The 121896-nt window shown below is 44.2% G+C and overlaps 1 protein-coding gene across 12 annotated transcripts; it reads right to left on the bottom strand.

Annotated features, from left to right (window-relative positions):
- Positions 1 to 11568: 11568 nt before the first annotated feature.
- On the bottom strand, positions 11569 to 111310 carry LOC132392985 (cytochrome P450 27C1). 12 transcript variants are annotated; one of them, XM_059967636.1, is made up of 10 exons: positions 110896 to 111310; positions 91110 to 91903; positions 52261 to 52451; positions 45101 to 45294; positions 38263 to 38472; positions 34095 to 34258; positions 32702 to 32868; positions 23097 to 23175; positions 22303 to 22506; positions 11569 to 13907 (listed from the first exon to the last, which is right to left on the bottom strand). In XM_059967636.1, the coding sequence occupies exons 2-10, from the start codon at positions 91437 to 91439 to the stop codon at positions 13791 to 13793; spliced, it is 1656 nt and encodes a 551-aa protein (XP_059823619.1). In that variant the 5' UTR covers positions 91440 to 91903; positions 110896 to 111310; the 3' UTR covers positions 11569 to 13790. The 12 variants fall into 12 exon arrangements, 11 of the variants coding, with proteins under 11 accessions (XP_059823619.1, XP_059823618.1, XP_059823625.1 ...); XM_059967635.1 differs by lacking the exon at positions 110896 to 111310 and adding an exon at positions 92012 to 93931; XM_059967642.1 differs by lacking the exon at positions 110896 to 111310 and adding an exon at positions 78122 to 78386 and having other exon boundaries at positions 91085 to 91251.
- Between the last annotated feature and the right edge of the window lie 10586 nt (positions 111311 to 121896).

Below are 121896 nucleotides of genomic sequence, written 5' to 3'. Positions count from 1 at the left end.
TGTTACACTCTTATGTTACTGTGCCAGCCACATGCTTGTATTTGTCCCATACCCCTTTAAACCTTTCTTATCCATGTGCCTGTCTGAATGTCTTTAAAAATTGTCATTGTATACACCTCTCCCAGCTTGTTCCATATACCCACAACCGTCTGTGTCGAAACCCTTGCCCCTCATTCCCTCCTTTAAACCTTTTCCTAACCCTACATCAATGCACTTTAATTTTAGGCTCTCTTACCCTGGGAAAAAGACTGTGACCACCCACCTTATTGACGCCCCTCATGATTTTGTCTATGAGGTCATCCCTTAGTTCCCCATAATAAATACCCCACAGGAGCAGAATTAGGCCATTCAGCCCATCGAGTCTGCTCCACCATTCCATCATGGCTGACCCCAGATCCCACTCAACCCCATACATCTGCCTTCTCGCCATATCCTCTGATGCCCTGACCAATCAGGAAACTATCATCCTCCACTTTAAATATATCCACTGTTACGTACCGGTGAGTATCTTGTGCCTGTCACATGACCATGATGTAATTGAGGCTATGCTGGGCATGATGTAATGGTCTTGTGATGGTGGAGTGATGTAATTTTCCGGCCAGTGAGAGGTCATGTGATAGTTTTTTTCAACAGGGTATAAAATGGGAACCCCTCCCTGTGACACAGGGGCAGTTTGTGGTTGAATTCACCAGTGACTCCGTTCTGCTGCGTATTCGATGTTATGACGCAGTTTTGTTTTAAAGTGGAGCTTTACTTTCTGCCTTAAGTCTCAAAGGTTATTGCCGGTAGCTTTGCTACAATACTGCCAGTTCAGTTCAGTCGGAGAGTGAAGATTTATTGAAGTTCGGGAAGCTGAAGGATTGTTGATGTCGGCGGTAAAACAGGTTCGACCTTCATTTAATCTTCATACAAGGAGTTAGTAACTTGTGTCCAAGGTAATTCCTGCTTCACCAGAAGAGCAGAAAGAGTTGGTTAACTCCTGCTTCACCAGAAGAGCAGAAAGAGTTGGATGCAGAGTTTCACCAAGGAACGATCAGTGCCTTTAAGCTGTTTTATTTCCTTCAATCGTAAATCCCTCGGCAGAGCATACTTCGGCTGGGATCAGCAGTTATGTCGCGAAAAAGGATTTTATTACTTCAAGGAAAGTCTCTCCTAACTGATTGTAAATCATTTTGGACTTTTTTGCAATACTACTTTAAAGAACTGTGTTCGCATTTCTCGCTTTAAGAACTGTTTGAGCTGCTGTATAGCAGTCGACTTCCAGTTAAGTTAGTCGTTTGTTTACTTTTGGGTTCTTTTAGCAGTGTTTAATAAATGTTTTATTTTTTTATAAAAAACCTGTCTCAATTATATATTCATTGTTGCTGAATCGTAATACCATGGACTTGGCCTTCACTGCAGTCTGAGGCAGAACATCCCACAGATTCACCACTCTCTCGCTAAAAAAAATCCTCCTTACCTCTGTTCTAAATTTTGAGGTTGTACCCTCTCATTCTGGATACCCCCACCATAGGAAACACCCTCTCCACTCCACCCTATCTAGTCCTTTCAACATTTGGTCAATTTCAGTGCGATTCCCCCGCATTCTTCTAAACTCTAGTGAGTACAGGCCCAAAGCTGCCAAACCCTCTTCATATGTTAACCCCTTCATTCCCGGAATCATCCTCGTGAACCCCCTCTGGACTCTCTCCGATGACAACACATCTTTTCTGAGATAAGGGGCCCAAAACTGTTGACAAAACTCCAAGTGTGGTCTGATTAGTGTCTTATAAAGGCTCAGCATTATCTCCTTGCTTTTATATTCAATTCCCTTGAAATAAATGCCAACATCACATTTGCCTTCTTTACCACAGACTCAACCTGAAAATTAACCTTCTGGGAGTCTTGCAGGAGGACTCCTGTCCCTCTGCACCTCTGATGTTTGAACTTCCTCCCTATTTAGATAATAGTCCGCACTATTGTTCCTTTTACCAAAATGCATTATCATATCATATATTTCCTAACACTGTATTCCATCTGCCACTTTTTTGCCCATTCTTTTAGTGGAATGTGCTGCCGATAGTTGTGATGAAAGCGGATACAATAGAGCCTCTTACATGGAGCTTCAAAAAATGCAGTAGGGAAATTCTAGGCAGTTTCTAAAGTAGGTTACATGGTCGTCACAACATTGTGGGCTGAAGGGCCTGTAACATACTGTAAATTTCTATGCTCTATGTCTAAGTCCTGCTGCAATCACTTTGCTTCCTCAGCACTACCTACCCCTCCACCAATCTTCGTATCATCTGCAAACTTTGCCACAAAGCCATCAATTCCATTATCCAAATCATTGACAAACAATGTGAAAAGTAGCGGTCCCAATACTGACCCCTGAGGAACACCAGTAGTCACTGGCAGCCAGCCAGAAAAGATCCCCTTTATTCCCAGTCAATGTCTCCTGCCTGTCAGTCATTCTGCTATCCATGCCAGTACCTTTCCTGTAACACCATGGGATTTTATCTTGTCTGGCAGCCTCATGTGTGAGGCTTATCAAATGTCTTCTGAAAATCCAAGTAAATGACATCCACTGCCTCTCCTTTGTCCACCCTGCTTGTTACTTCCTCAAAGAACTCTTAACAGGTTTGTCAGGCAAGATTTCCCTTTACAGAAACCGTGCTGACTTTGACATATTTTATCATTAGTCTCCAAGTACCTCGAAATCTCATCCTTAATAATAGACTAATAGACTCCAACACTTTCCCAACCACTGAGGTTAGGCTAACTGGCCTATAATTTCCTCTCTTTTGCCTTCCTCCCTTCCTAAAGAGTAGAATGACGTTTGCAATCTTCCAGTCCTTCAGGACCATGTTAGAATCAAGTGTTTCTTGAAAGATCATGGCCAATACATACGTTATCTCTTCAGCAACCTCTCTCAGGACTCTGGGATGTGGTCCACCTGGTCCAGGTGACTCATCCACCTTAAAATCTTAGAGTTTGCCTGGCACTTTTTCCTTTGTACTAGCGATGGCACTCACTCCTGCTCCCTGACACTCATGGTCCACTGGTACATTGCTAGTATCTTCCACAGTGAAGACTGATGCAAAGTACCTATTAAGTTCATCTGCCATTTCTTTGTCCCCTATTACTACCTCACCAGCATCGTTTTCCAATGGTCCAATATCAACTCTCACTTCCCTTTTACTCTTTATATAACTGAAAAACCTTTGTTATCCTGCTTTACATTATTGGCTAGTCTGCCCTCATATTTCATCTTTTTCCTTCTTATATTTTTTTAGATGCCTTTCTTGGATTTTAAAAGCTTCCCAATCATCCAACATCCCACTAATTTTTGCTACATTATATGTCCTTCCTTTGGCTTTTATGCAGTCCTTAACTTCCCTTGTCAGCCTTGGTTGCCTACCTTTGCCATTTGAGAACAACTTCTTCTGTAGGACATATCTATACTGTGCCTTGTGAACTATTCCCAGAAACTTCAGCCACGTCCGTTCTACCATCACCTCTGCCAGTATCCTCCTCCAATCCACCTGGGCAAGCTCCTCTCTCATTCCCTTTATTCCATCACAATACTGATACATGTGACTTATACTTCTCCCTCTCAAATTGCAGTATGAATTCAATCATATTATGATCACTGCTTCCTAAGGGCTCCTTTACATTAAGCTCCCTTACAAGATCTGGGTTATTACACAGCACTCAATCTAAAGCAGCCTTTCCCCAAGTAGGCTCAAGCACAAGCTGCTCTAAAAAGCAATCTCATTGACCTTCATCAAATTCCCTCTCTTGCGATCTGACACCAACCTGAATTAGCAAATCTCTTTGCATATTTAAGTCCCCCATTACAATTGTGATATTACCCTTATTACAAGCCCTTTCCAGCTCCCTTTGCAATCTCAGCCCCACATATTGGCTACTATTTGGAGGCCTTTATATGATTCTCATAATGAATTTTTTACCCTCGCAGTTTCTTCTTTTTCAATCTTTTTATTAAGTTTCAAATTAATAAACATAGCAATAATGGTAATGATACATAGAAATCAGGATTACATTAATAACAGTTAACAAACACAGATTCCAAGTAACAAATGGAGTTTGGCCTCCCAATCTCTTAGTAACTAACAATGAAAAAGATATTTTATAAAGAGGAAAAAAACACCCTAAACTAAAAAAAAATTTCTGGCTATTAATGTAACAAATGCAATTAGACGACAAGCTGATGAGGATAAATGGCTGGAGTCTATCACTGGTAGTCCAAAAATTGCAGTATAGGATGAGGTTGTAAATCAACCCACAGAACTACTGAAAGAATATCAAAAATATCTTTCCAATAATCTCCTAATAGAGGGAAAGACCAGAACATATGTGTCAAGGAAGCTACTTCATAATTACATCTATCACAAACAGGATTTATATGGCAGTAAAAGCGAGCTAACTTATCCTTGGACATATGAGCCCTATGAACCACCTTAAATTGTATCAAAGCGTGTCTGGCACACATTGAAGAAGTATTAGCTAGTTGAAGAATTTTCTCCCATTTCTCTGTAGATAAAGATATTTGAAGTTCTCTTTCCCTCTCATTCTTAATTTTATTAGATGTACTTAAATGTATTTTCATAATCAGATCATAAATAATTGCTATTAAACTCTTCTGATAGGGGTTTAAACCTAAATTTTTTTCTGTAACTTCGATTTGATGCGATATCTGAAAGGTAGGTAAAGTAGCATTTAGATAGTTTCTAATCTGTAAATATCTGAAAAAGTGTGATCTAGGCAAATTATATTTATTAGACAGCTGTTCAAAAGACATATAACAATCATCCATGAATAAATCACGAAAACATGTTATTCCCTTTGTTTTCCATAAAAGAAAAGCTTGATCAATTCTAGATGGTTGAAAGTTCTTATCTGCAATTTGAGAAGGATCAGGGCAGCTCGGAGGTGTCAGTGTTGCAGTTGAACAGGGGAAACTATGGAGCCATGAGGGAGGAGCTGGTCAAAGTTGACTGGACGGATAGCCTAGCAGAAAAGACAGTGGAACAGCAATGACAGGTATTCTTGGGAATAATGCACAAGGTGCAAAATCAGTTCATCCCCCGGAGAAGGAAAGATTCAAAGGGGGGAAAGGGGCCACAGTGGTTGACAAAGGAAGTCAGAGATTGCATAGCATTAAAAAAAAAGGAAGTATGACAGAGCTAAGGTGAATGGGAGGACAGATGATTGGGAAATTTTTAAGGAACAACAGAACTTAAATAAAAAGGCAATATGTGGAGAAAAAATGAGGAAACACGCAAGCTAGCCAGGAATATAAAGGAGGATAGCAAAAGCTTTTTTAGGTATGTGAAAAGAAAGAAGATAGTTAAGAACAATGTTGGGCCCTTGAAGAATGAATTGGGTGAAATTGTTATGGGAAACAGAGAAATGGCAGAAGAATTTAATAAGTACTTTAGATCTGTCTTCACTAAGGAAGACAGAAGCAATCTCCCAGATGTATGGATGGGCCAAGGACATAGGGTAATAGAGGAAATGAAACAGATTGACATTAGGAAGGAAACAGTGATGAGTAGACTGATGGGACTGAAGGCTGACAAATCCCCAGCTCCAGATGGTCTGCATCCTAGGGTACTAAAGGAGGTGGCCCTGGAAATTGCGGATGCATTGGTAATCATTTTCCAATGTTCCTTAGATTCAGGATCAGTTCCTGAGGATTGGTTAATGTTATCCCACTTTTTAAGAAAGGAGGGAGGGAGAAAACAGAGAACTATCGACCTGTCAGCCTGACATCGGTGGTCGGGAAGATGCTAGAGTCCATTATTAAAGATGAAATAGTGGCATACCTAGATAGCAGTGATAGGATTGGGCCGAGCCAGCATGGATTTACCAAGGGTAAATCATGCTTGACTAATCTGTTGGAGTTTTTCGAGGATGTAACCAGGAAGTTAGACGAGGGAGATCCAGTGGATGTAGTGTACCTCGATTTTCAGAAGGCATTTGATAAGGTCCCACATAGGAGATTGGTGGATAAAATCAAAGCTCATGGCATTGGGGGGAAGACATTGACATGGATAGAAAACTGGTTGGCAGATAGAAAGCAAAGGGTAGCGGTGAATGGGTGTTTTTCGGAATGGCAGGTGGTGACTAGTGGGGTGCCACAGGGCTCGGTATTGGGACCACAGCTGTTATCGATTTACGTCAATGATTTAGATGAAGGCATTGAGAATAACATCAGCAAATTTGCTGATGATACTAAGCTGGGTGGCAGTGTGACGTGATGAGGATGTTAGGAGAATTCAGGGTGACTTGGATAGGCTGGGTGAGTGGGCAGATACTTGGCAGATGACGTTTAATGTGAGTAAGTGTGAGGTTATCGACTTTGGGAGTAAGAACAGGAAGGCAGATTATTATCTGAACGGTGTAGAGTTAGGTAAGGGAGAAATGCAAAGAGATCTCGGAGTCCTTGTTCATCAGTCACTGAAGGTGAATGAGCAAGTGCAGCAGGCAGTGAAGAAGGCTAATGGAATGTTGGCCTTTATTACAAAGGGAATTGAGTACAAGAGCAAGGAAATCCTCTTGCATTTGTACAGAGCTCTGGTGGGACCACACCTGGAGTATTGTGTACAGTTTTGTTCTCCAGGGTTAATGAAGGACATCCTGGCTGTAGAGGAAGTGCAGCGTAGATTCACGAGGTTAATTCCTGGGATGTCTGGACTGTCTTACGCAGAGAGGTTAGAGAGACTGGGCTTGTACACGCTGAAATTAAGGAGATTGAGAGAGGATCTGATTGAAACATCTAAGATTATTAAGGGATTGGACAAGATAGAGGCAGGAAATATGTTCCAGATACTGGGAGAGTCCAGTACCAGAGGGCATGGTTTGAGAATAAAGGGGTAGGTCATTTAGGACAGAGTTAAGGAAAAACTTCTTCCCCAGATAGTTGTGGGGGTCTGGAATGCACTGCCTCGGAAGGTAGTGGAGGCCAATTCTCTGGATGCTTTCAAGAAGGAGTTAGATAGGTATCTTATTGATAGGGGAATCAAGGGATATGGGGACAAGGCAGGAACCGGGTATTGATAGTAGATGATCAACCATGAACTCAAAATGGCTGTGCAGGCTCAAAGGGCCGAATGGTCTACTTCTGCACCTATTGTCTATTGAAAGAAAAAATTAGATGTAATAGAACCTGACAGGATAAATTTATTCAATCCAAAAAATTTACAAAATTGAAACCATATTCGTAATGTATGTTTGATTATTGGATTTATCATTTGCTTATTCAATTTAGAAAGTGCAAAGGGAAGCGCAGCTCCTAAAACAGAAGCCAGTGAAAATCCCTGTACAGATTCCCGCTCGAGGTTCATCTATCGTGGACATTGAGTTTCATCCAACTCTTGTGTCCAAAATGTTAAATATCAAATATTAATTGCCCAATAATAAAATCTAAGATTCGGCAAAGCCAAACTGCCTTCCTCTTTTGATTTCTGTAAATATTTCTTACTTATTTCTATTAATTCTATTCTGCCATATATATGAAGAAATCTTAGAATCAATAATATCAAAAAAAGATTTAGGGATAAAAAATGATACCGCCTGAAATAGATACAGAAATTTAGGTAAAATAATCATCTTAATAGCAGTAATTCTACCAATCAAAGATAAGGACAATGGGGATCATTTAGTAAACAGTTGTTTAACATGATCAGTTAGGGTAAAAGATTAACTTTAAATAGATCCTTATGCTTCTCAGTAATTTTAACACCCAAATAACTAAAATAATCAGTAACCAATCTAAATGATGATTGTCTATAAATTGGAACTTGCATATTTAATGGGAAAAGCACACTCTTCTTAAGATTCAATTTATAACCAGAAAAACTACTAAACTGAGCAAGTAGTGTTATTACTGCAGGAATGGATTTCTCTGGGTTAGAGATATATAGTAACAGGTTATCTGCATATAGTGATACTTAATGCGTCCCATTACCATGAATAATGCCAAATATATTAGGTGAATCACGAATAGCAGTTACCAAGGGCGCCAGGGCAATGTCAAGTAGCAAAGAGCTAAAAGGACAGCCCTGTTTAGTATCTCGAAAAAGGAGATCTCTGATTATTGGTAAATATAGCAGCCAAAGGTGTATGATATATCAATTGAATCCAAGATATAAACTTTGAGCTAAAGTTAAATTTCTCGAGTATATTAAATATTCCCATTCAAGTCCGTCAAATGCCTTCTCAGCGTCAAACGAAATAACACATTTCCGTTGCAGTTTCTTAACTCCACCCACAAAGATTCAACATTCTCTGACCCCATGGCACCGCTTTCTAAAGATATAATTCCATCTCTTATGAGATCTCTCAGAGCCACACCACTGCCTGTCCTTTCGATACAAAGTATATCCTTTGATATTAAGCTCCCAACTATGGCTTCTTTCAGCCATAACTCAGTGATGCCCGCATTAATCCAACCAATCTCTCATTGCACCATGAGTTTGTCCACATTATTCCGAATACTACATGCATTTAAATACAGCACCTTCAGGGCTGCATTCTCCACCCTTTTGAATTTTGCTTCTGGGTACAATTTAACTTAACTCTGCATTTCTACCCAATCATTGGTTTGCTCTTCCTTAAATTCATGTCACACCCATCATCTACTTGTAAACCTGCTGGCTCATCCTCAGCTCTATCATACTGTTCCCATCCCCCTGCTATTCTAGTTTGAACCACTCCCACAGCTCTAAACCACTCCCATGGCCCACAAGAATATTTGTTTCCTTTGGATTCAAGTGCAACCTGTTCCTTTTGTACAGGTCACTCCTGCCCCAAAAGAGGTCCCAACTATCCGCAAATCTGAATCCCTGTCCCCTGCTCCAATTCTTTAGCCACACATTTATCTGCCACCTCATTCTATTCCTATACTCACTGGCAGCAATATACACTTGAGGTCTCGCTTCTCAACTTCCTTCCTGACTCCCTGTATTCTGTTTTCAGGACTTCCTCCCTTTTCTTTACCTATGTCACTGGTACCAATATGTACCATGACTTCTGGCCGCTCACACTCCCTTTTCAGGATATGTGTATGTGTCCAGAAACATTGTAGACCCTGGCACCTGGGAGGCAAACTACAACCTGTGTATCCTTTTTGCATCCACAGAATCACCTATCTGTCCCCCTAACTATAGAATCCCCTATCACTGCTACCATCTTCTTCAGTTCCCTACCCTTCTGAGCCAGTGCCAGAGGCACGGCCTCTGTTGCTTCTCCTGGGGAGGTCATTCTCTCTCCCCAGTGGTATTGAAAATGGAGTCCTTAATGTTGAGGTGGATGGCCAGAGATAGCTCTCCACAATCTGACGTTCCCCCTTCCCTCTCCAGACAGTCACCCTGTCTCCTGTAGCCTTGGGGTGACTACCTCCCTGTAGCTCCTGTCTGTCACTGCTTCACTTTCCCTAACAAGCCGAAGGTCATCGAGCTGCAGCTCCAGTTCCCTAACACAGTCTCTCAGGAGTTGCATGTCAATGTACCTGGTGCAGATGTAGCCATCGGGGAGGCCAAGAGACTCCTGGAAATCTCACATCTGACACCCATGTCGCTCAGAAGTATTTAATGTCATGCTGTTGATAATGGACAGGTTAGAGATGGGAAACTATTTCAATCCATCAGTACTGGGCTCAATATTTAAGAAAGGATGTGCTAGCATTTCAGAGTCCAGAGGATATTTACAAGAATGATCCCAGCAATGAATGGGTTACATTAATAGGAGCGGTTGATGGCTCTGGGCCTGTACTCACTGGAATCAAATGATGAGGGAGATCTCATTGAAACCTGCTGAATATTGAAAGGCCTAGATAGAGCAGATGTTGAGAGGATGTTTCCAATAATGAGAGAGTCTTGGACCAGAGGACACAACCTCAGAATACAAGGATGTCCTTTTAGAACATAGCGATGAGGGAGAATTTCTTTAGTGAGAAGATGGTGTATCTATGGAATTCATTGCCACAATCTATATGGAGGCCAAATCATTAGGTATATTTAAAGCAGAGTTTGAGAGCTTTTTATTGGTAAGGGCGTCAATGGTTATGGGAAAAGGCAGATGAATGGGGTTGAAAAGGAAAACACATCAGCCATGATGGTATGGCGGATAACTCAGTGGGCTGAACGGCCTAATTCTGCTCCTATTTCATAATTAATAACAGCTTCCATCTCATAGAGGTAGCTTCCATGCTGATCAGTAAGGTATGCTAATGGTTCTGGTCATGAAATGTGTTAATAATTTGTTTCAGCCAACATGTGTGACTTCAACAGTGTTTGAACCTGCCCTAACTTCATGCTGGGTCACTTGCACCCAGATTATGGACTTGTCTGCCACCTAGCAGTCACTTTGTTTATTGCAAACACAGATCCCAAACAGGACACTGAAGAACATGAGCAAACACGAGGTAATCTGCAGATGCTGGAAATTCAAGCAACACACACAAAATGCTGGTGGAACACAGAAAGCCAGGCAGCATCTATAGGGAGAAGCGCTGTCGATGTTTCGGGCTGAGACCCTTCATCAGGACTAACTGAAAGGAAAGATACTAAGAGATTTGAAAGTAGTGGGGGAAGGGGGAAATGGGAAATGATAGGAGAAGACCGGAGGGGGTGGGATGAAGCTAAGAGCTGGAAAGGTGATTGGCGAAAGTGATACAGAGCTGGAGAAGGGAAAGGATCATGGGACGGGAGGCCTCAGGAGAAAGAAAGGGAGGGGGGGGGAGCACCAGAGGGAGATGGAGAACAGGCAGGGTGATGGGCACAGAGAGAGAAAAAAAAACAAACAACTAAATATGTCAGGGATGGGGTAAGAAGGGGAGGAGGGGCATTAATGGAAGTTAGAGAAGTCAATGTTCATGCCATCAGGTTGGAGGCTACCCAGCTGGTATATAAGGTGTTGTTCCTCCAACCTGAGTTTGGATTCATTTTGACAATAGAGGAGGCCATGGATAGACATATCAGAATGGGACTGGGACGTGTGTGGTATACTGTGTCCGGTGCTCCCGGTGTGGCCTTTTATATATTGGTGAGACCCGACGCAGACTGGGAGACTGTTTCGCTGAACACCTACACTCTGTCCGCCAGAGAAAGCAGGATCTCCCAGTGGCCATGCATTTTAATTCCACGTCCCATTCCCATTCTGATATGTCTATCCATGGCCTCCTCTACTGTCAAAATGAATCCAAACTCAGGTTGGAGGAACAACATCTTATATACCAGCTGGGTAGCCTCCAACCTGATGGCATGAACATTGACTTCTCTAACTTCCGTTCATGCCCCTCCTCCCCTTCTTACCCCATCCCTGACATATTTAGTTGTTTGCCTGTTCTCCATCTCCCTCTGGTGCTCCCCCCCCCCCTTTCTTTCTCCCGAGGCCTCCCGTCCCATGATCCTTTCCCTTCTCCAGCTCTGTATCACTTTCGCCAATCACCTTTCCAGCTCTTAGCTTCATCCCACCCCCTCCGGTCTTCTCCTATCATTTCGCATTTCCCCCTCCCCCCACTACTTTCAAATCTCTTACTATCTTTCCTTTCAGTTAGTCCTGATGAAGGGTCTCGACTGAAGAATATGACTTTCCTCCACAACATGCTTCTGTCACAAAACAACATGAGAGGCCATTTTGTCTGTACTTGCCAGTGATTGCAGTGTTACAGGCCACAAAACAGCCACTGGAGGGACCCCGTGCGTCTGGTGCCTTTGGTTGAAGTGGGGGGATGGGTTGGAGTCAAAACCCCGCATCAGAAATGAGGGTAGAGAGAGGAGAGGGCGGGTGTTGGGGTAGGAGCTAGTAGGTGATTGGTGGATTGAGGACAGGGTGAAGATTGATGGGCAGAAGAGGAGTCAGAGGTAAGTAGGCAAAGAAAGGGGCAAATGGAGTGAAGCAACACAAAATGTAAGGGAACTCCGCAGGTCATGCAGCATCTATGTAGGGAACTTTCCCTCACCAGGCCTGACACAGGGTCTCAGCCTGAAATGCCATCAGTTTATTCCCCTCCATACATGCTGAGTTCCTCCAGCATTTTGTGCATGTTGCTCTGGTTTACAGCATCTGCAGAAACTCTTGTTTATGAGTTGCCTCACAAATCTCCATTATATTTTCTCCTTCCCACGTTAAAGCTATGCACGCTAATATTTCCACCCATCCCAGCAGCGGAGACAAGCCGGAAGCAGGAGCGGTAAAGAATCTGCTGAAGGATCATGCAGACTGTGGCAGTAAAGGGATTGTTGGTGCTTTCATAAAGCAGTGCATTAGTTTATCATTGTCACATCAAATTCTCAATCCTTTTAGTGTTTCAACCTGAAACCTCTACAGAAAGATTAGCTTTATTTGTCACACGTGTATTGAAACACATGATGCAATGTGTCATATGCATCAAATCAAATCAGTAAGAATTGTGCTGGGGGAGCCTGACAAGTGTCGCCACACTTCCTGCGCCAACCTGAAAACCTCAGCAGAAACACTAAGTAAAGATTAGCTCTATTTGTCACATGTACACGGCTTTGTTTACAAATTAAACCAGCAAGGGGTTTGCTGGGTTTCTAGCTCCAAGATGTCAGTAACCCTAACTAGTAAATCTTTGAACCGTGGGAGGAAACTGGAGCTCCCACAGGAAACTCACGCAGCTGAAGAGAGAACTTACAAACTCCTCACAAACAACGGCAGGATTCAAACCCCTTGCTGGCACTGTACAGTGATACGCTGACGCTACCACATCCCCCCATCCACATAGATGCTGCTTGACTGGCTGATCTTCTCCAGCACAGACATTTTGTCACTTCCTCCCTGCACTGACTGTTTTAAAGACCAGGGACAAAGATAGGAGAAAGATACAGTTTGATGCAAAGAGGAATTTCTTTTATACCAGTTACCTGGAACTCTGTCTGGAAATAATCATTCAGGGATTTCCAAAGGGAACTGATCAGGTATTTTATTTGGTCCTTCCAACCCAATGAGCCTGCACCACCCAGATACACCTGTGTGACTGATAAACAAATACCTTTTGGATGTGGGAGGATACCGGAGCACCCGGACAAAGCACAGAAACAACTCACAGGCAGTAGTGGGAATTGAACCCGGTCATTAGTGCTGAGGATGACAGAGAAAGAGCACAATGGGGCTGAATAGTTTGTTCCACAACTTGGGCATGGAGTGAGTTCATGACCTCTTTCTGTGCACTGAACATCTTACGAAAGGGCAGGAGGTCATTACACACTGAGAACTCGTGCTCTCGATGTTACTCACTGTGATTATTTTGATTTTCTTTTTGTATTTGTACAATTTGTGGTCTTTTGCACATTGGTTGTTTTTCCATCTTTATGTGCAGTTTTACATTGATTCTACTGTATTTCTTTGTTCTACAGTGAATGCCTACAAGAAAATAAATCTTTGGGTCGTATAGAGTGATATATACCTACTTTGATAATAAATTTTCTTTGAAATCTTAGAATCTTTGATTAGAGCTTACAGGGACAGTGACCAAAGATGACGTTTTACTCTGTGACCCTCTGTGATTGTTCTCAGCTCAGCCAGTTTACCAGAAGGTGACTCATAACACTGGCCAATTGCTCATCTATGAAACGGGTTAAGTTAAACATACTCTGGCCAAAGCTGAACTGAATGAAATCTTCCACCATGCCTTGTATGGATAAGTTGCCTTGCAAACCGTGAGCATTATGAAGCAAATCCATCCACAGCACTTATCAATAGTTTCTGAGGGAGTCCAGTTTATGTCACACAGATCAGTGACCTTTAACCTTTGCTGTCCACTACTTCCGGTCCACAAATTTGAGGTGTATGGGTTTGCTAGGAGACAGTAGGCCACGGGTCTTGGCTAGGACAGTGCCTGTGTTGGGAGCCACTTGGATCTCAAACGTTTGCAGGAGCTGAAAAGATAAAGTTTGAATAGATACAGATTAACAGTAACAAAATGCATTTACGTCATGCCTTTATTAGTCATAAAGTACTAGAGTATAGAAAAAGGCCTATGCCAAGCTGTTACTCTGCCTGCACCTGGACATAGCCTCCATTCTCCTTCCCTCAACATACCTATCCAAACTTCTCTTAAATGCTGAAATTGAACCTGCATCCACTACCAACTCCTTTCACACTCCTCACCACCCTCTGAGTGAAGAAGATTCCTCATGTTCCCCTTAAATATTTCATCTTTCACTCTTAACTCATGACCTCTAGTTTCCAGTTTCACTCAACCTCCTGGCAATTGAAAAACCTCATTGGAAAAAGCCAGATTGACTAAGACCTATCTATACCCCTCTCAATTTTGGATACCTCAAATTTCTTTCGCCAGAGGGTGGTGAATCTGTGGAATTCATTGCCATAGACAGCTGTGGAGGCCAAGTCAGTGGGCATATTTAAAGCAGAGGTTGATATGGTCTTGATGTGTCAGGGTGTCAAAGGTTACGGGGAGAAGTCAGGAGAATGGGGCTGAGAGGGATCATAGATCAGCCATGATAGAATGGCATAGCAGATGATGGGCTGAATGGTCTGATTATGCTCCTCTGTCTTATGGTCTAAATATTTTTTACTTTTCACCCCCTTACCTATGATCTCACCTCGCCCAACCTCAGTGCAAAAAGCCTGTTTGTATTTGCCCTGTCTATACACATAATTTTGTGTAATTATATAATTATATAATTTTGTGCATCTCCACTATATCTCCCTTTTTCTCTTAGGAAGTGAGTAAATTTCGAACTGACTCAACCCTTCCACATGATGTTAAAATATTAAGGTGAAAACATTCTACAGTGCATCAGAAAAGCCATGAGTGACACTAAGCCATGGGTTTCCGAGGCAGGTCTTTGAACAAAGAGAGTACGGACTGGGAAGTTAGGCTTGGGAAAGGAATTCCCAAAGCTTAGACCCAGATAGCCAGTGTCATGGGAAACGCAGGGGAGTAAAGACCAGAGGGCAAAGTTGGAGAAGTGCAGTGATCTTAGTACTTGGGGTTCAGAGACTGAACACAAAGCTGGGCACATTCTTGAGGACAGAGAATGGTGGTGGAGGGGTGTTATTCTGGCTGGAGGTGGGGTTCTGCTGCGACACCTGTTGTGAATGACGTTTGGACAGAAATGTAGATGTGCAGATGGCATGAAAATCTGCAGAGGTGTGGATTATAGAACTAGAAGTATAGAATATGGGTAGTACTGCAGTGAAGCGGATAGAGTAACACTATTACGGTGTCAGCGACCCGGGTTCAATTCTCACCGCTGCCCGTAAAGAGTTTGTACGATCTCCCTGTGTCTGCACAGGTTTCCTCACTCGTCCCAGATAGTCAATTAATTAGCCACATCGGTGTAACCAGGCAGTGTGAGCCTGTTACCATGTTGTATCTCTAAATACATCGAACATCGAAACACCTCAGGCCCTTCAGCCCACAATACTGTGTTGACCTTTTAACCTAAACTTTCCCTCCCACACAGCCTCCACTTTTCTTTCATCCATGTGCCTATCTAAGAGTTTCTTAAATGTCCCTAACATATCTTCCTCTGCCACCACCCCTGGGAGTGCTCCACACACTCACCACTCTCTGATATCACTCCCACTTACACTTTCCTCCAATCACCTTAAAACTATACCCCCTGACATTTGCCATGTCTGTGCTGGGGAGTTTCTGGCTCTCCACTTGGTCTCGGCCTTGTATCATCTTGTACACCTTTATCACATCACCTTCCACCTTTCCCTCAAGCTTAAACTATCCTCATAAGAAATGCTCCCTAACCAGGGCAGCATCCTGGTAAACCTCCTCTAATGGCTGAGCATGTGGCCTGGTAGCACAGCAGTTAGTGTAATGCTTTACCAGAGTTCAATTCTCACCACTATTTGTAAGAGGTTTGTATTCTTCATTGACCATGTGGGTTTCCTCCGAAGATGTAAAGTGAACTGTGGGCTTGCTGTATTGGGGACACTTACGGATTGCATCCGGCATCCTCGTACAATGACGGTCCTTGATGCAAATGGCACATTCCACTGTATGTTTCAGGATTCGATGTATATGTGATAAATAAAGCTCAGTGTACAGATCATGGTGGAGGAATGGCAGATGAGTATAAGATGGGCAAGTGTGAGACGCTGTACGTGAGGAAGTCAAAGCTGCGAGAAACGTATTCAGTAAATGCCAGGGCAGTGATGTACAGAGGGAAACTGGAAAACATTTGCTTCTACATTGTACAGATGTACCATGGTGAATATTCTGACTGGCTGCATTACCATCTGGCATTGGGGTGGGGACTACTGCACAGGATCAAAATAAACTGCAGAGAGTTGTAAACCTAGTCAGCTCCATCATGGGTACTGGCCTCTGTAGTATTCAAGGAGCAATGCCTCAGAAAGGCAGCTTCCATTATTAAGGACCCCCACTACCCAGGACATGCCCTCTTCTTATTGTTACCGGCAGGAAGGAGGTACAGGAGCCTGAAGGCACACATTCAGTAGTTCAGGAACAGCCTCTTCCCCTCTCCCATCAGATTTCTGAATGGACATTGAACCCACGAACACCACCTCACTATTTTTTTATTATTTCTGTATTTGCACTACTTATTTTAACTTTTAATATACATATATACTTACTACAACTCAGTTCTTTGCTGTATTTCTCATGTATCGATTGTACTGCTGCCACAAAGTTAAATTTCACGACATATGCCGGAGATATTAAACCTGATTCTGATCTGGGGATGCAAGTCCATTGCTCTTTGAAAGTGGTGCACAGAAGTCAATATTGGCCAGGGCATTAATGATAAAGCTGGGCTGGTATGTAGCAGCTGTACAAAGTGTTCGATCCCCAGGCCAATGTCACACCATCCTTCAGGATACTGACATCTTTAACCTCTTGCTTCGGCAGTCTGAAGTACATACTTGCCTAAAGTAGACTTCAATCATACCAGTTCCCAAGATGAAAATGTTAACTTGCCTCAATGACTATTGTCCAAGGGCAATTACAGTAACTGTGATGAAGAGCTTTGAGAGGCCCACTCGCTCACCTCACACTGAAGAGATTCTATGAACTCACTTTCAAGGATCCTACAACTCATGGTCTCAGTATTATTTATTATCATTATTAGTTTTTTTTAATTGCAGTTTGTCTTTTTTTGCACATTGTCAGTTTTTGTGTGTGTAGCTTCTCATTGATTCTATTGTATTTCTATGTTCTACTGTGAATGCCTGCAAGAAATGAATCTCGAGGTAGCACATGGTGACACTTCTGCACTTTGATAATAACTTTAGCTGAGCTGCATTTCAGGAACTGTCTTGTGAAGACACAGGAGAGTGTGCAAGAGAGGCTGAACAGGATGTTCCTCGGTTAGACAGTGTTAGCTCTCAGGAAAGCTTAATTTGTCACATGTACATCAAACCAGAGAGTGAAATCTGTCCTTTGCATCAACCACCAACATAGCCCAAGTAATGCTTCCAGTCAATGTAGCGTGAACACAACTCACCATCTTCCGGTAAGATGGCAATGTGTTTGGTCACAGCAGTCCCTCTGGGTTCAACAAAAGGTGCAAATATTTGTCTTCAATGTTTTGTTGTGCAATCACAAGACCTTGCTGGACATTGGTAATATAAAATCCGCAAGTCAGGTTCACTGGTGAGACCAACGGTGGAAAAGTAGCGTGGCCTTTACTTATTGCAGGGATCAAACCTTCAGGCCTTCAGCTTGTTCCAGCCACCCAGGGAGGTGGCCTGCCTGTTACACACCATTTCAGACTGTTACAGTCACCCAGGGAGGTGGCCTGCCTGTTACACACCATTACAGACTATTACAGTCACCCAGGGAGGTGGCCTGCCTGTTACACACCATTTCAGACTGTTACAGTCACCCAGGGAGGTGGCCTGCCTGTTACACACCATTACAGACTGTTACAGTCACCCAGAGAGGTAGTGTGGGAGAGTTCAGAGGCACAGCAGGAGTGCTAGAATCTGTGCTGGGTTGGGGCCTGGCTTGCTCCATCAGTGTCAGTCTCCGGTGTTCACCCCATGCAAGATAAGCTGGATTACCTGTGGCTGACCAAGAGCATGACAAGCTGATTCACCTTTATCTGCTGGTATGGAACTGCTGTGCTTGTTCTTGCAGAAATGAAGATCCAGGACATCCTAAGCACCATCGATCATCAGGGACGTGCAAATAATTTTTATGACTATATATGCTGTATGAACGGCACTTTGCATGTCGGCCCCAGAGGAACATGGTTCTGTTTAGTTTTATACACATGTATGGTTGAATGACAACTGACTTTGAAAGCCACATGGTCATAGGGAGGAAGTAAAGACAGAGGCAGCAGGATTGAACTTCAAACACAGGTGTTTAAAGTGTTACACTAACTATCGTGCTACTGTACAGCCCCAATGGGCACCCAGACACTGACACATCAAAGGATAAAATGGATCAGCTAGACTGTTTCCCTCTTGACATCACAGCTCAGTATGACAAATGTCCCGCCCTGGTCATTTCCCCCACCCACCAGGCAGGAGATACCAGACCATGACAGTAGGAACCCACAAGGACAGTTTCTCTGCTATCGAATGGACCTCTCAAACACTGAAAGATAAACTCTTTAACCTGATCTTCCACTCTGTCTCGAGGTGCCCCTCGCCCACGATGTTGTGCCAACTCTTATAATCTACCTTCAGGTCAATCCATCCTCAGGGACAGCCCGACACAGAACGGAGAACATGTACAGAACAGTACAGGCCCTTAGGCTCACAATGATGTGCTCTCCTTTTAAGTATTCCAAGATCAATCTAATCTTTCCAACCCACATAGCCCTGCATTTTTCTATCAACTATCATCACATTTAATGGTAAAGCAGGCTCAAAGGACCAAATCACGTTCTCCTCTTACTGTGTAGTAATACACGACTGACAAATATGACATATTTGCAATAGAATACATAAAGTACCAAAATTTTAATGTTCAGTCTATGATAAATGGTTTACATTTCCTTTTTCTCAGAGGACATAAAACAGTGCTGTACAGTCCAGGCCCTTCAGCCCACGATGTTGTGCTGCCTTTTAACTTACTCTAAGTTCAGTCTAACCTATCCTTCCCACACAGCCCTCCATTTTCTATCACCATGTGCCTATCTAAAAGTCTCTTAAATGTACCTTATGGTGCCTCTCTCACCACTCCTGGCAGTGCGTTTCACATACCTGCCACCCCTGGCAGTGCGTTTCACATACCTGCCACCCCTGGCAGTGCGTTTCACATACCTGCCACTCCTGGCAGTGCGTTTCACATACCTGCCACTCCTGGCAGTGCGTTTCACATACCTGCCACTCCTGGCAGTGCGTTTCACATACCTGCCACTCCTGGCAGTGCGTTTCACATACCTGCCACTCCTGGCAGTGCGTTTCACATACCTGCCACCCCTGGCAGCGCGTTTCACATACCTGCCACCCCTGGCAGCGCGTTTCACATACCTGCCACTCCTGGCAGTGCGTTTCACATACCTGCCACTCCTGGCAGTGCGTTTCACGTACCCACCACTCCTGTCAATGTGTTTCGTGTACCCACCACTCCTGGCAACGCGTTTCATGTACCCACCACTCCTGTCGATGTGTTTCGTGTACCCACCACTCCTGTCGATGCGTTTCGTGTACCCACCACTCCTGTCAATGTGTTTCGTGTACCCACCACTCCTGGCAAAGCATTTCGTGTGCCCACCACTCCTGGCAAAGCATTTCGTGTACCCACCACTCCTGGCAAAGCATTTCGCATACCCACCACTCCTATCGATGCGTTTCGTGTACCCACCACTCCTGGCAAAGCATTTCGTGTGCCCACCACTCCTGTCAATGTGTTTCGTGTACCCACCACTCCTGGCAATGTGTTTCATGTACCCACCACTCCTGTCAATGTGTTTCATGTACCCACCACTCCTGTCAATGTGTTTCGTGTACCCACCACTCCTGTCGATGCGTTTCGTGTACCCACCACTCCTGTCAATGTGTTTCGTGTACCCACCACTCCTGTCGATGCGTTTCGTGTACCCACCACTCCTGTCAATGTGTTTCGTGTACCCACCACTCCTGTCAATGTGTTTCGTGTGCCCACCACTCCTGGCAAAGCATTTCGTGTACCCACCACTCCTGTCGATGTGTTTCGTGTACCCACCACTCCTGTCGATGTGTTTCGTGTACCCACCACTCCTGTCAATGTGTTTCGTGTGCCCACCACTCCTGGCAAAGCATTTCGTGTACCCACCACTCCTGTCGATGTGTTTCATGTACCCACCACTCCTGTCGATGCGTTTTGTGTACCCACCACTCCTGTCGATGTGTTTCGTGTACCCACCACTCCTGTCAATGTGTTTCGTGTACCCACCACTCCTGTCAATGTGTTTCACGTACCCACCACTCCTGTCAATGTGTTTCGTGTACCCACCACTCCTGTCAATGTGTTTCGTGTACCCACCACTCCTGTCAATGTGTTTCGTGTGCCCACCACTCCTGGCAAAGCATTTCGTGTACCCACCACTCCTGTCAATGTGTTTCATGTACCCACCACTCCTGTCGATGCGTTTCGTGTACCCACCACTCCTGTCAATGTGTTTCATGTACCCACCACTCCTGGCAATGTGTTTCGTGTACCCACCACTCCTGTCGATGTGTTTTGTGTACCCACCACTCCTGTCAATGTGTTTCATGTACCCACCACTCCTGTCGATGTGTTTCGTGTACCCACCACTCCTGTCGATGTGTTTCGTGTACCCACCACTCCTGTCAATGTGTTTCATGTACCCACCACTCCTGTCGATGTGTTTCATGTACCCACCACTCCTGTCAATGTGTTTCGTGTACCCACCACTCCTGTCAATGTGTTTCATGTACCCACCACTCCTGTTGATGTGTTTCGTGTACCCACCACTCCTGGCAAAGCATTTCGTGTACCCACCACTCCTGTCGATGTGTTTCGTGTACCCACCACTCCTGTCAATGTGTTTCGTGTACCCACCGCTCCTGTCAATGTGTTTCGTGTACCCACCACTCCTGGCAATGTGTTTCGTGTACCCACCACTCCTGTCGATGTGTTTCGTGTACCCACCACTCCTGGCAATGTGTTTCGTGTACCCACCACTCCTGGCAATGTGTTTCATGTACCCACCACTCCTGGCAATGTGTTTCGTGTACCCACCACTCCTGTCAATGTGTTTCGTGTACCCACCACTCCTGTCGATGCGTTTCGTGTACCCACCACTCCTGTCGATGCGTTTTGTGTACCCACCACTCCTGTCGATGCGTTTCGTGTACCCACCACTCCTGTCGATGTGTTTCGTGTACCCACCACTCCTGTCGATGCGTTTTGTGTACCCACCACTCCTGTCGATGTGTTTCGTGTACCCACCACTCCTGTCGATGTGTTTCATGTACCCACCACTCCTGTCGATGTGTTTCGTGTACCCACCACTCCTGTCGATGCGTTTTGTGTACCCACCACTCCTGGCAATGTGTTTCGTGTACCCACCACTCCTGTCGATGTGTTTCGTGTACCCACCACTCCTGTCAATGCGTTTCGTGTACCCACCACTCCTGGCAATGCGTTTCGTGTACCCACCACTCCTGGCAATGTGTTTCGTGTACCCACCACTCCTGTCGATGCGTTTTGTGTACCCACCACTCCTGTCGATGTGTTTCATGTACCCACCACTCCTGTCGATGCGTTTTGTGTACCCACCACTCCTGTCAATGTGTTTTGTGTACCCACCACTCCTGTCAATGTGTTTCATGTACCCACCACTCCTGTCGATGCGTTTTGTGTACCCACCACTCCTGTCAATGTGTTTCATGTACCCACCACTCCTGTCGATGTGTTTCGTGTACCCACCACTCCTGTCAATGTGTTTCATGTACCCACCACTCCTGTCGATGTGTTTCGTGTACCCACCACTCCTGGCAATGTGTTTTGTGTACCCACCACTCCTGTCGATGTGTTTTGTGTACCCACCACTCCTGGCAGCGCTCTTCGTGTGCCCACCACTCTGTCAAAGTCACCTCTCATCGTCCTTCATTTCAAAGAGAGAAGCCCGAGTTCACTCAACCCTTTCTCACAAGACCTGCTCTCTAATCCAGGCAGCATCAGTTTACTTTGTACCACCTCAAAGTACATGTGCATGGGATCCTTGTACCATTCTCAGACATAAGCTTTTCACTGCATCTTGGTACACGTGGCAAAAACAACCAACAATGCTGGTATGGGAAGCAAGTGATCGGGAAAACCTGCCAATGACACAGAGACAGCCCACATCCGTGATCAGGGAGACCTGCCTGTGTGAGTGCAAGCTGGATTTGCAGCTCTGCGATCCTGCGTCCCACACAGCTCCTCACCCCATAACCGAATGGGATGGCTGCAAAGTTATCCACCCGGTCTGTGTTGGCCTTCCGCAGCCAACGGTGGGGCAGGAACTCTCCCGGACTCTTGAAAACCTCTCCATCGTGTGATGTGGAATAGTGGCAGAGAGCAAGCTGGGTCTGTGGGTGCACAGAGAGGGGTGGGGGGGTGGAATGAGGTCAAGATTCAAGATTTAAATTTATCACAGGTACATCAGATATACACTGAAATGCATCATTTGCGTTAACACAACTGAAAGTGTGCTGTGGGCGTCCTGCAAATGTTGCCAACGTAGCATACCCACAATGCTCGACAGAGCAATGCAGAACAAGTCCCTTACCCCCCCCCCCCCCACCCCATCCCCACCCCATCCCTACACACAGAGAGTCCACAGACCCCAGGACAGGTCTCCACATTCTCGCTGTCAGGCTTTGACTTCCTCAGTCCATGAATAGTCTCAGATTCCTTTCCTATCATGCCCTTGTCAGATTCATTTTATTTATCACACGCACATTCAGTGAAATGAGTCCTCTGACCAACACATCTAGGGATGCACTGTAAGTGTCACCACACATTTCGGCACCAACATAGCATGCCCAAATACTCGGTAGAGCAATATAGAAAGAGCAAACAACAGAAAAAAACATCCTGCTCTCCATTGCCACACCACCCCTCCCTGTCAGCAGAAGGAATAACTGGTTTTGTTTGGAAAAGTAAATGATCATCTCACTCCGCTTGGGATGAAATATCCTCCAACAACCATGTCCTCTTGGGTGATTCGACCATTTCCAGGAAGAACAGGAAACATCCTGTTTGGGAGATCAAGAAGGAATTCTGTGTTTGAGTCAATTGGGTTTACCATTTTAGATTCCAAGCTAGTCAAAGGTTGGCTTAAACTAGGGTGAGATATCTGTACGGCAACTAGATTCTAGGTAAGTTGGTAAGTTGGTTTGCGATTGTTATATGTACCAACATAGAGTGAAAAGCTTCTATTTTACATGCAGCTTATACCAATCATTCCATTACAACAGTGCATTTCAGGGCATTGGGAAAACTATGCAATGAAGACCAGAAGACCACAAGACATCGGAACAGAATTAGGCCATTTGGCTCATTGACTCTTCTCCGCAATTCCATCTCAGCTGATTTATTATCCCTCTCAACCCTATTCTCCTGCCTTCTCCCTGTAACCTTTAACATACTGACTAATTAGGAACCTATCAACCAATGAAGGCTCATAGTTAAAGAAAAAGATGCGGATGCGGATCAGACAGATGGTAAGATGCAAGGCCATAATAAGGTATGTTGTGAGGTGAAGAATACATCTTATTGTACTAGAAATCATTTAATAGTCTTATAAGGGTACAGTACAAACTGTCCTTCAGCCTGGTAGTAGGAAATTAAAGGCTTTTTTATCTCCTACCTAATTGGAGGGAAAGAAGAGAGAATATCCAGGGTGGATGGAGTCTTCAATAAAGTTGGCTGCTTTCTGAGGCAGTAGGAAGTATAGACAGAGTCCATGGAGTGAAATTGCTTTCCATGACGTGCTGAGCTGTGTCCCTAACTCTCTAGTTTCAGACCAAACCACGATGCATTTGGATAGGATTGGTAAGGGTCAAAGGAGACATGACAAATTCTTTAGCCTCCTGAGGATATAAAAGCACTGGTGAACTTTCTTGGTCATGGTTAAACCTGGACAGGTTATTGGTGATGTAAGCTCCTAGGACACAGCTGTGTAAAGAATTGCAGACACGGCTCCATGGAGAATCGTAGACATGGTTCCATAGAAAATCGTAGAAATGGATCCATAGAGAATTGTAGACATGGTTCTGTAGAGAATTGTAGACACAGTTCCGTAGAGAATTGTAGACATTGTTCCACAGGGAATTGTAGACACGGTTCCGTAGAGAATCGTAGACAATGCTCCACAGAGAATTGTAGACATGGTTCTGTAGAGAATTGCAGACACAGCTCCGTAGAGAATCGTAGAGACAGTTCCATCCAGAATTGTAGACACCATTCCACAGAGAATTGCAGACATTGTTCCACAGAGAATTGTAGATACAGTTCCATAGAGGATAGTAGACATGGTTCCATAGAGGATCGTAAACACAGTTCCATTGAGAATTGCAGATGCTGTTCCATCAAGGATTGTAGATACGGTTCCATAGAGATCGTAGATATGGTTCCACAGAGAATTGTAGACATGGTTCCGTCGAGAATGTAGACACCGTTCTGTCGAGAAACGTAGACAGAGTTCCATTGAGAACTGTAGACATTGCTCCACAGAGAATTGTACATGTGGTTCTGCAGGGAATTGTAGACATGGCTCCATCGAGAATTGTAGACACCGTTCCGTTGAGAATCGTAGACACAGTTCCGTTGAGAACTGTAGACATTGTTCCACAGGGAATTGTAGACATGGTTCCATCGAGAATTGTAGACACGGTTCTGTAGAGATCGTAGACATTGTTCCACAGAGAATTATAGACACAGTTCTGTAGAGATCGTAGACATTGTTCCACAGAGAATAGTAGACACGGTTCCGTAGAGAACCGTAGACATTGTTCCACAGAGAATTGTACACAGTTCTGTAGAGATCATAGACATTGTTCCACAGAGAATTGTACACAGTTCTGTAGAGATCATAGACATTGTTCCACAGAGAATTGTAGACACGGTACTGAAGAGGATTGTACACATGGCTCTGCAGAGAACTGTAGACATGGTTCCGTAGAGAATTGTAGACACAGTTCCACAGAGAATTGTACATGTGGTTCTGCAGGGAATTGTAGACATGGTTCCATCGAGAATTGTAGACACCGTTCTGTCGAGAAACGTAGACACAGTTCTGTTGAGAACTGTAGACACTGTTCCACAGAGAATTGTACATGTGGTTCTGCAGGGAATTGTAGACATGGTTCCATCGAGAATTGTAGACACGGTTCCATACAGGATCGTAGACATGGTTCTGTCAAGAATTGTAGACTCTGTTCTATAGAGAATTGTAGACACGGTTCTGTTTGAGAATTGAAGACACCGTTCCGTAGAGAATTGTAGACATTGTTCCACAGAGAATTGTATAAATGGTTCAGTAGAGAATCGTAGACACGGTTCCGTCAAAAATCGTATATACGGATCCATTGAAAATCGTAGACACGATTCAGTCGAGAATTGTACATGTGGTTCTGCAGAGAATCGTAGACGTTGTTTGACGGAGAATTGTTTAAATGGTTCCATAGAGAAACGTAGACACAGTTCCGTTGAGAACTGTAGACATTGTTCCAGAGAGAATTGTAGACACAGTTTGTAGAGATCGTAGACATGGTTCCACAGAGAATTATAGACACGGTTCCATCGAGAATTGTAGACATTGTTCCATCAAGAATTGTAGACACGGTTCCACAGAGAATTGTAGATACGGTTCCACAGAGAATTGTAGATACGGTTCCATAGAGGATAGTCAACACGGTTCCATAGAGGATCGTAAACACAGTTCCGTAGAGAATTGTCGACATGGTTCCATTGAGAATTGTAGACATTGTTCCATCAAGAATTGTAGACATTGTTCCACAGAGAATTGTAGACATGGTTCCATAGAGAATTGTAGACATTGTTCCACAGAGAATTGTAGACATTGTTCCACAGAGAATTGTACATGTGGTTCTGCAGGGAATTGTAGACATGGTTCCATCAAGAATTGTAGACACCGTTCCGTTGAGAATCGTAGACACCGTTCCGTTGAGAACTGTAGACATTGTTCCACAGGGAATTGTAGACACGGTACTGAAGAGGATTGTACACATGGTTCTGCAGAGAACTGTAGACATGGTTCAGTAGAGAATCGTAGACACCGTTCCGTAGAGAACTGTAGACATTGTTCCACAGATAATTGTAGACACGGTTCCATACAGGATTGTAGACATGATTCTGTTGAGAATTGTAGACACAGTTCTGTCAAGAATTGTAGACTCTGTTCCATAGAGAATTGTAGACACGGTTCCGTAGTGAATTGTAGACATGGTTCTGTTTGAGAATTGTAGACACCGTTCCGTAGAGAACTGTAGACATTGTTCCACAGAGAATTGTATAAATGGTTCTGTAGAGAATCGTAGACACGATTCAGTCGAGAATTGTACATGTGGTTCTGCAGAGAATCGTAGACATTGTTCCACGGAGAATTGTAGACATGGTTCCGTAGAGAAACGTAGACACAGATCCGTTGAGAACTGTAGACATTGTTCCACAGAGAGTTGTAGACACGGTTCCGTAGAGAATTGTAGACATTGTCTCACAGAAAATTGTACATGTGGTTCTGCAGGGAATTGTAGACATGGTTCCATCGAGAATTGTAGACACCGTTCTGTTGAGAATCGTAGACACAGTTCCGTTGAGAACTGTAGACATTGTTCCACAGGGAATTGTAGACATGGTTCCATTGAGAATTGTAGACACCGTTCCGTCGAGAAACGTAGACACAGTTCCGTTGAGAACTGTAGACATTGTTCCACAGAGAATTGTACATGTGGTTCTGCAGGGAATTGTAGACATGGTTCCATCGAGATTTGTAGACACGGTTCCATAGAGAATTGTAGACATGGTTCTGTAGAGATCGTAGACATTGTTCCACAGAGAATTGTAGACACAGTTCTGTAGAGATCGAAGACATTGTTCCACAGAGTATAGTCAACACGGTTCCATAGAGGATCGGAAACACAGTTCCGTAGAGAATTGTTGACACGGTTCCGTTGAGAATTGTAGACATGGTTCCACAGGGAATTGTAGACATGGTTCCGTCGAGAATTGTAGACGTTGTTCCACAGAGAATTGTAGACATGGTTCCGTAGAGGATAGTAGGCACGGTTCCATAGAGAAATGCAGACACTGTTCTGTTGAGAATGGTAGACATTTTTCCAGAGAGAATGGTAGACATGGTTCCGTAGAGGATAGTAGTCATGGTTCCATAGAGAATTGTAGACACGGTTCCATAGCGAATCATAGACAATGTTCCACAGAGAATTGTAGCAACAGTTCCGCAGAGGATTGTAGACAAGGTTCTGTTTGAAAATTGTAGACTCCATTTCGTAGAGAATTGTAGACATTGTTCCACAGAGAATCGTAGACACGGTTCTGTAGAGAATCGTAGACAATGTTCCACAGAGAATTGTAGACATGGTTCTGTAGAGAATTGCAGACACAGCTCCGTAGAGAATCGTAGAGACAGTTCCATCCAGAATTGTAGACACCGTTCCACAGAGAATTGCAGACATTGTTCCACAGAGAATTGTAGATACAGTTCCATAGAGGATAGTAGACATGGTTCCATAGAGGATCGTAAACACAGTTCCATTGAGAATTGCAGATGCTGTTCCATCAAGGATTGTAGATACGGTTCCATAGAGATCGTAGACATGGTTCCACAGAGAATTGTAGACATGGTTCCATCGAGAATGTAGACACCGTTCTGTCGAGAAACGTAGACAGAGTTCCGTTGAGAACTGTAGACATTGTTCCACAGAGAACTGTAGACAGAGTTCCGTTGAGAACTGTAGACATTGCTCCACAGAGAATTGTACATGTGGTTCTGCAGGGAATTGTAGACATGGCTCCATCGAGAATTGTAGACACCGTTCCGTTGAGAATCGTAGACACAGTTCCGTTGAGAACTGTAGACATTGTTCCACAGGGAATTGTAGACATGGTTCCATCGAGAATTGTAGACACGGTTCCATAGAGAATTGTAGACACGGTTCTGTAGAGATCGTAGACATTGTTCCACAGAGAATTATAGACACAGTTCTGTAGAGATCGTAGACATTGTTCCACAGAGAATAGTAGACATGGTTCCGTAGAGAATCGTAGACATTGTTCCACAGAGAATTGTACACAGTTCTGTAGAGATCATAGACATTGTTCCACAGAGAATTGTAGACACGGTACTGAAGAGGATTGTACACATGGCTCTGCAGAGAACTGTAGACATGGTTCCACAGAGAATTGTAGACATGTTTCCACAGAGAATTGTAGACATGGTTCCACCAAGAATTGTAGACAATGTTCCGTTGAGAACTGTAGACATGGTTCCACAGAGAATTGTAGACATGGTTCCACAGAGAATTGTAGACATTGTTCCACAGAGAATTGTAGTCATGGTTCCACAGGGAATTGTAGACATGGTTCCATCGTGAATTGTAGACATTGTTCCACAGAGAATTGTAGACATGGTTCCACCGAGAATTGTAGACACGGTTCCATAGAGAATCATTGACAATGTTTCACAGAGAATCGTAGACACAGTTCCATACAGAATCGTAAACACGGTTCCGTAGAGAATTGTAGACGCCGTTCCATCAAGAATTGTACACACGGTTCCATAGAGAATCATAGACATTGTTACAAGAGAATCATAGACACAGTTCCGTAGAGATCGTAGACAGGGTTCCATAGAGGATCGTAGACGCGGTTCCATAGAGGATTGTACACACAGTTCCGTAGATAATCATAGACATTGTTACACAGAGAATCGTAGACACGGTTCTGTAGAGATCGTAGTCACGGTTCCATAGAGGAGCATAGACACGGTTCCATAGAGAATTGTAGACGCCGTTCAATCAAGAATTGTACACGCGGTTCCGTAGAGAATCATAGACATTGTTACACACAGAATCGTAGACTCGGTTCCGTAGAGATTGTAGACACGGTTCCATCGAGAATTGTATACGCCGTTCCATCAAGAATTGTACACATGGTTCCATAGAGAATCATAGACATTGTTACACAGAGAATCGTAGACACAGTTCCGTAGAGATCGTAGACACGGTTCTGTAGAGATCATAGACACAGTTCTGTAGAGATCGTAGACACGGTTCCTTAGAGGATCGTAAGACATGGTTCCGTAGAGGATCATTGAGAATGTTCCACAGAGAATTGTAGACACAGTTCCATACAGAATTGTAGATGTGGTTCTGCAGGGAATTGTAGACACCGTTCCGTCAAGAAACATAACAGCGTTCCATAGAGAATTGTAGACATTGTTCCATGGAGGATAGTAGACACGGTTCCTTAGAGGATCGTAGACAATGTTCCACAGAGAATCGTAAACATGGTTCCATGGAGGAGAGTTGACACGGTTCCTTAGAGGATCGTAGACAATGTTCCACAGAGAATCATAGATATGGTTCCGCAGGGGATCATAGACACAGTTCCATAGGAAATTGTAGACACGGTACTGTAGAGGATCGTACACATGGTTCTGCAGAGAATTGTAGACATGGTTCCGTAGAGCATCGTAGACACGGTTCGGTAGAGAATTGTAGACACGGTTCCGTAGAGAATTGTAGACACGGTTCTGTTTGAGACCACACAAAACTGTAGAGAACTGTAGAAACAATTCAGCATATCATGGAATGTTCCAATTGAAGACGGCACTGGTAAAGATCAGTGACTATTTTTCACTGGTAAACAAGGGAAACAATTAAATAATTTCTCAACAACACATTTTCCTGGTAAACAATCACTGCAGACAATAGCCTGTAAAATCTCTTTGGACTTGGATGTGGCAGATCCGAGGTGAGGCAGTGGGCCTGTCACCGAGAGAGAGGGAGGATCGGAGTTTCAATCCGCCTAAGCACCAGGCTGAAATGGAAAGTTCAGTTCCAAGCTGAATTGGTGCAGCAGGGTCCGGGTCCCAGAGCATATCGTTGTGACAGTGTTTGGTCAGCGGTTTAACCACCCCAGCAGATGGAAAGGTCAGGGTATCAAGGCGGAGATGAGGGACGTCTGGTTCAGTTCGCTGCTCTGCCTGAACTGAGGCTGCAGCTCTGAGTCCGGACACGTCAGTTCTGAACGATACCTGCTCGCTTTTATTGTTTCCACAATTTGTTTTTTTCTCTCTCCGCACATTGGGTGTTTGACGGTTTTGTTTAATGGATTATTTTGGGTTTCTTTGTTTCGTGGCTGCCTGTAAGGAGATGAATCTCAAGGTTGTATAAAGTATACATATTTGATCATAAATGTACCTTGAAACCAGCCTCCACTCCATGGACTCTGTCTACACTGCTTTGGGGAAGCAGCTAGCAAAATCAGATACCACCCACTACAGACGTTCTGTCTTCTCCCCCACCCATCTGCTGAAAGATATAAAAGCCTGAAAGCGTGAACTCCCAGGCCCAAGGACAGAATCTGCCTCACTAAACTTCCCCTAGCACAGGGAGGTGGAATCTCGATCTTGTCTACCTGTACAGCCATTTGTCTATGACTGTTCCACTCTGCTGCAGCCTGTTACTGTTTCACCTTGTTTTTCCTTAGTGCATCGTGTAATGATTTGATTTGTATTAACCGTATACAAAGCAAGCTTTTCACTGTATCTCAGTAATATTCCAGTTTGGTATTGGTTTGTTATTGTCACGTGTACCAAGACTGAGTGTAAAACATTGTCTTGCCGATTTACTTTGTGTGAGGTGTGGGGTGGGTTTGTATCATGGTGAGAAAGAGAGGGAAGGGGCTTGCATTAGAATGGGAGAAGAACAGCTAATGCACGTCGGAGAAATGAAATCACGGTGCCAGTGACTGGGGTTTGGTTCCTACCTCTGTAAGGAGTTTGCACGCCCTCCCCGTAACCTCTGGGTGCTCTGGTTTCCTCCCACATTCCTCAGACGTATAGGTTAGTAAGTTGTGGCCATGCTAGGTTGCTACTAGACGCAGGGGCAATACCGGCGGGCTGTTCCCAGCACGATCCTTGGACTGTGTTGGTCGACACAAACGATGCATTTCACTGAGTGTTTTGATGAACATGAGGTAAAGAGGAAGAAGGTCATGGGAGGATCTGAAAAGAGTGGTTAAGAATTTTAACACTGCGTATGTCTGCAAAGTACACTGAGGCACAAGTGGCTGCAGCTCCCAAACGTATCGACTGGTTGAAACTCTCGAGTAAACTTTCTGGGTTTCCCTCTAAATAAGAAACCTTATGTTTTCTTCAAGTGATTGTTTTGAAGCCAACATTTTTCCCCGTTCATTCTAATGGAAATATACAAGAATATATTTTCTAACTCTACTCTCCTTGTTTCACACACCAAAGTACGATATGAATACTACTTAAGCCCAGAGGAAACCCATTTCCACCCTGGGGGAAGAAAAGATACTGTCTGTCTACTCTATCTATTCCTTTAATGATCTCAAAAACCTCTGTCAGCCTCTACCACTCCAGAGAAGACAGCCAAGCATGTACAATCATTCCTTCCAGCACACAGCATCCTCTTCTGCATGCTCTCCAAAGCCTCGATGTCTTTCTTATAACGGGCAACCAGACTCAATGTGATATTTCAGGCACAGCTTAGAATTCTACAAAGCTACAACACAAATTCCTGATTCTTGAACTCTATATGCTGCCTAGGAGGTGGTGGAATTACATACAAATACTATGTCTAAGAGGCATTCAGACAGGAACTTAAATAGGCAAGGCAAAGAAGGATACGGGTCCTAATGTGAGCAAATGGGATTAGTGTAGATGGGTAAACTTATCAGCTTGGCCATAGGTCCCATTTTCTAAGCTGTAAAACTCTATTGTGCTATTGGCTGCAGAGAGCTTTGGGATGTCCTAACTATGTGAATGAGGATATAAAAATGAAACTTTATTTTCCTTACAGAAAACCAGATTTTTTTTAAACAGCCACCCAATGAGACAGATGGTGTCTCATTTCACTGTCTTTTCCAAAAAGCGGTTTCCCTTTCAACGCAGTGTTCTCTCTGGCACTACTGAAGCACTCCTCTGCTCAGCGCCTTCCAGTCAGGATATTAGGAGGCACTGCCACAGTGTCTGGAGAAAGCAGGTCTCAAATTCTACGCTCTATCCGCTAGAAAAAGTGGGATCTCTCAGTGGCTACCCATTTTAATTCCACTTCCCATTATGCCAAAGCACATGTTTCTCTGGGCAAAAGTAATGATTCTCCCAGTCCCTGCTGAAACAGCTTAATCCCTGCAGCCCCTCCACCACCAATGACAGGAATAAACCACAAGAAAGGGAGGTTTGAGAGATTGTCACATGTACATAGAAACATCAAAACATACAGCAAACTGCATCATAGTCATCAATGACCAACACAGTCTGAGGATTACTTTGTGGGCCAGCATAGCAGGCCCACATCTAACCCTAATACCAACCCATGCTTTTTTTTTAGGAGTGTGGGAGAAACCCAGAGCACCCTGAGGGAACCCACTCGGTCATGGGGAGAACATTAAAGTCCTTACAGGCAGCAGCTGGAATTGAACACCGATTTGTAATTGCAGACTGTAAAGAGATAGGTTGACTGCTATGCTGCCACGAAGTGAAGATTTTACCTCAGCGTTTCCTTAAGGACACAGCGGACCAGAGGCAACTTGGACAGGTCCTGGGCCGTTGGAGTCATATCCTGTCCCAGGTTGTGGAGGATTTCTTCATACACCGATCTCTGGATGGCCGGATACTTGGCCAGTAAATACGTGCACCATGACAAAGTAAAGGAAGTCTGCGGGGAACAAGCACACATCAATGAGACACAAGACAGGCCAGTAGTGTTTCTCTCCTTTCTACCTCGATCGGTACGGATGGTACTTAGAGATAAAGGCCCTTCTGCCCTGCCGCCCAATTAGCCGACCAACTCACAGGTCTTTGGGTTTTGGGAGGAGACCAGAGCACCTGGAGGAAACCCACGTGGTCACAAACTCCTTATAAACAGTGGCAGGAATTGAACCCGGGTCAGTGGTGCTGTAAGCCATTAAGCTAACGGCTACACTGTTCGTGTGACAATATATACCGGGCTCAATGACAAATGTTACCAGACTCTTGTATGATAAGCTGGATTCTTGGCCTCACAATCTACCATATTATGATCTTGCACTTTATCATTTACCTGCACTGCAATTTTTTGATATCTTTTACACTTCATTCTGCAATGTTTTTATTTCACCTTGTTCTAGCTCAATGTACAGGATTTGATCTGTATAGACAGTATGCAAGACCATCTTTGCACCATATCTTGGCATATGTGACAATAATAAACCAATTTACCAAGCTGGTTTCCTCCAGTGCTTTAAGGATTAGATTATTTATCACATGTATATCGAACCAGCAAAATGTGAAATGCCTCGTTTGTGTCAACGCCCAGCATAGTCCAGATCTTTATTGCCATGCTTCTGGTGCCAACACAGCATGCCCACAGCTTACGAACCATACACCTTTGGAAGATGGGCAGAAACTGGAGCAGCTACAGAAATGCCAAGTGGTCACTGAGACAACACTGTCCTGACAGACAGCGGAGGAAACTGAACCCCGATCGTACAGCGATATGCGAACCGCTACGCCAACTGCACCGGCTTTGTGTGGGTGGCTACTGTGTTACTCTACATCATCACAGTAAGATTTCCTCTTTCGTGTCATGATAATAAGGTCGAATTCACTGATGGTAAAAGTAGTTTAGCATTCACTGTATATATTTACCAGAGACCCAGCAGGGAAGAGCCAAACTGATTTAACCCTGGCCTAATCACAGAACAATTTATAATGACCAATTGGCCTACTAACTGGTTTGACTTTGGACTGTGAGAGGAAACCCTTGTGGTCACATGTGAAGGCCCTACAAGCTGCTCACAGACGGCACTGGAAACGAACACCTCCAACTGCAATAGCATCACGCTAACCATGGCGCTGTGGATGTAACAGGTGCCACACGAAGCAAGGCCTGCTCAGATTTACCGTATCTACGCCTGCCAGCAGCAGCTCTGTCATGTTGGCGTAGACCTCCTCCAGCGTCATCTCCTGACCGACCAGCAGCTGGGTCAGCAGTCCACCCTGCACCTCCTCTCCCCGTTCCAGCTGTCGTGCTATCTGCGCCAGCTTTCTGTTAACGTGGATCTCACCTGGTTAGATGTTACGGGGAGGTTGGAAAAGAGGCAGTCAACATAAAACCATAAGGCATAGGAGCAGAATTAGGCTGCTCGGCCCATCGAGTCTGCTCATCATTCCATCATGTTTGCCCTCTCAACTCCAAACTCCTGCCTCCACACTGTAACCTTTGAAACCCTTACTAATAAATTACATATCAATCTCCACTTTAAATATACCCTGTAACTTGGCGTTCACTGCTCGTTGTGGCAATGAATTCCATAGATTCACCATCCTCTGGCTAAAGTAATTCCTCCTCAACTCTGTCTAAAGGGTCATCCTTGTACTCTGAGGCTGTACCCTCTGGTCCTGGACTTCCCCACTATAGGAAACATCCTCTGCATGTCTATTCTATCTAGGCCTTGCAATATGTAGTAAGTTTCAATGAGATCCCCCCCTCATTTTTCTAAACTCCAGCGAGTACAGGCCCAGAGCCATCAAATCTTCACCATGTCTTCACCATTCCCTCCGACCTACCCCTCTCTGAAGCTCAGCAAGTGCTTTACCTTTGTCCCCTTTGGCCTTACCTCCGTGAGCTCTGGGCCTGTCATAACGCTGAGGTAGTCTTCTGCCAGTCTCCGAGCCCACTTCTCTAGCAAGAATTCCACACACCACGCTGATGACCCCTTCTCTCGTTCGGAATCATCCTCCTCGCCTGGAACACTCCGCTCTGGATCTTTCACCTCAAATTGCTGACAAGACATCAACCGACCTCAGCACTCCTCTCTCCTCCCCCTCAACACACTGGCCTCCACTCTCACCGCACCAATCCCAAATTCATGGACAAAGAGGGTGCTGGAGTAAAGAATGGACATTTCAGGCCAAGACCCTTCTTCAGGACTGGAAAGGAAGGGGGAAGATGCCAGAACGAATAGGTGGGGGGAGGGGAAGGTGGGGAAAGGTCACAGGCTGGAGAGGAAGGATTCTGGTAGGAGAGGAGAGTGGACAACAGCAGAAAGGGAAGGAGGAGGGGATCCAGGGGGAAGTAATACGCAGGTGAGAAGATAGACAGCTGGGCCGGCACGGGAGCGTAGTGGTTAGCACAGCACTTTACAGTAGCAGAGACCTGTGGTCAATTCCTGCCACTGTCTGTCAGGAGTTTGCACGTTCTCCCATGACTGCGTGGGTCTCCTCCCACAGTCCAAAGATGTACCGGTTGGTGGCTAAATTGGTCATTGTAAATTGTCCTGTGAATAGGTTAGGATTAAGTTGGGGGAGACCTGGGTGGCTCGGCTCAAAGGGCCTATTCTGCTGTACCACGATTAAAAGAGGTAATAGTTGAGAGTGGGGATTGGAGGAGACAGACAGAATGTAAGGTGTTGTTCCTGCACCCTGGACCAGCGTGTCAGAACAGGAACGGGAATTGGAATGGAAGTGTTTGGCCCGAGGGAAGTTCTGCTTGTGACAGGTGGACCAGAGCTGCCTGATTAAACTGGACCCTGATCCACGACGGGTCTCACTAATGTAGATGAAGACACATCAGGGGGCAACACTTCACCTGTGAATCTGCCGGGGTCGTCTATTGTGCCTGGTGCTCCCGATGCAGCCCCCTCTACATTGGTGAGGCCTGTTGTAAATTTCATCGAACACCTCCGCTCTACCCACCAAAATCAGAACTTCCCAGTGGCAAATCATTTTAATTCCTATTCCCATTCCAACATATCAGTCCACGGCCTCCTCTTGTGCCAAGATGAAGCCACCCTCAAGGTGGAGGAACAACAACTCATATTCCGTCTGGGTAGCCTCCAACCTGATGGCATGAATATCAATTTCTCCTTCCAGTAGAAAAAATCCCAACCCTCCTCTTTTATTCCCTACTCTGGTCTTTAACCTCTTCTCACTTGCCTATCACATCCACGTGGGTCCCCTCCTATTTCCCTTTCTCCTGTTGTCCACCCTCCTCTCCTAATAGATCCCTTCCTCTCCAGCCCTTTACCTTTCCTACCCACCTGACTGCAGCTATCACCTCCCAGCTAGCCTCCTTCCCATCCCCCCATTTCTTTATTCTAGCATCTTCCCCCTTCTTTCTTATCCTGAAGAAGGGTCTTCGCCCAAAACAGTGACTGTTTATTCATGTCCATAGATGCTGCCTGACCTGCTGAGTTCCTCCAGCATTTTGAGTGAAATATGCAAGACAAGCTTTTCACTGTATCGCAGAATGCAGGAATCATAAACCATTTCCGATTCCAATTCAGACCCAATAGGAAAGGAGGACTGCTGAAGTTACTTCCAACCCATGAAGGCATGGGACTTGGAGTGAAATCTTCAGGCAGTTGTGTTCCCATGAATCTATAAACCTCTAGAACATTAAAGAGCCTCTTGGACAGGAGATTAGGGCCAATAGTCCAAAAGGTTGCACCTTCTTGTTAGAACAATTTCCCAACTTTGGAATCGGAATCAAGTTTATCACTGACATATACTGTGTAATTGGTTGCTTTGCAGTAGCAGTACAGTGCAAGACATAAAAATTACCATAAGCCACAAAAATAAACAAACAAACAAGCAAATAAATAGTGTAAAAGACAAACAGTGAGAACTGTGATGAAATCTGATGGTGAAGGAGAAGACCTGCTCTTAACACTGAGTGTGCATCCTCAGGCTCCCGTACCTCCTTCCTGATGGCAGTGATGAGAAGGGGGCATGTCCTGGATGGCGAGGGTCCTTCATAATGAATGCCACCTTCTTGAGGCACTGCCTGTGTATTCAAACTCATGTTAACCACAAATTAATCCAGCTTCCACCTTTCCGGAGTAGATCCAATTCTGGGACTGTGTTTCTTCCACACCCCAACAGAAAGTAGTTCCATTATACGTACTGCTCAACCCACCATCGAGGACAACCTACAAGATGCAGTGTCTCAGGAAGGCCATGTCCATCATCGGGAACTGCCATCATGTGGGCCATGCCCTCTTCTTGATGCTACCATCAGGCAGGGGTACTGGGGCCTGAAGACCCACACCTCAAGGCTCAACAACAGCTTCCCCTCACCACCATCTGGTTCTGGAAGCAACCTGAAAAAGGCTGAGACTGTATTTCTCCCAGCTTCTGCTAATGTCATAATATTCAGTTCAATTTGTCATAAGGTGTATAAGATGATGAGAGGCGTCGATTGTGCGGATAGTCAGAGGCTTTTCCCCACAGCTGAAATAGCTAACATGAGAGGGCATGGTTTAAGGTGCTTGGGAGATGTCAGGGGTAAGTTTTTTTATGCAGAGTGGTGAGTGCCTGGAATGGGCTGCCGGCAACAGTGGTGGAGGCGGATTTAAGAGACCCTTCGATAGGTATGTGGAGCTCAGAAAAATAGAGGGCTATGGAAAACCCGAGGTAATTTCTAAAGTAAGTACATGTTCAAGACAGCACGGTGGGCTGAAAGACCTGTATTGTGCTGTAGGTTTTCTATGTTCTCTCTACGTTCGGTAAGTTATGTATCATTTATGGTCATATATGTTTATGTAATCCATATAGTCCTGTTTGTAAGGTAGCTGCAGAAAACTTTTTTCCTTGGCATTTATACCCTGGACGATGGGAACATACTGACAACGGATGCTGAGGGAGGAAAACAAGACGCACGTTCACAAGGAAACGACACTTACTGAATCGGGAAACATGACACGCTCACGAGGACACAATGCTTACAGACACAGGAAACAAGATGCACGTTCACAAGGACACGTTTACTGAATCGTGAAACAAGACGCACGTTCACAAGGAAACGACGCTTACTGAATCGGGAAACATGACATGTTCACAAGGACACAATGCTTACAGACACAGGAAACAAGATACACGTTCACAAGGACACGTTTACTGAATCGTGAAACAAGATGCACGTTCACAAGGACACGTTTACTGAATCGTGAAACAAGACGCACGTTCACAAGGACACGTTTACTGAATCGTGAAACAAGACGCACGTTCACAAGGACACGTTTACTGAATCGTGAAACAAGATGCACGTTCACAAGGACACGATGCTTACTGAATCGGAAAAGTCCATCCCAGGACCGACAGAACTCATTCCAAGGCTTTGGGAAGAGAGGGCGGAGCCACTTGGGAATGGCTCCTGCATACATGGTGGTCTTAAACATGCTGAACATGAGCTCTAGAGCTTCCATGTACTGCTTGGTCTCCCGGCAGATCTCGTTCTCTAGACAGCCGAGGCGAGCTTCAAAAAGGATGGTGGCAACACCTGCAGGTGGAGAGGACAATACGGTTGTCAGCGTAACACAGCTGGGAAGCGAGACCCATCATCACAGCCAGCAGGTGAGTCACTCACTATGGAATACACTGGCATTCTCTCAGAGTCACAGAGCACCACAGCACAGAAACAGGCTCTGTCTCCCATCTAGTCCCATCCATCTGCAGATAGCCCAGACCATAGCCCTCCCACCCATGTACATATCCAACTTTGCAACTGAGCCCACATCCCATTCCTAGCAGGAAGCTTTGTTAATGCTGCACGGGGGTGGGGGGAGGGTGGTTTTAAACTAGAGCTTCAGGGAGGTGGGAACCAAAGTGCCAGAGCAGATAGTGGAGAAGTTGTGGAGAAAAATGTTGGTAAGTCCGTAGAGAAAGGTAGGAATCAAAAGGTTAAGCATGGTGCAACTAGTGTCCAGAGCTGCCTGTGTTCCAATGCAAGTAGTATCGTAGGAAAGGCAGACGAGCTCAGAGCACGTATCAGCACCCGGAATTGCGAAATTGTAGCCATTACTGAGACTCGGTTGCAGGAGCATCAGGACTGGCAGCTCAATATACCGGGGTTTCCAATGTTTTAGATGTGACAGAGCGGGAGAGATTAATAATAATAATTTAATAATATTAAGTATTTTATTGATCCCAAGTGGGAAATACTTTTGTTCCAGCAGTAACATTTAAAAACACTTACAGTGTGTAGACTTAACTAATAAAGTATAGAATAATAAAATACACAATATTTTACCAATGTGCAATAATAATATATGAAATAATAAAACAGAATATTGTACTATGATGTGTGGCCTCCTGTTGCACAGAAAAGAACTGTTGAAAATGCTCATTGCATTTGGTGGGGAAGATTTTCTGTAATGATCCCTGTGACAGATCTGGTCTGTGAGTTGAGATTCTAAACTGGAAAAAGGACAATTTTAATGGTATCAGAAATGATCTTGCAAGAGTGGATTGGGACAAGTTGTTTCCTGGCAAAGGTGTACTTGATAAGTGGGAGGCCTTCAAAAGTGAAAATTTGAAAATACAAAGCTTGTATGTGCCTGTCAGAATAAAAAGCTTAGGGAACCTTAGACTACATCCACACTAGACCGGATAGTTTTGAAAACGCCAGTTTCACGTAAAAATGAAAGGCGTCCACACTATGTGTTTTTGAAAATATCTCTATCCACACTGAAACAGAGATTTCGGCGAATCTCCTCCTACTGTGCATGCGCAGGACCATCTACTAATCTCGCCAGACTAGAAAAACTTAGAACTTCTAGTTACAGACTAGAAAAACTTAAAATGACAGGCAACTGTTGGCTCTCACGCAGGAGAACTTAAAACTAAAAAAAACAAATACTGGAGTGTACGGCAGCAACTGACAGGGAGTTCATGGACAGATTGACCAGGCTGATGACGAACATTGAAAAACTGACTTACTCTGTTGCATTAATAAAGCTCCTTGTTAAATGTCTGCATCAGTGTTATCTTGTATTTCCATACAATGTTACATTAGGATGTTACACATCTATTGTCAGAGAAGTACTTGCATAAATAGGTAAACCACCTTCATACGAGCAAGGACAGAACACAGAGCAAAGTGAGTACAGTATACTTATTTATTCAGTAAGTTATGGGTCAAAGTATTTGGTGAGTACATTTCTAACTCTTCTGGCTTCAGACTCTGTCTGTTCTGAAATTGTTAGGTCGCGTTCAAGAAAACAATGAAATAGCACGCTGCCATCTGACAGCGTTTTCAAAAGTCTCCGGTTACCCCGTCCACACTGATCTGCCCGAACAGCGTTTTCAAAAATATCCAGCCTGGAAAGCGTTCCTGAAAAGCTCCGGTCTCGGGGGACGAAAATGCCGTTTTAGTGTGGACAGAGGGTAAAAACAAAGAGAAAAAGCTTCAGTTACCAATTTATCCGGCGTAGTGTAAATGTAGCCTCAGTTTTCAAAAGCTATTGAGGCCTGGTTAAGAAGAAAAGGAGGTGGTAGGTAGGAACAAATGAGGTATTTATGGAGTATAAGAATGCAAGAGAACACTTAAGAAAGAAATTAGGAGGGGCTAAAAGAAAACACAAGGTTGCTCTATCAGACAAGGTGAAGGAGAATCTTTAGGGGTTCTACAGATATGTTATATAACCATATAACAATCACAGCACGGAAGCAGGCCATCTCTGCCCTCCTAGTCCGTGCCGAACTCTTAATCTCACCTAGTCCCACCTACACGCACTCAGCCCATAACCCTCCACTCCTTTCCTGTCCATATACCTAACCAATTTTACCTTAAATGACACAACTGAATTGGCCTCGACTACTTCTACAGGAAGCTCATTCCACACAGCTATCACTCTCTGAGTAAAGAAATACCCCCTCATGTTTCCCTTAAACTTCTGCCCCCTAAATCTCAAATCATGTCCTCTCGTTTGAATCTCCCCTACTCTCAATGGAAACAGCCTGTTCACGTCAACTCTATCTATCCCTCTCAAAATTTTAAATACCTCGATCAAATCCCCCCTCAACCTTCTACGCTCCAATGTTTAGAGACCTAACTTGTTCAACCTTTCTCTGTAACTTAAGTGCTGAAACCCAGGTAACATCCTAGTAAATCGTCTCAGCACTCTCTCTAATTTATTGATATCTTTCCTATAATTCGGTGACCAGAACTGTACACAATATTCCAAATTTGGCCTTACCAATGCCTTGTACAATTTTAACATTACATCCCAACTTCTGTACTCAATGCTTTGATTTATAAAGGCTAGCGTTCCAAAAGCTTTCTTCACCACCCTATCTACATGGGACTCCACCTTCAGGGAACTATGCACTGTTATTCCTAGATCTCTCTGTTCCTCTGCATTCCTCAATGCCTTACCATTTACCCTGTATGTTCTATTTGGATTATTCCTGCCAAAATGTAGAACTTCACACTTCTCAGCATTAAACTCCATCTGCCAACGTTCAGCCCATTCTTCTAACCGGCCTAAATCTCCCTGCAAGCTTTGAAAACCCACCTCATTACCCACAACACCTCCTACCTTAGTATCATCGGCATACTTACTAATCCAATTTACCACCCCATCATCCAGATCATTTATGTATATTACAAACAACATTGGGCCCAAAACAGATCCCTGAGGCACCCCGCTAGTCACCGGCCTCCATCCCGATAAACAATTATCCACCACTACTCTCTGGCATCTCCCATCTAGCCACTGTTGAATCCATTTTATTACTCCAGCATTAATACCTAACGACTGAACCTTCTTAACTAACCTTCCATGAGTTATGAGCAAAAGGATTGCAAGGGACAAAGTTGACCCTTTGGAAGATGAGAATGGTCATCCGTATGTGGAGCCAAACTGATGGGGGAGATCTCAAATGAATCTTTTCCATCTGTATTTACAGAGGAAATGGATACAGTGTCGATAGAAATGAAGCAAAGTGACATCAACTCCATGGACCCGACATAAAATAGTCAATATACATAGATTGATTGTCCATAAAGTGACACTAGGTACAGGAGAGTCTGTACATAAAGTTACTGACAGGATATGATAAAGTGGTGGTTGAGGGAGTGGACGGGTGGGTTAGTGTGTGGAGGTGTTGATCAGCCTCACTGCTTGGGGAAAGCAGTCAGATGTGTGGCAGCATAGTGGCTAGAGTTACGCTATTACACTAAAGGAATTGTAGTTTGGAGTTCAATCCTGGCGCCCCTTGTAAGGAGTTTGCATGTACTCCATGTGGAATATATCGATTTTCTCCCAGAGCTCTGGTTTCCTCCCAAAGCAAAGAAATACAGGCTAACAGATCATCGTAACAAAGCTAGGGTTAAACTGGGGGTTCCTGGGTGGTATAGCTTGAGGACCTGTTCCATGCTCTATCTCTAAATAAATAATGTGGCTGTTTTTGAGGAAAAAAAGCCTGCTTGAATTTACCCCATCTATACCCATCATAATTTTGAATACCTCTATCAAATCTCCCCTATTCTAGGGAAGAACCTTTTCCCCTAACTCAATTCCCAGCAACATCCTTGTAAATTTTCTCTGAATTCTTTTCGATCTTATTGATATCTGTCCTGTAGGTAGGTGACCGGAACTGCTGAATTAACAGGTTTGTATGGCCCCATGACTGCAGGGGTTTTCTCCAGCTGGTCCGGTTTCCTCACACATTCCAAAGACACACCGGCTAATACATTGTGGCATGCTACATTGGTACCAAAAGCCTGCAGCCATTTACGGACTGCCCCACCACATCCTTGGACTGTACTGGTCATTGGCACAAATGATACATTACACTGTGACAAATATAACTCGACTGGTTTATCTTTTCAGTGTTCCAAACCTGGCCTCACCAACTTCTCAACTCCTGTAACAATATTCAGAATACACACACGATTATGTATTATAAACACTTATGAAGGCCAACATGCCAAAAGCTCCGTTTATAAACCTAGTACCCTGTCAACTCTCTACAACAGTTTCAGTACGACCTTCCTGCCTTCGTATTACAGTACCCCTCATAAATTCATCAAGGCTCTTGTTACTTTTCCATATCAGGCCAGGGCAGCGCCCAAGTCCCAGAACAATGGGCGGGGAACAGAAATCCAAGCTCAATAAAGCTCTGAAATAAAAACTGAGATGCTGAACTCTGAAAGGATGCACCAACAGGCTCAAGGACAGCTTCTACCCCACTGTTGGATGGAGATCTTTATAAGAGGAATCTGTGTCTCACAAACTGATCTTACACTTTCTGCACTGCACTTTCTCTGTAACTGTTACTCTGTTATTGCGTTCCCTTGTTCTATCTCAATACACTGTGTAATTATCAGGATGCAGGACAAGTTTTCCACTCTATCTTGGTATACACAGCAATAATAAACCAATAAATAATAAGGACTCTCCCCTCACCAGCCATCGGTCAAACAGCATCTTGGGGGATGAGGGTGGAGACAGTGGAGCTGCTGTTTCCCAGCCCCAGTGACCTGGGTTCAGCCCTGGCCTCTGGTAATGCTGCTGTAGGTGTGTACAGGCTTTCTCTGGATCACTTGGCTTCCTCCACATCCCAAAGCCACGCCCGGCCCGGGTCAGATGCAGATTCATTTGCCACAAGCACATTACTTACTCTGAGATGCGTCATGGGTGTTAACAGCCAACATACCCAAGGATGTGGCAGAGGCAGCCCTCAAGAGTCGTCACACATTTTGGCACCCACACGGTACGCCCACAAAGCGCGACAGAGCAAAATGGAAGAGGCATCCTTTCTGCCCTCCTCTCTCACACACAGACAGAGCTCCAACCCAGGACAGGCAGCTGCTGGTTCTTGGCTCCAGACACTCAGATATTGGGACTCCAGCCAGGACTTACAGACTTAACCTTCAGAACTTCATTTCCAGACTTGCCGGGTTGGTGAGTTAATTGGCTGCCATAACTGGCTCTAGAGTTGCCCTTGTGTGGTAGAGATGGCAGGAAATGGAGACATAAAATGAGTTCACTGTAACCGAGCACACAAGAGACCACAGATGCTGGAATCTGGAGAAAATCGGCTCTTGATGGTCAACGTGGACTCTGAAGGCCAGGAGGCCTGTTTCTATTCTGAAAGATGGCTGTTAGCGTGAATGGTGCTGTCAGAATGTAGGTTGTTGTCAGTTATAGTAGGACATGGACAGGAGGCAGAGCTGGGCTGAGAAATGGCAGATGGAGTTTAACTCAGTGAGTGTGAAGTGATTCATTTTGGAAGGTTGAATTTGAAGGCAGAGCACAGGATTCTCAGCAGTGTGGAGGACAGAGGGACTTCGGGATCCACGTCCACAGATGTCTCCATTCAATTTGATAGAGATGTTAAGAAAAGATTGTGGTGTGTTGACCTTCATTAATTGGGGGATTGAGTTCAAGAGCTGCGAGGTTAATGTTGCAGTTCTATAAAACTCTGGTTAGACCACATTGGAGTGTTGTGCTCAGTTCTGGTTACCTCAGGATGTGAAGAATATGGACGCTTTCGAGAGGGTGCAGAGGAGATTTACCAGGATGCTGTCTGGATTACAGAGCTTTCCTCTTTGGAGTGAAGAAGGGTGAGAGTTGACTTGATAGAGGTGTTAATGATGATAAGAGACATACTGTAGATCATATTGACAGCCAAAATGTTTTTACCCAGGGAGAATATGGCTAACTTTAAAGTGATTGGAGGAAATTATAAGGGGAATGTCGGAGGTAGGTTATTTTATAAAAGACAGAGTGGTGGGTACATGGGGTGGATATATTTAAGAGATTCTTAGATAAGCATGTAGATGAAAGAAATATGGAGAGTCATGCAGGAGGGAAGCGCTAGATTGATGATGGAGTAGATTAAAATTTCAGCACAACATCACAGGCTGTATGACTCCACGCTCCATGAATGGGTGCTGGCTAAAGTGCCCGTTTCTGTGCTTTGTGACTCTCCATGACTCTAAAACACTGAGCTCAGTCAGACGAGTTACTTATCTAGTCCTGTATGTATACAGTATTTGAATAACAAATTGTTTACTTCCTGATTATGGGAAACTGATGCTTCCCTGGAACTGCCCTTCACTTAGGATGACTGTGTAGCGTTGGGTATGATGTGAGATGCTTTCTGATGAAGCAACTCACCTTCCAATGCGAATCTGAAGAACAAATTATTCACGTTGGTCACAGTGTGTGAGCTACTGTCCCTCACGTGCTTCACCCTTGTGATCAGGCCAGCGACAGTGTCCGTAACTCCCTGGGAGAATGTGGCCACATCCTTGGGCTTCATGATCCGCTTCTTCAGGGCGTTCCTCATTTTCAACCACTCTTCTCCCTCCCTGAAATAAACAGCAGTACCAGTGTGACCTGAATCAGAGATATCAGCAAATTCTAGGCTAAAGCCAACTCCTCTTGGGGCCAATCATGTACATTGATGGTCCCGTGACACTGGGACATTCCCTCTGATCCCAGTCCTTTGACTTAGGCTGGGAAGTGGATCAGATTCAAAGTCAAAATAAATTTATTATCAAGGTATGTAGACTAGGTAGCCACTTTATTATTACCTAAAGTGGCTGCTGAGTGTACTTCTGTACGTTCATGGTCTTCTGCTGCTGTAGCCCATCCACTTAGTTTCAACGTGTTGTGTGTTCAGAGACGCTCGTCTGCACACTGCTGTTGTAACTTACAGCTATCTGAGTTACTGTCACTTTCCTGTCAGCTTGAACCAGTCTGGCCATTGTCCTCTGACCTCTGTCATTAACAAGACATTTTCACCCACAGAACTGCCGCTCACTGGATTTTTTTTTTGGTTTTTGCACCATTCTCTGTAAACTGTAGCCAGTTCTAATGTGAAAATCCCGCGAGACCAGCAGTTTCCAAGATACTCACACCACCGTTTCTGGCACCAACAAAGTCACTTAGATCACATTCCTTTCACATTCTGATGTTTGGATTTTCAGCGCCAGGGATAACTGATCAGTGTTCAATTCAATTGTCTTCAAGGAGTTTCTAGATTCTCCTCCTGCCCACATGGGTTTCCTCCGGGTGCTCCAGTTTTCTGCCACATTCCCAAGATGTATGGATTAGGATTAGCAAGTTGTGGACGTCCTACATTGGTACTGGAAGCATGGCAACACTTGCAATGTGCCCCAGCACAATCTGAAAGTGACACATTTCACTGTATGCTTCCATGTCTGTGCGACAAATAAAGCTAATCTTAATCTTAATTCTGTTTCTGTTTTCCTGCTACTGCTTTACAAAGGAAAAAGTGCTAGGCGAGCTCAAGTCTTAAGGTGGATAAGTCACCTGGATCAGATGGACTATATCCCAGAGTCCTGAGAGAGGTTGCTGAAGAGATAATGGATGCATTGGTCATGATCTTTCAAGAATCACTTGATTCTAACATGGTCCTGGAGGACTGGAAGATTGCAAGTGTCACTCCACTCTTTAAGAAGGGAGGAAGGCAAAAGAAAGAAAATTATAGGCCAGTTAGCCTAACCTCAGTGGTTGGGAAAGTGTTGGAGTCTATTATTAAGGATGAGGTTTTGAGGTACTTGGAGGCTAATGATAAAATAAGTCAAAGTCAGCAGGATTTCTGTGAAGGGATATCTTGCCTGACAAATCTGTTGAGTTCTCCGAGGAAGTAACAAGCAGGATAGACAAAGGAGAGGCAGTGGATGTGGTTTGCTTGGATTTTCAGAAGGCATTTGATAAGGTGCCACACATGAGGCTGCTTAATAAGATAAAATCATATGATGTTACAGGAAAGGTACAGGCATGGATAGAGGAATGGCTGACAGGAGGAGGCAGCGAGTGGAGATAAAAGGGGCCTTATCTGTTTGGCTGTCAATGACTAGTGGTGTTCCTCAGGGGACAGTATTGGGACCGCTACTTTTCACATTGTTTGTCGGTGATTTAGATAATGGAATTGAAGGCTTTGTGGCAAAGTTTGCAGATGATACAAAGACAGGTGGAGGAGTAGGTAGTACTGAGGAAGCAATGCAATTGGAGTAGGACTTAGACAAATTGGAAGAATGGGCAAAAAAGTAGCAGATGGAATACAGTGTTGGGAAATGTATGATAATGAATTTTAGTAAAAAGGTAAACTGTGCTGTGTGAATTAAGTCACCGGGGAAAATTACTGGTAGATACAAAGCGGCTTCTTTATTCAACAAAACAAGGTACAGCCAGCATCACACGAGGAAATCTGCAGATGCTGGAAATTCAAACAACACACACAAAATGCTGGTGGAACACAGCAGGACAGGCAGCATCTATAGGGAGAAGCACAGACGATGTTTTGGGCCGAGACCCTTCGTCAGGACAGCTGGCATCATGTGGAGACGCTGTCTGTTGAAAGGTCTGCTGGCCCAACATGGGGCTCAATATTTTATGTGTCAAACGTCAAAGGGCAACTCCATGTTTACAATGTATGCACAATGCTTTCCTTGAAACTACATACAAGCTTCACACCTCCTGATTCACTTCCACACCACAGACATCCAAATGAATTTTAATCAGCATTGTCTGAACGGGGAGAAGGTTCAAACATTGGAGGTGCAGAGGGATTTGTAGAAGACTTCCAGAAGGTTAATTTACAGGTTGAGTCTGTGGTAAAGAAGGGAAATGCAATGTTGGCATTTATTTCAAGGGGAATGGAATATAAAAACAAGGAGATAATGCTGAGCCTTTATAAGACACTAGTCAGGCCGCACTTGGAGTATTATCAACAGTTTTGGGCCCGTTATCTCAGAAAGGATGTATGGTCATTGGAGAGAGTCCAGAGGAGGTTCACGAAGACGATTCCAGGAATGAAGGGGTTAACATGAGGAGCATTTGACAGCTTTGGGCCTGTACTCACTGGAATTTAGGAGAACGCAGAGAAGATCTCATTGAAACTTACTGAATGTTGGAAGGACTAGGGTGGATGTGGAGAGGATGTTTCCCTTGGGGGGGGGGGTGTCCAGAACTAGAGGGCACAACTTAAAAATTGAGGGATAACCCTTTAGAAAAGAGGTAAGGAGGATTTCTTTTAGCCAGAGAGTAGTAAAATTGTGAAATGCTCTGCCACAGACTGTGGTGAAGGCGGAAGTTTTTTAAGGCGGAAGTTTATCATTTCCTGATCAGCCAGGGCATCAGTGGATATGGCGAGAAGGCAAGTGTATGGGATTGAGTCGGATCTGGAATCAGCCAATGAGCTGAATGGCCTAATTCTGCTCCTATGTCTTAAGGACTTGTTAACCACTGTATTTTGTAGCCATTTTCATGGAGCTATGAACTTGGATCCCGAGATCTCTCTGCTCAGCTATACTGTAAAGGAACTTGCCCTTAACAATATACTGTCACCTTGTGTTTGCCCTGCTGAGGTGCAACACCTTACATTTATTTGGGTTAAACTTCATCTGCCCATATCTGCCCAACTGAACAAGACCATTCCAAATCCAGACAGGCAATTTGCCATGGACCCTGTGCATCTTAATCTTTTGGATTGGCCTCCTATGGGGGACTTTGTCAAACACCTTACTAAAATCCATGTAGGCAACATCCACTGCACTACCCTCATCAATCTCTCTCTTCATCTTGTCAAAAAAAGCTATCAAGTTTGTAAAGCAAAATCTGCCATGTACAAAGCCATGCTGTCTCTCCCCAATTAGGACATGGGCTTCCAAATGCTTATATATCCTATCCCTAAGAACTTTCTCCAGCAATTTCCCCTACCACTGACGTGTGACTCATCTGTCTATAGTTCCCTTCTTAAGCAGAGGTACAAATTAGCCTCTCGCCAGTTCTCTGGGAGCTCACCTGTGGCTAGAGAGGACCTATAGTCAAGGGCCCAGCAATTTGCCTCTTGCCTCCTTCGATAATCTGAGGTAAACCTCATCAGGCCTTGGGGACATATCCACATTAATGCTCACTGGGAGGCCCAACCTCCTCCTTGACCTCTCATGGCCCTAATGTATTCACACACTCAGCACTGATTTCCTGGTCCTCCATATCCTTTTCCTTGGTAAATACTGAAGCGAAGTATTCATTAACTTCCTCACTCAGCTTCTCCACATTCAAGTAAATATTCCCCCATTTATCCTCGAGTGGTCCCACCTCTCCCTAGTTATCCTCTTGCTCTTGATGTCTGTATGGAATGCTTTGGGATTCACCTTAATCCTACTTGCCAAGGAATTTTCATGACCCCTCCTGGCTTTCCTAATCCCCTTCTTTAGATCTTTTCTTTATACTCATGAGCTTTGTTTGATCCTAACTTCCAAAGCTTTAACTACTTTTCCTTTTTCTTCTTGGACACCACCTCTCTGGACATCCAAGGTTCTCCTATTGTGCCATCCCCACCCTTCTTTCTAACAGGAATGTACCTTTCCTGTACTCTGTGCAAATGATCTTTAAACACCCTCCACATGTCTGATGTGGACTTCCTACAAAAAAAACTGTTTCCAATTAATGCTTCTTAGTTCCTGCCAAATGCCCACATTATTTGCCCTACTCTAATTTAAAACTCTCCTACAAGGATCATACCTCTCCTTATCTGTAGCCATCCTGAAAGTTAAGGGGTTGTGGTCACAGTTCCGTAACTACTCACCCGCTGAAAGGTCAGTCACCTGACCAGGATCATCATCCAACACCAGGTCCAGTAGGGCCCCTCCTCTCATTGGACCATCCACATAGTGATTTAATAAACCTTCCTGGATCCACGTAACAAATTCTGCACCACTCAAACCCCTTACACTAAAAAGGTCCCAGTTTTTTTAGAGAAGTTGAAATCCCCCATGACAACATTTGTACACATTTCCTTAATCTGATAACATATCAGTTCCTCAAAGTCCCGGTGGCTACTGGGCTCTGTAGTACAATCCCATCAGTGTGATTGCACCCTTCCTAGTCCTGAGTTCCACCCAAACAGACTCAGTGCCTGACCCCTCCATTATGTCTGCCCTCAGTGCTGTTGTGATATTGTCCCTGATTTGTAGTGCAACATCCTCCTTCCCTTTTGCCTCCTCCTCTATCCTTTTGAAAACCTGAAACATTAATCACCTATTCCTGCCCCTCTCTCAACCAAGTTTCAGTAATGGCTACAACATCATGGTTCCATGCACTGATCCATGCTCTAAGTTCATCACCCTTACCCATAATACTCCCAGCATTAAAACATACACATTTCAAACTATGCACCTCATCATGCCTGTTATTTCAATTTTGTCCTTTAATACTTTCTCTGATATCTACCTTCTGGTCCAATCCTTCTTACCACTGACCTGGGGCTCCAGTTTCCAGCCCCCAGCAAAAGTAGTCATGAGAAGAGGGCAAGTCCTGGATGGTGAGGGTCCTGAGCGATGAATCTTCTTCTTGGGGCACCACTTTTGAAGACGTCCTCTATCCGGGGAGGGTTGTACGTGATGGAGCTGGCTGAGTCTCCAGCTCTCTGCAGCCTCTTGCAATCCTGTGCATTGGAGCCTCAATACCAGTCAAAATGCTCTCCACGGTAGAAACTGGTGAGTCTTTGGTGATGTACCAGATCTCCCCTGCTCTTTCCCAAGTGGTTTAAATCACTTGTATTTAGAAAAGGGAGCAGGTAGGAACTCTCAGTTTATAATCTCCCCTGAAACAAATGCACCACTAAGTTTGTACTGGCGTGCCAACTCATTTTGTGCTCTGGGATCAAGGTCTGCTCCAGGGACCAAAGATTTCACCAGCAGAAGCAGAAGTCACAGCTAGCAGGATTGTTTACTCTGCAGTGGAGGCCGACAGGAGACCTGGAAGACGTTTACTCCAAGATTCAAAGTATGAGATTCATCTTCCCACAGACAGCCATGAAACAAAGCAACATCATGGAACCTGCTCAAAGAAAATATCAAACACCCAACGTGCAAAAAAAGAACAAATCATGCAAACAGCAAAATACAAGCAAAAATCAATCAAGGAATGTTCAGTTCAGTTCAATTTAGTGCCGTGTCATTCATTGACAGCAGGCCACAGAGCCAGACCAACATCAACATCACGCAAAATAGCAGTAAAAAACAGGGAGTTACCAGAAACACATATAACATGAACTGCACAGACCTCTGAAAAAAGAAAAGTGCAATCTACAAACTGTACTGATCAAACAGTGCCCAAGTCAGAAAATTATGAGAGGCACTGGGAGCTTGTATCTTTCTCAAAGGGTCGAAATGTCTAATACCAGTGGGTAAGTATTCAGGGTGAAAGGGGGTAAGTTCAATGGAAATGTGAGGGCCATGTGTTGTTTTTACACAGAGAGTGATGGTGCTGGGGCAAATATGATAGAGGCATTTGAGGATTTTAGACAGACACATGAGTATACAGAGAATGGAGGGATATGCATGACGTGCAGGCAGTTAGGATTAGGCATCCCTGGTTCAGTTATATCAGTACAACAGCATGGGCTGAAGGGTCTATCCTCCTACTGTACTGTTTTCCGTTCTTAACCACTGCAACGTGGAAAAAAAACACACAAAAAAAATATCTGCATTCTTGCAAATGCAGACAAAAGAACTGCAGATGCTGGAATCCAAAGCCACAATAGGGTCAGAGAGTTCTGCAGTAGCAATTCCAAGCAGACAGGAAGAACGAGATCCCAATGACCCTCTGGGTTTGCAAATCTGTAAGAACAGAATTTGAGGCCTAGATTTGGGGGGGGGGGGGTCCAGTGGGTCCTGGAGTCAATGCGGAGGATCGAGGCGCGAGAGTTAATGGTTAGTCTGTAAGTCAGGGCCTGATGTCTAGAGCCAGAGTCAGAGTTTGCTGGGGGCTGGAGGCTAAACAAGGCCTGACTTGGGGTTGGAGGATAGTGTGTGTGCGTGGGGAGGGTGGGTTGGCGGGAGGGAGGAATGGGACTTGTTTTGCTGTTATTGTTTTGTTACTTGTTGTGTTCTGTATTGTTCTGCCAAGCACGGTAGGCATGCTACGTTGGTGTCAGAATGTGTGGTGACCCCAGCACACCCTCGGGTGCGTTGATTGTGAACACAAATGACACATTTCACTCTATGTTTCGATGTACACACGGTAAATAAATTTTAATCTTGAATCTTGAAGGCAGCATCTGTGGAGGAAAATGGACAATCAGTGCTTCAGGGTGAGAAGTCAGGAGGATGGTCCTGACTGGAAATATTAACTGTCCATTTCCCTCCACAGATGCTGCCTGACCCACTGAGTTTGTCCAGCATTTTGGTTTTTTTAAATTTCATAAATTTCATTTCAACTTAACTGCTAAACTTCAAAGACCATAAGACCTAGTTCCAGTGCTTACTCAAACAATCCACAGGCACGCAGTCTCTACTTACGCAGATATCAGTCCCACAGCTCTTTTCCGAAGTTGCCTGTACTCCTGCCATGACTCCATGTTGGCCCTCTGAGGAGCTCTTCCCTCAGCCCTCAACACCTGGGCCACCATGTCCTGATCAGCGATGGAGACTACAAACTGAGGTCCAAAGTGTGACTTAAAGATCTTGCCATACTGCTGCGTGTGCTGGAGCTACAACACAAAAAATGGATTTAATCATTGCAAGATTAGTAAGAGACATCTGTCATCTGTAGGCCTAGTCTTTGCTAACTTGACCTTAAAGAAAACTCCAGTGCTTAGAAGAAGCATTAAACATAGCACAGCACAGAGCAACACACACAAAGATTCCTGATTGGTTGGGGCATCAAGGAATATGGCGAGAGGGCAGGTGTATGGGGTTGAATGGGATCTGTGATCTGCCATGATGAAATGGCAGAGTGGACTCGATGGGCTGAAGGGTCTAAAGTGCTGGAGGAACTCAGTAGGTCAGGCAGTATCTGTGGATAGGAATAACATTACAGGCCTTTCAAGCTCATGATGTTATGCAGAACTTTTAGCCTGCTCTACAATCTAACCCTTCTGTCCTATGTAGTCCTCCATTCTTCTACCATACTTGCGCCTATCTAAGAGTTTCTTAAGTGCCCTCAATGCATCTGCCTCTACCACCACCCCTGCCAGGGCTTTCTATGCACCCACCACTCTGTATATAAAATGACCTCTGACAACCCCTTTTCCAATTACCTTAAAATTATGTCCATCTTATTAGCCATGTCCATCCTGGAAAGAAGTCTCCAGCTGTCCACTTGCTCTGTGCCTCTTACCTTGTTGTGTCCAGAGAGCTGTGCCTGTCCCATGACAGCACTGCCCTCACCTGGTAGGAGGTCACACCACCTGCCAGTCAACACTTCACCCCTCCCAGCTAATCAATGCACACTTAACCATTGGCCACCTTAATTGGATTAATCTGTCTAGCACCAAGCCATTGGCCCCCTGACCTATAAAGAATGCTACAAGTGCTTGGCTCACTCTCTTTTGCCATCCTCGAGGGACCACCCTGCTTCACTCCGGGATGAAAACTGCAGAACAGCACTGGAGACACGTGGTAAGGTGTGCATTGAATAGGGTTGTGGGAGCGATTATTGTTGTCCCTTTAGCAAAGAGCTGTGCTTGCCCATAGCTAAGGGGAGCAGGTATTGTAGTTACTTTTCCCTTCCTTGTATGTGTACCTGTACTCTGCTCCCACACCGTTTTCCCGTGTATTGTACTGCAGACCTGACTTTTCCCACGCTTCTCTATTCTAAGCGTGTTTGTGCGAATATTGTAGCTGCTTGTGTTGTTCATAAGCTTTTTCTCCCCTTGTAAATAGACTCATTATTAAAACTGTGTGTCCAGAGCTTTTGCCCTTGAGACCCAAAGAATCTTTCTCATTTCCATCACAACACTTTGTACACCTCTTTCAAGTCACTTCTCATTCTCCTTCGCTCCAAGGAGAAAAGCACTAGTTTGCTCAACCATCTTCATGCCTTCCAATCTAGGCAGCGTCCTGGTAAATCTCCTCTGCACCCTCTCTAAGGCTTGCCACGTCCTTTCTATAATGGAGTGACCAGAACTACTTACAGTATTCCAAGTATTTACATTCTAACCTGCTAGGAGTCCCAGATACCTGCACTCCACCACTCCTCATCCCCGAATCACAATTCTTCAGTGCTCTCTGTTCTTCCTCAGTCATAACCATCTGACATTATAAAATTATATCCATACTGACCTGATCTTCTGCCTCGACCCATCTACCTGCACCCAGACCATATCCTCTATCCATGTGCCCGCCCAAGCTCCTTCTGGTGAGGAGACTCTCATGGAGCCTCTGATGAGGACTCTCCTAAATTAACAGACAGGCATCTATGACCGAACGTTCTTTGTCCATCCTTTACAGGAGGGTGCAGAGAAGGTTCACCCTTCATTTCCTGTATATTCATGTCTAGAAGCCTCCTAGAGGTCACTATTGTATCTGCTTCCACCACCATCCCAGGCAGCCTGCTCCAGGTACCCCACACTCTCTGTGTAAACAACCTGGTCCACAGATTATCTCTCAGCTGTTTCTCTCTTCCTTGGAATGTAGAGGTATACAAAATTACGAAGGGAAAGGATAGGCTTTTTCCACTAAGGTTGTGTGAGACTAGAACTAGAGGTAACTGGTTAGAGATGAAAGGTGAGGTATTTAATGGGAGTCTGAGGGGGATCTTCACGCAAACGATGATGCAAGTGTGTAACGAGCTCTCAGTGGAAGTAGATGCAGCTTCAATTGCAACATTTCAGAAGTTTGGATGGGTACACGGATGAGGAGGAACTGGAGGGATATTGTTTGGATGTGAGTATTTGGGACTAGGCAGAAGACTAGGTCAGCAAGGACTAGATGGCTAAGCAGTCCATTTCTATGCTGTAGTGCTCCATGACACCATATCCAAGCTCTTTCAGATATCCAGCCATAGAGGCATACAGTTCAGAAACAGGCCCTTTGGCCCAACTGGTCAATGCTGACCAACATGCCCATCTCAGCTAGTCCCATTGGCTTGCACTTGATTGATATCCCTCTTTCCCTTTCCCACCTGTTCAAATATCTTTTAACTGTTGTTACTGTCCCTGCCTCAACGGCTTCCTCTGTCCACTCTTTCCATAAGCATCACCCTCCATGTGAAAACGTTCCCCACAAAATTCTCACAGATCCCTGTTAAACTAAAGACGAGCTTTATTTGTCACATGTACAGTGAAACATCAAAACGTGCAGTGAAATCCATCGTTTGCAACAATGACCAACGAGGATGTGCTGGGGGCAGCCCACAAGCTTCTAACACCAATGTAGCATGCTTACAACTTAGTAACCTTAACCAATAGAGTGCACATCTAGGATGTGGGAGTAAACTGGCCTACCCAGAAAAAACTGACACGGTCACACGGAGTTTTTACAAGTAGTCCCCGAGTTGCAAACGCCCGACTTACGGACAACTCGTACTTACGAACCGAGAAAGAACGCTGTCTGCCATTTTAAGTCAGATCGTGACACCGTCCGCCATTTTAAGTAGCTGTCGTTGACACTGTTGAGTGTGTAAGTTTGTATTTGGCTTAAATTTTTCTTAGCAAGATTCACCCTGACCCTACCCCCACCCCCCGTTCCAGCTGGCTGATGGCGCAGTGAGATCAGTGCCAGGCTCGAGAACGGAGGTTCCCGAGTTCGATCCAGTGACAGAGCACTCCCCTGCCGGGTTGATGTTGATCCAGTGACTCCCGTACCATCTGTGCCGGGTTGATGTCGAGCTCACAACTCGACCTTGTAAAAAAACCACTGCCACCTCCAGTTTAAATTCCCACGCGGAATATTGTGGAGGATCAAATATCCAAACCCAGCACAGCCTCCACTTGTCCCATTTAACCTGTCTCAGTGCGGTGGTCCTTAGGACCCAGTGGAGCTCGGGACCTGCCGCCTGCAGTGTTTCTGTTCCATTGACACGAAGCAATCATGATTGAAAATAAAGTGGAAATAAGCGTTTGGAAAGAGGTGAAACACCATTGGTCATTGGAAAAGTGTTAGGCAAGTCGGTCAACGATCAGAACAATTTTAAAGGATAAAGTGAGAATAACGGAGCATGTGAAAGGCCTTGTTCTGATGAAAGCTACAATTATTACTAAGCAACGCAGTGGTTTAATTACTGGAATACATACGTTTCTTAAGTGTTTTATATGCATAGAAAGGTAAAATATATACTACATACTAAGACAAACGTTTGACTAACTGGCGCTAAATAATACCAGATGTACTTGTTCCGACTTACATACAAATCCGACTCAAAGACGGACTCAGGAACAGACTTGTTTGTAACCCGGGGACTGTCAGTACACTCTCCTCACAGGGGAGGTGGGAATGAAATCTCATCGATGGTACTGTAAAGCATTAAGCTAACTGTAACACCTGTTGGTCTCGGGGCGGAGGACAGACACAGAGCAGTACAACACAGGACCAGGCCATTCAGCCCACAATGTTGTGCTGGAACAGCTAAAAGGCAAATCAAAAGCACCAAACACTAATCCCTCCTACCTACACCATCTCCATATCCCTCCATCTTCCTCACATCCATGCGCCTTTCCAAATGTCTCTTAAAAGCCTCAAATGCGTTTGCCTCTGTCACCATACCAGGCAGCGCATTCCAGGCATCCAGCACTCTGTGTAAAAAAACAAACAAACAAACAAACAACTTGCCCCTCATATCCCCTTTGAACATACCCCCTCTCACCTTCAATGCATGCCCTCTGGCTTTAGACATTTCAACCCTGGGAAGCAGATTCTGTCTGTCCACTCCGTCTATGCTTCTCATAATCTTATAAACCCCTCCTCCCTCAGTCTCTGATGCTTCAGAGATAATAACCCAACCTTATCCAGCATCTCGCAACAGCATCTGCCCTCTAAACCACACAGCACGCTGGGAAACGTCTCAGCACCCTCTCTGAAGTGTCAACGTCCTTCCTAAAGTGAGGCGACCAGAACTGTATTCAATACTCCAGATGTGGCCTAACCAGAGTTCTATAAAGTTGCAACATAACCTCCTGACTTTCGAACTCAATGTCTCGACTAATAAAAGCCAGCATTCCATAAGCCTTTGTAACCACCTTATCAGCCTCCTTTCATGGAGCAATGAACTTGGATCCCAAGATCTCTCTGCTCAGCAACACTTAAGAATCTTGCCCTTAACAGTGTACTGTCTCCCTGCATTTGCCCCACCGCGGTGCAACACCTCTCGTTTATCTGGGTTAAACTCCATCTGCCAATTCTCTGCCCATATCTACAAATGATCTAAATTGAGCTGTATACTTTGTCCAATGCCTCACTAAAATTCATGTAGGCCTCACACAGAGCCCCCTACCTTCCTCAATCTCTCGTCACCTTGTCAAAAAACTCAATCAGGTTGGTAAGGCATGACGTGCCCTGCACAAAGCCATGCTGGCTCAACCTAATTAGTCTATTTGTTTCCAAAAGTTCATATTTCTTATCCCTAAGGATTTTCTCCAGAAATTTCCCTGCAGCTGATGTGAAATTCACTGGTCTATAGTTTCCAGGAGTTCCCCTCTTAAATAGAGGTACAACATTAGCCATTTGTCAGTCCTCTGGGACCTCTCCTATGGCTACATAAGACATGAAGATAGTGGTCAAGGGCCCGGCAATCTCAGGTCTTGCCTCCCTCCATAACCTGGGGTAAATCCCATCAGGCCCTGGGTAAGTATCCACATTAATACTCATTAGGAGGCCCAACACTACCTCCTCCTTAACCTCTAAACGTCCTAATGTATTCATACACTCAGCACTGATCTCCTGCTCCTCCATAACCTTTTCCTTGGTAAATACTGAAGCTAAATACTCATTTAGTACCTCACTGACATTCTCTGCATCCAAGCAAATGTTACCCCCCTTTATCTCTGATTAGTCCCACCCTCTCCCCAGTTATCCTCTTGCTCTTGATGTCTGTATAGAATGCCTTGGGATTCACCTTAATCTTACTTCCCAAGGACTTTTCATGACCCCTCTTGGCTTTCATAATTCCCCCTTTAGTTCCTTATAGGATATGGGAGCAGAAGTAGGCCATTCGGCCCATCAAATCTACTCCATCATTCAATCATGAGCTGATCCAATTCTTCCAGTCATTCCCACTCCACTGCCTTCACCCCATACCTGTTGATACCCTGTCTAATCAAGAACCTATCTATCTCTGCCTTAAATACACCCAATGACTTGGTCTCTACAGCTGCTCGTGGCAACAAATTCCACAGATTTATCACCTTCTGACTAAAGTAATTTCTCCACATCTCCGTTCCAAATGGACGTCCTTCAATCCTGAAGTCATGCCCTCCTGTCCTAGACACCCCTATCATGGGAAATAACTTTGCCAAATCTAATCTGTTCAGGCCTTTTAATATTCAGAATATTTCTATGAGATCCCCCTCATTCTCCTGAACTCCAGGGAATACAGCCCAAGAGCTGCCAGATGTTCCTCATACGGTAACCCTTTCATTCCTGGAATCATTCTTGTGAATCTTCTCTGAACCCTCACCAATGTCAGTATATCCTTTCTAAAATAAGGAGCCCAAAACTACACACAATATTCCAAGTGTGGTCTCATGGGTGACTTATAGAGCCTCAACATCACATCCCTGCTCTTATATTCTAAACCTCTAGAAATGAATGCCAACATTGCATTCGCCTTCTGCACCACCAACTCAACCTGGAGGTTAACCTGCAGGTTATCCTGCACAAGGACTCCCAAGTCCCTTTGCATCTCCGCATTTTGAATTCTCTCCCCATCTAAATAATCATCTGCCCGTTTATTTCTTCCACCAAAGTGCATGACCATACACTTTCCAACATTGTATTTCATTTGCCACTTCTTTGCCCATTCCCCTAATCTATCCAAGTCTCTCCGCAGGCTCTCTGTTTCCTCAACACTACCCCATTCCTCCACCTATCTTTGTATCATCAGCAAATTTAGCCACAAAACTATTAATCCCACAGTCCAAACCACTGACATACATTGTAAAAAGCAGCGGTCACAACACCGACCCCTGTGGAACACCACTGGTAACAGCAGCCAGCCTGAGTAGGATCCCTTTATTCCCAGTTTTCTGCCGATCAGCCAATGCTCCACCCATGCTAGTAACTCCCCTGTAATTCCATGGGATATTATCTGCTAAGCAGCCTCATGTGTGACATCTTGTCAAAGGCCTTCTGAAGATCCAAGTACACCACACCTACTGCATCTCCTTTGTCTATCCTGCTTGTGATTTCCACAAAAAATTGCAATAGGTTAGTCAGGCAGGATTTTTCTTTCAGGAAACCATGCTGGCTTTGACCTATCATGTCATGTGCCTCCAGGTATTCTGTAATCTCATTCCTAACAATCGAATCCAACAACTTCCCAACCACTGATGTCAGGCTAACAGGTCTATAGTTTCCTTTCTGCTGCCTCCCACCCTTAAATAGCGGAATAACATTTGCAATTTTCCAGTCATCCAGCACAATGCTAGAATCTATCGATTCTTGAAAAGTTAATGCCTCTGCAATCTCTCCAGCTACTTCCTTCAGAACCCAAGGATGCATTCCATCAGGTCCACGAGATTTATCCACCCTCAGCTCATTAAGCTTCCTGAGCACCTTCTCAGTCGTACTTTTCACTGCACAAACTTCACTTCCCTGACGCTCTTGAATGTCCTGTACACTGCAGATGTCTTCCACTGTGAAGACTGATGCAAAACAAACATTTGGTTCCTCTGCCATCTGTGTCTCTCATTACAATACCTCCAGCGTCATTTTCTATTGGTCCTATATTTACCTTCAACTCTCTTGCACACTTCATATTGGATTAGATTAGATTCAACTTTATTGTCATTGTGCCGAGTACAGATACAAAGCCAATGAAATGCAGTTAGCATCTAACCAGAAATGCAAACAATAGTGTTATTTACAAACAATAGTGTTATTTACAAAATAACTGCAAATAAAAATAAGTGCTACAGCACACAAATATAAAAGTATTGAGATTGTACAATATGGGTACAATACTGCTTAGCGCTGTGATGTGAGGTTCAGCAGGGTCACAGTCTCAGGGAAGAAGCTCTTCCTGAGCCTGCTGTTGTGGGAGCGGAGGCTCCTGTAGCACCTACCGGATGGGAGGAGAGTAAAATGCCCATGGTTAGGGTGAGATGCATCCTTGATAATGCTTTTCACCCTGCCCAGGCAGCATTTATGGTAGATGTTCTCAATGTTGGGCGATTGGGTGCTGATAATGCACTGGGCAGTTTTCACCACTTTGTGGTCCGATACAGGACAATTGCCATACCACACTAAGATGTAGTTGGTGAGTATGCTCTCAATGGTACAGCGGTAAAAGTTTGTCAGTATCCTGGGACAGAGGTGGGCTTTCTTGATGCTCCACAGGAAATAAAGGCGCTTTTGCACCTTTTTGATCAGGATGGAGGAGTTCAGGGACCAGGTGAGATCCTCGGAAATGGGGACACCAAGGAACATGAAGCTTGATGCATACTCCACTGCAGCTCCATTGATGTAGATGTGAGTGTGGCTCCTATCATACCTGAAGTCCATATACTGTACTTAAAAAAAGCTTTTAGCATCATCTTTGATATTAGTCACCAACTTCCTTTCACAATTCATCTTTTCCTTCCTAATGACCTTCTTAGCTTTCCTCTGCAAGTTTTTAAAAGCTTCCCAATCCTCTATCTTCCCACCAGCTTTGGCTTCCTTGTATGCCCTCTTTTGCTTTTACTTTGGCTCTGACTTCACTTGTCAGCCACGGTACTGTCCTTCTTCCATTCGAAAATTTCTTCTTATTTGGAATATATCTGTCTTGCACTTCCCTCATTTTTTGCAGAAACTCCAGCCATTGCTGCTCTGCTGTCCTTCCTGCTAGTGTCCCTTTCCAGTCAACCTTGGCCAGTTCCCCTCTCATGCCATTGTAATTTCCTTTATTCCACTGAAATACCGACACATTGGAATTTAGTTTCCCCTTTTCAAATATCCAAGAAAACGCGATCATATTGTGATCACTGTTCCCTAAGGGTTCCTTGACCTTCAGCTCTCTTAACACCTCCGGATTGCTGCACAGTACCCAATTCAGCACAGCTAATCTCCTAGTGGTCTCAATAACCAGCTGTTCTAAAAAGTCATCCCTTAGACATTCTACAAATTCTATTTCTGGAGGTCCAGTACTGGGCTGGTTTTCCCAATCTAGTTTCTTTTTTTTTTGTAATTTATTTTTTATTGAAGTTCATCAAACAAACATTTCCATAAGACGTATTTCAGACATTGTACATAGATATCATATTATCATATATATCACAAATCTCCACAATGTATTTATCTGGGGTATACACTTATAAAAAAGAGTGGAAAGAAAAAACAAGCAAAAGGAAAGAACTATGTACAAGTAGGGAGTGATTTTTTTTTACAACAGATTCATTGATTTGTGAGAATAAAATCAGGCCTATGAGGCATTATGTAGTTAAACCATTTTTCCCAGTATGAATCAAATTGTTCCAGCTTATGATTAACAGATGCTGTTATCTTCATTTTGTAAATGTCCAGTGTAATTTCCATCCATGTATTTAAAGTTGGGCTCTCCTGTGATAACCGTTTCCTAGTAAGAGTCTTTTTACCAGCCACCAGCAGTATATCTATTAAATATTTATTTCTTTTCAACCATTCTTGAGGTATATATCCAAAATATATGGTCTTACTCTCCAAGGGTATTTCACATTTAAAGATGTCTTGTAGGGCATTGTGTATCCCCCTCCAATAGTTTTTGATAACAGGGCAGTCCCAAAAAATATGATAATGATTTGCATTTTGATTTCCACAATTTCTCCAGCAAACAGGGAGGTTACTATCATACTGGGATTTCTGAGAGTGTGTAATAAAATATCTTATCAAGTTTTTCCATCCAAACTCCCTCCATTTCTGTGAACTGGTACACTTCCATTGATATCTCCATATTGTCCATTCTTCCTCAGATATAATTATCCCTCCTTCCTTCTCCCATTTTGTTTTAATGTATGAAGTTGAATATGTTTTAAGATTTGACAACCCCTTATACATGCTTGAAATGATTCTGCTACCATTATCTGAATTATATGCTTTTCTAAAGAGCTCTATCAAGCATGTATTTGCCTTAGTTACATTTTAAGTGTCTTATTAACATATTGTCATATCTGTAAATAGCGATAAAAATCTTGTTTTTCTAATAAGTGTTTCTCTTTAAGCATTTCAAAATTGAACAGTGTTCCTTCTTTCATTATGTTGCAAAGAACTGTTATTCCTTTAGCTGTCCAGTCCTTAAATCTAGCATCCAATTTATTTGGTGTAAAATCCGAGTCATATGCACACCATTTAAGAATTACAATATCTCCCTCTAGATTATATTCTTTTATAGTAGTTTTCCATATTTTAAGAGTCAATTTCACCCATGGGTTATCAATAGTATTTATGTACCTTTGCAGGTTGTTATCAGCCAAAATTGCTTGTATGGGGATGGGAAGTACCCACTCCTCAATGTTTTTCCATTGAGCGTCATATGATAGGTTGCACCAACATATCACAGCTCTCAACTGTGCTGCAAAATAATAATCTCTAAGAGAAGGTAAGCCCCATACCCCCTTTTCCTTTGCTAATTGCAAAGTTTTGAGACTAACTCTAAGCCTTTTACCCTGCCAAATATATCATCTTGTTCCATTCATTGAATTGATTTTGATTAATCTCTATTGGTAGGGTCTGAAAGAGATATAACAGTCTGGGCAGTATATTCATTTTAATAGACTCAATCCTTGAACTGAGACTGAAAAAAGGAATCGGGTTCCATCTTGCCACATCTTCCTTAATTTTTTTACATAAAGGCTGATAATTACTTTCTGATAATTTTGCCAAATCTTTTGGCATAATGATGCCCAAATATTTGAAAGACTCTGAGTGCCATGCCCAGGGGTATTGGCTTTCAATTTCTCTTGGTGGGCTATAGTAATATGAAAGTAATTGAGTTTTATCTATGTTGATCTTGTATCCTGATAATTGACCATATTGTTCAAAGGATTGCATCAATTTAGGCAAAGAGTATGTTGGTTGCCCTAGATAGATCAAAATGTCATCGGCATAACAAGCCAATTTATGCTCTGTCCCTTTAATAGTAATTCCCTCGATATCTTCATTTTGTCTGATATATTGAGTTAATGGTTCCAGATATAACATGGAGTAGTGGTAACCATGCACAACCCTGTCTCGTGCCCCTTTCTAGGGTAAGACTATTTGATAAATATCCATTGATTTTAATCCTAGCAGTAGGATTGTCATATAGTGTCTGTATAGTTTTAATGTGTCTTGGAAACCAAATCTATGTAAAACTGTAAAGAAAATTCCAATTAACCGAATCAAATGCTTTTTCAGCATCCACACTTATCACTATTGCTTCGATTTTATTTTTTTGTATATGATCCATAATGTGAAGAGTCCTTCATATATTGTCTTGAGTCTGGCCTTGTTGTATAAAACCTACCTGATCGTGATGTATCAGTATGGGTAGAAACTCCTCTAATCATTTGGCCATGATAGAGGTAAATAACCTATAATCTGCATTAAGAACGGATATTGGTCTAAATGACCCGCATTCCATTTTATCCTTGCCTTCTTTCAGTATAGCTGAGATTATCGCTTCCTTCCATCTGGGTGGCATTTGTGCCTTTTTTAGAGCGCAGTTCAGTGCGGGGAGTAAAACAGGAATAAACTCTTTTTTAAATCCTTTGTACCACTCTGCCGTATACCCATCTGATTCTGGTGACTTGCTTAATTTAAGCCTACTAATTGCAGCTTTTAATTCAACTTCAGTTATGTCAGCAGTCATCGTTCTATTTTGTTCTTTGCTTAAAGTGGGTAACTCTAGAGAATTCAAGGTGGTGTCAATTTGGATTATGCTTCCCCCTGGAACTTTGGAATATAGTGTTTTGTAAAACACTTCAAAAGCTTCTTGAATTTCACTTAGCTTATTTTTTTATCATTTTCGTTCTTGGGTCCCTAATTCTATGAATTGTATTTTCTGCTATCTTTTTTTCTAGTTTCCACGCCAGTATTTTAATATATCTTGATCCACTTTCATAATGTTTCTGTTTCAGAAACATTAACTTTTTCCTGATTTCTTGTGTAGCCAAATTATTTATTTCATTTCTAATTCTTTTAATTTCCCCTAATGTATCCTGTGCCAAAATCAATTTGTGTTTTTTCTCTAGTTCCTTCAGCCGATTTTGTAATTCCTCTAATGTTTTATTCCTTATTTTCTTCTTGTATGAAGATATCACTATAATTTTCCCTCTTAAGACCACCTTCAGAGTATCCCATAAAATGGGTGGTGAAACCTCTTCATTATCATTAAATTCTAAGTAGAGACCAATTTCTTTTTTAATTTGTTCCTTAAAATACAGATCATTGAGTAGACTTGAATTTAGCTTCCAAATAGTATTCTTTGGTTGTAGGTCAAAATCAACAGCTAAATATATAGGTGCATGGTCACTTACATCTATTGTCCCAATTCCACAGGTGTTTATTTTGTCTTTGTCTTTTCCAAATGTTATGAAATAGTCTATTCTTGTGTATACAGAATGGGGAGCAGAATAATGAGTGTAATCCCTTCTGTCGGGGAAAATGTCCCTCCATATATCAATTAAACCAACATCATCTAAAAGTGTATTAACTTATGTAAAGATTTTGTTTCATAGGTTTTTCTACTGGAAGAGTCTAAGTTTGGTTGTAATTGTAAATTTAAGTCTCCCCCCCATATCAGGAGACCTTCTGTTTCTGTTACCATAATATCAGTAATTTTCTGAAAGGAACCAATATCACTTCCCCGGGGTGCATTTATATTCAATCGAGTAACTGAATTGCCATCTATATCCCCCCTTACCAGAATATATCTGCCCTCTTTATCTCCCATTTCGAATACTTCAAAATTTAGCTTACTTGAGCTAAGAATAGCAACCCCTCTCCTATGTCCTGATTTATATGAGGAGAAAAACAGATTAGTGAAGCCCATTCTCTTTAGTTTTTTATGCTCATTATCACTTAAATGAGTTTCCTGTAAATATACTACATGGGCTTGTACTTTTTTCATTTTGGATAAAATTCTCTTACGTTTGATTGGATTTAATAGCCCATTTACATTAAAAGAAATGAATTTTACCTTGTCCTTAGCCATCTGTATTTATCTGTCAATGTATCATTGAAATTAGAATAAAACTTAATTGATCTACTCCCTGAGCAAATAAGAACCAAATAAAGTAAATAATAACAAAAATGGCAATGAACATGTGATTCCAAGGCTGAGGTCTCTAGAAGATGACCCTGCATTGAGCTAGAGGAAATGTCTAGCTGTGGGGGATAACCCCTCCTACTTGTGAATTGGGGGCCCCCATTGCAGTATTCATAAAAGTCAGTGAACAAATCCATTACACAGAAAAGGTTTCCCTGTGTACTCCTATATACACACACGCACACACGTATGTATATATAAATACACACACATATATATTCTCATTTTGGTGGGGAAAAAGGAGTATGAGTGAATAAAGAGTAACAACTAAGTAACATAAAATCCACATTATAATAAGTATTTCTCGAGATAGGTATATCACCGTGTACTTTTACTTCTGTTTAGCTTCTCAACATTTTTAAAGTTAGCCAAACCCTATGGCTCTTCTGAATGGGGTGAGGACTGTCTTTGGGAAACTCCCGGTCTCTTCCTTTTCTTTTTTTTTCCCCTTTATTTATTTATTAAATTTTTAGAAAATTACAAAGAATAAATGTAATGATAAAATAGTAAGAGAGAGAAATAATATTAACCCTCCCCCCTTAAACCTTATCTAAAGAAAGAAAAAAAAAAGAAAGAAAGAAGAGAAAGATTGCCTGGCTATCGGAGGATCCCCACATGCTCTATGGAGTTCAGAATAATTTAAATATTTATTTTTACTTTCCCCAATTACTTTATAATTTTATCTTCAAAGGACCTATGTATTTAATCCTATCTTTTGTAAGTATGGGAGCCAAATTTTCAAAAATATATCATATTCATTTCTTAGATTGTATGTAATTTTTTCAAGTGGAATACAACTATATATTTCATTATTCCAACAATCCATAGTTAAATATAAATCAGATTTCCAAGTAACTGCAATAACTTTTTTGGCTACTGCCAATGCAATTTTTATAAATTTTTTCTGATACTTATTCAATTTAAGTTTTGGTATCGTCCCTTCAATGTCTCCTAATAAAAATAATATTGGACTATGTGGGAGTTGTACTCCAGTAATTTGTTCCAATAAAAGTCTTGGATTTATCCAAAATGATTGAATTTTAAAACAAGACCAAGTAGAATGCAAAAACGTACTAATTTCTTGATTACATCGAAAACATTGGTCAGACATATTTGAATTTAATCTATTTATTTTCTGTGGTGTTATATAATTGATGTAAAAAATTATATTGTACTAATCTAAGTCAAACATTTATTATATTTATCACTCATAACATAATCTTGACCAGCTTTTTCCATCAATTTTAATATTCAAATCAGATTCCCATTTTTGTCTTGATTTATGAATTCCTGATTTAATTGTCTGTTTTTGAATCAAATTGTACATACAGGATGTAAATTTTTTAATTTTTCCTTTTTGAATTAATATTTCTATTTCACTAGGTTTTGGCATCAACATTGTTTGACCCAGCTTTTCTCGTAAATAAGCCTTTAATTGAAAATAACAGAAAAGTGTCTTGTTTGATATTTTATATTTATTTTTTAATTGATCAAACGACATCAATATACCTCCTTCAAAGCAATCACCTATATATTTAATCCCCTTTTGGAACCAATTATGTAAAAGTTTATTATCCATTGTAAAAGGAATAAGCCTATTTTGAATTAAAGTTCTTTTTGCTAATAAAGTTTTCTTTATCTCATTGTCCATATTTACCTTATTCCATAAATCAATCAAGTGTCTTAATATAGGAGATACTTTTTTTTCCCATATCCATTTGGATTCCCATTTATATATAAAATCTTGTATGTTTTCTCCTATCTTATCTAATTCTATTCTAATCCATGCCGGTTTTTCTTCATCAAAAAAAGATGCAATAAATCTAAGTTGTTTTGCTTTATAATAATTCTTAAAATTTGGAAGTTGTAACCCTCCTAAATCAAATTTACGTCAATTTTTCCAATGATATTCTTGACATCTTTCCTTTCAAAAGAAATTTCTTTACATATTTATTCAGTTCTTGAAAGAACTTCTGAGGCAATTGTATTGGAAAAGTTTGGAATAAATATTGCAATCTAGGAAATATATTCATTTTTACAGCATTAACTCTACCTATTAATGTTATTGGTAACATCATTCATTTATCAAGATCCTCTTATTTTTTTAATAATGGTAAATAATTTTGTTTATGTTTTTTACATCATTATCAACTCTAATACCTAAATATTTTATCCCATTTATTGACCATCAAAATTGAGTTACTAATTGACATTGATTATAATTTCCTTTGGTAAGGGGTAAAATTTCACTTTCATCCCAATTTACTTTATACCCTGATACTTTCCCATATTCTTCCAATCTAAAAGATTGCAATGGGTTTGTTAAATAAATCAAAACCTCATCAGCAAATAAATTAATCTTGTATTCTTCTTGATTAACTCTAAAACCCCCAATGTCTGGATCTGTTCTAATTAATTCAGCTAATGGTTCTATTGCCAATACAAATAAAGCAGGTGATAATGGGCAGCCTTATCTAGTTGACCTCGTTAAGCAAAATGGTGTTGAAATCTGACCATTTGTAACTACTTTAACTTGAGGATTAGCATTTAAGGTTTTAATCCATTGTATAAAAGATTTTCCTAACTCATATTTTTCCAATACCTTAAATAAAAAATCCCATTCCAACCTATCAAATGCTTTCTCTGCATCCAAAGCAACTGCCACACTCATTTCCTCTTTTTTGTGCCAAATGAATTATACTAAGTAACCGGGTTATATTATCCATTGATTGTCTGTTTTTAATAAAACCTGTTTGATCCATATGTATTGATTTTGGTAAATATTTAGATATTCTATTAGATAAAATTTGCTATTTTATAATCTGTATTCAACAAAGAAATAGGCCTATATGATGTTGGTTTTAAAGGATCTCTATCTTTTTTTGGCAATACAGTTATGATTACTGTTAAAAAAGATTGCGGAGTTTATGCATTCTTTCCACTTGATATATTAATTCCATAAAAGGAGGAATTGATCTTTAAATTTTTTATAAAATTCAGCAGGAAAACCATCTTCTCCTAGGGATTTATTACTCTGAAGTGATCCTAAAGCTTCAACCTCTTTTAATGTAAAGGGCATATCTAATCCTTCTTCCAAATTTAATTTTGGAAGGGTTATTTGTGATTTAAAAAAAAATCTATCTCAGCAATCTTATTTTGTGATTCTGATATAGTTCAGTATAAAATTTTTTTAAAGTTTCATTAATTTCTAAAAGGTTTATAAGTAACCTTATTTGCACTTGTTCTAATTGCATTTATTATTTTAGAAGCCTGTTCTGTCTTCAGCTGCCAAGCAAGAATCTTATGTGACCTTTCACCTAATTCATAATATTTCTGTTTAGTTCTCATAATTACTTTTTCTGTATGATATGTCTGGAGTGTATTATATTGTAATTTTTTATTAACAAGTTGTCTTCGTTTTTCTTCTGTCATATCTATGAGATTCTTTTTCTAACTTTATTATATCTTTTTTCCAATTGATCTATTTCTGCCATGTATTCCTTCTTAATTTTAGATGTATAACTTATAATCTGATCCCTTAAATATGCTTTCATCACTTCCCATAATACAATTTTATCCTCAACTGAATGTAAATTTGTATCCAAAAAATTGAATCTGTTTTTTCATAAAATCACAAAAATCTTGATGTTTTAATAAAATTGAATTAAATCTCCATCTATACATCGATTCCTCCTTATCCATCATTATCATTGTCATTATCAAGGGGGAATGATCTGACAGTATTCTTGCTTTATGTTCCACACTTTTCATCTATCCTGAATATGTTTTGATAAAAAAAATCAATCCTTGAGTAAGTTTTATGTCTATTTGAATAAAATGAATAGTCTTTCTCTTGGATTAATTTTTCTCCATATATCAATCAGATTTAAATCTTTCATTAATGATAAAGTTAGTTTTATTGCTTTTGATTGTTTTTTTATTTTTTTATTAGTTTTTCAAAACATTTTACAAATTAAAAACCCCAAATCCCAATGAGGAACATTAAAACAGTGCAAAATTAAGCATACAATAACAATATGCTACAAAGGAAGAGAATTTAACAAAAAAGCACCTGAATTAAAGACAAGTAAGCTTAGTGTCCTCCCCAAGCCCCACAACACAAGAGAAAACAGCAACTCCAGACCAACCACAACACAATATAGAGAGTATAAATCAGGACAGCCAAACTCCCAGACTGTGAATACACTCAGCAACAGAGGATAATAATGCCTTCTACCAGAGAAAAAAAAGGAGCTGAAAGCAAGGGACCGAAAAGAAAAAAAAACCCTAGTCAAGAGGAAGGTTATGAAAGTACTCGATAAAAGGTCCCCAGACCTTGTGGAACTTTAGATCCGAATTGGGAACTGAATAATGAATTTTTTCGAGGTCCAAGCAGGCCATGATGTCGTTAAGCCATTGAGCATGAGTGGGCGGGGCAACATTTCTCCATCTAAGGAGGATCAAGCGTTTAGCCAGAAGAGAGGCAAAGGATAACATTCGGCATTTGGTCGGACCCAGACATAAATCTGTCTCGCCCCAAAAACCGAACAGAGCAATTAAGGGGTTTGGTTCTAGGTGCTGATTCAGAATACACGATAACGTAGCGAAGACATCTTTCCAGAATTTCTCCATCAGAAGTCGAATCGATGCGAGATAAGTGTTGAGCATGTTTGTCCACTTTATCGTTGATCCAATCCAGTTTGTCTTCCAACTGTTTGAAAGCGGTTTTGAATTCCTTTAAAATTTCGTCTTGGAGCTGTCCGAGTGCAGCCAGGGTCTCGTCTGAGAGAGCCGTAGCTTCCTTTCTCCTAGATTTAGAACTCTTGCTAGACATTGTAAGTTAGATGTGTTCACAGGCAAGTAAGAGATACTGAAAAAGTTCCCAACTACGGTTTAAAAAATGGAGAAATTTAGCGCAAAGATAGCGACAGTAACGGAACAAAAGTTCGGAGCAGCTAAGCAATCGCCATCTTACCGGAAGTCCCTGCTTTTGATTTTGTAACAACTTTAGTTGACCTATCCAAAACTGGATCTAAACAAAAATTAAAGTCTCCATCTATTAATATTTTATCATGTGCATCAGCCAAGTTCAAAAAAAACTTCTTGTACGAATTTTGCATCATTTTCATTTGGTGCATAAATGTTCATAAGAGTCCATAATTCTGAAAAAATTTGACAATGTATAATCACATATCTCCCCACAGAATCAATTACTACATTTTGTATTTTAACTGGTAAAGTTTTATTAAACCAAAATTGCAACTCCTCTCAATTTTGAATTAAATGAAGCTGCAATGACATTTGCAACCCAATCTCTCTTTAATTTCTTATGTTCTGTTTTTGTTAAATGTGTTTCTTGTAGAAAAGCTATATCTCCTTTCATTTTCTCAATATGTTAAAACTCTCTTTTCACAGGTCCATCAAGTCCATTAATTTCAAAACTTAAAAAATTAAGTAAATTAATCATTCATAATACCTTGGGAACGCTTTAAAATTCTCCATGTTGCTATGTCTCTCCCCAACCGTCCAGGCAAAAAAGAAAAATAGAAGAAAGGTAACTAATATATGGAAAAAAAAACAAAATACCCCCCCACTAATGTTGCAAATAAAGAAACAGAACATTACCCCCACCATTTTACAGGTCATGGCAATCGCCATGATTGTACTCATGAAACTCGCAGCCAACAATCAGGAGCTCCTCCAGCTCCCCCGCAAAAAAAGAAAAAAAATATTTAAGTGAAGAAAAAAGAAAGTAATTAATGTCTCTACTCCCAATTAATACTCAACTATTTTTTTCTTATTCCTTAAGAATGTCCATCAAGTCCAAACTTATTTCAGTCTTTGTCATTAGTCCAGTTCATTTCTATAATTCTTTACCCCCCCCCCCGGTGGATATCAGGTAGTTCTTGTACAAATTTCTCCGCTTTCCGGTAATCAACGAAAAATCTTTCTTCATTATCCAGGAAAATTATCAATTTTGCTGGGTAGCTCAATAAAAATTTATAGCCCTTTTCCCATAAAGATTTTTTCACTGGATTAAATTCCTTCCGCCTCTTCAGAAGATCGTAACTTATGTCTGGATTAAAAAAAACTTTTCCCTTCTATCATCAATGGCCCATTTCCCTTTTTAGCACCTTGAGTAGCTGCCTTCAAGATCATTTCTTTATCTTGATACCTTAAGCATTATCAAAATTGATCTTGGATTTTGATCTTGTTGAGGTCTTGGTCTTAAAGCTCTGTGTGCTCTTTCAATTTCAATTACTTGGCTTTTTTCATTTCCAAAATTTTCGGAATCCATTCTTGAAAGAATTTTATTGGATTTTCTCCCTCTGTACCTTCCATAAAACCAACAATTTTAATATTGTTTAATATCTACTAGAATTTAAAAGCGCATCTATTTTTTCCAACATCCGTTTTCTTTCTGTTATCCAGGCAAGATTATTGTCTTCTATCTTATCTATTCTTTCAGTGTTTTCTTCCATTTTTACTTCCATCTCTTTAACTTTATTATCCATCTTCTTTTGTTTTTCCACCACATTATCGAGTGTATTCTGCATCCTTCTTATATCTGTTCTTATAGCTTTTAATTCATTCATCATATATAATCAGGATATCTCTTATGTCTCCTTTAATCTCTTCCTTTTCCTCTTCTTCATCTGTGTTTCCCAAAGAATCTGATTCCACTTCCGATTCACTTCCAGCTGTAGTTGGGATTTGTAGTTTTGTTAGTATCTGTTCATGCATACTTGTTTCTCCGCCCATGCGTTGTTCTTGCCGTTTCTTCTTAGAGACCGCCGACATTGCCGCAACTTCCTGTCCCGAACCATCAGAAGTGCCATGCACTTCGCCGGGAGGAGATCCAACTTGAGCCCGAGGCTTCGCCGAAACTGTTAGGCCTTTTTCCCCGCTGACTTGCGCAGTCTTCGAAGTAGTAGCTTTCTTCTGTTTCAGTTTAGGAGCCATATCAAAAGATAATCCTGAGTTACTTATAAATAGTTTCTAGTAGATACTTGTCAACTCTCCTTCACTTAAACCCTATTTCATTACTTTTTACGAGGGAGCTGGATTCCCAACGTCTCGATCCTACGCCATCACGTGACGCCCCACCCCCATCTCTTCCTGATGTATTTCTCTCAGCCTCCTCCCGTCTCCTGCCTTCTCGTTTCTCTCAATATTTCCCAAGCAGAGCGGGATAATTCCTCAGCCAGGCTTTCTTTCATTTTGGTTATGCTGACAGGCAACCCTCTGGCTTTCGTATCTGTAGTCGCCTCTTCCACTGTCTGGTACAACCGCGTCCTGTTGTCACAAAACACTCGAAGTTTAGCAGGGTACGGAGTTTGAAATCTAATCCTATTTTGCTTTAGTACTCGCTTTACTTTAGAGTATTTGCGTTTCTGGAGGACCGCGGCGGGGGGGAGGGGGGGTAATCTTGGTCGAAATATATTAATTTATCCTCTAAAAACACTCTCTTCTTACCCCAGACCCTTCATAGAATCTCCGCCTTGGTGCTGTACCGAAGGAATTTAATTATTATTGAGCGTGGCTTTCTATCCTGGGTAGGTTTCGGGACTAATGCGCGGTGGGCTCTTTCAACTTCCAGCTTCATAGCCGGGGGAAGATCCAGCGTGTCCCGCAGTAACTTTCCAACAAACTCCATCATAGACAAACCCTCTGCTCCTTCGGGAACGTTGTAGATTCTGATATTTTTCCGCCGTGATCTTCCCTCCAGGTCAAGCAGTTTACCTTCTTGGTGATTTAATATTTTTATTGTCTTGCTCAGTATCTGTTCCACGTTTTGAACGCGATCTTCCACCTTCTTAATTCGAGTCTCTGCCACCGCTATTTTTTGATTGACACTGGCGAACTCCGACTTAATATCATGGAACTGCTGCTTTATATCTTTCTGGACCTCCATTATTTCTTTCAGGATTTCAAAGATATTCGTCGCTTCACCCGAACGAGGCCCAGCAGCCGCCTCGCTAGCACGCAGTCGGGTCGGAGCGCTGCTCGCTACACTCGTCTCAGCCGCAGGCTCCACAGTGTCACTTTTTTTATTTCCATTCCTTTTCCCCATTCTTGCCCATCTTCAGTTTAAATATTTTTCAAAAAATATTATATTTGATGGGTTAACAGGGCTTAATACATGTTTTTCCGGAGGAGCTAGTGACTTAAGCTGCCATTCTCAACGATGACGTCACTGGAAACCCTCCCAATCTATTTTCATGTTAAAATCCCAATGATTATCATGACATTGCCTTTCTGACATTGCCTTTTCTATCTTCTGCTGTAATTTGTAATCCACATCCCAGCTGCTGTTTGGGGCTTGTATACAATTGCCATTAGGGTCCTTTTACCCTTGCTATTTCTTAACTCAACCTGTAGAGACTCTACACCTTCCGATCCTATGTCATCCCTTTCTAATGACTTAATATTATTTCTTATACACAGGACCACACCAACCCCTCTGGCTACTAACCCATCCTTCTGATACACCGTATATCCTTGGATGCTCAGCTCCCAATGGCCGCCATCCTTTAGCCAAGTTTCAGAGATGGCCATGTCACACTTGCCAATCTGTAGCTGAATTTCAAGATTGTCCATTTTATTTCATATGCTGCGTGCATTCAAATACAACACTTTCAGTCCAGTATCTGTTGCTTTCTGTTTTAACTGCACAGCACCTCTATTGCCCTGTAACTCATCCCACTGGCTGTGATTACGCCTCATCTCCTGCCTGTCCTTTCTATCATCTGTCGTTATCTTTGATTTATTTTTGTTTTCCCCTTCCTCAGCCCTATCACTCCGGCTCCCATCCCCATGCCAAATTAGATTAAACCCTCTCTAACAGCTCTATTAAACCTGACTGCTAGGCTATTAGACCTCTTTGGGTTCATGTGTAACCTGTCCTTTTAGTACAGGTCGTATCTCCCCCAGAAGAGGCTCCAATGGTCCAGGAACCCGAAGCCCTGCCCCCTACACCAGTCTCTCAGCATTAATATGCCTGATCATGCTATTCTTGTGCTCGTTTGTTGCCCTGAATGTCCTGCTTTTCAGCTTCCTACACAACTCCCTGAATTCTCTCTTCAGGGCCTCCTCCCTTTTTCTACCTAATGTCATCGGTACCAACATGTACCAAGACTTCTGGCTGTTCACCCTCTCCCTTTAGAATACTCTGCACCTGATCCGAGACATCCTATACCCTGGCAACCAGGAGGCAATACACCATGCAGGTATCACCAGGCTGACAGAACCTCCTGTCTGTTCCCCTCACTATGGGATCCTGTCAGGAGCGGACATGGAATGGACCCAAATGCAGGACGCGGACACTGAAGTACTAGGGGTAGGACAGGATGGGGATGCTATGGTATGCAAGGGGTAATGCAGGCGGGGCTGGATCCCAAAGGTCAGGCAGGCAGGGCGGGACCCCAGAGCTCTGGCAAGGCAGGATCAGCAGGATTCCAGAGTTCAGGCGGGGCAGGCAGATCCCACTGGGGCGGGCACATAACTCCTGGGCAAGACCACCTCCCAGGCAGAAGCACAGAGGCCTGGGCAAGGCACACACACCTGGGCAGGTGCAGGGCACAACCCATCAGAAACGAGGAGAGGAAAGGGTAGGAGTCCTCAGGGCAGGCCACATCCTGGGCAGAGACACAGAGGCCTGGGCAAGGCACGGACACCTGGGCAGGTGCAGGGCACAACCCATCTGAGGTGAGGGGTAGGAAGGGGACCAAGTCTCCCCAGCAGGCAACAGCAGACAGCCTGGCTTACCCGACAGAGCCACCCAAGGGGTAACAGCAACAGCCTGGCTTACCCAATGGAGGCAAGGGAACAGAAGGGAGCTGGGTCCAGGGTGAGTAGCTGGACAACCGGGATACACCAGTAAATAGGGAGAAGCAAGCAGACAGCACAACAGCACAGGCAAAGCAAATATAGCTGAACAGCAGGACCAGCATACACAAGAGAAGCAGGAAAACAAGACAAACCTGAACAGAACTGATACAGAGCAGGTCAGAACCCAGGGCAGAACAGAATTTGGAGCAGCCAAACCAAGTTCAGAACAAACCCCCAACAAGGCTCACTCCCTGAGCCCCTTATAAACACCTGCCCCCCCAATAGGCGACAGGTGAATCTCCTTAAGCCAAGATGATCCAATGGCTCCAGGAGACGAGAGGGCTGGCTGCAAGGCCCGGAGTCCGCGGACTGGAGCAAGACCCGGAAGGCGGGCTCTGAACCGGACCCTAACAAATCCCCTATGACTACCGCATTCCTCATCTCCCCTTTTCCCTTCTGCACCACAGAATCAGGTTAGTGCCAGAGACCCGATCACCATGGTCATCCTCTGTCAGGTCACCCCCCCCCCCCGCCCCAACTGTATCCAAAACGAGATAATGATTACTGAGGGGGATGGCCACAGGGGTGCTCTCTAATATCTGAGCTCTTCCCATCCCTTCCCCGACAGCCACCCACTTATCTATCTCCTGCAGCCTTGGGGTGACTAACTCCTTTTTGCTCCTATCTATCTCATGCTCACTTTGCCCAAAGAGCTGTACTTGCTTATACTGGCTACTAGCTACCTTATCATCCTCATGTGCTCTGTTTGATCCTGACTTCCGAAGCTTTACATACTTTTCCTTTTCCTTCTTGACTAGATTCATCACCTCTCTGGACATCCAAGGATCTCTCATCTTTCCATCCCCATCCTTCCTCTCAGAGACAGACAGACATACTTTATTGATCCCAAGGGAAATTGGGATCAGACCTTTCCTGTACTCTGTGCAATTGATCTTTAAATACCCTCCATATGTCTGATGTGGCCTTGTCAGAGAAAAGGTTTTCCCAGATAACTCTTCTTAGTTCCTGACTAATGCCCTCAAAATTTGCCCAACTCCAATTTAAAACTGTCCACAAGGACCATACTGATCCTTATCTATAGCTATCCTGAAAGATAAGGGGTTGTGGTCACTGTTCCCTAACTGCTCACCCACTGAAAGGTCAACCTGGCCAAGCTCATTACCCAACACCAGGTCCAATACAGTTCCTCCTCTCATTGGACTATCCACATAGTGATTCATGAAACCTTGCTGGATAAACCCCTTACACAAGGAATGTCCCAGTTTATATTGGACAAGTTGAAATCCCCCATGAGAACATTTGTACACATTTCCTTATTCTGATAAGATATCAGTTCCTCAAAGTCCCGGTGGCTACTGGGCTCTGTAGTACAATGCCATCAGTGTGATTGCACCCTTCCTAGTCCTGAGTTCCACCCAAACAGACTCAATGCCTGACCCCTCCATTATGTCTGCCCTCAGTGCTGTTGTGATATTGTCCCTGATTTGTAGTTCAACATCCTCCTCCCCTTTTGCTTCCTCCTCTATCCTTTTGAAAACCTGGAACATTAATTACCCATTCCTGCCCCTCTCTCAACCAAGTTTTGCTACAACATCATGGTTCCATGCACTGATCCATGCTCCAAGTTCATCACCCATACCCATAATACTCCCAGCATTAAAACATACAGACTTCAAACTATCCAAACCATTATACCTGTTTTTTTGGATTTTGCCTTTCAATAGTTTCCCTGACATGTACCTTTTGGTTCGATCCTTCCCTTACTGACCTGGGACTCCGGTTCCCAGCTCCCTGCAAAACCAGTTTAAACTCTCCCGAGTGGTAACAGCAAACCTCCCCGCCAGGATATTGGTTCCCCTCCAGTTCAGGTGCAACCCGTCCCACTTGTACAGGTCACCCCTTCCCCAGAAAAGGTTCTAATGATCCTTGAACTTGACACCCTGTCCCCTGCACCATCTCCTCAGCCATTCATTCATCTGTGCTGTCATCCCATTCCTACCAGCACTAGCCCATGACACAGAGTAATCAGGAGATTACTACCTTGGATGTCCTTCTCTTCAGCCTCTTTCCTAGCTCTCTACACTCAGTGTACAACCTCTTTCCCTGTTTCTGTCGATATAATTGGTGCCAATGTGCACCATGACCTCCGGCTGTTCCCTGTTCCCTTGCCCCCCCCCACCCCCGAGAATACCTCCTAGACCCCAGCAGCCAGGAGGCAACACACCATCCTGTTGTCTCTTGCGGCCACAGAATCCCCTAACCATCAAGTCCTTTTTAACTACTGCTCTCCCTGTCTCCACAGTTCCGTCGAGTCTCAGAGCCTGTTGCAGTGCCACCAGTGGGGCCGCTGCTGCTGTGCTCTGACGAGTCTTTCCCCCACCCCCTCCAGCAGTATCCAAAGGGGTAAACTTGTTTCTGAGGGGAATGGCCACCGGGGAACTCTGCAATGGTTTCTTTATCTCCTTACCTCTCCTGGTGGTCACCCGTCTAGTGTCTGGAGCCTGAGCTCTGGGTGTGACCACCTCGTCAAAAGTCTCATCCACAATATCCTTAGCCTCCCAGATAATCCTGAGTACATCCGACTCTTGACCTGGTCAGTCAGTCAGGGTATGATACATCTATCCCTAAAGCAATCCTCTTGTTCTTGGTTCTCAAAACATCGGAAAAGTCTGAGTGTTCACCCTATCCAGGTTCCTCATGACTTCATACAAGATCATCGCTCAGTCTCCTGTGCTCCAAAGATCAAAGTCCTGTACTGCTCCTGCTTAACTCAGACCCTCGAATCCCAACAATGTCCTCATTAATCTCTTCTGCACTTTGTACAGATCCAAGGTATCTTTTCCATAGATACCAATCAAAACTGAACACAGTACTCCAAGCATGGCCTCACAAATGTTTTATTTAACTCCAACATACAGTTTTTGGTCATTTCTGAGGAAATGTTTGTACATAGAGTTGTCCACCACAGAATCAGGCCTTTTGGCCCATCAGATCCATGCTGACCATAGTATCTATTTGCAATCAGTGACCAGTTTATTAGGAACCTCCTGTAGCTAATAAAGTGGCCACTGAATGTATGTTCGTGATCTTCTGCTGCTGTAACTCACCCACCTTAAAGTTCAATGTGTTGTGCTTTCAGAGATGCTCTTCTGCACACCATGGTTGTAACGTGTGGTTATTTGAGTTACTGTTGCCTTCCTGTCAGCTTGAACCAGTGGCCATTCTCCTCTGAACTCTCTCATTAACAAGGTGTTTTCACCCACAGAACTGCCACTCACTGGATGTTTTTTGTTTTTCACACCATTCTCTGTAAACTCTAGAGAGTGTTATCACGATTCAAAATTCAAGATTCAAGATTAGTGTCATTTTCTGTACACTAGTGTAAAGAAGAAAGAAATAATTGTTACTCCAGATCTGATGCAGCACAAAATATAAAGAACACATAACAACTTTTAAAAAAAATACGCAAAAATATAAATACTTAAGATAGCATAGATTGATTATATGCCCATAAAGTATTTCTAGGCTACATGTAAGGTGACTGATGAGAAATCATAAAGTAGCGGTGGAGGTGTTGATCAGCCTTACTGCTTGGGGAAAGCAATTGTTTTGGAGTCTGGTGGTTCTCCTTGATGGGAGTGGGACAAAGTGTGGGTGGGATTTTTCAAGTCAAGTCAAACTTCTTGTTGTTTAACTATATTCATGTATATAATACATGATGACACTAGCCCTTTTCCAACATCTTTCTGTATATATTGTACATCCTTGTTGGCAGGCAGGCTGATGTTGGTGATGCGTTGGGCAGCTTCGACTACCCGTTGTGGAGCCTTCCTCTCCGCGACAGTTCAGTTTCCATACCAAGCAGTGACGAAGCTTGTTAGGGTGCTCTCTACTACACATCCTTAGAATGATACGAGTATGGACGTGCGAAGTCCAGCTCTCTTCAGCCTCCTCAGAAAGCAGAGGTGTTGGTGACTGCGTGGGATGTGTTCTGAGACCATGAGAAGTTGTGTGTGATGTGCGCTCTCTGGAGTTTGGAACTACTCTCACTTTCCACTGCTGTGCCAGAGGGGTGAGTGACACAAGTTCTCCCGAAGTCGATAACCATCTCCTTTGTATTGTTGACGTTGAGGAAGAGGTTATTTGCCCGGCACCAGACCTCGATCTCTTCCATCTCCTCTGTATCGGCTGTCTCATTATTGTTGTTGCTGAGCCCCACTGTTGCTGTGTCATTGGTGAACTTTACAATGTGATTGCTCAGGTGTTTGGCTGTGCAGTCAGGTGTGACCGGAGTGTACAGCAGTGGGCTCAGCACACATCCAGGGTGGTGGTGTTGGGAGCACTGGTGATGAAGATGAATAGGAGGGTGTGCACAAAATGAAATTCCAGGAGATCAGCAGTTCCTGAAATACTCAAACCACCCCATCTGGCACCAACAATTACTTAGATCACATTTTCCCCCCATTCTATTATTTGGTCTGAACAATGACTGACCAAGTCTGCAAGCTTTTACGCATTGAGTGGCTGCCACATGATTGGCTGATTAGATATTTGCATTAATGAGCAGGTGTACAGGTGTACCTAGTAAAATGACCACTGAATGTACATTCACGAGGAAATCTGCAGATGCTGGAAATTCAAACAACAACAACACACAAAATGCTGGTGGAACACAGCAGGCCAGGCAGCATCTATAGGGAGAAGCGCTGTCAATGACGAAGGGTCTCAGCCCGAAACGTTGACAGCACTTCTCCCTATAGATACTGCCTGGCCTGCTGTGTTCCACCAGCATTTTGTGTGTGTTACTGAATGTACATTCATCGCATTTACTTGCATTAAGCCCAAAACCTTCTTTTTCCTTGGATGCAAGAAAATGAAGGATGTTGAACGGCTTTGATAATGGGCTTTAAGAGAGGGCTAATACTGCCATTCCCAATTATTTTAAAGAGAACCTCTTGTCCTTTAATGGGCAGCACCTTTACCATGCCTTAGGAGGCTGTGGTCAAGTCTCACCTTCCATTACCTCAGCTTGTAAATTAAGGTTGGTAGTACAATGAAGTCATTTACTCAAAGACAACTACAGCACAGTAGACCCTTCAGCCCATCTATTCCTTGCCAACTTTGCTTTCTGCTTAGTCCCATCTACTTGCACCCAAAGCCCTCCTTAACACTCCCATCCATTTACTTATCTAAATTTCTCCTAAACGTTGAAACCAAATCCATATCCCCCACTTCCACTGGCATCTCATCCCCACCCTGAGTGAAGAAGTTCTGTCTCATGTTCTTAAACATTTCACTTTTCACCCCTAACCCATGACCTCTAGTTCTAGTCTTGCCCAACCTCAGTGGGAAAAGCCCACTTGCATTTACCCTATCTATATCCCTCATAAACTTGTATACCTCTATCAAATCTCTCTACAATCTCTAACACTCCAGTGAATAATGTCTTAACTTCAACATTTCCCTATAAACCAGGTTCTTGTCCCGGCGATGTCCTTGTTAATTTTCTCTGTACTCTTATTGATATTTTCCTGTAGGTAGGTGACCAGAACTGCACACAACAGTACGGCCTCGTAAATATCTAAAACAACTTCAATATCCATCTCCTGTACTTAGTACCTTGCTTTACGCAGGTCAACTTGCCAAAAGCTTTCTTTATGACCCTATCTACCCGTGATACCTCTTTCAAGGAGTTATGGATCTGTTTTCCCAGATCCCTCTGTTCTACCGCAGTCCTTAGTGCCTCATTTATGTAAGTCTTACTCTGGTTTGTCCTCCCAAAGTGCAACACCTCACACTTGTCTGCATTAAATTCCACCTGGCATTTTTTAGCCCAGGTTTCCAGCTGGCCCAGATCCCGCTACACGCTGTGATGGTCTTCCTTGCTAACCACTACAACCCCATTCTTGGTGTCATTCATAAATCTGCTGGTCCAGTTTAACATATTATCGTCCAGATTATTGATTTAGATGATAAACAACAAAGGACCCATCACTGACCCTGTGTCACGCTGTTAGTCATAGGCTTCAATCTGAGAGGCAACCGTCTGATGTTTCCCACAAAGCCAAAGTCTAATCAACTTCATTCTGAATGCCATCTGACTGAACTTTCTTGACCAGCATCTGATGCGGAATCTTGTCAAAGGCTTTGCTCAAGTCCAAATAGACACTGTCCAATGTTCATCAACTTTCCTGGCACCATGGTAGCCAAGCAGTTAGCAGCTCGGAGCGTTGGAGTTCCCAGTTCAATTCCGATGCCACCTGTAAGGAGTTTGTACATCTCATAGGTTTCCGCTGACTGCTCTGGTTTAGTCCCATGGTACAAAGATGTAGAGTTAATAGTAAATTGTCCAGTGATTAGGTTGGTGTTAAATGGGTGGGTTGTTAGGCAGTGTGGGCTCATTAGGCTGCAAGAGCTAGTTCCCTGCTCCATCTGAAATAAAATAAAAAGTAACCTTCATGAAAAACTCTAAGATTAGTTTGACATGACCTACCATGCAAAAGCCATGTTGACTACATCTAATCAGTACATGTCTATCCAAATACATACAGGGTCCCTTAGAATAAACTTCCAACAACTTTCCTTCTACTAACATCAGGCTCACTGGCCTTTTATTTCCCAGCATATTTTTAGAGTCTTTCTTAATGAACAAACCAACATTAGCTGTCCTCCAATTCTCCAACAACTCTCCCATGGCTAAGGACTTTGTAAATGCTGCTGATAGAGCTCCTGCAATTTCACAAGCCTCCCAAAGGTCTGACATTATCAGGCCCTAGGAGTTTATCCATGCTAATTTGCCTCAACACAGCAAGCATGTCCTCCTCTGTAATCTGTACAGGGTTCATCAGCTCACTGCAGCTGTTCTATAGACTGTCTGTCTCATGAATAACTACAGATGCCAAAAAACTACCTTAAAACATCCCCTATTTCTTTTGGCTCCATGCACAGATGACCATGTGGTTAGTGTAATGTTATTTCCTCATAGGTGACCTGAGCTCATTTCTGCTGCTGTCTGTAAGGAGTCTGTACATTCTCCACATAACAGTGTGGGTTTCTTTCCTCTGGGAGTTCCCGTTTCTTCCCACATCCTAAGTCATACGCTTAGTGGGTTGATAGGGGTGTCACTGGCTCGTTGGGCTGGTCAGGTCTTTTGCTATGCTGGAGCCTGAGAAAACATTTGGATACATGGAGGTGCGGGGCTCAGGGATATTGATCAATCTCTGCAAATCTGACTTTGACCTCACAGTTTATGACTTTGTGACCTTTGCACCTTATTGTCCATGTACACTGCACTTTCTCTGTCAAGGTAACATTTTATTCTCCTGCAATGCACCTTACTTTTCTATGTTCTATGTGTAGTCTGCATTCTGTTATTGTTTTGTCTTGTACTCCCTCAACACACTGTGTAATGATCTGATCTGTATGAACAGTGTGCAAGACAAACTTTTCACTGTTTCTCAGTACATGTGACAATAATAAACCAACTTACCAAACCTGGTCTAGCTAGGTAGCAGTGAATTGGCTGGGCAGAAGGGCCAAGACAATAAGACACAAAAGCAGATTTAGGACGTTCAGCTCATCAAGTCTGCTTCACCATTTATTATCCCTCTGAAACCTATTCTTCTGCCTTCTCGTTACTACACCCTTACTAATCCAGAACATCTGGATAATCAAAACCAGTATGCTGCAGTTGTTACCGACTTCACTAAAACCTGTGTGGATGAGTGTGTGCCCACAAAGACTTACTGTACATTCCCAAACCAAAAGCCATGGATGAACCAGGAGGTAAATCGCATGCTGAAGGCTAGATCTGTGGCATTCAAGTCTGGTGACTCAGGTCTGTACCAGAAAACCAGGTACGATTTGCAGAGGGCTATTTCAAAGGCGAAGAGACAATTTCAAACGAGTTTGGAAATGACAAATCGGATGTTCGACAACTGACGGGGCTTGCAAGGCATTACTTCCTACAAAGCAAAACCCAATAGAAATGAAAGGCAGCGATGCTTCACTACCAGATGAACTCAACGCCTTTATGCACACTTTGAAAGGGAGAATATAAAGACAGCTGTGAAGACCCCTGATAACCCTGTGATCTCAGTCTCCGAGGCCGATGTCAGGCTGTCTTTAAAGATGGTGAACCCTTGCAAGGCAGAAGGTCCTCATGCAGTACCTGTAAGGTTCTGAAAACCTGTGCCAAACAACTAGTGGGAGTATTCAACAACATTCTCAACCTCTCACTGCTACGGGCAGAAGTTCCCACTTGCTTCAAAAAGGCAATAATTGTCTAAGAAGAATAATGTGAGCTGCCTTAATGACTGTCACCTGGTAGCACTCACATCGACAGCTTTGAGAGGTTGGTCATGACTAGACTAAACTCTTGACTCAGCAAGGACCTGGATCCCTTGCAATTTTCCTATTGCCACAATCGGTCAATGGCAGATACAATCTCAATGGTTTTCCACACAGCGTTAGACAATACAAACACTTACATCAGGATGCTGTTCATCAACTATAGCTCAGTATCTAATACCATCATTCCCACAAACCCGATAGAGAAGTTGCAGAACCTGGGCCTCTGTACCTCTGCAATTAGATCCTCAACTTCCTAACCAAAAGACGACAATCAGTGCAGATTAGTGATGATAACACTGGCGCACCTCAGGGGTGTGTGCTTAGCCCACTGCTCTACTCTCTAAATACACATGACTGCATGGCTAGGCATAGCTCAAATACCATCTACAAATTTGCTGACAATACAATCATTGTAGAATTTCAGGTGGTGACGAGAGGGCATACAGGAGTGAGATATGCCAACAGGTGGAATGGTGCCGCAGCAACAACCTGGCACTCAATGTCAGTAAGATGAATGATCTGATTGTGGACTTCAGGAAGGGTAAGATGAAGGAACACATACCAATCCTCATAGAGGGATCAGAAGTGGAGAGAGTGAACAGTTTCAAGTTCCTGGGTGTCAAAATCTCAGGAACTAACCTGGTCCCAACGTATTGATGCAGCTACAAAGGCAAGACAGTAACAATACTTCATTAGGAGTTTGAATGATTTCATATGTCAATAAATACACTGAAAAACTTCTATAGTTGTACTTTAGAGAGCATTCTGACAGGCTGCATCACTGTCTGGTATGGAGAGGCTGCTGCACAGGATCGAAATAAGCGGCAGCGGGTTGTAAATCTAGTCAGCTCCATCTTGGGCACTGGCCTACCTAGGACATCTTCAAGGAGCGGTTTCTTAGAAAGGCAGCGTCCATTATTAAGGACCTCCAGCACCCAGGGCATGCCCTTTTCTCATTGTTACCATCAGGTAGGAGGTACAGAAGCCTGAAGGCACACACTCAGCAATTCAGGAACAGTTTCTTCCCCTCTGCCATCTGATTCCTAAATGGACATTGAACCCATGAACACTACCTCAATTTTTAATCTATATCTGTTTTTTGCATGATTTTTAATCTATTCAATATATGTATACTGTAATTGATTTTCTTTATTTTTTCATTTTTTTTCTTCTATCTTATGTGTTGCATTGAACTGCTAGGTTAACAAATTTCACAACACATATCGGTGATAATAAACCTGATTCTGATTCAGCCTCTGCTTTAAATATACCCAATGACTTGGCCTCCATAGTTGTCTGTGGCAACGAATTCCACACCCTCTGGGTAAAGAAACTCCTCCTCATCTAAATGGACTTCCATGGACTCTGTCTACATTGCTCAACGACTCTACAGACCTCCATAAGGTCTGGAGCACAGATTGAAGCTCTTGTTCTAACGATCACCTTTGTTTTTCAGGGGCAGAACCTGCTGAGGCCTACTGGAGTGAGGAAGCCAGAGCCTTTCTGTGGTGGTAGAACTAGGCAAGGAACTTACAATGACATTCAATCCCTTGAGTCAACATCTGTTTTCCTTTCAACTTCAGAAGTGAGAAAATATCTGGAGGAGAACTTCCCTACTGCTACAGACACCAGTCTTTAATAAATGAATGATTCTGATCGTGTAAGATGGTTCTCGATCTCTTAAACCAGAATTAAAATCTGGTTATTGGTGTAGGTTCATCCTATACTTTATACTCAAGTTAAAGTGTGTTTGCGTCATGTTAATTGTTTTGCCTTATACACTTTAATCATTTAACTACATACTTGTCTATTAACTTTGTTCCTTCGAAGGTATATTTTTAATTCTTTGAAGGTAAATTTTTCCTTGATTAAGATGGTGGTTTTTTGGAAAAGATTTTTGGTTTTGCTTAAGATGGCGTTATGTTTATATTTTTCGTGTTTCTTCCAGACAAGGCATCGCTTATCTCAGCTTAAATATTTTTTGTTTTGTCTGGGCCAGAGCCCGAGTTCTAATTGTTTTTAGTGATTATATTTTTATTCTTTTTACAACTAACTATACTTAGAAATATGGTTTTTATTATAGCGATTTTATTTTTAAAGTCGGGGTGATTCTTTTATATATATCCTTTTTATATGGAGTGTTCTTCAGCTGACATGGGGGTAGGATTAGTCTTACTTTTTCTCTTTTTAAGTCATATTTTGGCTTTTTCTCTTTTTCTCGGGGGGTGGGGGGATGGTCTGTTTTCTAATTCTATTTTTTTTGTACCAGTTTGTGTTAGTTTTTTTATTCGGGCTGTTTTTGAACTTCAAATATGTCTGTGTTGTCGTCACTTCCGGGTTTTCTCACTACTTTTGTTCCTCTTCCGGGTGCATGAGTTTACAAGTTGGTTAACCCTTTCTATACCAAAGGGTTGATTATAGAATTATGGCTCAGACCATTAATTTTGTGTCTTGGAATACTAATGGTTTAAATCATCCAATTAAACGAAAGAAGATTTTCAAAGTATTCCAAAGACTTAATGCTCATATCATTTTTGTACAAGAAACTCATGTGGGGAGGGAGGACAAATTTCGTTTTTTTAGATTTTGGCGGGGTCAACAGTATCACGCAAATTCGAATGCTAAAGTAAAAGGAGTTTCAATTTTTATTGACTCTATTTCATTTGTTCAACATGATATTTTTTCGGATCCGAATGGCAGATTTTTGTTAATTACGGGTTTACTTTGTAATAAAAAGGTTGCTTTGGTTAATGTTTATGCTCCAAATGTGGATTGTCCTGACTTTTTTAAGTCTTTATTTACTTCTTTACCCAATCTAAACGAATATAAGTTAATAATGGGTGGTGACTTTAATTGTTGTTTAAATCCTCTGATGGATAAATCTTTATCTATTCAGACTTTACCTAATAAGTCGGCCACTTGTATTAACTCCTTTTTGACTGACAATGGAGTTTTTGATATTTGGAGATTCTGGTATCCTAATGACAAAGAGTTTTCTTTTTTCTCACATGTTTATCACTCTTATTCAAGAATTGATTATTTTTTTGTAGACTCTTGTTTTATTCCATTGGTAATCGGTTGTAACTATGATATTATAGCTATCTCTGATCATGCTCCGTTATTACTTTCTATGAAATTTACGGATACAGCTTCTAATGCTAGACAATGGCGATTTGACTCTACCTTGTTGCAAGACTCTGACTTTATTAAATTTATGGAGGAGCAGATCGACTTCTTCTTCTCAACTAATTCTACAGATGATATTTCCTGTGGAACACTTTGGGACACTTTTAAAGCTTATATACGTGGACAGATTATTTCTTATTCTGTTGGTTTGAGGAAACGTATCAAGATGGAAACTCTTTTATTGGTTGATAAAATTAAAGAGATTGATAAGAAATATTCGATTGCTCCTAGTAAGGAGCTTTACAAACAAAGGGTTGAACTTCAAATGGAACACAAGTTTATTACTTACATCCTCGATTGAAAATCAATTAATGAAAACTAAATCTGATTTTTATATACATAGTGATAAATCTGGTAAACTGTTAGCTAGTCAATTGAAGAATGCTCTGGTTAAACGTCAAATCACTAAGATTGGTCAGCAGAATGGGAATCTGACAGTTAATCATGATGAGATAAATAAGGCATTTCAAGATTTCTATACCTCCCTGTATCAATCTGAATTTCCTCAAGATTATAATACCATGTCTGATTTTCTGGGGAAATTAAATTTTCCAAGGTTATCATCTGATGATCTTTTGATATTGGATACTCCTATTACGGATGTAGAAATTAAAGGGGCTATTTCCTCAATGAATTCTGGGAAAGCACCGGGTCCAGATGGTTATACAGTTGAATTTTTAAAATTTTTTTCCGCTACTCTTTCCCCTTGGTTAGGTAAGGTTTTTGAGGAGGCCATTAGATTAGGGAATTTGCCACAATCTTTTTATAGAGCTTCCATTTCTCTAATATTGAAGAAAGATAAAGACCCTACTAATTGTGCTTCTTATAGACCTATATCTTTATTGAATGTAGACTCCAAGATTTTTTCTAAGTTACTGGCATCTAGATTGGAGAAGGTATTACCCAAAATTATTTCAGATGATCAAACTGGCTTTATTAAAAATCGTTATTCTTTTTTTAACATTAGGAGATTGTTGAATATTGTTTATACTCCCTCACATGATACTTCAGAATGCGTGATTTCATTAGATGCGGAGAAAGCATTTGACAGAGTTGAATGGCCTTACTTATTTAATGTGTTGGAGAAGTTTAATTTTAGTCCGATATTTATATCATGGATTAAATTGATTTATCATACTCCTGTAGCCTCAGTGGTTACCAATAATCAAAGATCTCCCTTTTTTCGCCTATTTCGGGGCACTAGACAGGGATGTCCTCTTAGTCCATTACTATTTAACATTGCCTTAGAACCTTTGGCAATTGCCATCAGACAATCACAGGATATTTTGGGTATTAATCGTGGGACAGATATTCATAAGTTATCTTTGTATGCAGATGATTTATTACTATTCATTTCTAACCCGGAGAAATCCATTCCAGCAGTTTTATCATTATTGGCTCAATTTAGTGAGTTTTCTGGGTATAAGTTAAATCTTAATAAAAGTGAATTGTTTCCATTAAATAAACTGGTCCCAATTTATGGAAGTTTACCCTTTAAATTAGTTAATGACTCTTTTACTTATTTAGGGATCAAAATCACAAAGAACCATAAAGATTTATTTGGATTTAATTTTTTACCCTTAATTGATCAGATTAAAGGTTTGTTTACTAAGTGGTCACCTTTGTCTCTATCCCTAATAGGTAGGATTAATGCTATTAAGATGGTTATTTTACCTAAGTTTTTATATATTTTTCAAGCGATACCAATTTTTATCCCGAAATCTTTTTTTACTAATGTTGACTCTAAAATTTCTTCATATATATGGCAGTATAAAAATCCCAGGTTAGGTAAAACATATTTACAGAAGACAAAAAAGGAAGGTGGGTTTGCATTACCTAATTTCAGATTTTACTATTGGGCAGTTAATATTAGATATTTGTTATGTTGGTTGAAAGATGGGGGTGGATCTTTTGGCCCTTGTTGGGTGAGTTTAGAAACTAAATCGGTATCAGCTTATGCTTTGGGTTCTATTTTAGGGACTTCTCTCCCTTTTGCTCTTTCTAAATTGCCGAAACGAATTGACAACCCGATAGTTAAACATACATTGCGTATATGGTTTCAATTTCGGAGATTTTTTGGGTTGACTCAATTCGTTTTAAATAGTCCTATTGTATCTAATTGTTTTTTTCACCCTTCCATTATAGATCAAGCTTATTCAGCTTGGAAAACTAAGGGATTACTAAGATTTTCTGATTTATTTTTAGATAATTGTTTCATGTCTTTTGAACAATTATCCAACAAATATAACTTGCCGAGATTTCATTTTTTTAGATATTTACAGATTAGACATTTTTTAAGTTCTGTACTCTCTACGTTTCCAAATTTTGTGCCTTCAGATACTTTGGAGAGTTTATTTGAATTAGACCCTTTTCAAAAAGGGCTTATTTCAAAACTTTATAATATAATTATAAAGATACGTTTAGAGCCTCTTTATAAGACTAAACAGGATTGGGAAAGAGCTTAGTTTTAGTATTTCTAGTGAGAATTGGGATAGAATTCTTCAATTAGTTAATACATCATCGTTATGTGCCAAACATTCACTAATACAATTTAAGGTTGTACATAGGGCCCATATGTCCAAGGATAAATTAGCTCATTTTTACTCTCATATAAGTCCTATTTGTGATAGATGTCATTCTGAAATTGCGTCTTTAACTCACATGTTTTGGTCGTGTTCATTTTTGGAGAAATATTGGAAAGATATTTTTGATATTATTTCTGCAGTTTTGAATATTGATTTACAACCTCATCCTATTACCGCAATTTTTGGTTTACCAATGTTAGATTCACAGCATTTATCTTCTTCAGCCCGTCGAATGATTGCATTTCTAACTCTGATGGCTAGAAGATCTATATTGTTGAATTGGAAAGAAATTGATCCTCCCACTGTATTTAATTGGTTCTCTCAAACTATGTTATGTTTATATTTAGAAAAAATTAGAAGTGGTACTTTTGAGACTTCTATTAAATTTGAAAAGTTATGGAGACCATTTATTCAACATTTTCATATGATGTAATATGACCCTGTGCCAAGTACATTTGATTTCCCAGCTTTTAGCTTATGTATTTTGAGAGGACCGGAAGTGACGGCATTGATGAATACTTATTTTTGTGAGATATTATAAACAGCCCACTTTTTTTTCCCTTCTCTTTTGTTTGTTTTTTTTTCTTTTATATTACTTATTAGTTATAGTTATTAGATTAGATTAGTTAGTTTTGCATTATATAAATTTTTTTTGTTTTTTTTTTCTTTTTTCTGTTTTTTTTATATTATACATTATGAAATATTTAGATTTACTATGTCCATACATATATCTTATGGCTTATGTCTTGGTAAACTCATTTATATTGTAACTATTTATGTTTCTTTTCATATGTAATGGAATGTGTATGTTGGTAATTTCTTTATCAATATATCATCTGTATTCTGTCCATATTACTAATATTAATAAAAAGATTTAGAAAGAAAAGAAAGTCAACATCTTGGGGATACAAAATTATAAGAAGTATAGATATGGTAAATACAGACAAGCTTTGTCCACTGAAGGTGAATGAGACTAGAATCAGAGGTCATGGGTTAAAGGTGAAAGGGGCACATGAGGGGAACTCCATTCAAAGGGTGGGTTGGTGAGAGTGTGGAACTGGGTTTGACTTCAACATTAAGAGAAACTTGGTTAGGTACATGAATGGGAGGGTTAGGGAGGGTTCTGGTCTAGGTGTGGGTCAATGGGATTATACAGATCAATGGTCTGGCATGTACTAGATGGGCTGAAGGGGCTGTTTCTGTGCTGAAGGGTCCACATCTGCTGTACTGAGTGAACTCGTCAGCAAACGTGCAAATGGAACCCACAGCATAAGTGTGCAAATGAACTGGGGAGGGAAAGCAAAGGAGCTTGTGATCAACTAACACACAACATGCTGCAGGAACTCAGCAGGTCAGGCAGCATCTATGGGAAGAAATAAACAGTGAATATTACAGGCAAGACCCTCCATCAGGACTGGGCAGGAAGGGGAGGGGGGAAGCCAGAATAAGATGATGAGGGTGGGGTGGGGGCTGGAATGGAAGATGATGAGTGAAACCAGGTGAGGGGGCGTGTGGGGTGGTGAATGGAAAAGGTAAAGGGCTGATGGGAACACGGGTACACACCCAAAATCAAAAATCGAAGACCGAAGAAGTAATTAAAAATATGAACTTCAGGAAGCCGCGGGAAGTGTTGCTGTAGATTGCAGAAGTAACCAAATCCTCACTCAATCAATCCCCGGGGGCAGCTTCATGCACAGCGTTCAAATGGTTCTTAAACCTTTTCTTTCCTAAACTAACGCAAATCAATGGTGAGGGAATGTTTGAAAATTACCGCGGAACAGCGCTGTGGTTGGAAGACTCGAACCCCTGTTCCTCTTTGTCCCGACAAGGAATGGTTCGAAGCGAATACATAGACAGCACACGTATAATTTCTCCCGGTTAATTTTTCTCGCCACAGAGGTCCACTGGCTGGGTTAAATAAGGCGCACAAGTACTAAGATTGATTACTCACACAACTCGCACACTTTCTGACTCACTTGAATGTCGTGTATTCTACTAAAGCCGTCTCCCCAGAACAATTCCACCAGGTTGCGAAGCGTGCTGGGTCCAGGCATTTCGGACAAACCCCTGACCCGCAGCGCTCTGGTTCCAGATGGCGCCGAGCAGGCTGAGCAGGTCTCGGAGCCTTCGGCATCTTTTGTGTTCTTCGCCTCCGCTGTCCCGGTGGGCGAGGCCCCTTTCCGAGAGGATGTGGCTACACCGGGGAGCCGAGTCAAAGCCATCATTCTCCTAAGGATGAACCAGATACCGGACTGAGTCATCACTCTTTCCTTCCCCCCTCTCAAAAAAACAATCCCTTCCTTCATTTATTCGAGAGACGGGCCTAGCCCACGTGAGGGGAGCCGGAGAATGGGTGGTCCTCCCGTTCCTCCGTCAGAGCGTGGTGGGTTCAAATCCCAACTCGCCAAGTGCCCTGCTAAGGTGATGAATGCGGCGTCGGCATTGTTCCCCGGAAAGAACCCAACTCTCCCAGCTTCCCGCAAAGGATCTCCTGGTGCTAAAGAGCAACGGGATGTTTACTCGTTTTCGGAAAGGTAGACGGCACCTACAGGAGGAGCTGCTTCATGAAAGCGGCACCTTATCATTAATAACACAAGGGATTCGGCAGATGCTAGAAACCCAGAGAAACACACACAAAATGCCGGAGGAACTCAGCAGGTCTGCGGAGGGGAATAAAAGTTGACGTTTGGTGCCGAGACATCCATCAGGAAAACTTTGTGTTACTTGTCATAGTTTTCCGGGCCGTGCTCTCTCTCCTGTCGAGCGGCATCTGTTGAAGGCAAAGGAATTTCAGATATCAGATAGCATTGTTTTATTATTTAGGACTTTTCTCACTGGAGTGAAGGAGGATGAGAGTTGATTTGACAGAGGTACACACCTGTACCAAGGAAAGTGGCCACTGAGTGTGTGTTCATGGTTTTCTGCTGCTGCAGCCCGTCTATAAGACCGTAAGTTATAAAAACAGAATTAGGCCGTTTGGTCTATCGAGTCTGCTTCGCTATTCCATCATTACTCAGTCCCATTCTCCTGCCTTTTCCCCATATCCCTTCATGTCCCGACCAATCAAGAATATATCAGCTCCTGTCTTAAATATAAAGACTTGGCCTCCACAGCTGTCCATGCCAAGGGATTCCACAGATTCAACACTCTCTGGATAAATAAATTCTTCTTCATCTCCATTCTAAGATGACACCCCTCTATTCTGAGGCTGTGACCTCTGGCCTTAGACTCTCCCATTATACATTTTCATACTTTATTTCAATTTAGAAAATAGTGAACCCTTTCATTTCTTCTACCAATGTGTATAACAATACACTTCCCGACACTCTATTCCATCTGCCATTTCCTTGTCTCTTCTCCCAATCTATCAAAGTTCTTCTATAGCCTCTCTACTTTCTCAAAGCTACTTGCCCCTCCACCTATCTTGGTATCTGCAAACTTTGCCACAAAGCCATCAAAATCATTGAGAAATAACGTAAAAAGAGGTGGTCCCAACACAGATCCCGGTGGAGCACCACTAGTCACCGGAAGCCAACCAGAAAATACTCTCTTTATTCTGTTACGTACCCGTGGGTATCTTGTGCCTGTCACATGACCACGATGTAATTGAAGCTATGCTGGGCATGATGTAATGGTCTTGTGATGGTGGAGTGATGTAATTTTCCTGCCAATGAGAGGTCATGTGATAGTTTTTTTCAACAGGGTATAAAATGGGAACCCCTCCCTGTGACACAGGGCAGTTCATGGTTGAATTCCCAAGTGACTCCGTTCTGCTGTGTAATCAATGTTATGACACAGTTTTGTTTTAAAATGGAGTTTTACTTTCTGCCTTAGGTCTCAAAGGTTATTGCCGGCAGTTTCGCTATAATACTGCCATTTCAGTCCAGTCAGAGAGTGAAGATTTATTGAAGTTTGGGAAGCTGGAAGAATCAAAGAAAGTTGGTGTTGTCGGCTGTAAAGCAGGTTCGACCTTTATTTAATCTTCGTACAAGGAATTAGTAACTTGTGTCCGAGATAACTCCTGCTTTGCCAAGAGAGCAGAAAGAGTTGGATGCAGAGTTTTGCCAAGTAACGATCAGTGCCTTTAAGCCATTTTATTTCCTTCAATTGTAAATCCCTCAGCGAAGCATACTTCGGCTGGGATCAGCAGTAATGTCATGAAAGAGGATTTAATTACCTCAAGGGAAAGTCTCTCCTAACTGACTGTAAATCATTTTGGACTTTTTTTTCCTCAATACTACTTTAAAGAACTGAGTTCGCATTTCTCGCTTTAAGAACTGTTCAAGCTGCCTAATCGCAGCCCACTTCCGGTTAAGTTAGTAGTTTGTTTACTTTTGGGTTTTTTTTAGCAGTGCTTAATAAATGTTTTATATGTTATAAAAAACCTGTCTCAATTATATTTTGTCTCAATTATACCTGTCTCAACACCATTGTTGCTGGATCGTAACAATTGGGGACTCGTGGGATGAACCATTTTTGAGTTTAAATGCTTGTTTGATTTTTGATCAGTGTTTTGGAAAAGGGGAATACCCAATTATTTTGTTTGGTTGGCTTGTGAGTGGTATTTGGCAACACAGGTATGTAACAATTCCCACTCTGCTTCCTGCCAATCAGCCACTGCTTTATCCATTTTTGAATCTTTCCGGTAATGCTATGGGCCTGTAGTCTGTAAAACAGCCTCATGTCTGGCACCTTGTCAAAGAACTTCTGAAAATCCAAGTACACAACATCCACTGATTCTCCTTTGTCTGAAATAACTGCTTGTTATTTCTTCAAAGAATTCCAACAGATTTGTCAGGCAATATTTTCCCTTGAGGAAACCATGCTGACTACAGCCTGTTTTATCATGTGCCTCCAAGTACCCCGAATCCACACCCTTAACAATTGACTCTGACATCTTCCTAACCTCTGAGGTCAGATTAACTGGTCTATAATTTCCTTTCTTCAGCCTCTCACCCTTCTTGAAGAGTGTAGTGATATTTAAAATTTTCCAGTCTTCCAGAACCATTCCAGAATCTAGTGATTCTTGAAAGATCATTACTAATGCCTCCACAATCTCTTAAGCCACCTCTATGATGTACATCATCTGCTCTGAGTGACTTGTCTACCTTCAGATCTTTCAGCCTAAGCACCTTCTCCTTAGTAATAAGCAACTACACACACTTCTGCCCCCTGACACTTTTGAGCTTACAACATACTGCTTGTGTCTTCCTCAGTGAAGGCTGATGCAAAAATACTTGCTCAGTTCATTTGACATTTCCTTCTCCCCCATTACTACCACTTGAGCATCTTTTTCCAGCGTTTCGATATCTACTCTCACCTCTCTTTTACTCTTTATCTTTCTGAAGAAACTGTTCATATTCTTGTTAATATTATCAGCTAGCTTACTTTTGCATTCCATCTTGAGCTTCTTAATGGCTTTTGAAGTTGCCTTCTGTTGGTTTTTACAAGCTTCCCACTAATTTTTGCTCTATTATACGTCCTCGCTTTGGCTTTTATGTTTGCTTTGACTTCTCTTGTTAGCCACGGTTGTGTCATCTTTCCTTTAAAATACTCCTTCCTCCTTGGGATGTATATATCCTGCGCCTTCCAAATTGCTTCCAGAAATTCCAGCCATTGCTGCTCTGCCATTATCCCTGCCAGTGTTCTTTACCAATCAATACTGGCCAACTCCTCTCTCATGCCAATAAATTCGCTTTACTCCACTGTAATACAGATACATCTTACTTCAGTTTCTCCTTCTCAAATTTCAGGATGAATTTGATCATTTTTCCCAAGGGGTTCTTTTACTTTAAGCTCTCTAATTAATTCCGGTACATTGCATAACTTGCAATCCAGAATAGCTGATCCTCTCGTGGGCTCACCCACAAGCTGTTCTAAAAAGTCATCTCGTAGGCGCTCCTGAAATTCCCCCTCTTGAAATCAAGAACCCACCTGATTTTCCCAATCTACCTGCATATTGAAGTTCCCCATGGCTACCGCAACATTGCCCTTTTGTCATACATTTTCTATCTCCCATCCTTACTACTGTATGGGGGTCTGTATATAACACCCATCAGGGTCTTTTTAACTGTGCAGTTCCTTAGCTCTATCCACAGTGATTCAATAACCATCAACCCTATGTCACCACTTTCTAAAGATTTGATTTCACTTTTTACCAACAGAGCAACTCCCTCTGCTTTCCTGCCTGTCCTTTCAATGCAATGTGTATCCATAAACATTAAGCTCCTAGTTATAATCTTCTTTCAGCCATGTTTCAATGATGCCTACAGCATCATACATGCTAATCTGTAACTGTGCTGCAAATTACACAGCTTTTGCATCAGTCTTCACTGTGGAAGCCACCAGCAGTGTGGTGGAAGTTCCAGGTGTCAGGGGTCATGAAGTGTGTGAAGTTACCATTACTATAGAGAAGGTTCTTGGGAAAGTGAAAGGTCTGAAGGTAGGTAAGTCACCTGAACATGATGGTGTACACCCCAGGGTTCTGAAAGAGGTAGTTTAAGAGATGGTGGAGGCATTAGTAATGATCTTTCAAGAATCACAAGGTGCTGTAATGATTCTGGAAAACTGGAAAATTGCAAATGTCACTTCACTTTTCAAGAAGGGAGAGAGGCAGAAGAAAGGCCAGTTAGTCTGACTTCGGAGGTTGAGAAGATGTTGAAGTCGATTATTAAGGATGAGGTCTCAAGGTACTTGGAGGCACATGACAAAATAGGCCATAGTCAGCATGGCCAGGGAAAATCTTGCCTGACAAATTGGTAGAAGAAATGAAAGGGTTGTCTGTTTTCTAAATGGGGAGAAAATACAAAAAAACTGAGCTGCTGAGAGTCCTTGTGCAGGATTCCCTAAAGGTTAATTTGCAGATTGAGTCTATGCTGAGGAAGGCAAATGCAATGTTAGCATTCATTTCAAGAGGATGGACTAGAATATAAAAGCAAGGAAGTAATGTTGAGACTTTATAAAGCACTGGTGAGGCCTCACTTGGAGTATTGTGAGCAGTTTTGTGCTCCTTATCTTAGAAACAATGGGCTGAAACTGGAGAAGGTTCAAAGGAGGTTCACAAAAAGGATTCCAGGTTTAAATGGCTTGTCATATGAAGAGCATTTGATGGCTCTGGTCCTGTATTCACTGGAGTTCAGAAGAATGAGGGGTGACTTCATTGAACCCTATCGAATAGTGAAAGGCCTTGATAGAGTGGATGTGGAGAGGATGTTTCTTATGATGGGAGAGTGGTGAATCTATGGAATTCTTTGCTGCAGACAGTCTTTATGTATATTGAAGGTAGAGGTTGATAGATTCTTGATTGGTCAGAGCATGAAGGCATAAGACAGGAGACTGGGGTTGAGAGGAAAATTGGATCAGCCATGATGAAAAGGCGGAGCAGACTCGATGGGCCAAATGGCCTATTTCTGCTCCTATATCTTGGGTTCTTTAGTTCTTCTGCTTTATTCCATCTACTGCATTCATTCAAATATAACACTTTCAGTCCTATATTCACCCTTTTTAATTTTGTCCATATACTGCGTGCATTCAGATATAACACTTTCAGTCCTATATTCACCCTTTTTAATTTTGTCCATATACTGCGTGCATTCAGATATAACAGTTTTGGTCCTCTATTCACCCTTTTTGATTTTGTCCATCTTTTATATTGCAACTCATCTTGATTACTGCAGTTTTGTCCTCTCATCAGCCTCTTATTGCTGGGAGTTCACTACACACTGCCTGTATAAACCAAACACTTCATCTTTAGCACTGTCACTTATCCCCCTGCTAAATTAGTTAAAACCTAGTTGAACAACTGTACCAACCTGCCTGGAAGGATATTGAACCCTCTTGGTTCGGGTGTAACCTGTCCCTTTTGTACAGGTCGTACCTTCCCCAGAAGAGATCCCAGTGAACTCCTGCCCCCTACACCAGTTCCATGGCCATGCATTCACCTTACAAATCATCCTATTCTTACCTCACTGGCATGTGGAATGGGCAGCTATCCAGAGATTACTACCCTGGAGTTCTTGTTTCTCAGCTTTCGACCTAGTTCTCTGAAATCTCTGTTCAGGACCTGCTCACCTTGTTTCCCTATGACTGATGTCAGTATGTACCAAGACCTATGGCTGATCATCCTCGCCCTTGCAAATGCCATGGACCTGATCTGAGAATCCTGATGCTGGCACTAGAGAGGTATCGTACCACCCAGGTGTCTCGATCAAGCTCACAGAGCCTCATCTCTGTTCCTCTGGCGATGGAATCTCCTGTCGACACTGCAGTCCTCTTCACCTATTTGCTCTTCTGAGTCACAGGTTCGACATGTTGTGCGTTCAAAGATGCCCTATGCACACCACTGTTGTAAAGCAGGGTTATTTGAGTTACTACCAACTTCCAGTCAGCTTGAAACACTCTCACCATTCTCCTCCGACCTGTCTCATTAACAAGGTTTCAGAACTGTTTCTGTTTTTCGCACAGCTCTCTGCAAACTCTAGAGACTGTTGTGTGTTAAAATCCCAAGAGATCTGTAGTTTCTGAGATACTCAAACCCACCCAGTCTGGCACCAACAATCATTCCACAGTTAAAGTTACTGAGATCATGGGTACTCCCCATTCTGATGTTTGTTCTGAACAACAGCTGAACCTCTTGACCAGGTCTGCTTGCTTTTCTGGCAGAGGTAATGATCAATCCAACTACAATTACTGTGCGTGGTAATGATCTATACTAATAAAAACACTGTTCGTCATAATGATCAATACAAATAAGAACATGTATGTGCTAACGATCAATACAACTACAATCACTGTACGTGGTAACGATCAAAACAACTACAAACGCTGTACGTGGTATCGATCAATATAATTACAAACGCGCATGTGCTAATGATCAATACAACTCCAAGCTCAGTACGTGGCAACGATCAATACGACTACAAACACTGTACGTGGTAATGATCAATCCAACTACAAAGACTGTACATTGCAACGATCAATACAAATACAAACTCTGTACGTGACAATAATCAATCGAACTACGAACACCTACGTGGTAACCATCAATCCAACTACAAACACTGTACGTTGCAACGATCAATACAACTACAAACACTGTACGTTGCAACGATCAATACAACTACAGATGCTGTACGTGGTAACGATCAATAGAACTACAAACACGTACGTGTTAACAATCAATACAACTACAAACAGTGTAAGTGGTAATGATCAATATAACTACAAAGATTGTAGGTAGTAACGATCAATACAAATACAAACTCTGTACATGGTAACGATCAATCCAACTATAAACACTGTACGTGATAATAATCAATCTAACAACAAACACTGCATGTGGTAACGATCAATACAACTACAACACTGTATCTGGTAACAATCAATGCAATTACAAATGCTGTATGTGGTAACGAACAATCCAACTACAAACACTGTACTTGCTAACGATCAATACAACTACAAACACTGTACTTGCTAATGATCAATACAACTGCAAACGCTGTACGTAGTAATGATCGATAGAAGTACAAACACTGTATGTGATAATAATCAATATAACTACAAATGATGTACGTGATAATAATCAATACAATTACAAAAACACTATGTAACAATAATCAAAACAACTACAAACTCTATGTGGTAACGATCAATACAACTACAAACAGTGTAAGTGGTAATGATCTATACAACTGCAACGACTGTACTTGGAAATGATCAATACTACTACAACCACTGTACGTGGTAATGATTAATTCAAATAGAAACACTGTATGTGATAATCCAACTACAAACACTGTACGTGGTAACAATCAGTACAACTACAACCACTGTACGTGGTAATGATTAATTCAAATAGAAACACTGTATGTGATAATCCAACTACAAACACTGTACGTGGTAACAATCAGTACAACTACAACCACTGTACGTGGTAATGATTAATTCAAATAGAAACACTGTATGTGATAATCCAACTACAAACACTGTACGTGGTAACAATCAGTACAACTACAACCACTGTACGTGGTAATGATTAATTCAAATAGAAACACTGTATGTGATAATCCAACTACAAACACTGTACGTGGTAACAATCAGTACAACTACAACCACTGTACGTGGTAATGATTAATTCAAATAGAAACACTGTATGTGATAATCCAACTACAAACACTGTACGTGGTAACAATCAGTACAACTACAACCACTGTACGTGGTAATGATTAATTCAAATAGAAACACTGTATGTGATAATCCAACTACAAACACTGTACGTGGTAACAATCAGTACAACTACAACCACTGTACGTGGTAATGATTAATTCAAATAGAAACACTGTATGTGATAATCCAACTACAAACACTGTACGTGGTAACAATCAGTATAACTACAACCACTGTACGTGGTAATGATTAATTCAAATAGAAACACTGTATGTGATAATCCAACTACAAACACTGTACGTGGTAACAATCAGTACAACTACAACCACTGTACGTGGTAATGATTAATTCAAATAGAAACACTGTATGTGATAATCCAACTACAAACACTGTACGTGGTAACAATCAGTATAACTACAACCACTGTACGTGGTAATGATTAATTCAAATAGAAACACTGTATGTGATAATCCAACTACAAACACTGTACGTGGTAACAATCAGTACAACTACAACCACTGTACGTGGTAATGATTAATTCAAATAGAAACACTGTATGTGATAATCCAACTACAAACACTGTACGTGGTAACAATCAGTACAACTACAATCACTGTATGTGGTAATGATCATTACAACTACAAATGCTGTACATGGTATCGATCAATGCAACTACAAACACGTACGTGCTAACGATCAATACAACTACAAGCTCAGTACGTAGTAACGATCAATCCAGATACAAATATGGTACATTGCAATGATCAATACAACAACAAACACTGCAAGTGGTAACGATCGATCCAACTGCAAACACTGTACATTGCAACAATCAATACAACTACACACACTATGTGGTACTGTTCAATCCAACTTCAGACACTGTACTTGGTAACGATCAATGCAAATACAAACACTATATGTGGTAACAATAAATACAACTACAAATGCTGTATGTGATAATGATCAGTCCAACTACAATCATTGTACTTGGTAACGATCAATACAAATACAAGCACTGCACGTGTTAACGATCAATACACCTACTAACACTGTAGGCGGTAATGATCAATACAACTACAAACACTGCATGCGAAAATGATCAATCCAACTACAAACACAGTATGTGGTAATGATCAATACAACTACAACCACTGTTCCTGGTAACGATCAATCCAACTAAAAACACTGTGCGTGGTAACGATCAATACAACTACAAACGTTTGTACAAAAGCTGGACGTGGGAAGGATCAATCCAACTACATACTCTGTACGTGGTAATGATCAATCCAGCTACAAACACTGTACATGGTAACAATCAATACAACTACAAAGACCATACATAGTAACGATCAATCCAACTAAAAACACTGTACGTGGTAACGACCTATACAACTATAAACACTATACATAGTAACGATCAATACAAATACAAACACTGTACGTGGTAACAATCAATCCAAGTACAAACAGTGTACATGATAATAATCAATACAACTACAAACACGTACTTGCTAACGACCAAAACAACCCCAAACTCTGTACATAGTAACGATCAATACTACTACAAATGCTGTACGTGGTAATGATCAATAGAACTACCAACACTGTATGTGATAATAATCAATACAACTACAAAAACACTGTACATAATAATAATCAATACAACTACAAACACGTACCTGCTAACACTCAATGCAACTACAAACAGTGTAAGTGGTAACGATCTATACAACTACAACGACAGCACTTGGAAATGATCAATAATGCTACAACCACTGTACGTGGTAATGATTAATTCAAATAGAAACACTGTACGTGGTAACAATCAATCCAACTACAAATATGGTACATTGCAACGATCAATACAACAACAAACACTGTTCGTGGTAATGATCAATACAACTACAAACACTCTACATGGTAACGATCAATACTACTACAAACACAGTACGTGGTAACGGTCAATCCAACTACAAATGCTGTACGTAATAATAATCAATACAACTACAAACACGTACCTGCTAACGCGCAATGCAACTACAAACTCTGTCTAGATGTTAATCAATACCAATACAAATACAGGAACGAGTGCAAAAACAACAAATGGTATGAAGTATCGTAGTCCCGAGAGAGAAAGTCCAAAAAGAAATGCTAATCAACAATAAAAGAAGAGTTAGATTTAAACATTCACATTGTCAATATTTCAGTTGAAGACAATGCATCAGGGTAAAGTGAAGAGGGGAGATGGCCAGTATAATGAGGAGGTGGTTGCGGGTTGAGACAGGGCCTGAGATAACTTGTGGATCAAGGAGGGATGAAGGTGATGAACAAGTCCAGGTAGGTGGAGGCTTTGTCTCCAAAGTGACTGGTAATACTTATCTCATTCGACCTTTTGAGACTGAATGGTGAGGTTCAGTAGGTAGAACTGCTGTTGCTCCCCTCCCATCCTTGAGGAGTGCATACAGTCTCTTTTCTGGAGGACAGGAAGTTAAAACTGGAGGACAGAGGTTTAAGTTGAGGGGAGAAAGATTTATAAATGAACTGAAAGGAACCTCTTCACTCAAGGCGGTGTGTATAAGGAATAAGCCACTGGAGGTAGTGGTTGAGACAATAACAGTTAGACAGGTCCATAGATAGGAAAAGTTGAAAGTATATGTGTCAATCATGGACAAAAGGGACTCGATGAGATGGTTGGAATGGATGTTAGTCTGATTCTGTGTTGTATGACTATGGCTGAGCTGGGGGTTCAACCCCAATCTGCATTTTTGCCTGTGGGTTTCCGCCCATATCCCAAGGACTGTCAAGTTGCCCCAACACCACGTAGGATTGGGTTGTTTTATGGGTGGAGGAACTCTGGGCTGAGGGGGTTGTTTTTGTTGTGTGTGCTCTATGAAACCAGGCGAATAATCGTACATTGATTTATTATCACCATGTACTGAGCTACAATGTAAAGTTTGTCATGCATGCTGTTCATATTGATCAAATCATTATACAGTGCATTAAGGTAGTAATGAGTGTGATGTTCTTCTCTATTGGTGAGCCCTCTGGGGTCTTATAGAGACCCACATATTCCGATGGGCGTGAGTAAGTGGTGGCTGGGTCTCCTGGTTGTTCAGTCTCTCTTTACTGCTTGTTCTCTGTGCTAGAGTGAAGGCCATTCTCACAGCTCCCTCTTGAACAGCTTTCCTCCAGGTGTACCAATTGACTGCAATGTCTTCCCAGTTTCAGTCAGTGAGTCTGTCCTTCCAGCTGATCGTCAGAATCTTTTGTAAGACTCTTTGGTGATTTTGTTCCAGGCTTTTAGGTGCTGAAGTTGAGGTGGTACAAGGTAAAACACTATCAAAATGTAGAATAAAGTGTTACAAAACTGTGATTGGCCTTATCACAAACAATAACAATTAACAATAACAATAGGGAGGAGGTGCTGAAACTGTCCAGTTGGTGCAGGAACCACAACCTCAACATCAAGAAGACAAGAGAAATGATAATTGACTTCCGGAAGACAAGAGGTCCCAAACAAGTCCGACTATTCATAAATGGTGAAGTGGTGGAAAGGGTCTCCAGTTTCAAGTTTTTAGGGTTGAACATCACCGAGGAGCTCTTTGTCCATGAATACAAATTCGAAAGAAGGGACGATGGAACAGTGACTGTACTACCTAACGGGCTTAAATAAAGCTAATCTGCCTCAAAATTGTTGGCCAACTGTTATCGATGTGCGATAGAAAGCATACTGACATATGCAATGATAGTATGATACTCTAGCTGCAGCGAGTCAGATCACAAAGCAATCCAATGGGTGATTTGGACAGCCCGGCACATCACTGGAACTCAAGTCCTCGACTTGGAGACAGTCTACAACTCTTGATACATATGACAGGCTTGGAACATCAATTAAGACCATTCCCATTCCAGTTCAATCTCCTGCCAAGAAGATTCTTATCCAAGACAGCTTAACTGAAGAACAGATTCTGCCCAAGGGTATTTGTGTAGCTGAATAATGCTACACCTTGGACCGCCAATCATAGTCACTATCATAGTCACTTGTTGCATGTAAATATGGGAATTGTACCAGATGCATTGTAAATATCTGTTTTTATGGACTGGAGTAGCACCACAATCACATTGTCTGGTGCAATAACAAAAACACTCAATTTTATTCTATGCTATTCTATCTACAGAGAAAGTGCTGTGCAGGGAAGCATAAGAAGCAAGGTCATAACAAGGTGGGTTAGCCCGTACCCTAGCACACATTCCAGCTCTCCCAGCTCACGGTTAGCCCCTATCCTCGCACACATTCCAGCTCCCCCAGATCACGGTTAGCCCCTACCCTAACACACATTCCAGCTCTACAACCTCACGGTTAGCCCCTACCCTAGCACACATTCCAGCTCTCCCAGCTCACGGTTAGCCCCTATCCTCGCACACATTCCAGCTCTCCCAGATCACGGTTAGCCCCTACCCTAACACACATTCCAGCTCTACAACCTCACGGTTAGCCCCTACCCTAGCACACATTCCAGCTCTCCCACCGCGCGGTTAGCCCCTACCCTAACACACATTCCAGCTCTACAACCTCACGGTTAGCCCCTACCCTAACACACATTCCAGCTCTACAACCTCACGGTTAGCCCCTACCCTAGCACACATTCCAGCTCTCCCAGCTCACGGTTAGCCCCTACCCTAGCACACATTCCAGCTCTCCCACCTCACGTTTAGCCACTACCCTAGCACACATTCCAGCTCTCCCACCTCACGTTTAGCCCCTACCCCAGCACACATACCAGCTCTCCCAACTCACGGTTAGCCCCTACCCTAGCACACATTCCAGCTCTCCCAACGCACGGTGAGCCCCTACCATAGCACACATACCAGCTCTCCCACGGCACGTTTAGCCCCTACCCTAACACACACTCCAGCTCTCCCAGATCATGGTTGGCCCCTACCCTATCACACATGCCAGCTCTCCCACCTCACGGTTAGCCCCTATCCTAGCACACATTCCAGCTCTCCCACCGCATGGTCAGCCCCTATCCTAGCACACATTCCAGCTCTCCCACCGCACGGTTAGCCCCTACGCTAGCACACATTCCAGCTCTCCCACCTCACGGTTAGCCCCTACGCTAGCACACATTCCAGCTCTCCCGGCTCACGGTTAGCCCCTACCCTAGCACACATTCCAGCTCTCCCACCGCACGGTTAGCCCCTATCCTAGCACACATTCCAGCTCTCCCACCTCACGATTAACCCTACCCTAGCACACATTCCAGCTCTCCCAGCTCACGGTTAGCCCCTACCCTAGCACACATTCCAGATCTCCCAGATCACGGTTAGCCCCCACCCTAGCACACATTCCAGATCTCCCAGATCACGGTTAGCCCCCACCCTAGCACACATTCCAGATCTCCCAGATCACGGTTAGCCCCCACCCTAGCACTCATTCCAGCTCTGCTAGCTCACGGTTAACCCCTACCCTAACACACATTCCAGCTCTCCTAGCTCACGGTTAGCCCCTACCCTAGCACACATTCCAGATCTCCCAGATCACGGTTAGCCCCTACCCTAGCACACATTCCAACTCTCACAACGCACAGTTAGCCCCTACCCTAGCACACATTCCATCTCTCCCACCTCACGGTTAACCCCTACCCTAGCACACGTTCCAGCTCTCCCAGCTCACGGTTAGCCCCCTACCCTAACACACATTCCAGCTCTCCCAGCTCACGACTAACCCCTACCCTAGCACAAATTCCAGCTCTCCCACCTCACGGTTAGCCCCTACCCTAACACACATTCCAGCTCTCCCACCTCACGGTTAACCCCTACCCTAGCACACGTTACAGCTCTCCCAGCTCACGGTTAGCCCCCTACCCTAACACACATTCCAGCTCTCCCAGCTCACGACTAACCCCTACCCTAGCACAAATTCCAGCTCTCCCACCTCACGGTTAGCCCCTACCCTAACACACATTCCAGCTCTCCCACCTCACGGTTAACCCCTACCCTAGCACACATTCCAGCTCTCCCAGCTCACGACTAACCCCTACCCTAGCACACTTTCCAGCTCTCCTACCTCACGTTTAACACCTACCCTAGCACATATTCCAGCTCTCCCACCTCACGGTTAACCCGACCCTAGCACACATTCCAGCTCTCCCACCTCACGGTTAGCCCCTACCCTAGCACACATTCCAGCTCTCCCAGCTCACGGTTAACCCCTACCCTAGCACACATTCCAGCTCTCCCACCTCACAGTTAGCCCCTACCCTAGCACACATTCCAGCTCTCCCAGCTCACGACTAACCCCTACCCTAGCACACATTCCAGCTCTCCCACCTCACGGTTAGCCCCTACCCTAGCACACATTCCAGCTCTCCCAGCTCACGACTAACCCCTACCCTAGCAAACATTCCAGCTCTCCCACTCATGGTTAGCCCCTACCCTAACACACATTCCAGCTCTCCCACCTCACGGTTAACCCCTACCCTATCACACATTCCAGCTCTCCCACCTCACGGTTAACCCCTACCCTATCACACATTCCAGCTCTCCCACCTCACGGTTAACCCCTACCCTACCACACATTCCAGCTCTCCCACCTCACGACTAACCCCTACCCTAACACACATTCCAGCTCTCCCACCTCACGGTTAACCCCTACCCTATCACACATTCCAGCTCTCCCACCTCACGGTTAGCCCCTACCCTAGCACACATTCCAGCTCTCCCACCTCACGGTTAACCCCTACCCTAGCACACATTCCAGCTCTTCCACCTCACGGTTAGCCCCTACCCTAGCACACATTCCAGCTCTTCCAACTCACGGTTAACCCCTACCCTAACACACAATCCAGCTCTCCCACCTCACGATTAACCCTACCCTAACACACATTCCATCTCTCCCAGCTCACGGTTAGCCCCTATCCTAGCACACATTCCAGCTCTCCCAACGCACAGTTAGCCCCTACCCTAGCACACATTCCATCTCTCCCACCTCACGACTAACCCCTACCCTAGCACACATTCCAGCTCTCCCACCGCAAGGTTAGCCTGTACCCTAGCACACATTCCAGCTCTCCCACCTCAGGGTTAGCCCCTACCCTATCACACGTTTCAGCTCTCCCAGCTCACGACTAGCCCCTACCCTAGCACACATTCCAGCTCTCCAACCTCATGGTTAGCCCCTACCCTAGCACACATTCCAGCTCTCCCACCGCACGGTTAGCCCCTACCCTAGCACACATTCCAGCTCTCCCACCGCACGGTTAGCCCCTACCCTGGCACACATTGCAGCTCTCCCATCTCACGTTTAGCCCCCTACACTGACAGACATTCCAGCTCTTCCACCTCAAGGTTAACCCCTACCCTAGCACACATTCCAGCTCTCCCACCTCACGGTTAACCCCTACCCTAGCACACATTCTAGAGCTCCCACCTCAAGACTAACCCCTACCCTAACACACATTCCAGCTCTCCCAGCTCACGACTAATCCCTACCCTAGCACAAATTCCAGCTCTCCTACCTGACGTTTAACAGCTACCCTAGCACACATTCCAGCTCTCCCAGCTCACGACTAAACCCTACCCTAGCACACATTCCAGCTCTCCCAGCTCACGACTAAACCCTACCCTAGCACAAATTCCAGCTCTCCTACCTGACGTTTAACAGCTACCCCAGCACACATTCCAGCTCTCCCACCTCACGGTTAGCCCCTACCCTAGCACAAATTCCAGCTCTCCTACCTGACGTTTAACAGCTACCCTAGCACACATTCCAGCTCTCCCACCTCAAGACTAACCCCTACCCTAACACACATTCCAGCTCTCCCAGCTCACGACTAAACCCTACCCTAGCACACATTCCAGCTCTCCCAGCTCACGGTTAACCCCTACCCTAACACACATTCGAGCTTTCCCACCTCACGGTTAGCCCCTATCCTAGCACACATTCCAGCTCTCCCACCGCACGGTCAGCCCCTATCCTAGCACACATTCCAGCTCTCCCAACGCATGGTTAGCCCCTACCCTAGCACACATTCCAGCTCTCCCACCTCACGATTAACCCTACCCTAGCACACTTTCCAGCTCTCCCACGGCACGTTTAGCCCCTACCCTAACACACATTCCACCTCTCCCACCTCACCGTTAGCCCCTATCCTAGCACACATTCCAGCTCTCCCACCTCACGGTTATCCTCTACCCTAGCACACATTCCAGCTCACCCACCTCACGGTTAGCCCCAACCCTAGCACACATTCCAGCTCACCCACCTCACGGTTAGCCCCTACCCTAGCACACATTCCAGCTCTCCCACCTCACGGTTAGCCCCTACCCTAGCACACATTCCAGCTCTCCCACCTCACGGTTAGCCCCTACCCTAGCACACATTCCAGCTCTCCCAACTCACGGTTAGCCCCTACCCTAGCACACATTCCAGCTCTCCCACCTCACGGTTAGCCCCTACCCTAGCACACATTCCAGCTCTCCCACCTCACGGTTAGCCCCTACCCTAACACACATTCCAGATCTACTATCTCACGTTTAACACCTACCCTAGCACACATTCCAGCTCTCCCACCGCACGGTTAGCCGCTACCCTAGCACACATTCCAGCTCTCCCATCTCACGTTTAGCCCCCTACAATATCACACATTCCAGCTCTTCCACCTCACGGTTAACCCCTACCCTAGCACACATTCCATCTCTCCCACCTCACGGTTAGCCCACTACTCTAACACACACTCCAGCTCTCCCACCTCACGATTAACCATACCCTAGCACACATTCCAGCTCTCCCAACTCACCTTTAGCCATCTACCCTAACACGCATTCCAGCTCTCCCAGCTCACGACTAACCCCTACCCTAGCACACATTCCAGCTATCCCACCTAACGGTTAGCCCCTACCCTAGCACACATCCCAGCTGTCCTACCTCAGGTTTAGCCCCTACCCTATCATACTTTCCAGAGCTCCCACCTCACGGTTAGCCTGTACCCCAGTACACATTCCAGCTCTCCCACCTCACGATTAACCCTACCCTAGCACACATTCCAGCTCTCCAACCTCATGGTTAGCCCCTAACCTAGCACACATTCCAGCTCTCCCACCGCACGGTTAGCCCCTACCCTAGCACACATTCCAGCTCTCCCACCGCACGGTTAGCCCCCTACACTGACAGACATTCCATCTCCCCCAACTCACCATTAGCCCCCTACCCGAACACACATTCCAGCTCTCCCAGCTCACGGTTAGCCCCTACCCTAGCACACATTCTAGCGCTCCCACCTCAAGACTAACCCCTACCCTAACACACATTCCAGCTCTCCCAGCTCACGACAAAACCCTACCCTAGCACAAATTCCAGCTCTCCTACCTGACGTTTAACAGCTACCCCAGCACACATTCCAGCTCTCCCACCTCACGGTTAGCCCCTACCCTAGCACAAATTCCAGCTCTCCTACCTGACGTTTAACAGCTACCCTAGCACACATTCCAGCTCTCCCACCTCAAGACTAACCCCTACCCTAACACACATTCCAGCTCTCCCAGCTCACGACTAAACCCTACCCTAGCACACATTCCAGCTCTCCCAGCTCACGGTTAACCCCTACCCTAACACACATTCGAGCTTTCCCACCTCACGGTTAGCCCCTATCCTAGCACACATTCCAGCTCTCCCACCGCACGGTCAGCCCCTATCCTAGCACACATTCCAGCTCTCCCAACGCATGGTTAGCCCCTACCCTAGCACACATTCCAGCTCTCCCACCTCACGATTAACCCTACCCTAGCACACTTTCCAGCTCTCCCACGGCACGTTTAGCCCCTACCCTAACACACATTCCACCTCTCCCACCTCACCGTTAGCCCCTATCCTAGCACACATTCCAGCTCTCCCACCTCACGGTTATCCTCTACCCTAGCACACATTCCAGCTCACCCACCTCACGGTTAGCCCCAACCCTAGCACACATTCCAGCTCACCCACCTCACGGTTAGCCCCTACCCTAGCACACATTCCAGCTCTCCCACCTCACGGTTAGCCCCTACCCTAGCACACATTCCAGCTCTCCCACCTCACGGTTAGCCCCTACCCTAGCACACATTCCAGCTCTCCCAACTCACGGTTAGCCCCTACCCTAGCACACATTCCAGCTCTCCCACCTCACGGTTAGCCCCTACCCTAGCACACATTCCAGCTCTCCCACCTCACGGTTAGCCCCTACCCTAACACACATTCCAGATCTACTATCTCACGTTTAACACCTACCCTAGCACACATTCCAGCTCTCCCACCGCACGGTTAGCCGCTACCCTAGCACACATTCCAGCTCTCCCATCTCACGTTTAGCCCCCTACAATATCACACATTCCAGCTCTTCCACCTCACGGTTAACCCCTACCCTAGCACACATTCCATCTCTCCCACCTCACGGTTAGCCCACTACTCTAACACACACTCCAGCTCTCCCACCTCACGATTAACCATACCCTAGCACACATTCCAGCTCTCCCAACTCACCTTTAGCCATCTACCCTAACACGCATTCCAGCTCTCCCAGCTCACGACTAACCCCTACCCTAGCACACATTCCAGCTATCCCACCTAACGGTTAGCCCCTACCCTAGCACACATCCCAGCTGTCCTACCTCAGGTTTAGCCCCTACCCTATCATACTTTCCAGAGCTCCCACCTCACGGTTAGCCTGTACCCCAGTACACATTCCAGCTCTCCCACCTCACGATTAACCCTACCCTAGCACACATTCCAGCTCTCCAACCTCATGGTTAGCCCCTAACCTAGCACACATTCCAGCTCTCCCACCGCACGGTTAGCCCCTACCCTAGCACACATTCCAGCTCTCCCACCGCACGGTTAGCCCCCTACACTGACAGACATTCCATCTCCCCCAACTCACCATTAGCCCCCTACCCGAACACACATTCCAGCTCTCCCAGCTCACGGTTAGCCCCTACCCTAGCACACATTCTAGCGCTCCCACCTCAAGACTAACCCCTACCCTAACACACATTCCAGCTCTCCCAGCTCACGACAAAACCCTACCCTAGCACAAATTCCAGCTATTCCTACCTGACGTTTAACAGCTACCCTAGCACACATTCCAGCTCTCCCAGCTCACGACTAAACCCTACCCTAACACACATTCCATCTCTCCCAGCTCACGACTAAACCCTACCCTAGCACAAATTCCAGCTCTCCTACCTGACGTTTAACAGCTACCCTAGCACACATTCCAGCTCTCCCACCTCACGGTTAGCCCCTACCCTAGCACAAATTCCAGCTCTCCTACCTGACGTTTAACAGCTACCCTAGCACACATTCCAGCTCTCCCACCTCAAGACTAACCCCTACCCTAACACACATTCCAGCTCTCCCAGCTCACGGTTAACCCCTACCCTAGCAAACATTCCAGCTCTCCCACCTCACCGTTAGCCCCCTACCCTAACACACATTCCAGCTTTCCCACCTCACGGTTAGCCCCATATCCTAGCACACATTCCAGCTCTCCCAACGCATGGTTAGCCCCTACCCTAGCACACATTCCAGCTCTCCCACCTCACGATTAACCCTACCTTAGCACACATTCCAGCTCTCCCACCGCACGGTGAGCCCCTATCCTAGCACACATTCCAGCTCTCCCACCGCACGGTCAGCCCCATATCCTAGCACACATTCCAGCTCTCCCAACGCATGGTTAGCCCCTACCCTAGCACACATTCCAGCTCTCCCACCTCACGATTAACCCTACCTTAGCACACATTCCAGCTCTCCCACCGCACGGTGAGCCCCTATCCTAGCACACATTCCAGCTCTCCCACCGCACGGTCAGCCCCATATCCTAGCACACATTCCAGCTCTCCCAACGCATGGTGAGCCCCTACCCTATCACACATTCCACCTCTCCCACCTCACCGTTAGCCCCTATCCTAGCACACATTCCAGCTCTCCCACCTCACGGTTATCCTCTACCCTAGCACACATTCCAGCTCACCCACCTCACGGTTAAGCCCCTACCCTAGCACACATTCCAGCTCACCCACCTCACGTTTAGCCCCTACCCTAGCACACATTCCAGCTCACCCAGCTGACGACTAAACCCTACCCTAGTACACGTTCCAGCTCTCCCAGCGCACGGTAAACCCCTACCCTAGCACATATTCCAGCTCCCCATCGCAAGGTTAACCCCTACCCTAGCACACATTTCAGCTCTAATATCTCACGTTTAACACCTACCCCAGCACACATTCCAGCTCTCCCACCTCACGGTTAACCCCTACCCTAGCACACATTCCAGCTCTCCCACCTCACGGTTAGCCCCTACCCTAGCACACATTCCAGCTCTCCCACCTCACGGTTAGCCCCTACCCTAACACACATTCCAGATCTACTATCTCACGTTTAACACCTACCCGAGCACACATTCCAGCTCTCCCACCGCACGGATAGCCGCTACCCTAGCACACATTCCAGCGCTCCCATCTCACGTTTAGCCCCCTACACTATCACACATTCCAGCTCTTCCACCTCACGGTTAACCCCTACCCTAGCACACATTCCATCTCTCCCACCTCACGGTTAGCCCACTACTCTAACACACACTCCAGCTCTCCCACCTCACGATTAACCCTACCCTAGCACACATTCCAGCTCTCCCAACTCACCTTTAGCCCTCTACCCTAACACTCATTCCAGCTCTCCCAGCTCACGACTAACCCCTACCCTAGCACACATTCCAGCTGTCCTACCTCAGGGTTAGCCCCTTCCCTATCATACTTTCCAGAGCTCCCACCTCACGGTTAGCCTGTACCCCAGTACACATTCCAGCTCTCCCACCTCACGATTAACCCTACCCTAGCACACATTCCAGCTCTCCAACCTCATGGTTAGCCCCTACCCTAGCACACATTCCAGCTCTCCCACCGCACGGTTAGCCCCTACCCTAGCACACATTCCAGCTCTCCCACCACACGGTTAGCCCCTACCCTAGCACACATTCCAGCTCTCCCACCTCACGGTTAACCCCTACCCTAGCACACATTCTAGCGCTCCCACCTCAAGACTAACCCCTACCCTAACACACATTCCAGCTCTCCCAGCTCACGACTAAACCCTACCCTAGCACAAATTCCAGCTCTCCTACCTGACGTTTAACAGCTACCCTAGCACACATTCCAGCTCTCCCAGCTCACGACTAAACCCTACCCTAGCACACATTCCAGCTCTCCCAGCTCACGACTAAACCCTACCCTAGCACAAATTCCAGCTCTCCTACCTGACATTTAACAGCTACCCTAGCGCACATTCCAGCTCTCCCACCTCACGGTTAGCCCCTACCCTAGCACAAATTCCAGCTCTCCTACCTGACGTTTAACAGCTACCCTAGCACACATTCCAGCTCTCCCACCTCAAGACTAACCCCTACCCTAACACACATTCCAGCTCTCCCAGCTCACGAATAAACCCTACCCTAGCACACATTCCAGCTTTCCCACCTCACGGTTAGCCCCTATCCTAGCACACATTCCAGCTCTCCCAACGCATGGTTAGCCCCTACCCTAGCACACATTCCAGCTCTCCCACCTCACGATTAACCCTACCCTAGCACACATTCCAGCTCTCCCACCGCACGGTGAGCCCCTACCCTAGCACATATTTCAGCTCTCCCACGGCACGTTTAGCCCCTACCCTAACACACACTCCAGCTCTCCCAGATCACGGTTAGCCCCTACCCTATCACACATTCCAGCTCTCCCACCTCACCGTTAGCCCCTATCCTAGCACACATTCCAGCTCACCCACCTCACGGTTATCCTCTACCCTAGCAAACATTCCAGCTCACCCACCTCACGGTTAGCCCCTACCCTAGCACACATTCCAGCTCACCCACCTCACGGTTAGCCCCTACCCTAGCAAACATTCCAGCTCACCCACCTCACGGTTAGCCCCTACCCTAGCACACATTCCAGCTCTCCCACCTCACGGTTAGCCCCTACCCTAGCACACATTCCAGCTCTCCCAACTCACGGTTAGCCCCTACCCTAGCACACATTCCAGCTCCCCCAACTCACGGTTAGCCCCTACCCTAGCACACATTCCAGCTCTCCCACCTCACGGTTAGCCCCTACCCTAGCACACATTCCAGCTCTCCCACCTTACGGTTAGCCCCTACCCTAGCACACATTCCAGCTCCCCCACCTCACGGTTAGCCCCTACCCTAGCACACATTCCAGCTCTCCTACCTGACGTTTAACAGCTACCCTAGCACACATTCCAGCTCTCCCAGCTGACGACTAAACCCTACCCTAGTACACGTTCCAGCTCTCCCAGCGCACGGTAAACCCCTACCCTAGCACACATTCCAGCTCCCCATCGCAAGGTTAACCCCTACCCTAGCACACATTTCAGCTCTAATATCTCACGTTTAACACCTACCCCAGCACACATTCCAGCTCTCCCACCTCACGGTTAACCCCTACCCTAGCACACATTACAGCTTTCCCATCTCACGTTTAGCCCCCTACACTATCACACATTCCAGCTCTTCCACCTCACGGTTAACCCCTACCCTAGCACACATTCCAGCTCTCCCACCTCACGGTTAGCCCCTACCCTAGCACACATTCCAGCTCTCCCAACTCACGGTTAGCCCCTACCCTAGCACACATTCCAGCTCCCCCAACTCACGGTTAGCCCCTACCCTAGCACACATTCCAGCTCTCCCACCTCACGGTTAGCCCCTACCCTAGCACACATTCCAGCTCTCCCACCTTACGGTTAGCCCCTACCCTAGCACACATTCCAGCTCCCCCACCTCACGGTTAGCCCCTACCCTAGCACACATTCCAGCTCTCCTACCTGACGTTTAACAGCTACCCTAGCACACATTCCAGCTCTCCCAGCTGACGACTAAACCCTACCCTAGTACACGTTCCAGCTCTCCCAGCGCACGGTAAACCCCTACCCTAGCACACATTCCAGCTCCCCATCGCAAGGTTAACCCCTACCCTAGCACACATTTCAGCTCTAATATCTCACGTTTAACACCTACCCCAGCACACATTCCAGCTCTCCCACCTCACGGTTAACCCCTACCCTAGCACACATTACAGCTTTCCCATCTCACGTTTAGCCCCCTACACTATCACACATTCCAGCTCTTCCACCTCACGGTTAACCCCTACCCTAGCACACATTCCAGCTCTCCCACCTCACGGTTAGCCCCTACCCTAGCACACATTCCAGCTCTCCCACCTCACGGTTAGCCCCTACCCTAGCACACATTCCATCTCTCCCACCTCACGGTTAGCCCCTACCCTAGCACACATTCCATCTCTCCCACCACACGGTTAGCCCCTACCCTAGCACACATTCCAGATCTACTATCTCACCATTAGCCCCCTACCCTAACACACATTCCAGCTCTCCCAGCTCACGACTAACCCCTACCCTAGCACACATTCCAGCTCTCCCACCTCACGGTTAACCCCTACCCTAGCACACATTCTAGCGCTCCCACCTCAAGTCTAACCCCTACCCTAACACACATTCCAGCTCTCCCAGCTCACGACTAAACCCTACCCTAGCACAAATTCCAGCTCTCCTACCTGACGTTTAACAGCTATCCTAGCACACTTTCCAGCTCTCCCACGGCACGTTTAGCCCCTACCCTAGCACACATTCCAGCTCTCCCACCTCACGGTTAGCCCCTACCCTAGCACACATTCCAGCTCTCCCACCTCACGGTTAGCCCCTACCCTAACACACATTCCAGATCTACTATCTCACGTTTAACACCTACCCTAGCGCACATTCCAGCTCTCCCACCGCACGGTTAGCCGCTACCCTAGCACACATTCCAGCTCTCCCATCTCACGTTTAGCCCCCTACAATATCACACATTCCAGCTCTTCCATCTCACGGTTAACCCCTACCCTAGCACACATTCCATCTCTCCCACCTCACGGTTAGCCCACTACTCTAACACACACTCCAGCTGTCCTACCTCAGGGTTAGCCCCTTCCCTATCATACTTTCCAGAGCTCCCACCTCACGGTTAGCCTGTACCCCAGTACACATTCCAGCTCTCCCACCTCACGATTAACCCTACCCTAGCACACATTCCAGCTCTCCAACCTCATGGTTAGCCCCTAACCTAGCACACATTCCAGCTCTCCCACCGCACGGTTAGCCCCTACCCTAGCACACATTCCAGCTCTCCCACCGCACGGTTAGCCCCCTACACTGACAGACATTCCATCTCCCCCAACTCACCATTAGCCCCCTACCCGAACACACATTCCAGCTCTCCCAGCTCACGGTTAGCCCCTACCCTAGCACACATTCTAGCGCTCCCACCTCAAGACTAACCCCTACCCTAACACACATTCCAGCTCTCCCAGCTCACGACAAAACCCTACCCTAGCACAAATTCCAGCTATTCCTACCTGACGTTTAACAGCTACCCTAGCACACATTCCAGCTCTCCCAGCTCACGACTAAACCCTACCCTAACACACATTCCATCTCTCCCAGCTCACGACTAAACCCTACCCTAGCACAAATTCCAGCTCTCCTACCTGACGTTTAACAGCTACCCTAGCACACATTCCAGCTCTCCCACCTCACGGTTAGCCCCTACCCTAGCACAAATTCCAGCTCTCCTACCTGACGTTTAACAGCTACCCTAGCACACATTCCAGCTCTCCCACCTCAAGACTAACCCCTACCCTAACACACATTCCAGCTCTCCCAGCTCACGGTTAACCCCTACCCTAGCAAACATTCCAGCTCTCCCACCTCACCGTTAGCCCCCTACCCTAACACACATTCCAGCTTTCCCACCTCACGGTTAGCCCCATATCCTAGCACACATTCCAGCTCTCCCAACGCATGGTTAGCCCCTACCCTAGCACACATTCCAGCTCTCCCACCTCACGATTAACCCTACCTTAGCACACATTCCAGCTCTCCCACCGCACGGTGAGCCCCTATCCTAGCACACATTCCAGCTCTCCCACCGCACGGTCAGCCCCATATCCTAGCACACATTCCAGCTCTCCCAACGCATGGTTAGCCCCTACCCTAGCACACATTCCAGCTCTCCCACCTCACGATTAACCCTACCTTAGCACACATTCCAGCTCTCCCACCGCACGATGAGCCCCTACCCTAGTACACATTTCAGCTCTCCCACGGCACGTTTAGCCCCTACCCTATCACACATTCCACCTCTCCCACCTCACCGTTAGCCCCTATCCTAGCACACATTCCAGCTCTCCCACCTCACGGTTATCCTCTACCCTAGCACACATTCCAGCTCACCCACCTCACGGTTAAGCCCCTACCCTAGCACTCATTCCAGCTCTCCCAACTCACGGTTAGCCCCTACCCTAGCACACATTCCAGCTCTCCCACCTCACGGTTAGCTCCTACCCTAGCCCACATTCCAGCTCTCCCAACTCACGGTTAGCCCCTACCCTAGCACACATTCCAGCTCCCCCACCTCACGGTTAGCCCCTACCCTAGCACACATTCCAGCTCTCCCACCTCACGGTTAGCCCCTACCCTAGCACACATTCCAGCTCTCCCACCTCACGGTTAGCCCCTACCCTAGCACACATTCCAGCTCCCCCACCTCATTGTTAGCCCCTACCCTAGCACACATTCCAGCTCTCCTACCTGACTTTTAACAGCTACCCTAGCACACATTCCAGCTCTCCCAGCTGACGACTAAACCCTACCCTAGTACACGTTCCAGCTCTCCCAGCGCACGGTAAACCCCTACCCTAGCACATATTCCAGCTCCCCATCGCAAGGTTAACCCCTACCCTAGCACACATTTCAGCTCTAATATCTCACGTTTAACACCTACCCCAGCACACATTCCGGCTCTCCCACCTCACGGTTAACCCCTACCCTAGCACACATTCCAGCTCTCCCACCTCACGGTTAGCCCCTACCCTAGCACACATTCCAGCTCTCCCACCTCACGGTTAGCCCCTACCCTAACACACATTCCAGATCTACTATCTCACGTTTAACACCTACCCTAGCACACATTCCAGCTCTCCCACCGCACGGATAGCCGCTACCCTAGCAGACATTCCAGCGCTCCCATCTCACGTTTAGCCCCCTACACTATCACACATTCCAGCTCTTCCACCTCACGGTTAACCCCTACCCTAGCACACATTCCATCTCTCCCACCTCACGGTTAGCCCACTACTCTAACACACACTCCAGCTCTCCCACCTCACGATTAACCCTACCCTAGCACACATTCCAGCTCTCCCAACTCACCTTTAGCCCTCTACCCTAACACTCATTCCAGCTCTCCCAGCTCACGACTAACCCCTACCCTAGCACACATTCCAGCTGTCCTACCTCAGGGTTAGCCCCTTCCCTATCATACTTTCCAGAGCTCCCACCTCACGGTTAGCCTGTACCCCAGTACACATTCCAGCTCTCCCACCTCACGATTAACCCTACCCTAGCACACATTCCAGCTCTCCAATCTCATGGTTAGCCCCTACCCTAGCACACATTCCAGCTCTCCCACCGCACGGTTAGCCCCTACCCTAGCACACATTCCAGCTCTCCCACCGCACGGTTAGCCCCTACCCTAGCACACATTCCAGCTCTCCCACCTCAAGACTAACCCCTACCCTAACACACATTCCAGCTCTCCCAGCTCACGACTAAACCCTACCCTAGCACAAATTCCAGCTCTCCTACCTGACGTTTAACAGCTACCCTAGCACACATTCCAGCTCTCCCAGCTCACGACTAAACCCTACCCTAGCACACATTCCAGCTCTCCCAGCTCACGAATAAACCCTACCCTAGCACACATTCCAGCTTTCCCACCTCACGGTTAGCCCCTATCCTAGCACACATTCCAGCTCTCCCACCGCACGGTCAGCCCCTATCCTAGCACACATTCCAGCTCTCCCAACGCATGGTTAGCCCCTACCCTAGCACACATTCCAGCTCTCCCACCTCACGATTAACCCTACCCTAGCACACATTCCAGCTCTCCCACCGCACGGTGAGCCCCTACCCTAACACACACTCCAGCTCTCCCAGATCACGGTTAGCCCCTACCCTATCACACATTCCAGCTCTCCCACCTCACCGTTAGCCCCTATCCTAGCACACATTCCAGCTCTCCCACCTCACGGTTATCCTCTACCCTAGCAAACATTCCAGCTCACCCACCTCACGGTTAGCCCCTACCCTAGCACACATTCCAGCTCACCCACCTCACGGTTAGCCCCTACCCTAGCAAACATTCCAGCTCACCCAACTCACGGTTAGCCCCTACCCTAGCACACATTCCAGCTCTCCCACCTCACGGTTAGCCCCTACCCTAGCACACATTCCAGCTCTCCCAACTCACGGTTAGCCCCTACCCTAGCACACATTCCAGCTCCCCCACCTCACGGTTAGCCCCTACCCTAGCACACATTCCAGCTCTCCCACCTCACGGTTAGCCCCTACCCTAGCACACATTCCAGCTCTCCCACCTTACGGTTAGCCCCTACCCTAGCACACATTCCAGCTCCCCCACCTCACGGTTAGCCCCTACCCTAGCACACATTCCAGCTCTCCTACCTGACGTTTAACAGCTACCCTAGCACACATTCCAGCTCTCCCAGCTGACGACTAAACCCTACCCTAGTACACGTTCCAGCTCTCCCAGCGCACGGTAAACCCCTACCCTAGCACACATTCCAGCTCCCCATCGCAAGGTTAACCCCTACCCTAACACACATTTCAGCTCTAATATCTCACGTTTAACACCTACCCCAGCACACATTCCAGCTCTCCCACCTCACGGTTAACCCCTATCCTAGCACACATTACAGCTTTCCCATCTCACGTTTAGCCCCCTACACTATCACACATTCCAGCTCTTCCACCTCACGGTTAACCCCTACCCTAGCACACATTCCAGCTCTCCCACCTCACGGTTAGCCCCTACCCTAGCACACATTCCAGCTCTCCCACCTCACGGTTAGCCCCTACCCTAGCACACATTCCAGCTCTCCTACCTGACGTTTAACAGCTACCCTAGCACACATTCCAGCTCTCCCAGCTGACGACTAAACCCTACCCTAGTACACGTTCCAGCTCTCCCAGCGCACGGTAAACCCCTACCCTAGCACACATTCCAGCTCCCCATCGCAAGGTTAACCCCTACCCTAGCACACATTTCAGCTCTAATATCTCACGTTTAACACCTACCCCAGCACACATTCCAGCTCTCCCACCTCACGGTTAACCCCTATCCTAGCACACATTACAGCTTTCCCATCTCACGTTTAGCCCCCTACACTATCACACATTCCAGCTCTTCCACCTCACGGTTAACCCCTACCCTAGCACACATTCCAGCTCTCCCACCTCACGGTTAGCCCCTACCCTAGCACACATTCCAGCTCTCCCACCTCACGGTTAGCCCCTACCCTAGCACACATTCCATCTCTCCCACCTCACGGTTAGCCCCTACCCTAGCACACATTCCATCTCTCCCACCACACGGTTAGCCCCTACCCTAGCACACATTCCAGATCTACTATCTCACCATTAGCCCCCTACCCTAACACACATTCCAGCTCTCCCAGCTCACGACTAACCCCTACCCTAGCACACATTCCAGCTCTCCCACCTCACGGTTAACCCCTACCCTAGCACACATTCTAGCGCTCCCACCTCAAGACTAACCCCTACCCTAACACACATTCCAGCTCTCCCAGCTCACGACTAAACCCTACCCTAGCACAAATTCCAGCTCTCCTACCTGACGTTTAACAGCTACCCTAGCACACATTCCAGCTCTCCCAGCTCACGTCTAACCCCTACACTAACACACATTCCATCTCTCCCAGCTCACGACTAAACCCTACCCTAGCACACATTCCAGCTCTCCCAGCTCACGACTAAACCCTACCCTAGCACAAATTCCAGCTCTCCTACCTGACGTTTAACAGCTACCCTAGCACACATTCCAGCTCTCCCACCTCAAGACTAACCCCTATCCTAACACACATTCCAGCTCTCCCAGCTCACGACTAAACCCTACCCTGGCACACATTCCAGCTCTCCCAGCTCACGGTTAACCCCCACCCTAGCACACATTCCAGCTCCCCATCGCACGGTTAACCCCTACCCTAGCACACATTCCAGCTCCCCATCGCACGGTTAACCCCTACCCTAGCACACATTTCAGCTCTACTCCCTCACGTTTAACTGCTACCCTAGCACACATTCCAGCTCTCCCACCTCACGGTTAACCCCTACCCTAGCACACATTCCAGCTCTCCCACCACACGATTAACCCTACCCTAGCACACATTCCAGCTCACCCAGCTCACGTTTAGCGCGCTACTCTAACACACATTCCATCTCTCCCACCTCACGGTTAGCCCACTACCCTAACACACATTCCAGCTCTCCCAACTCACGGTTAGCCCCTACCCTAGCACACATTCCAGCTCTCCCACCTCACGGTTAGCCCCTACACTAGCACACATTCCAGCTCTCCCAGCTCACGGTTAGCCCCTACCCTAGCACACATTCCAGCTCCCCATCGCACGGTTAACACCTACCCTAGCACACATTTCAGCTCTACTATCTCACGTTTAACACCTACCCTAGCACACATTCCAGCTCTCCCAGCTCACGACTAACCCCTACCCTAGCACACATTCCAGCTCTCCCAGCTCACGACTAACCCCTACCCTAGCACACATTCCAGCTCTCCCACCTCACGGTTAACCCCTACCCTAGCAGACATTCCATCTCTCTCAGCTCACGGTTAGCCCCCTACACTAACTGACATTCCAGCTCTTCCACCTCACGGTTAACCCCTACCCTAGCACACATTCCAGCTCTCCCAGCTCACGGTTAGCCCCTACCCTAGCACACATTCTAGCGCTCCCACCTCAAGACTAACCCCTACCCTAACACACATTCCAGCTCTCCCAGCTCACGACTAACCCCTACCCTAGCACACATTCCAGCTCTCCCACCTCACGGTTAACCCCTACCCTAGCACACATTCTAGCGCTCCCACCTCAAGACTAACCACTACCCTAACACACATTCCAGCTCTCCCAGCTGACGACTAAACCCTACCCTAGCACAAATTCCAGCTCTCCTACCTGACGATTAACAGCCACCCTAGCACACATTCCAGCTCTCCCAGCTCACGACTAACCCCTACCCTAGCACACATTCCAGCTCTCCCAGCTCACGACTAAACCCTACCCTAGCACAAATTCCAGCTCTCCTACCTGACGTTTAACAGCTACCCTAGCACACATTCCAGCTCTCCCACCTCACGGTTAGCCCCTACCCTAGCACAAATTCCAGCTCTCCTACCTGACGTTTAACAGCTACCCTAGCACACATTCCAGCTCTCCCACCTCAAGACTAACCCCTACCCTAACACACATTCCAGCTCTCCCAGCTCACGACTAAACCCTACCCTAGCACCACATTCCAGCTCTCCCAGCTCACGACTAAACCCTACCCTAGCACAAATTCCAGCTCTCCTACCTGACGTTTAA

Source organism: Hypanus sabinus, chromosome 4, assembly GCF_030144855.1.
Source record: "Hypanus sabinus isolate sHypSab1 chromosome 4, sHypSab1.hap1, whole genome shotgun sequence".
Lineage (NCBI taxonomy): Eukaryota > Metazoa > Chordata > Chondrichthyes > Myliobatiformes > Dasyatidae > Hypanus > Hypanus sabinus.
This window is presented reverse-complemented; position numbering and strand designations above follow the sequence as displayed.

Coding starts and splice junctions, on each gene's coding strand:
- LOC132392985 (XM_059967636.1), bottom strand. CDS start 91,439: ATGAAGGAAGGGATTGTTTTTTTGAGAGGGGGGAAGGAAAGAGTGATG. Junction 45,295..52,260: donor GCTGTGGGACTGATATCTGC/GTAAGTAGAGAC, acceptor TGTTTATTTCAG/GGAGGGAGAAGAGTGGTTGA. Junction 32,869..34,094: donor TGCTGGCAGGCGTAGATACG/GTAAATCTGAGC, acceptor TGTTCCCCGCAG/ACTTCCTTTACTTTGTCATG.